At 32.7% G+C, this 144179-nt stretch overlaps 10 protein-coding genes, 6 non-coding genes and 1 pseudogene across 24 annotated transcripts; 8 read left to right on the top strand and 9 right to left on the bottom strand.

Annotated features, from left to right (window-relative positions):
- Positions 1-14474: 14474 nt before the first annotated feature.
- Positions 14475-16614, top strand: LOC113861277 (lycopene beta cyclase, chloroplastic). 2 transcript variants are annotated; one of them, XM_027493990.1, is made up of 2 exons: positions 14475-14622; positions 14754-16614. In XM_027493990.1, the coding sequence occupies exon 2, from the start codon at positions 14846-14848 to the stop codon at positions 16367-16369; it is 1524 nt and encodes a 507-aa protein (XP_027349791.1). In that variant the 5' UTR covers positions 14475-14622; positions 14754-14845; the 3' UTR covers positions 16370-16614. The 2 variants fall into 2 exon arrangements, with proteins under 2 accessions (XP_027349791.1, XP_027349790.1); XM_027493989.1 differs by having other exon boundaries at positions 14498-14622; positions 14783-16504.
- A 908-nt stretch (positions 16615-17522) lies between these two features.
- Positions 17523-22190, bottom strand: LOC113862953 (pyrroline-5-carboxylate reductase). The gene is made up of 7 exons (XM_027496278.1): positions 21829-22190; positions 21700-21748; positions 21519-21610; positions 20803-20875; positions 19514-19634; positions 18853-18958; positions 17523-18012 (listed from the first exon to the last, which is right to left on the bottom strand). Exons 1-7 carry the CDS (start codon positions 22024-22026, stop codon positions 17830-17832), a joined length of 822 nt encoding a protein of 273 aa, XP_027352079.1. The 5' UTR covers positions 22027-22190; the 3' UTR covers positions 17523-17829.
- A 10297-nt stretch (positions 22191-32487) lies between these two features.
- On the top strand, positions 32488-34051 carry LOC113862846 (putative methyltransferase DDB_G0268948). The gene is made up of 2 exons (XM_027496098.1): positions 32488-32849; positions 32977-34051. Exons 1-2 carry the CDS (start codon positions 32700-32702, stop codon positions 33610-33612), a joined length of 786 nt encoding a protein of 261 aa, XP_027351899.1. The 5' UTR covers positions 32488-32699; the 3' UTR covers positions 33613-34051.
- Positions 34052-39700: 5649 nt separating this feature from the next.
- Positions 39701-42566, top strand: LOC113862900 (mitochondrial fission 1 protein A). Its single transcript, XM_027496186.1, has 5 exons — positions 39701-39835; positions 40389-40527; positions 41293-41414; positions 42173-42236; positions 42325-42566. The coding sequence occupies exons 1-5, from the start codon at positions 39743-39745 to the stop codon at positions 42408-42410; spliced, it is 504 nt and encodes a 167-aa protein (XP_027351987.1). The 5' UTR covers positions 39701-39742; the 3' UTR covers positions 42411-42566.
- Positions 42567-43463: 897 nt separating this feature from the next.
- Positions 43464-45887, bottom strand: LOC113863225 (DNA-directed RNA polymerase V subunit 5A). 2 transcript variants are annotated; one of them, XR_003504526.1, is made up of 4 exons: positions 45352-45859; positions 44432-44545; positions 43790-44003; positions 43464-43539 (listed from the first exon to the last, which is right to left on the bottom strand). XR_003504526.1 is itself a non-coding variant. In XM_027496725.1 (3 exons), exons 1-3 carry the CDS (start codon positions 45784-45786, stop codon positions 43878-43880), a joined length of 675 nt encoding a protein of 224 aa, XP_027352526.1. In that variant the 5' UTR covers positions 45787-45887; the 3' UTR covers positions 43660-43877. The 2 variants fall into 2 exon arrangements, 1 of the variants encoding a protein (XP_027352526.1); XM_027496725.1 differs by lacking the exon at positions 43464-43539 and having other exon boundaries at positions 43660-44003; positions 45352-45887.
- A 4781-nt stretch (positions 45888-50668) lies between these two features.
- Positions 50669-52379, bottom strand: LOC113863190 (uncharacterized protein At5g39865). Its single transcript, XM_027496668.1, has one exon. The coding sequence runs from the start codon at positions 52134-52136 to the stop codon at positions 50892-50894; it is 1245 nt and encodes a 414-aa protein (XP_027352469.1). The 5' UTR covers positions 52137-52379; the 3' UTR covers positions 50669-50891.
- Positions 52380-60256: 7877 nt separating this feature from the next.
- Positions 60257-60452, bottom strand: LOC113864032. Its single transcript, XR_003504640.1, has one exon. It is a non-coding gene; the product is annotated as a U2 spliceosomal RNA (small nuclear RNA).
- Positions 60453-63592: 3140 nt separating this feature from the next.
- Positions 63593-63818, top strand: LOC113864104. Its single transcript, XR_003504708.1, has one exon. It is a non-coding gene; the product is annotated as a small nucleolar RNA U3 (small nucleolar RNA).
- A 1152-nt stretch (positions 63819-64970) lies between these two features.
- On the top strand, positions 64971-65093 carry LOC113864108. The gene has a single exon (XR_003504712.1). It is a non-coding gene; the product is annotated as a small nucleolar RNA U3 (small nucleolar RNA).
- A 1549-nt stretch (positions 65094-66642) lies between these two features.
- LOC113863114 (60S ribosomal protein L21-2-like) lies at positions 66643-68135 on the bottom strand. The gene is made up of 2 exons (XM_027496544.1): positions 67841-68135; positions 66643-67279 (listed from the first exon to the last, which is right to left on the bottom strand). The coding sequence occupies exons 1-2, from the start codon at positions 68075-68077 to the stop codon at positions 67022-67024; spliced, it is 495 nt and encodes a 164-aa protein (XP_027352345.1). The 5' UTR covers positions 68078-68135; the 3' UTR covers positions 66643-67021.
- Positions 68136-71749: 3614 nt separating this feature from the next.
- Positions 71750-71936, bottom strand: LOC113864068. Its single transcript, XR_003504672.1, has one exon. It is a non-coding gene; the product is annotated as a U2 spliceosomal RNA (small nuclear RNA).
- A 1821-nt stretch (positions 71937-73757) lies between these two features.
- LOC113864107 lies at positions 73758-73983 on the top strand. The gene has a single exon (XR_003504711.1). It is a non-coding gene; the product is annotated as a small nucleolar RNA U3 (small nucleolar RNA).
- A 1136-nt stretch (positions 73984-75119) lies between these two features.
- Positions 75120-82133, bottom strand: LOC113861844 (cystathionine beta-lyase, chloroplastic). 3 transcript variants are annotated; one of them, XM_027494907.1, is made up of 13 exons: positions 81940-82133; positions 81448-81616; positions 81255-81367; positions 80822-80892; positions 80644-80735; positions 80150-80237; positions 79901-80012; positions 78957-79053; positions 78442-78523; positions 77680-77797; positions 76543-76650; positions 76357-76459; positions 75120-75528 (listed from the first exon to the last, which is right to left on the bottom strand). In XM_027494907.1, exons 1-13 carry the CDS (start codon positions 82003-82005, stop codon positions 75353-75355), a joined length of 1395 nt encoding a protein of 464 aa, XP_027350708.1. In that variant the 5' UTR covers positions 82006-82133; the 3' UTR covers positions 75120-75352. The 3 variants fall into 3 exon arrangements, with proteins under 3 accessions (XP_027350708.1, XP_027350709.1, XP_027350710.1); XM_027494908.1 differs by having other exon boundaries at positions 75161-75528; positions 81294-81367; positions 81940-82108; XM_027494909.1 differs by lacking the exons at positions 80150-80237; positions 80644-80735 and having other exon boundaries at positions 75161-75528; positions 81940-82108.
- A 2459-nt stretch (positions 82134-84592) lies between these two features.
- LOC113863773 lies at positions 84593-86700 on the top strand. Its single transcript, XM_027497472.1, has 2 exons — positions 84593-84817; positions 86621-86700. Exon 1 carries the CDS (start codon positions 84632-84634, stop codon positions 84776-84778), a length of 147 nt encoding a protein of 48 aa, XP_027353273.1. The 5' UTR covers positions 84593-84631; the 3' UTR covers positions 84779-84817; positions 86621-86700.
- A 1761-nt stretch (positions 86701-88461) lies between these two features.
- LOC113861758 lies at positions 88462-95344 on the bottom strand. 5 transcript variants are annotated; one of them, XM_027494777.1, is made up of 8 exons: positions 95272-95344; positions 94702-94786; positions 93895-94000; positions 92092-92313; positions 89465-89950; positions 89141-89212; positions 88963-89053; positions 88462-88787 (listed from the first exon to the last, which is right to left on the bottom strand). In XM_027494777.1, exons 2-7 carry the CDS (start codon positions 94747-94749, stop codon positions 88992-88994), a joined length of 996 nt encoding a protein of 331 aa, XP_027350578.1. In that variant the 5' UTR covers positions 94750-94786; positions 95272-95344; the 3' UTR covers positions 88462-88787; positions 88963-88991. The 5 variants fall into 5 exon arrangements, with proteins under 5 accessions (XP_027350578.1, XP_027350579.1, XP_027350577.1 ...); XM_027494778.1 differs by having other exon boundaries at positions 88470-88787; positions 95123-95316; XM_027494776.1 differs by having other exon boundaries at positions 88470-88787; positions 94702-95316.
- Positions 95345-101720: 6376 nt separating this feature from the next.
- On the bottom strand, positions 101721-106161 carry LOC113862180 (annotated as a pseudogene).
- Positions 106162-131965: 25804 nt separating this feature from the next.
- Positions 131966-132072, top strand: LOC113864024. Its single transcript, XR_003504632.1, has one exon. It is a non-coding gene; the product is annotated as a small nucleolar RNA R71 (small nucleolar RNA).
- Positions 132073-144179: the final 12107 nt, after the last annotated feature.

Here is a 144179-nt window from a genome sequence, read left to right as displayed (position 1 = left end):
TGTTGACTATGTATTTTTGGTAGTGTAGAGTACTCACCCTTACATTCATTTTTCAGGTAATCAAAACGATCAGTACCGGGCTCAGTGAAGGGGTGAATGGAACTGTTATAGGACTTAGGACATTATTTTGAAAAACTGTTGTATTAGAATAAGTCCTGTAACGACTGTTTGATATAATTTGTAATCATTTTCTTTATTTGAAATGATTGATGAAACTTGAATTAAAATAGAAATTTTATTATTTCAAAAATTTGTGAAATTTCTTATTTATTGAAAATTAAATTTAAGGTGTTACAAAGGACCTGAAACTATTCATCTATCATGCCAGCCCTCAATTTTCGCTAAGTCTTCAGCGGTTAGCTCATCATCCTCCCAAAGGTAGACATCACTAGAGTGTCACTGTTTCTATACTAGGAAATCTCTCAAATGTATAGCTATTATGCCTTTTTAGCAAATCATAATCACAATAAGTAAATACATTATAAATGATCCGAGAAGACCTTTCTATTCCTTGGTATAGATAAAACTAAGAGACTAATGAATTTGACTAGTGGTTGGAAAATTAGAAGGAACTGTATAGTTATAGATTACTTCTAATGTGTACTTCTCATCGTTTCCAAAATATTCTCTAAAATGTAAATGTACAACACGTCCATATTCTCTTAATACATAATTTAATCCACTTTTAGTATAAACATTTACTATGCTAATCCACACAAGGTGTGTTGTCATCTTTACTACCTGTAGAGTGGTGTAAGGGTGAGCAATTATTATACTTTTCAAACATAATACAAATTCATCAATTACGGTAAATCGTACATACACAATAATTATCATTTCATACCACATATCAATTATTCTCTCATACCACACATCAATTATTCTCTCATACATACAAATTCACACAATCTCATTATATCTTTATCCTTCTATTTCTAGATACGCACTGTTAGTGCACTGTGATCACAGTCATTCGATGCCTTCTATTTCTAAATAGTCATTGGTTAGTTCATGCAATATAAATACAACGTATGCAATCACGAGCCCCTTAGCAAAGACATAATCAAGAGTCTAGTTAAAAAATGAGTGTGAGGCCATGTGGCGCATTCGTACTCAACAATAATATGTTTACAATCGTGAATGTCGTTCATCACCTTACATTTTTCCCACAAAAGTTTCTTATCGTCTTTGAACTTTATACCCGCAGTGTATCTATGTAACTATTTATACCAATCCAGTCAGCTCTCATATTCATTTCCTAATTCCATCATAAGATCGTGCTTAATAGCCCTTCCAGACCAATCTCATATCACTAACTCATGGTCTCAATAACCACACTATTCAATAAATCATTGATGACTCGTTCATCATATCCAAATTTTTCTCAACAATAAAGTCATATCACATTTAGTACATTAATCAATTATCATCAAAACTTGCTCAACCGCAATATCATATTTTCTTATCATATATTTCATATTTACACAGTAAAATCAGTCAACCGAAACATCAAATATATTCATATCAATAATCTTTCTTCATTATTACTACCTCTGTTCCTTTTTATAAGAAACAAAATACTAAATCTCCAGGACCAAGGAAAGCAATTAAGTCACTTGCTTTTTCTATAAATATAAACTTTATTACAAAAATACTCATGATATTAAATGTTGTGGTTAGTAATTTATATAATTAATGATACTAATAAAAGAATGATATAAAAGAAATTTAACAATTAATGATTCTTAAATCTATTATATGTTTCTTATAAAAAGGACCGGAGGTAGTAGTTATTTCTCATGCATATATCATAAAAAAAATACATGCTCTCCTAAGCTCAACATATAACTTATAACACATAATGATAAAATTGAACTCCCTTTGCCATATAATGATGTTTTAAATATGTATTAATGATGAAAAACGTTCAAAACAGCGCTTCTACCTAAAGAACACAAATTTATCTCTTAAAAATAAGATTCAAAGAAAACGAACAGTAAAAATATGATTAAACTTAGGAAAACTTACTTAGAATCACATAGAATGATTCTATAATCTCAAATTCGAAGAACAATCAAGGTTTTGAGGAGTTTTATCTAAAAGGAGGGGGTGAAAGTTGAGAGAAACTAGAAAGAACATGAAATGGTAGGAAAAATATAATTTTTCATGCAAGAAAATCCTTAAATACCCTTAGAATGGTAATACTCTCACTGCAGTGAGCATTTCTCACTATAGCGAGAGATTGCTTGTAACATTTTCGCTATAGTGAGTCATTTCTCGCTACAGCGAAAGACTATCATTACAACGATGCGTTTTATCTCTACAACAAAAATATCAGATATTGCACTTTGTTTTATGCACTTCGTTACAACGAGGGATTCTCGCTATAACGAGATTTCGCGCTGCATGTGTGGCAATCTTTTCCATTTCTCTTGCTACAGCGATATGACTCTAGAGTGTTCCATATCAATCGTCTTATTCTCGTTATAGCGAAACTTATCTTGCTATAGCGACACATCATTACTACAACGAGAACCTTACAGTTTTAACACTTTAAACTTCTTCTAACATCCCCTCACATGCATGTTTATCATAACAATGCAATTATAATTAATATAAAAACAGGAATGTTACAAAGCTTGTCTTATTCTAGATCCTTTGTTAGTCCAACGATAAAGATCTCTATTTAGGTCTCAGGAGCATAGCTTGAGGAAAATAACAGTATGGGTACGAATCTCATACTTACCTCTAGAACTATATAATGAAAAGTTCTTGTGTTAGGTAAGTGTTTACTTAGAATCAATGTTAAAAATTGACTCTCATATTTTCTTGCTATCTAGAGGTAAGTTTGCTAGGATTTGAATTGAACTAGACCTTACGAAACACCTTATTCCTTCATTTAAGATGTTAGGCAAAAAGTTTAGGGTAGAATATAAAGGACTTCACTTAATCTATTTCAATTGTGTGAAGTATGTTCATAGACAAGAATTTTGCCCAAAGACTTATAAAGTGAATTCTGATCTTAATGCCTTTTCTAAAAATAATGATAACCTAATGAAAGGAAATAAGGAGGGACCTATCTCTCCTTCTCTCCCTAGTATGAAGGAAACCCAAGGTGATTATGAGAAGGATCCATTAGTTGATCATGATAAGTTTGGCCCTTAGATGTTGGTTAAAAGGCCTCTTAGGAAGAAAATAGGTCAAGTCAAGGTAGTGAGTGATTCAAGCCTCAATAATGGTAAGACAAGAGGTACTCATGCAGGATCCAAATATAGTGTCCTGGGAAATTCTATTAAGGAGCTAAACCAAGGATTAGAGCCTATCATTGATGAATCTACAGGTACACAAAAAAAGGCTAACGAGGGAGAAAATGTTCAATCTAACCCAAGTGATTCTAAGATCTTTAAGAGGTATAGCTCTGATAGACCCAATTTCTTAAAACATCCTCTATGTCGCAATTGTGCGGTCGCAACGGACGATGAAAAATGTTTTAAAGAAAAATCAGTAAAGTCGTCACCAAGGTTTGTCAAAGAAAACCTCAGAAAAACTTAAAATTTTGATCTTTGAAACCAAAAAAAGATTCAGGAGTCATTTACGTGTAAGGAATGTGTTAGCACCTTACAACGTCCGTTTAAATAACGGTTATTTTAAATTAATTGTGCAAATTTATTATAATTTTGAAAAGTATTTATTTAACACTTAAAAAAATAAATGTTGCTATTTTTATTTTTAAAAAAATAAAATTTATTTCTTAAAATATTAAGTCATAGCTTAGAAAAGAAAAAGTATTTTAAAAAATTATTTTGACTCAACAGATATGATTCCACTCCTACGTATCTCCGAGTGCAATAGAAAACTTAAAGTCACGTAGTTCTAAAAAAATGGTAGAATTATTTTATTAATTTATAAGATTTTAAAAGAACTTATTTTGAAATTTACCGTATTTTCTTTAAAAATAAATAAATAAATATTGTTTAGATTTTTTAGGAGACAAGATAGCGCAGCTATACATGTTACCTCATGACGAATAATACGAAAGGTGAAGGAATATTACACATCCATGTTGTAAGTCATTGTAAAAGTATAATAATTAGGACCAAATATTTTAATTTATGAAAAAGTATTTTTAATATATAATTTAATTCAAAAATTTCAATATCAAAGAAATTTAAGGTAGCGTAAGTTATACATAAATATCTCATGACTAATCTGTCGACTAAAGACAATGTAAATCGCACATCTATGTTGCAGAATATTTTGTTAAAAATTAGTAAAAATATTTTTCTAAAGTTGGAAACATAATTTAAAATTTTTAAATATGAAATTAATTTTATTTAATAAAAATATTTCAAGAGAACAAATTAACATATTTAAATTGAATAGTAAAGATAGACGTTTATTTGAGAGAAATTAAAATATATTTCTAGTAATTTTATATTGCTTGAGACCAAGATAACGTGGGTATACAAAGGTCTTGACAACTTAAAACGTACAAAGGTAGAGATGTTACACGATGACGTTACAAACCGCTAAATTAAATTAGTTTCTTAATTATTTATTGATTAAGGGTAATTTTTTTTAAGAATATGTTTAGATTAATTAATTCATAAATTACTGTATTAACGAGATTATTATTATCGTTAACTTAATTAATAAATCAATTATTTGTTGATAAACGTATAGTTTAGAAAGGTAAAATAATTATTAAAATATTATTTAACTTAACAAATTTATATGGCATGAAGTTAACGGTAACGTAGGTACATCAACTTTAACAATTTATAATGCATAAAGGTAGATATGCTACACGTTAACATTATAAATCATTGCGTTAATTAAATAATTTTAGGTTAAAGTAATTAATTGGTGAATAATTAAAACAATGAAATATATTTGATAAATTAATAAATAGTTACTTAATTAATTAAAATTTTATTACAATAAATTTATAGAACAAGACCTAAGGTAATGTTGATACCCATAGGTCTTAACAATTTATAATGCATGATGGCAAAGAAACTACACATTAGCGTTATAATTTGATATATACATTTAACTTGTAAAATGCGATTTATTAACTAACAAAATATAACAATAAAGATTATATCAATACCTACCTAAATAATTAAGACAAACATAATGAGATACATAAAATCATAAGAAAATTAATCATAATATTACTTCTATCTAATTAATATCAATAATGTTATTATAAGTAAAGATAAATAAGAATGATAATATCAAACTAAAAAAAATTAATGAAAAGATAAAAACACAACATGGGATATTTTTAAAAATAAGAATAACATGATATGTTAAAAAAATTTAATTAATAATTTATTATTATTTTATTACTATTTATGAAAAAAAAATAGAGTTTATACTGGCAATAAAAGGTTATATGTTAAAGATTATATATATACATGTAATAAGGGGATGTTATAAAAAAAAAAAAAAAAAAACGCTCACAGATTCTCGAAGCGTTATTGTATATTACATAGTGAAATCTGTGACTTGACAGTGAATCAAAAGCTGAAATGCACAATGACCATATATCAACCTCTTTTTTTTATGAAGGTTTTGAAATGAAAAGTTGCTCTGGAAGTAAAACGATAGGGGCATCAGTTTTGTTTCTTGTTTTTTACAAATCAAGTTGAATATGAAAACACAGCTAGCAAATCTTGAAATAGTGTGAACATTACAAGAGAACTGGTGTAACGGTGCAGTTCAAAGAAAATGAAAGGAAAAAAAAAGGACTTACACTCTGTGGTAAAAGTGGCACACGGTGAGTTGAGTTTGTGGAAGACTCTCATTATATTTTGTGCTTGGAGATTGTATCTTGTATTCTTCCTCTTTTTTGCTCTATTTCTTTCACCCTTTCTCTAGTTGCTCTCTTTGTCTCTCTCCCTTTCTATTCTTTGATCTTTTCTTTCTTTCTTTTTTCAAAATGCTCTCATTCCCTTTTCTATATCCCCTCTATTGCTCCGTTGCTTTTTCTTTTACACGCATCTACATGTTTATTTTTTTGTCTTTATTTCACTTCCTTTCTCATTTGTTCATACACGTTATTCCTGTTTTTTACAATTTTATTTTTTGATGGGATTTTTGCAGGCGACGGGAGTAGCTTACTTGCTCCCCATTTCACGGGACTCACTTTCCTTTTTTCGTTTTGCATTATTTAATTTTAAAAAAATGTGTTTTCACACTCTAAATCTATACACAAACTAAAGACTAAGAACCTTAGCTGAGAGAAAGGAGATAAAACCTAAAAAACAAATCTAAATTTTCATCCTAAAGCTCAAACTCCCACAAATACAGGTATTCAAATTAACAACAAAAACATTCTTAGTTTAATGCATTAGATGCAAAAAGAATTTAATAAACTTAGTTAGACAGAGGCAATTTTCACACTCCGAATTCAGAGATCATCCTAATAAGCCTTTTGATATCAATCCCTATGTAGATATAGATGATATTAGTCCCCCTAATAAGTTTGAAATAAAACTTTCTATTTCTCATGAATTTGATCAGTGAAGGGTATCCTCTGATTATAGTCTCCATCATCTTTCAAATATTTCTTAAAAAATTTTCTTGTTTCTCCTCATGAATTGTATGTTCTTGAACTGTAAAGGAGAGAAAACAGGACATTTTTTAGACTAGTTAATGATTTAATCTTTCTCTCTACAAGTTAGACTTCATTGCAACTTTTTGAACCTAGAATTAGTTCAGATAAAGCTGACAAGATATTAGAGTCTTTAATCTAACTACCAATGAGAAAGTAGATGTTATTGGTTTTTCAGGTGGAATTTGGTGTTGCTGGAATACTAGTTGGGTCCAAGTTTCTGTTATTCTCAAAACACAATATGTCATCCATTTGAAAATTAGTAATTTTAGAACCAGTGAATATATTTTATCCTCAATATATATTAGCCCTCATGAAAACTTAAGAACTAATTGCTGGAGGGATCTTAAAGAGTTCAATAATTCCATTAACCTTCCCTTGTGCTTGGCTGAGAATTTTAATTCCATCCTTTTTTAATATGAAAAACTAGGAGATAGAATTGTTTCCTATAGTAGAATTAGACAATTTACTGAATGTCTCTCACACAGTAACCTCTAAGATTTAGGGTTCAAAGGGAATCCTTTCACTTGGTAGAAGGAAAATTTAAAAGAGAGGATTAACAAAGTTGTAGTTAATAAATCATGGAGGACCCTTTTTTCCAATAGTATTGTTATCGATAGTCCCTTATTAAAATCTAACAATACTAGTCTTTAGCTCAAAATTAGGGATAAGAAACCTATAATTAGCCATTCTAAACAGTTTAAATTTTTGGCCCCCTGAATTATCCATGATGATTTTCATACTCAGGTTATGAATTCTTTGCTTTTATCTAGTTCTTAGTATGAGAATGTTGAAAGATTTAAAAACAATATCTCTGACTAGAATACAACTTTTTTTGGTAATATTTTTCAAAACAAAAGAAGACTATTTAGTAGACTAAAAGGGAACTCTAATAAATTAGCTAATCGAGATAACTTTTTTTTAAGATCACTTATGGGTTCTCTTTGGAAAGAGTATTTGTAACACCCTCTTTTCATTATTTAGAAAATTATATTTTGTTTGATATTAAATAACATTAGGATGTGTTAGAAGTAAATTGAGAGGAGTTTTAGAAGGGTGTAATGTAGAGAATCTCGCTCAAGCGAGACTGAGCGTCTATAAATATTTGTTTAAGAGCAATCTCGCTCAAGCGAGATAGGATAGAATTGACTCAATCGTCACCTCGCTCAGGCGAGATAGAGATCTTGCCCAGGCGAGTTGCATCGTCCAGGCAAGGACTCACAGGAGAAATCTCGCCCTCTCTAGTCGCCATCTCGCTCAAGCGAGATGGAGCTCGCTCAAGTGAGCATATCAGAGAATTGTCGAGAAAACCATTGTCTGCATATCTTGCTCAGGCGAGGGAGCTATTGCTCAAGCAAGATATTGTTGCTCAAGCGAGATCATGTAGCGCTGAGGGATATTTAAGAGATTTCCAGCATGAAATTTCATTTCATTTTTATAACTCACATACCTCTCTCTTATTCTGTGAACTCTCTCTTTCCTATTACAGATAATAGCCTTATAAACTCCAATATTTCACCTAATACAAGCTTAACCTTCTGCTCTATAGAATCGTCGGTGAGTATCTTAGAGCTTGAACATCTTATTTTCACTTCTATCTTCTCTTTTCTCAAAGAATCTATTTTTTATAAGGTGTAGAATTACCTTGGTCGGTGAACTAACCTCCTTTTACTTTCTCATCACCCAAAACTTGTTTTCTAAGGTAAGGAGAGCTCTATCTTAGTACTAAGAAATGTTGTGTTTGATTTGAATATGTGATGAGTGATAATATGTTTTTGATATGTTTGGAATATGATTTGATATATGCGAAGCATGTTTTGGTGATGATTGATGATGATTGTAATCTTTATTTTGAATATGTATATATATGCATGAATATGGTGGACTAAGTCCGAGAGAATTAACTCTCGTCAGGAATTGAGTAATATGTGATATAATAATGAAATAAGAAAAATATAGAAAAATGAGAAAGAAACATGGAAAGGGAAAGGAAATAAGGAAAGGATATGATAGGAATAGTATAGATAGTTCAAAGGTACATTGGGAGTATGGAAGATGGAGAAGACCGAAAAGTCTTGAAAAAATGAGGGTGGCGAATGTTCCTCTTGAATTGTGCAAGATAAATGAGAGTAGAAGCACCACAGGTCTCACACTTGTTTCCTGACCATGCTTTTGCTAAAAGGGGTTGAGTCGGCACACATTGTATTTGTGTAGCTGCGGCTATCCAACGACTATCTATGCTAAGGAAGATCTCGAGGGATCCTAAGGGCAGTGAAATTGAGAAATGGAAGTGTTAGTAGTAATAAACTTAAGTTGAATAAATTAGAATATTAATAATCTTGTTGTATGATGCTTGTATGATTGTTTCATATGTATCTATAAATTATTTATGACTGTATGCTTAGTAATGAAAATAGAGACTCATCCTTACATAACCATTTCAAGAACCTATGATGACAACACCACCGAGAGCATTAGGCTTGTAGATAGTTCTGTAATTAATAGATTAAATTATGTATTTAATGAGTATCAGAGACTGTGCTTCTTTAGAATTGTTATATATGAAAGTGATGTACCTAGTGACATTATTATGATGGAAATGGAATTAGCTTTTAGTATTCCTTTTGATTTCCCTGTAAGTAGAATCCATCATACTCTATGTGTATATATCTTTCCTAGCACCGTGAGGAACCCAGCAACTTTGACGTATCTGTTCACGTATCACGATCATGATTATCTTAAGAGACCATCTCATTGGATGTTTGAGAGAATTACTGGTACCCAGGAAATTGTGGACCCTGGTGATCTATATCTTGGCTCAGATAATGATCTCGACTCCGAAGATATGGTAATGATAGAGAGATGACACGGGGATGACTAGTGCCTCTTTGGTCTTGTGATGGACATGTTGCTCATTAGGACTTGTTTTATTTTGAATCTTGTAAATAGTTGAAGAAAGTCCTAATGTATTTTTAATGTATTTTAATGAATATTTTGTAAATATTAATATTTTGTATATTAAGAGATTGATATATGTTCACGTTATTTGGATGTTTACTCTTAAAGTTTGTTTAATTATTATTGTTTTATTATTCAACTTTCTTATGCATTTGAGCAAAATCACAGAATATATTATGACTTTACTGTTATATTTGCTGGAGAATAAATTTATCTAGTTTTTCATCGTATTTCAAAAATTATATTCTTAATATGTTAAAAAAAATTAATAAGGATGTTACAGTATTAGTCATTACTTGTCCAAGAAGAGTAATAATGGCACCACCAATAGTAATTGGCTCTCTTTAGGTGATTGAAATACTAGGTTCTTTCACTTAACTGTCATTGTCTGTAGAATAATAATAGAGTTGAGGCTTTTAGAGATGAGGAGGGTAATTGGGAATTTGACTCTCTCAAAATAAAGAATATAGCCCTTAAGTATTTTCAGAACATTTACTCTGACCCTACTCCTTATAATTCCAGTCTCCATAGTCAGAGCTCCTTTCTTATTCTTAGGGACACTAATAAATTTTGTCTATATGCTAAGCTTACTATTGATGAAAGTCTCTATTTTCCATTGGTAATTTTATGTCCCCTGGCCCATATGAACTTCATTCTTTATTTTTTAAACACCAATATGAATTCCTAACACCCTATATTTTTAAGTTTGTTTAAGATGTCTTTAATATCCATCTTTTTATTTTTGTCATCAATGAAATTCGTATCTCCCTTATTCCCAAGTTTGAAACTTTGATTCAATGAAAAATATTAGACCAATTTTTTTATGTCATGTAAGTTACAAGATTGTTACTAAAATTATAGCTACTAGAATTAGGGACTCTTTACCCTTCCTAATTTCAATCAATCAGTATAGCTTTACTCTTGGTAGATAAGAAATAGATAATTCTATCATCCTCCATGAGGTGTGACATTCTTTCTCTAAACTGAAAGGTAAAAAGGGCTATATAATTAAGTTGGATTTTAAAAAAAAGCTTATGATGAACTCAACTGGGGCTTCATTATTGATCCATTTACTAAAGATAATTTTGATTTTGTTAACTTAATCCATCATAATATTTCTTCCTCATCCATGTACCTAAACTAGAATGAAGAAATCTCAACTAGTTTTAAGCTCGCTAGAGGGATCAAGCAAGGAGATCTTCTTTCTTCCTATGTTTTTGTTATGTGTATTGAAAGACTTGCTCATTTAATTCAGAAAAGTATTATGGAAGGTAGTTAAAAACCTTTTGCTTTTGGGAATCAAGCTCCTAAATTATCCTATTTATTCTTTATTGGTGATATTCTCTTAATTGTCCAATCTGATACAAAAGATGCTAATACAATAAATTCTATCCTAAGAAATTTTAGCATTGCCTCTAGTTTAAATGTTAATAATATCAAATTATCCATTCTGTTTTCTAAAAATACTGATATATCTCTAATTCAATCCATTAATGGTCTTTTGAATATTAACCCTTCTTCTCAGCTTGATAAATATTTTGGTATTCTTGCTTCTCATTTAAAACCTTATAGACAACAATTTAATTTTCTTATTGATATAATTAGGAAAAAATCATCCCTCTAGAAAATGAAACCTTATCCTTAGTTCGTAGAGTCACTCTTGCTCAATCTTATATTATGAGCATTTTTGTTTATGTTATGCAAACTCAACTAGTCCTTATTACTGTTTGTAATGAAATTAATATCATATGTAAAAATTTATTTGGACCTCTGTTGGGACAAGAAATGTCACCTAATTAGGTGGCAAAAAATCTACAAACTAAAAAAGGAAGTGAGTCTTAGTTTTAAAGATTTATACATGTTGAATAAGACCTATCTAATGAAACTTTGTTGGAAGCTTATCAATTCTCCTAAAGATCTGTAGGGACAGGTAGTCAGACATAAATATAGATTCATCTTAGGGAAGCAGCCTAGTGCTAGCAGTAGGCAACACTATTCTTTTTTATGGAAGAGTCTTACTTTTGTTTGACCTTTCTTTTATCAAGGCCTTAGCTGGGCTATAAGAGATGGAATGACTATCAAATTATAGGTTGATAATCGGTTTCCTAGTTTGAAAACCTCAGTAAAATTGCTGCTAATCCTATTTTAAGTGAGAATCTTGATATTCTTGTTAGTTTATTTTTAGTTAAGGGTAGGGATGAAAATAGGTCAGACTGTTTGACGGGCTTATGACTTAACCTTTTTAAAGTCTACTCTGGCTTGGCCTATTTAAGTAACAAGTTTTATTTAGGCTTTTTTATAGGCTTAATTAATTAAATAGGTCATGTTTAAGCTTAAGAAAAAGCCTATTAGGCCTATTTAAAACTTAAAACTTAAAATTTATAATAATATAATAAATAATTTTATATAAAAATTATAATATAATATTATATTAAATAAAATAAATTTTAAAATGAGTAGAATTTTAAATTAGAAATCCTAATATTTTTTATTGGAGTTAAAGAGTGTGCTTACCACATATCCTGTAAGAGAGAGAGTCCTGCTTGCTAGAGTCTTTTGTATTATTATTACTTGATCTATATTATATGCATAATATTGATTTACAATCTCAATTACATATATCACTGGTTCGTCTTATTCATCATCTTCTTACATACTTATTTATGTTATATGTAACTCTTTTTTATTATTTATTTCTTTTCTTTTATTTTCATATTAATAAAATATCATCTCCAATTAAAAATAATAAAATAATTTATTTATTTGAAAGTTTCAATACAAAGTATGCCATTAAAAAAGTCAAATAGGGCAAAGCAAACTTTTACAAAAGACGAACTTAGGCTTAATAAAAAATCTATCATAGATATTTAGGCTTCAAAATTTTTAAGAAGGCTAGACATATTTAATCAAAGTCAACCTAACCTATTTTCATCTCTAGTTAGGGGTAATTAGGACTGGGATAAGATTAAATATATGTTTCCTAAATGTGTTTGATATTGTATAACACAAATTAATCCTTCTAATAATGCTAGGGGTCAGGATTTTACTAGCATCTAACTAACAATGGAGTGTTCTCTATTAAAACAAAAACAACCTACAAAATGGTCACTAATTCTCAATCTTCTTGACATCTTTGATTTAGTCTAGAAATAAGAAGGTCCTCCAAAAATAATTTTTTAGCTAATGGTAAATTATTGACCAATAATAAAAGATTTAGAAGAGGAATGTCTCACTCCTTTACCTGTCCTAGATGTAATGAGACTCCTGAAACCATTATGATTTTGACTTTTATAATTCCTATTGTAGGATCATCTCCAAAAATATCTCAAGGCTTGCTCCTGATCAACATCACATAAATAGGACCTATCCAAGCTCTAGTTAGGTCAAACTTAGTGTGGATAAAGTTGTCTCCAATACGTTTGGAATTGCTATATGTAGCAGTCTTATAAGAGATTGTCATGGCCAGTATATAATTAGCTTCTATTCAACAAATGATTTATGCACTCCCTTAGTTACTGAATCAAAGAGTATCTTGCTGGGGACCAACTAGCTTTGCGAAAAGATATTTATTTTGTGTGGATTAAGAGCGATTCAAAAGAGGTTATATTTAATTGTTAATATGTTCCCACCCTTTGTTTGATTTAATCAATAATATTAGAGAATTACTGAAATTCATTTAATATGTTAAGTTTAGTCATATTTGTAAAGAAGGTAACCTTTGTATTGACAAGTTAACAAAATTAGGATTAGAAGAGTTTGTTTCTTTTTCTATTTTTGAGAAAATTTAATTATCTTTGTATTCTTTTTAAAGTCTTATGTCATTGATAGTTAGACTTTTAAAAGAATTCCTTAACTTTTGTTGGTTGGACTTTTAGTTCCCTTTATTAGAAAAAAAAATGAAATAAAATAATATTATTTTTATAATCATTTAAGAATAATTTAATATTTTTATTTATATCACATATTATTAGTTGATGATTTAAAATTTTATGGTAAATGTATAAACTATTTAAGAAGAGAATTAAATTTTAGCAACTAGTTTATTTTTTTTTTCATTTTGAAAGTCATATAAAATTATTAATGCATATCTTAATAGTACTTTATTATTGTTATTATTATTTAAATTCAATCCTAAAAATTGATATTAGCAATTTTTTTTAATTTACTATTCATTTAAAAACCTGTATTTAAGATATCGCATCACATTTGTTTGTAAAACCTTTTGATAGTCTAATTATCAGTTTTTAGTTTGTTCCTGAATCCTTGTTTCTATTCTATTTAAAACTCTTTCCCTCTCTACCCCTCCCCCCCCCCCCCCCTTCTCTTTCTCTCTCTCTCTCTATATATATATATAAACAAGAAATATACAATAATTGATTAAAAAAACATAAGAAGAGGACGTGCGCCAGATGAACACGAAACCACTAAAATAAGGGAAAAAAACATTCGAACTAGTGCCCCCATTAAGGAGTGCTTTCTCTCCTAACTAGCAAAACTAGTTAAGCCTAGTCAATTTAGAAGGTTACTGAACAGAAGCGTATTTTTAATATATTTTTCATATATATATATATATATATTTAGAGAGAAAAAAAACGAACGTTTTTGTTCATTTAAATTTTTGTATATCTATTTGAAGAATTAATAAATAATTTTTCATTAAATATTTATATTTTTAATAAAATATTTTTATTTATGATTTCTTAATAAGTTGTTCTCACATTTTTTCAATAAATAAAAGGATAGTGTTTTGAAAGTGCAAGCAAACCGTATAATTACGATGTTGATTGGTGACCCAGTTGGTATTTGGCATCTGTAGGGTATGGTGGCCACTGGATATTATCCAACACTAACGATTTCACAAATTTCATTTTCTATTTTATATAATAAAAAAGATGACCCACTTTGGATTGTCGCTGACGAGTAGTGTCTGGTGGCCACACGAGCTTTACCATTACCAGAGCGGCAAAGCCTTTGTGGTGTTCCTTAGCTTCTTAACGTGAATTGTTGCAATGCTTCGTCTTCTCCCCTTCCTCTTCTTTACGGTAAGCCATCAATTCAGTCAACTTGAATAATTGTTGGTTCCTGTGATTGCTGCTGTTCCATTTTGGGACTTCAATGTTGTTGTCATAGCTGCACGTTGTTGGTTTAACTGTGCAAAGTTGACATTTTTTAGGTACATTCTTCTTCATGTGTGTTATTTAGTGTGACCCAGATGGCGTTTTGAGTATTTGTTTGGAGATTCATTGAGGATTTTGAGGGATTTATATGTTACCTATGGATACTTTGCTCAAAACACCTAACAAGCTTGGTTTTTTGCACCCACTTCACGGTTATTCAGAAAAATTGGGCCATTCTGGTTCATCTAAGTTACTGAACCAGGACCTTAGATTTGGTTCTAAGAAACCACTTGTTAGATGGGGTAAATGTGGTGGTTTGAGGGCTGGTAGCAGTGCCCTTCTTGAGCTTGTTCCTGAAGTTAAGAAGGAGAATTTGGATTTTGAACTTCCTTTGTATGATTCATCAAAGGGAGCTGTGGTGGACCTTGCAGTTGTGGGAGGAGGCCCTGCAGGGCTTGCAGTTGCACAGCAGGTTTCTGAGGCTGGCCTTTCAGTTTGTGCCATTGATCCAAACCCTAGATTAATTTGGCCCAATAATTATGGTGTTTGGGTGGATGAGTTTGAAGCCATGGATTTGCTGGATTGCCTTGACACCACGTGGTCCGGCGCGGTTGTCTTCATTGATGATAAAACAAAAAAGGATCTAGATAGACCTTATGGCAGGGTCAATAGGAAACAGCTGAAGACAAAGATGCTGCAAAAATGCATATCAAATGGTGTCAAGTTTCACCAAGCCAAAGTTATCAAGGTTATTCATGAGGATTACAAATCTATGCTGATTTGTAATGATGGTGTCACTGTTCAGGCTAATGTGGTTCTTGATGCAACTGGCTTTTCAAGATGCCTTGTTCAGTATGATAAACCATACAATCCAGGTTACCAAGTTGCTTATGGGATTTTAGCTGAGGTTGATGAACATCCATTTGACATAGATAAAATGCTTTTTATGGACTGGAGAGATTCACATCTGGACAATGACAAAGAGCTAAAGCAGAGAAATAGTAGAATACCCACCTTTTTATATGCAATGCCCTTTTCATCCACCAAGATATTTCTTGAAGAAACTTCTCTTGTTGCTCGCCCTGGGTTACGTATGGATGACATACAGGAAAGAATGGTTGCTAGGTTGAAACACTTAGGTGTTAAAGTGAAAAGCATTGAGGAAGATGAGCACTGTGTCATTCCCATGGGTGGCCCCCTTCCAGTTCTACCCCAAAGAGTTGTTGGCATTGGCGGGACTGCTGGGATGGTGCATCCTTCAACTGGGTATATGGTAGCAAGGACCCTAGCTGCAGCTCCTATTGTTGCTAATTCTATTGTTCAGTGCCTTGGTTCTGATAGAGGTCTTTCAGGAGTTGATATATCTGCGGAAGTGTGGAAAGATTTATGGCCCATCCAAAGGAGGCGACAAAGGGAGTTCTTCTGTTTTGGTATGGACATCTTACTCAAGCTAGATTTACCAGGCACAAGGAGGTTTTTTGATGCATTTTTTGATCTGGAACCTCGTTACTGGCATGGATTCTTATCATCAAGACTGTTTCTTCCTGAGCTCATATTTTTTGGATTCTCTCTATTTTCTTATGCTTCTAATACATCTAGGATAGAGATTATGGCAAAGGGAACTCTTCCTTTGGTAAACATGATCAACAACTTGATAAAAGATACAGAATAAGATGATTTCCTACATATCTATTGTATGCTACTTATGCTGTGCGCTTCCACGCGTATTTTCCTACTCATTGTAGATTTCCAATAATGTATATCTATTATTCTTTGCTCACATCAATTTATTCTGGGTACTCAAAACTTCATCATATATTAAGCCTATCACTACCTGCTATGACTAAGAGGAAAAAATTCCGTTCTTTATTCTTGATTAATATTTATCTATAGATAAGGGATTTCACTCTTCTGATGCACTTGGAGAATTCTTGGGCAAAATCTAATATTAACTGGATGATGAGGTTTCTTCATTTCAGCACGAACAGGTTGCCTTACCCATTCCCGTTTAAAACCATATCAAGTCACCCTTGAGCGTTGCAGTGCATCATGACTTGTAAATTGCTATTTCCTTGCAAGTGTAAGCATTTATGTCTCCATCACTATAACCGTGATCAATGAAATGTTCTAAGAAGGGACTACCATGATTCATTACAAATACGATCAACCTATACTCAATGAATCATGCGATAACACTCTTCTTAGATTATGCAGAGCATGACCTATCTTAATGCATGAAGCTTCAAATGAGCACTGGATAAAAAAGAATTAAAAAGAATTAGAACCAGTGCTAAGCACTAGCACTGCAACCAGCAAAGCGTGGATGGTCCAACGGGAGCGGAAATGGGTATTATACTATTGGAAAATGTTCACTTTAAAGTGAAATTATCTTCAAATTGAGTATTCATTTTTAAACATTATAATGACTTAAAATCACTTTAAATTAAATTAAAAGAAATTTTAGATTCATTCTCATTTACTCATTGAAAAGATAAGTTCACTTTAATACGTCATTTACTATTATGAACTTGGGCTATCCAAATTCCAATCTTGTTCATATGATCAGTAATATGATTTCGAAAAGTGAATTTCTTACTAGTGTTAGCTTGAGATAAATTATCATTATATAAATTTTTTATGGCATGCAGGAGAAAAAACCCTTCAAATAATTTCACTGTATTTTATTCTAGACAAAATAAAATTATGTTGTTGCTTAGTTTGAAATCTGGTGTGAATGCGGTATTTTTATGACCTTTCAAACATGTCAAGTGTGGCAGTTAAATTAAAAAAGTTTGGAAACATTAGAAACGAAATGCTTTATAGGTGGTTGCAACTCTTGGTGGCCATGTGTTTTATTTCACTCTTTTGTACTCTCCTGTAAAGAAACATCAACCATTGACATGCCTACGTACGTATTCAGGATGCTAGCCGGAAATGACTACCATGCTATGCTAATTGGCCCACCCTTTCGTGAGGAGTAGTGTTAGAAAAAGGACAACAAAGTTACAATGGCCAAACATTCTAGCAAGATTTACTCATCTAAAAGAAGAGCCCTAAGTTCACATAATAAAACTGAAAATTCTTCTGAAATCAAATTTTAGTATTAAAATGCAGAATCGTCATCATCTAGATTCAGGAAAGCTCTCGGCTGCGCTTAGCAGCAGCAACAACAGCATTCATTAGTGTTCCACGGAACCCGCCTTTTTCCAACTCATGAATGCCTGCAATTGTTGTCCCACCCGGAGAAGTAACGTCATCCTTAAGCTGTCCCGGGTGCTTCCCAGTTTGGGTGACCATTGATGCTGCTCCCAATACCTGGAAATCACACAAATAAGACAACCCAAGCAAACAGCAACTGGAATGACCTATTCAAATGCAGGAAGGCATGCTTATAAATGAAAATCTTTTGCCCCTACAATCCAGGACACTTGCCACAACATTCAAGCAACAGCAATTGCATTAACTGTAACCTTATTAATTTATTTCTTCTTTGAATTACTAGTATATGCCTATGTGCAGACACATGGTGGTCCACCAAAACCAGTAAGAAATTGGGGTCAAGTATAAATATGCATCCACACAATTTGGATGCACTGGTAAAATATCCAACTTTTCTACGATCCATTAGATGAGGCCAATATAAACTAGATGGTTTAGATTGATATAACTGGTCAATTGCTCAACCTGTCGATTAAACACTGTGACATGGATTACACTCGATAAATGACATGAATCAAATTTGTGATTCGATATTGGAGACCTCTATCTAGAATTTAGATTGAATTCTGTTTACTAGACTTATGCAAGCTAATAATAACAGTATATTGAATATAAACATTATTTCAGATTATATTACAATGAAGCTCAAGCAACATTCAGCTTAGCTTTAAAGCAAGAAGAAGCTCTGATCCTGTCAAACTGTTTACGATTGACAAGAAAAATGAAACAGTTTTACTCTTCTATAAATTAAAATAGACTAATTGCTACATATTTGACACATATCAAACAATTTTATTTTTTTTGTATCTGGCTTTATGATAAAATGTCATTATAAGATAATGCAAGAGCAAGCATCAAATAAATTATAAAACATTCAGAGAACAAAAGTATGAACTTCCCTCGTTAAATGGTCAAAGGATATGTCACTTCACTTACAGTTTGAGAAGCCAAACTTAATGAAAGATCGCGTGGTAGACCAGCTGCTACTCCTCCATCAGCCAAAGCCTCTATTGCTAAATAAATATAAGCAGGACCACTGCCACTGAAAAGTTTAGGAAAAATGAAAACAAGTTTTAGTAAATACCTCAAAGTAGTTTTCAGCTAGATATATACATTTTCAGAAATGATGAAATATAGTCATCGTCAAAACCCAGTCTGAAGCTATACACCGAGACAAATAAAAAAATATGGGCAAGGCTCACAAATCACTTGAACAGGTGGAATCAAATTACAGCGCTGATTGCGATTGAACATACAAGTATTATATAAAGGAGAATAAGATAGATATAGAGTTAGGGTAGAAGCCTGAAACCAATTCCCAAGTTCACAACCTAAAAAAGACGGAAATCACCGAACAGAATATTCAGAACCAAAGTCCAAACACTTTTTTTGTTCTCCAAATTGTAAATAGCATAGAATTGTATGGTAATAGCAGACCTAGATTTAAACCCCTCCATAGTCCACATACCATCTCTTATTTCCAAGAAAATTGTTCATCAAAGATGAAATAAAATTTATTGTAGATTTATTGGATTATATGCAAATATTATTTTGTCATTTTAGAAAATGACAACTATCTAAAATGACACCTACATACCTCAGCCCAGTTATTGCATCAAAAAACTTTTCATTAGCTTTTGATATTTTGCCAATTGACCCGAATAATTTGGCTATAACATTTCCATCTTCATCTGTTGCAGCTCCCCCCAAGCTCATAACTGTCATAGTTTAACTTAAGTTAATCTTTTCACTCAAGTCTGTAACTGTCAATATTGAAAAATTGCAAATTGATACAGAAAGAAATGCAATAAGGAATATCCATTGTTTTGTAGAATAACACACAAGATACAGAATTAACACAACGGGTAAGAGAGGGCATTCTTGACCTTGTAATTTATGGAAAAAGGCTCTTCTTCATAATTGAGATTTTTAAATGTGCAATTCATGCATCCAAAGAAAAAAGTGCAGAGATTACAAGATCAAACAGAAACAAGTCTACATCAGAGACCACTTTTGGGAACCTTTCAACCCCAACCTTCATAAAAGTGAAGCACAAAACACTACCACGGACTACTATGATAAATCATGTGTTACTTATGGAAGAGCCTCATTCATCTAACCCAAATCTCTTAATCATAATTGATAATCATCTTCCTCTCATATAACCAATAAAGATGCATAAAATTACAATATATTAACTATCCAGTATAAATATTAAAGGCCAGTCTACCAAGTTTTGTTGTCATGACAAGATAAGCTGCAGGCTCCATATTGGATCTTAGCATCTCAAACTTAAATAATTATTTTATCAGACAATCCTGACACTAAAAGAGTATTTAAAATTTCCCTCCAAGTATGAATTAGATAGCTGACAGAAACAGTCACAAACAAGAGGGGAAAATCATATTGTTTTTCATGTTAAATGGCTTTTATATTTAGAAGTTTAAAGAAGAGATTTTCAACAAATCAGCACTTTCAAGTTGCCCATAGAAACTGATTTTTCAACCAAAAACTCTTGAACATAAGCAAATGTGGCCCAGTTTGCATTAGCTTCAAGCTTAAGCTTTTCAATAGAAAAAAAATCCTACTGTTAAGACTTTTCTAAGGCAAGAATGTCAAGCTCTATAGGTGCTAATGGAAAAATTAAACGAGGAAGCTTCTTAAAAAAGGTTGATTTGAACTTATGTGAAAAACTCTGACTCATTTTACCTCCTCGATTCATTTTAAGTACAACAAGCAATTTAGAATTCAGTGAGTCAATGATGGAACTACCAAGCTATACAAACAATTCAGATAGCAATCATAGCATACATTCTCAACCTTCTGCATAAAGAAAGTAACTGGAACAAAATATGTTTTTAAAAGGGTAGTGAAAAATGGTAATACCTGATGCTGCCTCGCCAACAGCAGCAGGCGTATTAGGCATTACTCTTATAAATCTGTCGCTCGCAGCCCATTCCTACATTTCATGAAACAACCATTTTCCAGTATGCAACCTAACAAATCTTTAAGGCTAAAGAAAAGTAAAAGCTACTTGCACAATCTAAGTGAAGTATGTGCATCATTTGCACTATTGTTTTTTTAATCAATCTACAGTTGAACCAGGAAAGAAAGTGCAAGCACAAGTTTGTACAAGTATCTTATTCAATCAAAACTAGTAGATTATGGAAGACTTCACTCACTGAGTCATTAACTATGTTAACTTTCCCAAAACTAAAATCATTTTGATTTTTCTTTATTGAAATACTTCCCTAGTTTCTCCACATTCAGCTATGAATAAGACGCAATTTGCTTGCCATAAGCCTTTTTCTTAACTCTTTTTTTTTTTTTTAGTGTGTGTGTGTCTGTGAAGTAATTAGTGCCGGAAAGAGCCATATTTGTCATTGAATAATAAAAATTATGCCGAAAGTCCCCAAACATGTATTTCTTTTGGGTCAAATTTGAGTTGACTGATGAAATTGACGTTTAAGGACTAATTTGACAGATGCATTAAGAAATAAGAACGCTACTTGCTTATTCAATAAGTTTTATTTTTTCATGTAACGACTTGTCATAAATTTAACTACGATAATCATTGGAATAAGTTAAAAGCATTGGATAACCTGAAGATCCTTCAGCTTGACTCCAGCAGCAACCGAAACCAAAAGCTTGTTCTTCGTCAGAAGCGGCCTCAATTTCACCACCACGTCTTTCACTGCAACCACTTTAGCTCGTAAACGAAAACGCAGGTCAAACTACTCAAACATGAACCCGCTGAGATTGATATAGAAACAATGGAAATACCTAACTGAGGTTTGACCGAGAAAACGACGACGTTGCTCTCTCGAACGACCTGCAAGTGCGAGGAATAAGAAATAAAAACGCGTTGCGTTTGTTTCAGCGAGGAAAAAGAAAATAAAAGAGATGGAATACGTCTTCATTTGAAGGGAGGAGAGTGGCGCCGAAGGATTCGAAGGCGGCGCGGCGAGCGGGGTTAGAATGAGCGGTGCGGATGCGAGAAGGTGGCAAAACGCCGGACCGAACGGCGCCTCTGGCAATGCTCTCGGCCATTTTTCCGGCGCCGATGAAGCCGAGAGTGTAGGAATCTGCGGGAATCGGAACGATTTCCATTTTTTATTATATGGCAGAGAAAGCTATTTCGATTTCAATCTCGATTCTATTTCTCAGTGTTGTTATTTCAGTAGAGAAGTGACGTCGTGACAGAGACTCGTTTGGTTTGGCCACTCTACTCTTTCCAGTTGTTTTACTCGCGTACTCAACTTCGCAACAGCAATGATAATGATAATAACAAATTGTGTAGGAGAAATATAATTCAAGTTTAATAAATTTATATTTGCATTATTAGAGGCCTGTTTGTGTAGTGTGCTAAACTCCATTTTAAAGGAATTGTAGAAAAATAAAAATCTTCCAGAAAACTATGTTGTATTATCGCAAACTCAAATTTCTTGTTTAACCAAACGAGTATTAAGGGCGTATTCGATTATTTCTTCAAACTGAATTTACATGGTTTCTAAGATAGAAAAATTACGTTACAACGGAGATTCCATAAAAGGGGCTCCGTTTCCAAAATTATATAACAGGCTCAAGGTCATGGTAACCAGTATCTCTAAACAGATATTGATATTTTTCACATAATATCTTTTAAAACTTTTTTTTTATTTTTACATTACTTGTTTTTTATATTTCTTGTAGTTATGAAAAATATTGAATACTTTTATCTAACAATTTTTTTTAATAAAAATTATTTAGTGGAAGATACATTATTACCAATATTAAAAAATACATTAACTTTTGAAAATTACAAATTCAATTTATATATAAAAAAAATTGCGTAGGCCGATTAACTTATATTTAAGGGCTGCAGTTGATTTTTCACATTTTAAGGATCGGTGGATCATACTTTTTCGTACGTAAGACTTGGATTTAGATGCTCACCTTTTCATTTTGATACGTAGATGTGCTGTAAATTGGATTACAATAATTTTGTAGGGTGGGTAACAATGATAGGGTATTTTAACTATTTAATATTGATAAAATATATTATGAAAAATATAAAAATAGTTATTAAGAGGAGATAAATTTTAGGGATAAGTGATTTTTAATCCTTACACAAGATTCCCATTTGTAATTTAATTTTTACAAATAAAAAATTTGTATAAGAAACTTTATATAAAAATTTATTTTTAATTTTATTTTTATTATTGCAATTCCTTGCAGTGACGCAGTTTTTTTTTTTTTTTTATGTGTCAAATGATTATGTAATGTGATAACTTTAAATAACTTTTTAGTTCATGTACAAAACTCTTTTTTTTTAATTTAATGCTATAAGTAAAAAAAATTGTATATTAATTCTTATACAAGACTTTTTAGTTCATATAAGTATTTCATATTTTTTAAATATATTTTATATTTTGCTTTATATATTTTTAATTCAGAACATCGAGCTTTATTGTTTAAGTTAATTGTAAAAATTATCATAAGAAAACGTCATATCTTGATTTATTTTTATATAAGTATTATTTTTATTATTTTCATTTTAAACATTACTATTCATTAGTTCTATTATATTCTCATAATAATAGTCATCTATTATTCTATCATTGTTATTATAATGCTATTTTTTTAAGATAATCAATCTATAGTTGCATAAATAAATAAAATTAATGATGATAATGATAATTTAAAGAGTAATTTTGATTTTCTTATAAATGTACCAATGATATAAAAAAAAAATTTCTTAACTTTGAACACAACTTATGTAAATATGGTCGAGATTCGAGATATTGGGACAACGATGATAAAATAGATAAGAATTTCGATGAAGCACACAAGTAATGATAATTAAAATAAAAATATTTGAGGTGATACTCATGTAAAGATGAATCAAAATATGAAAATAGATATGAAAAAAATAAAACAAAGTATGAGGTTTAGTTGAAGAACGTGGAATACTCTTTTGAAGATGATTGAAAAATGTCACTTGACACTAATATAAAAATGTCATTATAATAATAAAAACGAAATTGAAAATAAATTTTCATATAGAAATTTATATACAAATTTCTTACCAACTAAATTATAAAAAAAAAATCTTATATAGAGATTAAAAAAATTTAAATATGCCATGTTAGATTTGTTGGCCATATAGGAGACAGAGCTAGCATCGTTACAACGTAATATAATAGTAGAGATGAAATGAAACACAAATTTTTATAGAGATATTGATATTTAATTTTTTATTTATAGAGACTAAATTACAAAAAAAAAATCTAAGGACTAAAATATCATTTATCTTTAAATTTTATTGACAAGAATAATATGTGACAAAGTTGATATAATGTTTCAGGTGAACTGACTTTACCTTTGATGAGAGGTTAACATGAAAACTTAAAATAAAACTTAAATAAAATTTCATGGTCAAACCACAAATTTCAATTATATTGTGGAGGCTTGGACATAAAAATTCATTGTCCATTTATATAGAATAAAGCAAGAAGACGGTGAATTTTTTAATTAAGAGTGAATGAAGAGAATTTTTGTAAATGGCATTAACCATGCAAGTTAAAAAATTAGATTAGTCAAAAATAGATAGTCACACAATAATAGAACTATTAAACATTTTTTATTATTGATTTTGAAGTTTTGTTATAAGTTATAGTTGAAAAATATATACATATCAATAATTTATTCGATTAATTTTAGTATCTATGGTTCACATTGTTGATAAGATTAATAATATATTTCTTTAATTGAACTCAAGCAATTAAAAAAATGTATAAGGGATAGTTAGGCTACTTTATTGCTGGTTTCTATGGTTGCATTAGTTCTTGTTCTCCCCTTGGTGCTGAACTATGGGCCTTATTTTGGGGATCAAATTGGTTATCCAAAAGCAAATCCATTGCATTTGGATTGAAGGGGATTCCAAGAAAGTTTTATCTCTTATTTTGAATCTCCAATCTTGCTCCCATCCTTTTGCCTCTTTATTGTATAATATTAAAGATCTTTTGAAACAGATTATGTTTGTTAGATTCAGTCATGTTTGTAGAGAAGCTAATCACTGCGTTAATTGACTTGCTAAGCTTGGTGTTGATGGGTGTATCCCTTTGAGTTGCTTTGATAGCCCCTCTTCCTCCTTGTTCCCTTTTCTTTGTCTAGATTTCTATGACATCTGGGCTTTCAGATGTAACTCTTAATTTCTTTGTTTGTTTGGACGTTTAACCCCTCTTCTCAGTAAAAAAAATAAAAATGTATAAGTCTGATTCAGTTGATTAATTTAAAGTGATTCATAATATAATATTTGATGCATGTACTCTAATATATATATATATAGCTTTTCTCTTTGAGCTCATCAAACTATTCAATACCTTAAAATCAATATAAGAAATATCCAAAATTTGCTATACAAAACAACAATCCACTTGCAAAAATATGAAGGAAAAAAATTACCAAAAAAAAAAAACTAAAAGAGGTCATAAAAGACACAAAACAATATTATAAAATTTCACTAATTGAAGAATTAGAAATGAGTGAGGAAACTTTATTTTAAATGGTGAAATGTGTTTCAAAGAAATTATTGTGACAGGGTTACCTATCAACAATGAAGTTGATTTGGATTAGGGTAATGTTGTCATTTTCAAACAACTCTTATTCTTTAAGTTTTATTTGTTTTTCCATTATTGTTTACCTATGGTCAAGTAGTCAATAATGAAGAAGAAAAAAATGTGAGTGTTGAGAGCTTTAGTTTAGAGAGGCATGTAGGATAAAATGAAAATAAATGAGTTAGATAGCTTAAAAAAAATAGAATATTTGCTTAAATGAATTTTGATTTTTGCTTAAACAAAAATTATGTTAAACCAAGGAAGTGTTGATAATCTACTAGAATCAAAATAAAATTAAAGGTTAAGTTCTTGTGCAAACTAGAAAGAATCTAAATCCTAAATTACGTTATTAAAATAAAATATTTTTAAAAAGAATATTAATAATTAAACGTAATTTTAAAATAAAAATTTTCATCTCAATTATTAAATTTTTTTTAAAACTATAAGAAACGAGTGTCTATTATTTTTAAATTGATTTTGAGTTTTTTAAAAACTTTTAAAGTTAAAATAAGTGATATTTGTGTATAGTTACTTACTTTTTTTTTAACATTTACATGCAAATCTTTTATAAGCAACAATGTCTAGGATTATTTTTTTAGTATATAGTATTTAAAAATAATATATATCAAAATATGATATTTAAAAAAATAAAGAAAATATGAAATTTAAAAATTACCAATAAAACAATTTTTTTGTCATAGATTCATAAATGAAACAACTAAAAATTATAAAGTATAAAAAATTGCTAATAGAAATTTGATGTTGGAAATTTGATGAGGGATATTTATTTTGACTCATGTCCTAATATCTCTTATCTTTCTATTAAAACTTCTATCTCGAACTTTAAGGCTCGTAGTTTTGATGAACTGAATGCTTTATTTTTTAAAAATTAATGAAATAATTTAACTCTTTTTTTCTTGAATTTTATCAATGATATCTTTGTCAATCTTGCTAAAATAGCTACTATAAATGGTATTAGGCCTATTTCTAAAATTGAGGGTTCTAAGTATATTAACCAATTTAGGCCTATTTCTTTATGCAATGTAAAATAATTATCAATTTAATTACTAATAGAATTAAAGAGGTTTTGCCTTACTTAATATTCGGTAACCAAACTAGCTTTGTCTCTAGGAGACAGGATATTCATAATATGTTTGTTTTACATGAGCTTACCCATTCTTTTTCTGAACTTAAGAAGAAATGGCTATATGATTATCAAGTTGGATCTTAAGAAAGCATATGACAGACTAATATGGTCTTTTGTAACTGACACTTTGCACATTAGTATAAATACTAAACTAGTTGATGTTATCAATCACTATATATCCATTCCTTCTATGTTTATTAAATGGAATAATAGTGTGATTGTCCCTTTTAAACTCTCAAGGGATATTAGACAAGGAGATCCCCTTTCCTTATATATTTTTGTTTTATACATTGAAAAGTTAGCTCATCTTATTAATAATCAAATAGCTAATGAAGAATGGTCTCTCTTTCCTTTTAGTAGGCAAAGTTTAAAGTTTCACACCTATTTTTTTTGTTGATGACCTGCTTTTGGTTGCTAAAATTGTAACGCCCCAAAAATGTAATATTGTTTGAGTATATATATAAATTATTTTCCTTTCTTCTCCCTCTTAGCCGGTTTTGTTCGAACTACCGTTATCCGGCTTTCTTCTCTTCTTCCTCTACTAGATCTGTGCTGGTGCTACCGTCATTCTAGTTTCTATGTTTTAAATTTACATATTTATATTCTACATATTTACATATATATATATATATATATATATATATATATATACTATTTTGTGGTATGATGATTGACTTGATGGTGATATTGATGTACGGATGTGCCTTAGTTTGATGGGAATGTGTGTGTGAATACAAATATATGTAAATGTATGTATACATGTGTGTGATTGGAATTTAGATTGAAAGAAATAGGTTAAGTTCTGGTGCAGGGCATTCTCGCTGTAGCGAGAGGTCCCTGGGAGGAAGGCATACGACTATCGCTATCTCGTTGTAGCGAGAGATGTCTCACTGTAGTGACAGAGCGACAGTTTAAGGTGCATTTATGGGTGCAATCTCACTGTAGTGAGATTCTGCAGAAATCAGAGTGCAGATTTGTCTGAGTTTTTCGCTGTAGCGACAGAGAGCGTCGCTGCAGCGAGAGGAGTCGCTGTAGCGAGAGTGTCACGACCAGTGGGGCATTTAAAGGGTTAGGGTTCAAGGAGAGGGTTATTTTTCACGATTTTCCTCTCTCTCCTTCACGATTCTCTCTACCCAAACCTATTCCTACCGATTAGAACCCCTTCAAGTACGTTTGGAAGCTAGATTGAAGGTGAGGGACACGTTTGGAGCTCTTAGAGGTAAGTTTCCATGGCTAGGGTTTTGGTTTTTGGTCCCTCTCTCTTATTTCTGAGGTTCTCTCTGAGTTCCCATGAAATTTATGTGTGATTTAGGGTCAAAAACCGTGTGGGGGGCCGTTTCTACCATTACTTTGGATTGGATCTTTGTTTTGAGGTAAGGGAAGGACTTTACTCTAGTTATCTTTGTTAGAAATAGGTCTATTTGGTTGTTTATGGCAATGAGATAGAAATGGGAGGCGGAAATATGTGTATTGATGAATTGGGTTGAAATTGAGTGATGTGATTTATGTTGGGTTGTCATTGGATGCAAGGAAATGATGTGTGTATGATAGAAATGTGATTGTGAATACGTTGAGCATGATGTGTGATGATTGTGATGAAATTGTTGGTTATAATGTGGATGAAATTGTGTTAGCATGCCCTTGATTGCTAATTGAATAATGTGAATGGTTGGAAATGAGTGTGGATGACATGTTGAATGAATGATGATGTGTTTGGGTGTTGGAACTATGAATGGTTCAGAGATACACTGGGAGTGTGGAAGATGGGGGCGGTAGAAATACCTTAGGAAAGAGAGAGTGGTGGTGACACCAACAGTGAGCGTGGGTGCATCACAGGTCACACATTTTCCTCCTGACTCGGCCTCTAACTAACACCTTTGCCTGGGGGGCTCAATACCGCACATGTTGTATCCGTGGAGCGGGAGCTATTCGGGAAACCATCCATAATATAACTGAGTAAGTCTCTGAGGTCGAGGGCATCATAAATATGTGATCATAGTGTCACAGTGAGCGTGGTTACGTGCAGTGAGCGCACGTGTGTTTGTGTAAATGTGTGGATTTGTAATTGGTGCAGTGAACTCACCTATTGTGATTGAGAATTTAGGTGTATAATGGTCGTTGACGTATGCTCCTAATATGATTAGAATTTATGCATAATGAGTCAGGTGAGTCTAATGCTTGTTTGTATGTTTCTACTAGTGTAAAGGATTCACCCTTACGTTTATTTTTCAAGTAACCAAAATAATCAGCATCGAGGCCCCTGAAGGAAGGAAGGATAAAACTGCTATAGGACTTAGAAATTTATTATGAAAATATGATGTATATTTTAGTTCTGTAGCAAGTTATGATGCAAATTGTACTCTAATTTCTTATTCAAAACATTTTATGAAATTGTGCTTGAACAATTATCTGAATGAAAATTTTTTATTACTATGAACTTTGTAAAAACATATTTATTCATAAATTTAAAATTAAGGTGTTACAAAAACTACTACTCTGCAAGCTAATATTATTAAAAATGCACTAAATAAAATTATCTTTCCTCTTGCCTTAAAATTAATATCAATAAATCATCCTTGTTCTTCTTTGCTAATACAAGTCATTCAATCTCAATCTATTAGTAGTTGTTTAGGTATTCCTATGACTAGTAAGTTAGATAGATACCTTAGCATTCCTAGTCACCATCTTAGACCCCCTAAAGGCATTCCTAACTTATAGACAAAATCAAGAAAAAAACTTTTTCTTTAGAAAATGAATTCCCTATCTTTGATTGGTAGAGTGACTCTTGCCCAGTCTTGTCTCAAGAGTATCCTTGCTTTGTAATACAATCTCAGTTATTTTTTTTTTCATTTATGTCATATAATTAACAATTTATGTAAGCAATTTATATTGGGGTTCTCTAAGGAGCAAGAAGTGTCATCTTATAGGCTGACCTATAATGTGTAAACCTAGATTTGAAAGAGGACTTGGGTTTAAAGACCTACATTTGTTGAATAAAGCTTACTTGATGAAACTTTGGTGAAAGTTATTTATCTCTCTTTTTTTCCTACAAGCTTAAGTCCTTTATAAAAAATATATAATTTTACTCTCGGACAAAATCATGAAATTAAGAAAGGTTTAAAGGTCTCTCACTTATAGAATAGTTTGTCCTCTATTTAGCCCGTATTTTCTTAGGGCCTTAGTTGAGCAATTAATGATGGTATGAGTAATAAATTTTGGTATGATAATTGGTGTCCAAATGTTGGCTACTTGTTTAAATAATCTATTAACTCTATAGCTGATTTGGATTTGAATATACATGTTACTTTATTTTTTGCTAATGGGATTTGAAATTTAGAAATGCTTGTTGTTATCCTCCTCGTAGGATGGTGGTTAAAATTAAACCCCCATCAAATTTTGAGGCGCTTAAGATAGTTTTTAAAATATAATAAATAATGGTATATTCTCTCTTAAAAATGTTTATGCTTTATTGTCTTATTGAAATCAATCCTCTACTAGTTGCCATAAACTATTTAACTTAGTTTGGAAATGAGAGAGTTTTCCTAAAATTAGACTTTTTCTCTAGAAAATTACTCATAATAAATTACTCACTAATAAAGAAAAGTATAAGCAGATATGATAACTTGTTTTCTTTATACTAAATGTGGTAAGGATGAAGAATAGTTATTCATGTAATTAAATATTATTTTTATACTAAGAAAGTTTGAGATTTCTTTATTTTTTTCTCATCAATGGACTCCTTTCTTTAATAGAAAAATATCATATTGGTTAATGTTAACCTTTCTAATCAAAATTCTAATAACTTTGATAGTCTATTTAGGGTTATTGTGTAACATATGGAAGGAAAAATAATTTCTATTTTAACAATTCTTCTGTCTAGCCTTTGATGCTTATTTATAAAAGGCTTAGATTAAATGAATTCTTCCCCTACAAATCAATAAAAGCTTAATGAGGATGATGTTATTTTCTTGATGGATAGAATTACTGCATGCAGTGGCTTAATACGAGATGCATAAGGTCCTAAATCCTAATTGATTTTTGCAAAAGTTTAGTTCCCTATTCTCCCATGACTACTAAGATTTGAAGCATTATGTTTGGGTGAGAATTTATTGTTCAAAAGGGATGAAATATCATTTGAATTGAGAATGATTTTAGAAAAAATTTGTGTCTAATTTTTAATGCTCAAAATCCCGCTCATCAATTATTTGACCTAATTATTAGAATTATGAATGTAATTAAATTTATCTAATTTGTTAGATATGGTCATGTTTGTAAAAAAGTTAAGTAATATGTTGACTATTTATTAAAATTAAGCTTAGAAGTTTCATTGTCATCTAATTGTGTTGATATTACCCTTTCCTCCTTATTTTATTTTTTTTATTTTGATTCTATAGGCATTTAGTTTTATCTTGACTTTGTTTTTTTTCTTAGGCTTAATTTCTTCGAATAGCCAAAAAAAAAGAAGAAGCAAATGACAATTCCCAAAAAAAAAACTAAAAAGTTAAAACTCAGTAATAACAATTTTCTAAAAATAAAAATATTATACTTCTATGATTTTTTAAAAAGATTATATTTTAGTATTTTAATTTTTTTTCATATGAAAAAACTACAACCAGACTATTTTTTATTTTAAAATTACAAAAATATAGGTTTTTTTTAATAAAATTATAATAATTTGAAAATATTTCAAAAATTGGCTGACGACGACTTTTAGTATATAACTAATTTATTCTGTGTGTACAATTTTATCTCCAGATTACTACGAACGAGGCAACACGAGCCACTCATGCGTATGCAATGAAGTGAGCTATGTTAACATAGAAGACGTAGCTTTGAAGGTCAAAGACGCGTGTAAGGATAATAATTGGCACTGGACGACGTCTGCTCTAACCTGTAAATTCATTTGTAGTTTTACGGATCGCATCGTTTGAATCCTCACCCACTTCCCCTAAAAATAAAATTAAGCTTTCCAATTTACTTTAAAGAAATATATATTTTTTTAATAACGAATTATTGCTTATAAATATTTAAATTTAATTTTAAAAACTTAAGTTAATCAACTTAAAAATAAAGAGAAACTTATGGATAGTTTGTTTGCTGCTGCTTCATTCTTTATTCGTAACAGTTTACTGCATGTGACGGATGAACGCAGGATGCCAGCTTAAACACTCCATTAGTGGGGCCAAAATGTGAACAATTTATGGAGAATTTTGACATAAACTCTTCAATCAACCAGATCTATCACAGACCCTAATTTTTAAAAAATAAATAAAAAATCCTTCTGTCAAACTTCACCCGTGTAACTCCATTTTTTGTACAGAAACATTTTTAATCTGTTGAAGTGAGTGAAGGAAATATTTATAATGTTACCTTTTAATCCTTTAAAAATGTTAAAGAGAAATATTAAGAATGTATTCTCTTTAACATATTTTAAATTATTGATTAAAATTTATTAAAATATAAAAATATTAAATAAAAATAATTTTTTTTAATATTTAATAAATATGTCGCTGGCTAATTTTAAATAGCCTTGGGTCGAGAATTGTTGCAAAGTGCAATTATTTTATTTTAAGTAATGAAATATTTTAACTATGTAGATCAACTGACTTGTACTTTAATTTATAATTTTAAATTTGAGTTCCAAAATTTTCTCTTATAAAAAAAATATATTCAGTCTTAAAAAAAGAAAAGTCAGAGAGAACTTATTCTTGTAATAATGCAAGTAAAGTGTTATTCATCCTCACCGTTCATTTAATAAATGTTTTATCTTGATGTGTGGATCAAGCTTCCACGTCTATAATTATATAATTTTAAAAGAAACTGTTTACCCTCATTGAAATTTCTCCTCAACTTCGTACAGGGGAATCGAAATCGAAATAGGCTTGTACGTTATTATTGTGTCGAAATATGTTTTCGCTTATGTTTGCGTTGCTAGTGGCAGGTCTTGGCATGTAGTATATATTGTTATGGAAGTTGTGGAACTAACGTATATACAGGTTAAGTGGTAGAAAATTTTGGAGAGCTAAGAGAAAAGAGAGATGGCAAAGCTATTTTTGAACCAGGCAAAAGAATATGCAGTTGCAAGGCCAAGTTATCCTCAAAAACTCTTCCAATTCATTTCTTCAAAGTCACCCTCTCACCAACTCGCTTGGGACGTTGGCACTGGAAGCGGCCAAGCTGCCAAATCTGTTCGTCCTCTTTCTTTATTTTTTTACATTTACTTATACTCTTTTTTATATTTTTCTTTCTATTTTATTATATCATCCCTCAATTCTATTCTTTTGTGTATTAGTAATTTTTATCTTGTAATTTCAGTTATCCATGATATACAAGAATGTGATCGCCACGGATACTAGCGAGACACAGCTTGAATTTGCAGCCAAGTTTCCTAATGTGAGATACCAACATACCCCTTCAACCATGTCCATGGCTGAGCTTGAACAAGTGGTGGCACCTCAAGGAACCATAGACCTTGTAACCATTGCCCAAGCCTTGCATTGGTTTGATCTTGCAACCTTCTATGAACAAGTCAAGTGGGTTCTGAAGAAACCTCATGGAGTTATTGCTGCTTGGTGTTACAATTTGCCAAGGGTTAGTGATGCAGTAGACACTGTCCTCGATCAATTTTATTTATCTGATGTAGGCCCTTATTGGGAGGCAGCACGTAAATTGGTTGATAACAATTATAGAAGCATTGATTTTCCATTTGAGGCTGTGGATGGCGTTGATCACACAGGACCTTTCGAGTTTGTGACTGAGGTTATGATGGATTTAGATGATTTCTTGACGTACGTACAATCATGGTCAGCATATCAGACAGCAAAGGAGAAAGGAGTAGAGCTTCTTGGGGAGGATGTAGTTCAAAAATTTAAGCTTGCTTGGGGTGAAGATGGCCAAAAGGTTGCCAAGTTTCCAATTTATCTGAGAATTGGAAGAGTAGGGGATGCTTAAAAGTATGCAAATGGTTACCTTACCTCTACTTCGTGGGAAGTGGGACAAGTAACATCTTTTATGATCCATTGATTAAATAATTTAGCTTCATTGATATTAAGTGAATTGTGGTATCTATTAAGGAAGTAATAAATATGAAGTCCATGGGGACAACTGTCCCAATGTATCTTGAATAGAAGAGTTGAGATCCTATGCTTTTTTTGCTTTCGGTTTTAATTGAATGATTTATATCCCAACTTTGAAATATTGTATCACTCTGGCCAGCATCCTGCAGTCCGTCAGCAATTAGAAAGCAAAGGGGGATCGACTTTTGTAACACAGCCATGAGCCCATGACTCACCAACCCCTAAAAAATATATAAATGTTGGTCTTAGTTGAGGGAGAATTTATCATTGTTATTTTTATTTAATTAAATTTTATAAAATTTATCACTATTCTGAACCATGCCAGATACTTATCATGTTGGCACAGAGACATGATTATTTATCTCTCGACTCACAAACTCTCACTCATATACAATAAAGGAAGAAACATTTGCTAAAAAATATTCACTCAATTGATGTGTATTTTCTCGTACATGCTACTGCCTTTTATAGGCTCTTCACTTACAATAAAACAAAATAGTAAATATCAATTATTCAAACGTAGCCTGACATATAGTCTATTCTTCAGTTTCTTATTTTGACAATCTTCAACATTTGAAGATTTACAAATCTCACAAGCAAACAAGTAAACAAACGGTGCAACAAACTTTGACATTTTCAATGCACACAAATCTTGACTTAATTCATAACATTGCCTCCCTTAAGTCAAGTTTGTATCATACCAAGCATCTTCTTCAATTTGTAAAATAACTCAACTTTTAACGGCTTCGTAAAAACATCTGCAACTTGTTCCTCCGTGTGGCAATAATCAATCTCCACTTCATTTTCTGCTACTAGTTCCCGAATCTTATGAAATCGAATATCAATGTGCTTGGACCATCCATGAAAAACAGGATTTTTGCATAATGCAATTGCAGACTTATTATCACAAAATATTTTTGTGGGAGTATCCTGCTTTTGATGCATCACTTCAAGTATTCTTCTCAGCCACACTGCTTGGGTTGCGCAACTTGCTGCTGCTATATATTCTGCTTCGGCCTTTGAGAGCGCCACCACCAGTTGCTTCTTTGATGACCATGATATTGCACCACTTCCAAGATGGAATGCATACCCTGACGTGCTCTTTCTCGTCTCTATATCTCTTGCCCAATCACTATCTGTATATCCAACGAGATTCACATCAATGTCTTTATCATAGAGAATTCCTTCTGTCAGAGTACCTTTGATGTATTTGAGAATTCTTTTAGCTGCCTGCCAATGAGAATCTCGAGGCTTCTCCATGAATCTGCTGAGTAGTCCAACTCCATAGACAATATCTGGCCTGGTTGCAGTTAAATATCTAAGGCTTCCAATCAAACTTTATAGAGAGTTGGATTGACTTTCTTGCCTCCAATGTCACTCGTCAGCTTCAACTTTCCTTCAACTGGCGTAAAAACTGGTTTTGAATTCATCATCTTGAACTTCTTCAAAATATCACCAGCAAATTTCTTTTGAGAAATAAAAATTTCATCATCTCGCTGATCAACCTCAATGCCCAAAAAATAGGACATTAATCCCAAATCCGTCATTTCAAAATGGCGTGTCATAGCCTCCCTGAATTCTGCAGTCAACTTCAAACTGTTTCCAGTGATAATTAAATCATCAACATAAAGATACAGGATTAGAACGTCTCCAGCCTCAGTGAATTTAACATATAATGTGTGCTCAAATGGACATCTCTGAAATCCATTCTCAACAAAGTAAGAATCAATCTTCTTATACCATGCCCTGGGTGCCTGCTTCAAGCCATACAATGCCTTCTTCAATCTGTAGACTTTATCTTCTTTTCCTTCAACTTCATATCCTACAGGTTGCTCAACGTATACTTCTTCTTCCAAAGTGTCATTCAGAAAAGTAGATTTAACATCCATTTGATGAATTTTCCAATTATTTTGAGCTGATAGAGAGATAAGTATACGAATTGTATCTAATCTCGCTACAGGAGCAAATACCTCAAAATAATCAATACCTGGCTTTTGTTTGTACCCTTTTGCTACCAACCTTGCTTTGAAACGCTCAATTTCTCCACTGAGCTTGTACTTAGTTTTGTACACCCACTTCACTCCAATTGGTCTTTTGTCTGCTGGTAAGTCTGTTAGTTCCCATGTTTGATTCTTCTCAATGGCATGAATTTCTTCATCCATTGCTTTTCTCCAATGTTGATTATTTGAAGCTTCTTCAAAAGTTACAGGCTCACAATCTGCAAATAAGGCAAAATTGATAATTTCTTCATCAGATGAGTCATTATCATTACCCACAACATAATCTTCCAATCTGGCTGGTAGTCTCCTTTGCCTTTGTAGTTTGCTCGATGTTTCTGGCTTATCAGGTGTTGGATCTGCACGTCTATAATTTTCTGGAATTATTGCAGGCTCCTTTTGGGGCTTGGAAGACCAATCCCACATTCCTTCTTCATCAAAGGTCACATCTCTGCTGATAATTACCTTCTTTGTCACTGGATTATAAAGCTTGTACGCCTTTGAGTTGGTGCTATAACCAATGAAAATGCACTTCTCTCCTTTGTCATCAAGCTTCTTTCTGAGTTGATCTGGTACATGGGAATATGCTATACACCCAAAAACTTTGAGATGCCGGATTGAGGGCTTCCTTCCACTCCAAGCTTCTTCTGGTGTTTTATCACAAACACTCTTTGTTGGACACCTGTTCAAAATATACACAGCAGTAGAAATTGCTTCTGCCCAGAATTCTTTAGGCATTTGTTTTGTCTTCAGCATGCATCTCACCATGTCCATGATCGTCTTGTTCTTCCTTTCTGCTAATCCATTCTGCTGAGGAGTGTATCTTGTTGTCAGTTGTTGCTGAATTCCATGTTGATCAAGGAAATCTGCACAGACAAGATATTCTTGGCCTCTATCTGTCCTCAGTGCTTTAATCTTGCAGCCATTTTGTTTCTCTACAAATGCCTTGAATGACTTAAAGTATCACAAGCTTCTGATTTATGTTTCAAAAAATACACCCAAGCTTTTCTGCTAAAGTCATCAATAAAAGTGATGAAATATTTACTACCACCATGTGTTGGTATCTCAACCATGCATAAATCTGAATGCACAATCTCCAATGGCTTTCTTGCTCTCCAGGACTTTTCAGTTGGAAAATATTCTCTGTGTTTCTTTCCAATTTTACAAGTTTCACATATACCTTCAGGAATGTTTATAACAGGCAAACCGAATACATACTCTTTTCTAGATAAAAAATTTAATCCAGAAAAGTGATAATGTCCAAAGCGTATGTGCCACAGCCAATCATCATTTTGTATGATAGAACTCAAGCAAGGAATTTTATCTTGTTGAACTTTCAAAGGGAATAGGCGATTAGGAGTCATTTTTACCTTGGCAATGAATCTCCTATTTTTGTCAACCAACATACAGTAGCCATCATGTATCTGTATGTTGTAGCCTTTTTCTGATAATTGTCCTATGCTCAACAGGTTGTGATGAAGACCAGGAGCATAGAAAACATTAGAGATGAAGTTTTGAGAACCGTCCTTCAATCTGATTGCAACTCGGCCTTTTCCCAAAATCGAAATATTAGAGTTATTTCCGAATTTCACGGTAGATTTTACCGTTTCATCTAGTGAGAAAAATAACTCATTTTTCCCACACATGTGGTTGCTGCAGCCAGTATCTAGGTACCAAATATTTCCATCGCCTGAAAATCTATTTGCTGCTAGAAGTAAGGTTTGTGGATTATCAAAACTCTCACCCGTATGCTCATATTGATTTTCTGCTATATTTGCTTGTTGTTTGAATCTACAATCTGCAGCTCTATGCCCGAACTTTCCACAGTGGTAGCAATTGAAATTTGTCCTCTCCTGGTAGGTGAAGCTACCTCTTCCTCTTCCACGGTTGGTAGATCTGATATTGTGTCCACCTCTTCCTTGATTAGGTGGCCTGAAATTGTTGTCTTTCCATTATTGATTGAAATTACAACGACCTCTTCCTCTGAAGCTGCTACGACCTCTACCTCTGAAATTTATATTTCCACCTTCACGACTTCTACCGTCTTCACTTCGGCTGGATTCTGCTATGTTGGTAAAATTCACCTGGCTTTTCAAAGCTTCTTCATTTGATTTTTCAGTTTTCTCCAATATTCTACTTACATGGCTTTCAATGCTACCTTGCAATTCTGCAACCGTCATGATGTCTGTGTCATGGGACTCAATTATTGTAGTCACCACATGATCAAACTTCATCAGCATGGTGCGTAGAATTTTCTCCACCACCTTGCTTTTAGGGATGTCTTCTCCATACACCCTCATCTTATTGACAAGATTTGTTACCCGTGAAAAATATTGTTCCACGGTTTCTGAACTGGACATCTCATATCTTTCATATTCTCGACGCATGGATTGTAGTTTGGATTTCTGAGCTCTCTCTACTCCTTTGTATGATAGCTTCAAGATGTCCCACGCTTCTTTGGCTGTTTTGGCATTTGCTATTTTGCCAAAAATTGAATAATCTACACCTTAGTGAATTTGTGAAAGCGCCAACCGGTCCTTCCTTTGAGTTGCATCATCAGCTCCTTGTTGTATGCCTTGTTCAATAAAGCTCCAAATATTGTGAGCTTTTAAATGAGTGGACATCAATAATGCCCAATAATTGTAATCTATTTTCCCATCTAATTTGGGACCAGACCAAATAATATTGTAGTTTGTGGCCATATTTCTCTCTCAAATAGACTCAAAAAATTTTGATAAAATGAGAACTCTTTTGTTCCTCACACACTCAATATTTTTTTAAAAAAATTTTTTTTACTGACTCTCTCACAGACTCACAAAACAAATGCTGGATCTATCCAGTGCTCTGATACCAATTTTGTTGGCACAGAGACATGATTATTTATCTCTCAACTCACAAACTCTCACTCATATACAATAAAGGAAGAAAGGAAGAAACATTTGCTAAAAAATATTCACTCAATTGATGTGTATTTCCTCGTACATGTTACTGCCTTTTATAGGCTCTTCACTTACAATAAAACAAAATAGTCAAACGTAGCCTGACATATAGTCTATTCTTCAGTTTCTTATTTTGACAATCTTCAACATTTGAAGATTTACAAATCTCACAAGCAAACAAGTAAACAAACGGTGTAGCAAACTTTGACATTTTCAATGCACACAAATCTTGACTTAATTCATAACATATCATACATTGAACAGAAGCAATATCATTGTTTGAGAAGTTCAAATTGACACATAGATCAATTAAACCACAATTATTTGTAAGACAAAATTCAAATATAATACTTTAGGTGTTTTTGACACTATCCTTGAATTAAAATAGTAAATTCAATTTGGTAATGCATGAACAAAAGTTAATAGAATGTTAATTTTAGTTTTTAGAGTTAAAAATAAGCAATTAAGAGTAGTAAACTTTTGTTAAGAAAAATGTTTTTTAGATTTAATTACCTTTTTAGTCTCCTATAATTTAACGATTTTGGTTCCTTATATTTAATTATTCATAGTTAATTTTATTAATTTTTAATTGTTTAAATTAAGTCTCTTGCTCCAAAAGTTTATTTAATAATTAATAAAAAATATGACAAACATATAAAAGATAAATTTACAAAAATTGTAAAGAAAAATATATAAAATAATTAAATAAAAATAGATTTTATCATATTATATTTAAACTTATGTATTAATTTATTCAAATCAATATGTTACATATTCATTATAATTTTGTTAATTATTAAATAAAATTTTAGAATAGAAGACTTAATTTAAATATTTAAGAAACTAAAAGAATTAAACATACAAAAATAAAATAAAATTGCATATAAATTAAAGTATAAAGACAAAATAATAGCATTTATAATCACTAATAAAAAAATAATTGTATTTATTATTATTATCGCCTTTTTTTTAAAAAAAAAAATAGCTGTTAAAAATGGCTGCAAATTTCCAAAAACCCCAAACCTAAAAATAATATAGGTGGAGGCACAATCTAATGCTGTAACTGCCGATGGAAGCCAAGATGGGTAGCTTCTTCGAATCCATCGGAAACTTCTTCTCCGGTGGCGATCAGATCCCTTGGTGCGACCGTGACGTCATCGCTGTAACCTCCACTTCCTTTTCCCTTTTTCCATCAATCTCAAATCCAAGCTTTCCTTCTTTGTTCCCCCCCCCCCCCCCCCAATTTGTGTTTAATTTTTGTTGATGTATTTTAGAACCCTAGTTTTTCCTTCAGAAATTCAAATATTTTTGGGATTGATGATTTTTCTGAATCCTGATATGGAATCCCGACACTCTTGTGTCTTAGATTTTTTATTTTCCCTTTTCCGTAAAGTAATTGATTCGATTGGTCGCTGATTTGTTGTGCATCTATCTCTGATTGGGATGCGTCAAATCGATATTTCGTTCCAAACATTTCCTTAAATGGTTATTGGATCTGCTTTTTCATTTTTTGTTTATTTAACCTCTGGTAATTAGATTTTAAAAAATGCAAATTGAGTGGAAGAAGTGGGGAAAATTCAATCGGTAATTCTCTGGTTGATCAGTTATAGCTTTTGTGTTTGTTGTAATGTATTGGCTTCAATTGGGTGTAGTCTCTTATGCTAATTGCTTTCAATTTCATTCCTTCAGTCTTGACTATTTAGCATGTTTTGAAGGGCTGTGAGAGAGAAGTTGCAGAGGCTTCTAATGGTGACAATGAGGAGCGGAAGAATGAGAGCATAATGAGGTTGTCATGGGCCCTTGTTCATTCAAGGCAAAAGGAAGATGTTCAGCGCGGGATAGCCATGCTTGAAAGTACGGTAACTTATAGAATAGTTTCTAGTGCTTTGGATTACTATCAATTTATTTTTATTTATGTTTCTTTTAGTTTGGAACTGTGATATGCTTTTGTGAAGTTTTTATATAGATTATGGTTCAGCCTTTTTTCTCTATAGGTACAGTGGTTTAAAAGACATCTTTTAACTCTAATGCTTTTCATTGATTAAGCTTAATCATCGTTAAATATTCATCCGAATGCCTCATCTTCTTTATCCTCGGGATTTCATGACATCTCAAAACTATAATGTATAGTTAATGTATGGTCTTAATTATTTCATTCTCTAACATATGAATGCTAACTTTGATTTCTCAGCTCGTTATGCCTCAGTCAGGGCATAAAACAACCCATTTGTTCTTTGTGAGTTGCCTAGTTATTCTGACAGCCTGATGTAAAATTGGAAATTTGCCAAAATAACATATGCAATACAACTACTGGGTCTTCAAAATCTCTCTAAAGTTGTCATTGTGGTTTTCTCTGATTCTCATGCATTGCAAATTTTAATGTGAGATGGTGAATTTGCTAACTAGCATTTGCAAGGCACTTATTCAACCAGGCTTTTTAAGATCTCTTAAATTTCCTGTTTCTTTTTAAGGATAACCTGAGCTGCTTATGCTGTTGAGTTTTGGCAATTGCCACTAGGCCCACAGCCCCTTCCCTTCTTTCTATTGCTTTTGTTATATAGAGTATTCTGACCTTTGTATATATGGCTAACCTCGTACATCCTTAATTATGATTCACAGCTTCTTTGGGAAATGATAAAAGTCCTTTGCATCAAAGGGAGAAGCTTTATCTTCTGGCTGTTGGTTATTATAGAAGTAATGACTACGCTAGGAGCCGGCAGCTTTTGGAGCAATGTTTGAATGTCTGTATTTCTCACTTATTGATAGTAGCCAGATACTAATTTTCTTGATTTTTGCACTGCTGGATCGTCATTTCATATAATGCCTCATGTTATAGATAGCGGATTTCTATCAACATGCAGCCATGGAACTTGTCATAGTAATTTTGTTTAGCACCATCGCTAATTGATAGATAGTAATTTTGTTTCGCCCCATATCTTATTGATCGACAGTGGGGATCTTGTGGGAGCCTTGAAATATTAAGACCCATTGTTATCCTTATATGAGCTATATCCAGTATTCACTGTTTTGATTCTATGCTGGGAGATTTTTTTTCCTTCAACAATAGTTAATTTCTTTTTCATTTAGCTGATATTTTATCTATAACTTTCGCTTTTGTTCAATTATTTGGAAGTTTCCACCATGTTGGAAGGTTTAGTTTTTCGTTATTGGTATATTATTATTTTCAAATTAGTGGGTTATCTGTAAACAAGTCCGTGATTCATTGTCAGATATAATTTTGATTCACTATTAATTGATGTACATAATACTATGCGTGGGAAACTTCGTTATTACAATGATGTGGCACTTTCTTGAATATTGGCAGCTAGAAGAGTTTTCCACTAACAATGGGTCAAATTTTAACTCTATCACAATCATATTAAAATTTGACGACCATGGCATTTTGGGACATACTATATATACATATCCATGACCTAAACATGATTTATTCTGTCTGTTTTTTACCCTCAATTTTATATGGACCTCTTGGTTCTTGCAGATTGCACCCGATTGGAGGCAGGCACTATCCCTTAAGAAAATAGTTGAAGATCGAATTGCTAAAGGTAATAACTTACTTGGTACTTGAGCTTTTATCACGTTATCGTAGCATTAACTATAAAGAAATTGCAAATGTCGTATGTATCAATGCAGATGGTGTAATAGGAATTGGCATCACTGCAACAGCTGTGGGACTTATAGTTGGTGGCATTGCTGCCGCTTTGGCCCGGAAGAGTTGAGAATCCTAAAAACATGTTTGCATATTAAGCCTCTCGTCTTTTTTTTTGTTATCTTCTGGAACTGGAAACAAGTTGAAGTCAATCGGGAAATAATCCTCCGTTGACAGCTACAGTTTTCAACCCCTTTTATTTTGTTTGAAGGAGCATTTTTACTGAAGAGCTAATTTCAATTTTTTCTGTTCAAATGCTTTTTTTTTCTTTTTTTATATATATTTTTGCTGGGTGGGCATACATGCCTTATGAATGGGGAACCTTGCATAAAGTGGCTCACGTCTGATTTAGGTCCAGGTCCCTTGGAAGCCGAACCCTCAAGAGGCATGCATTCTTATTCGTCGGTCTTGACCGAAGAATTGAATGCGTGTGTTTTTCTTTTCTAAAAAAAGACAATGAATAAAAAGGTCTAAGAAATTTATAATGAATAGATGAGTTTTTAGAATAATTAAAACGCTATTGTTTATGCAAGAAAAAATATTTTTCTAAATAAAACTATATTATTATTAAAAACACTTTTTCTCAAGCTCAAACAATGGAACTCTGTAATTCATCTATAGATTTTACATGCAAAAAGGCTTTTTTTTTTTTTTTTTTTTTTTGCAGACATGCTTAGAATGCTAGTTCCTGAGTTGATAACGTGATGCGACTGATGTAATATATCAAAGGTAGAATACGGTGCTAAATATAAAAACATTATTACTACAAATCTTCATCGTTCATTAGCTTTCCGTTCTATTTGTTAATAAACGGTGTGAATTTTTATTCTTCGGTGATTTCTGAAAGATATAAATAAAAAGATGCAAATGAAAGAGACCAAAGCCTCATTTGTAAGCTAAGTAATTAACAAGATTTGGGCTTTCATTCACTATTGTTCAATTTTATGTTCAGTCATTTACCCATACTGTGCAGCTTTGTTGCACATATTCTCTAAATGGAATATGACCTTACGGAATTTATTAGTGCGTGCTTCTAAATATGGGTTTAGGCAATACGGTAAACATAGAACCGTCAACAATGGCTAGCTTCAGAATCGCATATTGAGCTACCATGCTTGGTTTGCATGCATATAAGAATGCTACTTGTACATATTAAGAAGTATTTCCAACCAGGCTGATGTGGACGGATAAAACTGTTTCTGCAAGTATTTAATATGAACCACGTGATTAAATTATAACTAATGTGTGTGCATGAGTAAAATTGAAGCAGCTTAAAGTTTCTTTTACAGAGGCAGCCACTTTGCAAATTCTGCGGTGCGGTTAGTGCAAAGAAAAAAAAAGTCGGCGAATGGAATTGTTCGATGCGGATTTGTTCTTTGAGGGTTTAAGAAAAAGAAAAAACACCACCAAATTTAGAGTTCAAAGCATTAGGATTAATCAGGGACTTACAATTTGTACCATCATAAACCTCTTAAGCATGGTCCAACAGCAGAGTACTACGAATTCAACAAGCAAAATACGAGAAGACAAGAAACAATCACCAGACGCATCGATATGTGACATGCATCTGGGTGATTTCACCACTATAGGTAACTTTAATTACTTGTCCCCTCTCAAGACCATAATATCGTGCAATTGCGTCTGTCTGTAGCATCCGGGGAAGCTGAGAACAACAAAACTTAATATAAGAATAATTGTGTTGGAATATTGAGCAAATTTAATATTCATGCAATACACGAATGAATACAATACAATGTATAGAGGTAACAAAAGAATAAATAAAAAATCTCAGCATTTCATATGGCTATTGTAATATCTAATTCACTAATCAACCATAAATAACTTAAAGCAACACTAAGATGATCTACAGCATATATAATTACAACTAGCAAGCTTCCATGAGTAACACTTGTACTTTTTCACTTGATATCATTTCAGATTAACAAATCATGTTAAATCCTGAATGGTGTGCTGATGATAGTAGTTAACTACCATGATTATGCATACACTATACTTTCATGATCTTTAAGTAACCACAACCGTAAATGGTCAAACAGAAAAATTGTAGTAATGAAATTCAACTTTCATGACCTGCTTTTCTTCAATATTGTACTTCTTCAGGAGATTTTGCTTCTGCCGATCAGTCAGCACCTGATGCTTTGGCTTCAATACATGCTTTGTAATATTAACAAGCAAATCTGTGATCTGAACAGCAGAGTAAAAGGTTTCCATGAGTTACTGGTCACGGAATTGATAATTAATTAACAAGTTTCATACTGGACGAAACGTAAAAATACAGGGACACGTAAAACATGTTGTAGGGATTATATAAAGTAAATAATGAAGTTGTAGTCATCACTGAAGCAAAGTTGGATACAAAGTGAAGCCATTCTGAATAAGATGCCATGGTTAAAATTTGCAAGCATCACAAAACTTAATATTATCTTTATCAACAATTGCAAGTCAAAGTTTTCTTCCTTGAAAAGTTCCCAGTGTAAACGACAGAATGCCAGTATATTAATGATGAATATTGTATCACTATTTATGTTGTATAGTGATTGGCTCTCTCCTACTAATTAACTAATAAAGGGAAACGTCAGGAAGTTTCCCAGCTTCTAACACCCTAAATCTCAAAGCTGTTCTTCCAACACCCTAACCACTCTTTAAACATTCTCGAACTTGAAAGAGTGTGAGTAATCATTCCCTCTTTCTTTTCTTTTACCATCCACAAAGCAACAATTCCCAACTACATCCTTAGCCATAACCAATTATTTCATACTGACTATTTTTATAAGTTGTATCTGCATGCAATTATAGTTTTATACTCTAAACGGGATATGTCTATTGCCGTTCCCACATGTCTATGGCTACTATTTAAGTGATTTTTTTATACAAAATACCTCTTCTATTCATATGGTTATAAGAATGAGAAAAAGGCATTTTAGTAAAAAAAAAATGGCTTAAAAGTCCTATCTGGGAAGCACGGATATAGAAGATGGCGGAAGACAAACCTGGAAAACTTCAACCTTGAAGGAGAGAAGATTGAGGGCTTTGGAGGCCTGGCTAGTAATATGACTGTGGACGATCAAAATGAGGCCAGTCAAGGTGTCTTTATTTACAATCTGGGCCGTAATGTACCGAACGTTTGTGACTTTGACAACGGAAGAGGCACAGAAAATGACCAAAACCCTTTTGGAAGGGTTGGAGGCGTGAGTGGCGGAGAAGCGGAGGCGGTCGAGGTTGGGGGAAAGGTCGTGTGTGGCTCGGAATTGAGAGAGGGAAAGGTCGATTTCTGAGGATGGAATGGAATAGCCTCTGTCTCTTAGCATCTCAAGCGTTGTTCTGCGCGAGAGATAGTATCTGTGACTCTCTGTTGTTCCATTGTCCTTTTGCATGCTCAAACACACTCTCTCCCTCTCCTCACTCCCGTGCTCATTCTCTTCCATCTCCTCTCTCTCTCTCTCTCTGTTTCCACTTTCAACCTTTTCTAATTCCCTCACTCTCCACTCGTTAGTTAACAAATTCACTGCTGCACTTCCTCCTTTTATCAGTTGGTTTCTCTAATATTTTTATGATTTTGTAAGACTAACTCCTAACTTCAACATTTCAATATAATTATTTTATTTTTAAGGTGGTAAATATTTTTTAATAAAAATATTAATTTAGTTGTTGCAAATTGATTTTAACAATTTTTATATTTTTAATAATATTTTTATAATAATAATAATTTTTTGTCATTCTTTTTGTAGTATTTTTCATTTTATTATTTTTTAAATTGTAACAAAAATTGTATAACTTTTTATAAATGGAATTTCTATTTTTTTAACGACTGATCAAGATTTATAATTAAAAATTGACAAATAAAATTTATTAAAATTTATAATATTTAATATTATCAATATTTTTAAAATATTACAATATTATATAAATTTTAATAAAAAATTATAAAAAATATTAATTTTAACTTTTAGAGTTAAACATAACTAAAAGTAATAATTTTTTATTGAAATAAACTATTTATCACCTTAGAATATAAAAGAGTATTAAATATTATTATTTTAGTTAAAAATTAAATTATATTTGTATATACTTAAATTCAATTCTAAGAACTAATATTAATAAAATAAAAAATTTATTATGTATACACTAGACGCGTTTAAATAAAAAAAATCAATTTTATTAATCTTTATCTTTAGCATTAATTTTAAGCACATACAAATTATAGGTTTTTATTAAAAAATAACACTTATTGTATTTTATATTCTCAAAATAATAAATATATTCTTTTATAAAAATTTATTACTTTTAGTTATTTGTTCTTATCTTAAATTTAAAATTTTTAAAATAATTAAATTATTTATTAAAAATAAAAAATAATTATAAATATATTTTTCATTTCAATACTTCCTATATTTTATTCCATTTAAAATTATAAATATTATTTATAAAAGATAATTATATTTCAGTCAACACCATTTATAGCAACACTCACTCTACTAATAGAACCTTTTATTCTCCTTTATAAGCAATACGACTTCAAAATCTTCCTTGATGAAAAACTAACATTTAACACTTAAATAACTTTTTTATAATAAAAAGGTATAAAAATATATATAAAAATATAGGAAACCATTTTAAAATTAAAAAATAATCCCCTAATTTTTTATATTAAGAATTAATCTTTAATCTTTGACTTCGATTCAACAAAGTATATGACTATTCTTTGAGTCCAAATTCAAAGATTATATGATATATCAAACTCAGATTTTAAGATTAATTTCTGCTTGCAAATTGTCAATTTCATTGACTTGAAAGTAAATGTTAAAAATGCATTGAGAAAATAGCAAAAAAAAAAAAAAAGTATTGAGAAGTTTCGAGGAAAAAATATAAGAATAATATCTTTACATTAAATTTTAATGAAATTACAATTGATAATCCTTTAATTTTTAAGAAAATCTTATGTAAGTAAAAAACATATATTAAAAATAAATTTATAAAACCTCATAAAATATGAATGTAATTTATTTTTTTATTTTTTTTATTTTGTTAATTTGTCTCAAAATTAAACATAAGCATTTTAAAGTAGTAATTTTTTATTAAAAAAATATTTATTACACTTTATATTTTTAATATGATAAATACTTTTCTAATAAAAAATTATTACTTGAAAATACTTTAATTTAACTATAAAATTTAAAATAAAATAAATAATAATAATAATAATAATAATAATAATTATTATTATTATTATTATTATTATTATTAACCTCATAACATACACGAGTATTGGGTGATAAACAATGTCAACCGAGAAAGATTACAAGACATCATATTTATATCTATAAAAAATAATTCTATAAACATATAACTTTAATTATATGAACTGGAACGTCATTGTATTAAAAAAATTATTGATTTAAATTTTTAGAATTAAATTTAAATAAAATAATAATAACAAATGTCTATTAAAAAAATATTTATTATATTTATATAATTTTAATATAATAAATATATTATTTTTATTAAAAATTTATTACAATTAAACACAACTAAAAAAAACTAAAATTAATAAAATTTTCATAAGTAGATATACTCTTGGTATTTGAGTGTCTTAATTTCTCTTTTAATTTATTTAATAAATTCAATAAATACACGTATACATAAGAGTAAATCTTTCTATATTTTCTTTCCCAAAAATTGATAAAAATTATACGATTATCTAAAAAGATATAACCTTCAAAAGACAAATGTATTCACAGAAAAAAAGTAAAAAAGTGATATATATTTTAATAAAAATTTACAATAATTTAGATCATATTGATAGAGAGTTATAATGATTGTATCTATCATAAATTTAATATAACTATAAATATATATTACTTGAATATACTATACATAGAATGTGCAATATTCATCAATTAGAAAATAGATATATCAAAATTCAATCCAACAAATAATTTATTTAATTTAAAGTTAGACCTGTCATAAAAGAAAAATTCAAAACAAAAGATTCTCCAAGTTGAAAAGTGCTTCACTAAGAGAAGGGAGAGAGTGTGCTTGAGTTACCGGCTGTTATTCATTGGTAGCTGGTAAGTAGTTAAGGGGGTGAGTTAAACATGGGAGAAAGACGAGTGAGCATAGCAAAATCAGCATCAATAAAACCATAGTTAGCTAATACAGACAACATGCGACAGTAAATGGATGCCCCCCACATCACTCTTCAGTCTCGTAAAAGACGCTCCCTTTGAATTGCGCTGCAGGCTTTGGGACCACCACTCATCATTTCTGGGCTTCCCCGCATAAGCCCAAGCCCATTGAGTACTCTGCTGTTTTCATGATTTTCAAACAAACTATTCTAAAATCATTTTATGATAAAAAAAAGTTAATGTTTTATATTAAGGGGAGATGATTTTTTAAAGTGAGAAGACAAAATTGAAAAAGATAAAGATTGTCTTTACCTTAATTCTGTAATTTTGTTCGTCATGTCATGCGACTCCTTGATTAAAGTACATTATCAGTCACCAGTGAATTTTTTTATGAATGTGGTGCCCAATATTTGATGGAGAATTCGAATATTCAATGGTTAAAAGTTACTTTACTCGTTTCTATTCCATTACTGTTTTTGTCTTTGTATTGATATATTACACACAACTTTTAAAAATAAGAGTAATTTAAACCATGAAAAGCATAAATCTGGGGATAGATATGGTCAGGGTTGAAGAAGCTCCTGCTAGCTGTTTTTTGTTCTCTTGCTCTTCTTTATACACTGACAATCTATCAGTTTAATTTAAAATACCAATTAGATTGTATAATTTCAGATGTCTAAATTGTTAAAATTTATACAGTCTAATATCACACAAATTAATAGTTTGATTCATAAAATTTATTTTTGATAAAAAATTATTATTAAATTTAACATACAGTGTCATATATTTTAAAATTCATGTGAATTAATTGTTGAATTGATAAAATTTGCTTTTTCATAACTTACACTTTAGTTTAGATTGGTTCAAATATAATGTGAAGTCTAGTTTAATTTAATCCAATTTAACAAAGCTTAAATTGAGCTGGATGATTTGTTTTTTTATATCTTTGTTATTAAATATGTTACAAAATAATTGTAATTAAAGACTAATTTAAAGTATCAATTAGTATATCTAAATTACAGGTATCGGTCAAATTTCTCTAGCAATTTTTTCAAGTTACGAAGATAATTTTTGAAAATAACTCTTGTGTTAGTTCTATTTAATAACTCTTTATAAATATTAAATTTGGTCAATCTAACTATTTTAAAATTTAATTGAACATACAAAAATTCATACAAATAATAAAATAATTAACACTTTTCTAAAATTTGATGTATATGTAATATCACATCATTCGACCATTAATTAATAAAATTATATATATATAATATTATATTAAATAAAATAATATTATTAAGAATTATTTTTGAAATTACTGAATCTCCACTTTTCTGTAAATAAGATTTTATGTGTTTAAATTTAAGTTAAATAAAATTATATAAATTTTAAAAATTAAATTCAAAATCCAATATAATGTAATAAAACTGTACAAATTTTCAGTTTGATCATTTAGTTATTGAATTAAATCGGTTTAGTAATACTAACCGAGTACCTCCTTCATAGTTAGAAAACTAAGGAATCTTTTTAGACTTTCTACCAAAAAGCTGGTGTTTTCCTCTATCACATATGCAGGTGACCACTCTACCCTTTTCACAAACATTTGTCAATCTTACATATGTGACCGATAAATATCAACCCCACTACCGAACATTGATTTAATGTATCATCATTTACGTGCCATGTGAAAATGTGAATGATTGAATTAAAATGTTTTACTATGACTACAACAAATAGAACAAAATATTATAAGCAAATGATATTGTTTATTTAACCTTCCCTATAGCATGCAGTAAATTATTTTCTTAAATTCATCAAACACACGAGACCAGAGTGGCAGACACACCACTATGTTGTGAACGTGAAGACTGTACCCTTGCAGCAAGATGGGTCAGTATTATGATATTTACCCTCTCAAAAAATGGCCTATTTTAGCCGAAACTGACAAAGCACAAACGTGGTAACACAGCCAACACCAATAACCCACACATTTTGCAACTGTTTTGTATCTGCTAAAATTAATGATATAGAAGTGCGGTAGTTCAAGCCCTTGGAGTTTGTTGGAATGGTTTTGCTGTTTTCAAAAGTATCTTTCATAATTGCATTTTATGCCATAAAAAACCATACATGATACTTACTTTATAGACCAGACACTTGAAATTAGAAATTAAGCAGGTACATATAATATGACCTTGTCAGTTTTATTTTTTGCTGTTCAGAGGGGTAAATAAACACCAATAGAGCAAAACTCTGACATAAACAAAGTAACAACCAAAGGTACTAACTAAAAACAAAGGACGAAACTGAAAGATGCATTCATAGTAATTGTCAAAAATTTTCATGACAAATTAAACCCCAAGAAACAAAAAACAAGAGACAAGTGAGACCAATGAGTAATTTCCCATCGATCATGAGCAGCAACCTGGGCATCTTATCAAGCCATTTTCATTACAATCAGGGCACCTTCTCAACCCTCCTCCTTCCTCCTCAAACACCTTTCTGCTACCATTGCAATTAGGACATGGCACAAACCTTGCATCTCCACAATTTTCACACACAAACCCAGGATCTTGTGTAGGAAAACCTTCCAAAAGCTTTGCCAATTCTCCGGATTCATTCAGCTGCTTCATTTCCTCTGCATTTCCCACATGTTTCCCTTTGATAAACACTTGTGGCAAGGTCACTACTTTGCCACCAAGTGCATCCTGCAACTCCTTCCTATAAGATGAGTCCATTGAGATGTCTCTCTCATCAACCGCAACTCTGAAGCCCCTCAGTATCATCTTAACTGAACAACAATCCTCATAGGTCTTGCGGATCCCTCTCAAACTAGTACAATACAGTACTATTCTGTCTTCTGAGCCGGGTAAATGGCACAAATTGTTGTTAGCAAATGAGAGAGAAGAAGATCTTAAAGGGCTAGAACCCATTGATCTTACATCTCTGAATAGGGTGTTTCTACCTAGATGCCTTGATGATAATGCTCTTCTGTAACTCCAAGCCACACTTGGGTCTAACTTAGCAAGCAAAGCTTCTTCAGACAAATGCTGCCATAGTGGCTTCTTTGTCAATAGAGGCGAAGAAGAACAAGAGAAAGAGGACGAATTTTCCATGGTTGCTTGTGAGGCTTTCAGTGATTCAAAGGAATCAAGCAGTTTCTTCCTTGCAGACCCATCAAAGGCTGTGTACCTGCATGAAGTTGGTTTGTCTATAATGGAAGTGTGAAGAGGCTTGGCAGTGTCATGGCGTGAATCTTCTTCTTCTTCTTCTTCATCTAAGCCATCCATGAGTTCCCATGTGTTGATAACAGAGTCAGGGGAGAGTGATTGTTCTGGGTCTGTTTGGTTTGAGGTTTTGCTGAGATGGGGTTGGTCCTTGTGGCTAAAGTTGGGGTCTTTTTGGTCAATGAGGAGAAGGGAACCGTAGGTGGTTGAGGTGAGGGAGACAAGGTGGTGTGTGTCACCCTTTTTTATGGGAGGGTGATGAACAAGAGGCATTGGGAGGGAAAGGGCTCTGCGGACTTGTGGTGAAGAATTGGAGCAGTGTGAAGCAGAAGAAGAAGAGAAAGAAGAAGAAGAGGAAGCAGAAGGAGAGGGTTCCTCTGGATTTTTGTTGGCCACAATGGTGATGGTTCTTGAGGCTGAGCAACCCATGATTGATGATTCCACAAAAGAGAAGGGCCGGGGGGAGGGGGGGGGGGGTGTGTGTCCCTTTTTCTTAGTTGCTCCCTCTCAAAATATGAAAAAGACACTTTTTTGCCCTTCCTACTCCAAACTTTTTGGCTTTGTTATCTGAAAAGAAAAGTCCTCTTCTTTGGAAGGCCTTTGTGAAATGATTGTCCTTTGAGAGAGAGAGGGAGAAAGAAGGCAGAGGATGATTTCAAAGGTATTATGATGTGAGAGAGGTTTTGGAGGCTTAGATCGAAAGGATGATAAAAGGAAGGAACTGTGTTGAGGGGGAGGTGGTAGACAGGAGCTTTCAAGTGGGTTGGAGGGGGCAGTTGATGAACATCAATGCTGAATGTAATTGGGAGCATCAAATAGCGGTTTGGACCATTTTTTAAATTACCGAAAATTTGATAAGGGACCATTTGTTTTTTTTGGAGAGAATCAAGTGGTTAAAAGGGAACACTGACCATTGGAAGATTCCTGTGCATATTTTTTAGGGTAAACGTACTTAAGTTAAGCCTCCTTTTAAGTATTGTTAGTTAGTGACCTATTTTAACATGTAAAAACACTGTTTATTTGACTTTCCAGGACCAGGGATACAACGTGGTAAAATTGGAACTGCCAAGCTCCCAGTTCCGGTTTTTCAAATGTTACATTAAATCTCACATAATTTTTGTTAAGTTCTAAATTTTAAATAATTCGCATTGTTATTTGCAACCTACCATGCACTTAAATTCCTTAAGGTGTTAACACAACAAAACAAGAAAAAATCAACATTGAATTAAACTTGAGTTAATATATGGATTTTATATATTTTGCCTCATCAATATATAAAAGTCACAAGAAAAAAGAGAAAAATAAGGAAAGTGGAAACGATAATAAATGTACTTAATGTGTAAAGTGACGTGAAAGAAATAAAATGATAGGAAAAATTTAATTGAAATATAATAACATTGTAATTTTTTAATGTAGTCAACCAATAACATATTAACATATAATTGAAAGTTATGAGTTTTTATAATAATTAATTTAAAGTCATTTTGATTCGTTAATAATATAATATGTATGAACAACGTACCAAAGTTAACCTCTAAAAAAAAGTAAGGTAAATATTAAAATTTGGATGCAAAAAATCACGTTATTATAAAGTGGAACTAAATATCATGCCTTCTGTTTTCGGCACGCTCTGTCTGACTAGATTAATATTGGTGAGGTTATCCTCAACTCCCATGTGAAGTGTTACATTTTTTCTTTATTTAATGCAAAAAATGAGTCAATTCCAAGTGAAGAAAATCATAAAATATTCATGGGTCGGTTAGTCCACAAGCTGTTTATCATATTCATTAGCATTGATTTTCATTTTGGTGGTGAGCTTGACTTGAACCATCAATCCTCTAGCCAATAGTGCAGGCAGTTGGCAACTTCACCTTTAAAGCCAAATATATATGTTCATTAGCCAATACAAGCATCCAAAGGTTAGCCCATCTGAAAGCTTAGTAGTTTATGATTTCATAAACTACTTAAACATTAAGTTTGATGAGGAGAGGATGAGTGTATTATTTTCTTCTTTAATATCACTTTATGGGTGATATAAGGGGAAGAACGATGATGAAATAATCACGTTGGTTTTCAATAGCCAAAATGGGAGATGCGAGTTGAATGATGATTTATGCGCATATTAGAAGGTGCATATTACCTCATTACGGTTACATAGCAAGATTAAAATATATATGTACCCAAAAAAATTGGGAAGGGAATGAAGAGATTATCTCAATTCATCGAGTGGGTGGCAATATTAAAAAAAGTTACCTGTTTCTTTTCATTTTTCACGCAAATGGCTTACTTTGTTGAGTTCGGGCAACAATGTGTTAAGAGAAGAGTTATATTTCATGATAATTAGACGGCATTAGGTGAATACAAATAAGATTATGACGTGAACCGTATGTTATAACTAACGGTCATCGTCCTTTTATTTACGCTTCCCATCCTATTAATCGTGAATGATTTAATTCTCATGTTGGTTTAGCATTATAATCGTCAACCGGTAACATCTATCAACATCAAAGTATACTGATAGGGAAATCACATGCCAATGCCCTGTTAAGGGAATCTTACTATATTAGCATGTTAAGCTGCCTGTTAACAACTGGTTTGTAATCTTATGAGACTAAAGCCTTATCTATTAAGCTTTTAGAAAATCATTTTTTTATTTTAATAATATATATTTCAACAAAAATATGCCTGCAACAACTGCACACGTGGCTGTTTTATTCAATTTTTTAAATTTTAATTTTCTGTTATTTAAGATCTAGTCATTAGGAGTTTTTGTTTCTGTTTATCAGATTGAATTATTGTTAGTCGTGCCTAAAAATAAGGGATATTTTATTTTGTATGTTTGACTCTAGCTCTATTTAAAACGAGCAAGTGAATAATATCGTAGTATTCTCCGCAAAACATTTTTATCCTTCTACTCTTATTTTATGTTAACAACAACAAATTGGTATCAAGAGCCTTTATCTTTGAGGGATCTGTGAGTTGAGAGAAACACCAATGGAGGATAATACATACACAGTAGGTTCACCGCCAATTTTTGATGGTGAGGAATATGAGTTATGGGCTGCAAGGATGATCTGTCATCTTGAAGCATTGGATCTTTGGGAGGCAGTAGAAGAAGATTATGATGTTCCTATATTGCCTGACAATCCAACGGTGGCTCAAATGAAGTACCACAAGGAGAGAAAGACAAAAAAGGCAAAGGCAAAAAATTGCCTTTTTTCTGCTGTGTCAAAAATCATTTTTACAAGAATTATGTATTTCAAATCTGCCAAAGAGATTTGGGATTATCTCAAGAAACAATATTCTGGTTGTGAAAGAACCAAAGGCATGCAAGTGCTTAACTTAGCTAGAGAATTCGAGATGCAGAGCATGAAGGAGACAGAAACAATTAAAAATTATGTTGATCGACTGATGAATATAGCAAATAAAGTGCAGCTTTTCGGGAAAGACTTTCCTGATGAAAAAATAGTTCAAAAAATTCTGGTTACTGTACCAGAAAAATATGAATCAAAGATATCAGCATTGGAGGAGTCAAAGGACATGTCAACCATCACCTTGGGAGAATTGGTAAATGCTTTACAGGCCCAGGAGCAAAGAAGAATGATGAGACAAGATGAGACGGTACAAGGTGCTTTTCATGTAAAAGCACAAAATTCAAAAGGTGGCAAAAACAACAACAAATGGAAGAACAAAAAGCTAGAAGGTTTCAACGAACAGCAAGGTGAGAACTTTTCCCCTTGTCCACATTGCAAAAAGACAAATCATCCAAAAGAAAGATGTTGGTGGAGGCCAGATATCAAGTGTAGAAAATGTGGTGATTTGGGACATGTAGAGCGAGTCTGCAAGTCTAAATCAAAAGAGGCAAATGTCACCTTAGAGGAGCAAGAAGATGAGCAACTCTTTGTTGCAACATGTTTCACTACAATCAACTGTTCTAGTGACTCATGGTTAATAGACAGCGGCTGCACAAACCACATGACCCACGACGAAAAGCTGTTTAAAGAGCTTGACAAAACCACCATTTCCAAAGTAAAAATTGGAAATGGTGATTTCATCTCAGTTAAAGGGAAAGGGACCATCGCTATTGAAAGCTTGACAGGTTTAAAGTATATCTCTGATGTTTTATATGTGCCTAACATTGACCAAAATTTGCTTAGTGTTGCACAACTTGTGGAAAAGGGCTTCAAAGTCATATTTGAAAATAACTGGTGCTTGATCAAAGACACAAAAGGCAAAGATGTATTTAGAGTGAAAATGAGATCTAAGAGCTATGCTCTAAATCTGATGGAGGAGGAGCAAATAGCTTTTTCGAGCACAACCACCAATGCTGATCTATGGCACAAAAGACTTGGACATTTTCATCTTGCAGGACTGTTATACATGCAGAAACATACCTTGGTGAAAGGTGTCTCGATGCTTGAAGACAAGTCGGTAGATTGTGTGGCTTGCCAACTTGGTAAACTAGTCAGAAAACCATTTCCTCAAACCACTTGGAGAGCAACTCAAAGGCTACAACTTGTTTATACAGATGTTGGGGGACCTCAGAGAGTATTGTCTTTAAATGGTAATAAATATTATATTACTTTTATTGATGATTATACTAGATACTGTTTGATTTATTTCTTTAAATCCAAGACTGAGGTTGCCAATATTTTCTGGAAATATAAAGCATTTGTGGAAAATCAAAGTGGTTGCAGATTACAAATAATAAGGTCTGACAATGGAAAAGAATATACAAATGACGTTTTTGATAAATTTTGTGAAGAAGCTGGCATTGAGCACCAACTTACAGTACCATACAACCCACAACAAAATGGTGTAAGTGAGAGAAAAAATAGAAGCATCATGGAGATGATAAGGTGCATGTTACATGAGAAAGATTTGCCAAAGAAGCTGTGGGCAGAGGCAGCAAGCACTGCTGTATTTTTGCTCAATAGGCTGCCAAGTAGAGTTTTGAACAAAAGAACTCCATTTGAAGACTGGTTTGGGTACAAACCAGATTTACAAAATTTGAGAATTTTTGGTTGTGTTTGTTTTTCTTATGTTCCACAGGTTAAAAGGGACAAACTTGACAAAAAGGCTGAACCCGGAGTTTTCATCGGATATAGTAGCACGGCTAAAGCTTACAGAATTTTCTAACCACAAAATGGAAAAATTCTTGTGAGTAGAGATGTAAAGTTCATGGAAGATCAACAGTGGAGTTGGGAGAAGCCAGTAAGAAAGCAACTTCTAGAAACTCCACAACTCCTTGATGATGAAGTTGATGAAATTCCTGTCAGAGGTACAAGATCTTTATCCGAGATTTATCAAAAGTGTAATGTGGCTGTCTTAGAACCTGCTGAATTTGAAGAAGCTGAAAAGGATGAGAAGTGGATTAATGCTATGAAGGAAGAACTTAAGATGATTGAAAAAAATGACACTTGGGAGCTAGTAGATCGACCTCAACACAAACAACCCATAGGAGTCAAATGGGTTTATAGAACTAAACTAAATGCAGATGGTTCTATAAATAAACACAAGGCCAGGTTGGTGGTAAAAGGTTATGCTCAAGTGTTTGGAGTGGATTTTTCAGAAACGTTTGCTCCCGTTGCACGTCTCGATACAATCAGAATGCTGCTTGCTTTGGCTGCACACAAAGGTTGGAAAATTTACCATTTAGATGTAAAATCTGCATTTTTAAATGGTTATTTGCAAGAGGAGATATTTGTGGAGCAGCCAGAGGGATTTCAAGTTAAGGAATAAGAAGATAAGGTTTACAAGCTAAAGAAAGCCTTGTATGGTCTTAAACAAGCTCCAAGGACTTGGTATGGAAGAATTGATGATTATCTTAAAAAACTTGGATTTATTAAAAGTCCAAATGAAGCTACATTATATGTGAAAATGGCAGGAGGTGATTTAATTATAGTTTCTATTTATGTTGATGACCTCTTTGTGACAGGCACTAATGAAAAACTAATGATGGAGTTCAAAGCTAAAATGCTTCAAATGTTTGAGATGACAGATCTTGGTTTAATGTCCTTTTTTTTGGGAATGGAGGTGAAGCAAGAAAAAGATGGAGTTTTTCTATGTCAAAAAAAATATGCAAAAGAAATACTGAAGAAGTTCTGCATGGAGGACTGCAAAAGCATTGATACACCAATGAACCAGAAAGAAAAATTCAGCAAAGATGATGGAGCCGATAAGGTAGATGAATATCATTATAGAAGTATAATTGGTTGCCTAATGTATCTTAGTGCAACTAGACCTGATATCATGTTTGCAGTAAGTGTCCTTTCAAGATTTATGCATTGTGCTAGTGAGGTCCATCTTCAAGCTGCCAAACGGATTGTGAGATATGTCAAGGGAACTATAAATTATGGCATCAAGTTCACTCACTCTCAAAATTTTCAGTTTCAAGGATATTCTGATAGTGATTGGGCTGGTTCAAATGATGACATGAAAAGTACAACAGGTTACTGTTTCAGCTTTGGTTCGGGTATGTTTTCATGGAGTTCCAAAAAACAAGATATAGTGGCTCAAAGCACAGCTGAGGCAGAATATGTGGCAGCCACTGCAGCTGGGAATCAAGCTATTTGCTAAGGCATATACTTGTTGATCTACATATTGAGCAAAAAGAGCCAACACAGATTTTTGTTGATAATCAAGCAGCTATTTCTATTTCAAATAATCCTGTTTTTCATTGCAAGACTAAGCATTTTAAGATTAAGCTATTTTTCTTAAGAGAAGTACAAAGAGAAGGTGAAGTCAAACTTCTTTATTACAGAACTGAAGATCAAAGTGCAGATGTTTTAACAAAAGCCCTTCCAAAATCTAGATTTGAAGCTTTGAGAAACAAATTAGGTGTTTGCAGCTATTGAGGCAAGGAGGAGATTTGTTGAAAATATGCCTGCAACAACTGCACACGTGGCTGTTTTATCCAATTTTTTAAATTTTAATTTTCTGTTATTTAAGACCTAATCATTAGGAGTTTTTGTTTCTGTTTATCAGATTGAATTATTGTTAGTCGTGCCTAAAAATAAGGAATATTTTATTTTGTATGTTTGACTTTAACTCTATTTAAAACGAGTAAGTGAATAATATTGTAGTATTCTCCGCAAAACATTTTTATCCTTCTACTCTTATTTTATGTTAACAACAACAATTTCAACAAAAATATGTGAACTACCTTAATTTATACACATCTTAATTATATTTAACAATTTAAAACTATATATATAGTTGGAATCCGTTGATATCAGGTATCAATTATCATAACTGCATACTACTGCAACCTCTAAAGTAACGCCAGTTCCCTTGAACGAAGCAAATGCTTTTAGGCTAATGACAAAATTGCATTGTGGCGTGATTAGAAATGATGGAAACAAACTAAAGATTTTGAAAGAAATTGGGATAATTTTCCATCCTCAATATAGATTGAAACAGACATTTCATAAATGAGTAGGACCACAAGGCACCCAACCCAGGGCTGGCAACACCCAGACCACAATTCCATTGTTCCTATGTGAATCTGAGCTGATAGAGTAGCTGTCTCATCTATTTTTTTAATTTACTCATCACCCTTTCAAATTTCAAAAGAAAGGGGAAATGTTATACTTTTTGTATGCCCTAAAAATGTTTCCTATATATAATTATTTATCCTGATATTGAAGATTCTCCAATGAATAGAAATCCTACAAATTGATCCAAAAGAAGACCACTTGTTAAGCATTGAAAACAGAAGGGCAGGACAAAGATAATATCTTGAAGAGTGCTGATATTAGACTGCTAATTTGTTCGGATATTTTCAGAATAGTCTTTGATGTATCTGTACATAGTATGCATCTTTTGGTGCAATTGCATCTCATAAATAGAACAATTCTACCTTCCTAAAATTGAATATTGGTCTTCTAGTACACTACCAAACCTGTAATTAAAATTAAGCACAAGAGGGGGCTATATTTATAGTCTGACAACATAAATTTCTGGAATATCACATGAGCTATCTTGAGCAAATCCCCACAAACATTCCTTTGTTATCTTGTACTTCAAAAGGGGCATTGTTCCAATTTTCAGTTTTCACAACTAAATCCGTTTGGCATTGCCTTACGATACTGAGGCACTTAACTGACATTGCGGTTCTGGCATAGATTTCCAACCAATCTCCTAGAGCATTAACTTTGATGGACCATTTATGTTTAATGAGCCAATCTAGAACAGTTATTAACTTTGGCAGCTCTTAAAGTTTTGTTTGGACAGTGGACAGTGGTATCTAGAGCAATTAACAATTTGGTAATTGAATTTTCTACAGTTGTGAAAATACATGCAATTATGGTTGAACTTGTTTCTCAAGAGCATTAATTATTGTTTTTACCAACTTAGCTTTTGAAAAAAACAAAAAAGGGCTTCACAAAGGTTAAGCATTCCCAGACAAATATAGGGGACCTAAGTTCCTGCACGCTGTCAGATGCAAAGGCAAGATTCTGAAGGGGATCTCATACTCCCAAATACACATTGTAGGGGACTCTTCTTGAATATAGATTGTTGAACATAAATTATTTAAACTGAATTGGGTGGGATGCACCATGTCCACGCTGTAGTGCAAGGCATGGTGATGCATGAGAACCCCCATTAGCAAGCTACGTTTAAGGGTCCTCTCCCTTCAAAAATAAATTTAATATCATGTGAACCAATGGTTCACCTATCAGATATTAAACTGATAAGAACAGATACTACACTTGATCTTAGCCAAAAGGCCGAGAAAGGTATGCTTTGTTAGGGTGTAAATGTTTATATTTAATTATTGGATTTTGCATCATTGCTTGATGTTTTTTCAGTGTGGGACTCAAAGAAAAAGAGAGAAATTTTGGAGCAACATGATTGCAACCATAAAGGAGTAAAATAAATATAACTTTGAATTGATTAGTTACTCTCTCTGCCTTGCTTGCAGTAGTTATAGTGTTGTACACCCTATCTTATTTAATATACCAAATCTAGCAGCTACAAGTAGACCAACCTAATAACTTACGCCACCAGCACTAAGCAGAATAGTATGGACGATTAAGAAAGCATGCAGATGAAAGAACCAATTCACCTGCAGCACTCCATCTACAGGTACACGCTAGACATCAACTTGAGAAATTACCAAATACACATCATAGCTGAAACATGTCCCGGGTTCAGTTTTTTCTTTTTGACGATTGCAATTTAAAACAAAATTTTCTTTGGCAATCATTTCTTATAGAAGAACTTATATGGCTGTCACTAACCCTTGTAGCAGAGTTTTATTGTTTATATCTCAAATTTCATCTTTAATAAAGGAAAATTTGTGAAGTTATGAGCCCATATGGCAGCAACATGTAGGACAAATGCCTGTTAAAATACGGCAGACCAAGATAACCTTACATTGAAAAAAGCTGCAATTGTTACCAACACATAATTTGGGTTTCAAATTGGGAAAACTTAGGAGATAAATGTTTTTATGACTAAAGTCAGAATTTAAAGAACCTGATCTTATTTGAATGTTCTACAGGTTGGTACTTCTATTTTCTTGAGCTCTAAGGAACCAATAATTTTTAGTCTGGTAGAATTATCTAGTTGGTTAGTCTGACAACCTAAGCAAGGTTTTTTTTGTCATTCTTAAATTCAGCCCAATTTTGTGAAAATGAAAGAGGGCATTGTTTTGTCATTCTTAAACACGGCCTAAGTTTGTTTAAGAGGGAACTATTTAATGATTTTAGACAGAAAGATTGGGCAGAGAATTTGGACACTTTGTATAAATCAGTAAAAATGGAATTTTTATACATAACACTAATTTCTAAAGATAAGTGCATTTGAAAAAATCAATCCACCTACTTGTACAATTGTCAATTGATAGTTAAGGAATGAAGTTTCATATTTAAACATTAAATAATTGACACTATATTTAATATCATATATAACTATCTATCAATCTCTCATTTTGTCTATTTCATATTTATACATCTCACAAATATTTTACGAAAATTGAAAGAGACAATAAAAGTTATGCAACTTAAGTGCTTTTTTTTTTTTCCTTAAAAAGAATTTTCCTAATGAAATAAGAGTCAATTCATCTGCTGTTCTAGGAGGCATACTCACTGCCAATAAAAAGAACAAGGCTCTTAAAAGAGTGTAAGAGGCCTAATGAGAAAGATTTATGCTTCATGATATTCAAGAAGCTAGAAATAGAAAAGAGGTTGGGGACACCCATTGATCTGCGTGGCTATGTTTGGACCTCATGTGGGCTTTATATACCCGAACAGTTGAACATTCTTCCCCATTATTATCAGGATAATTTTAAATAGAATATCAAGATGTTAAAAGTATCCATATGAGTTTTTATTTTTCATTTTTAATCTGTCTTTGTCATGTCTCTAATTAAATTAATATAGTTTTAATCAATCGATACACACGTTTTTACGGTAGTATCATGGAACTTTTTGTTAAACGAAGTCAATCAAATAGTTATACCCGAACAATTTGAAAAAAAACTTGTTTTCATCATTCATGAACAAATCTTTAAAAATATGAAAATAAATGAAAAAAATAAGGCGGCATTTTGTAATTATTTGTAAAAATGAAAAAAATGTTTTCTCAAATTGTTCTTATTGGAGAAAATGAATAATTTGCATCTTTGGATCTATTACATGAAGGAAAGATTGGAAACCCAATGTCAAACTCGATTTTCATTTTTTAAATTTAGATAGTATGTAAGACATGAGAGATAGATCGTCAATCAAAATTACAATTAGTTTATACATGTTCCATCAGCAGACCATTCAAGCAAATAATTATGCTGCAAGGACATTGAAGACTTGACTTGCTATATGACAATGTTTGAGACATATAGAGGAGCTGTTCTGCTTAATAAGAAGTACAAAGCCAATTAAAGAAGTGTTGTGGAAGAGCATTCAGAACATTTGAGTTTTCTTCATTTTATTTGAATAGTGAAAAGTAGAACCCAAGGAACCAAGAAAACAAGCAATTCTGAAAATTCAAAATTGTAATATTCAAATAAAATGTTCTGCAGTTTTGGCTAGAGGGATATATATAGATAATAATAACAGAAAATTTAATACAGTGGAAAAGGATATCCTTATTGAAACAAGGATAATTAAAATCCCAAATAAAAATTAATAATCCAAAACGCATCAAATAGTTCAGAGATATCCCAGAAGACCTGAGATAGGTATATATCCTTTTGTGTTGGTGGGGATAATGCCCCCTAGAGAATACTAATCTAGTTTACAATCAGTTTTGTTTATAGCAATGCCCTCTTTCATCTAGTTTCCTTCATGATGCACCAAAAATGCTATATCATCTCACACATTATATTTATTCCCATCGTACAGAAAATGAGTGTTGCATGTGCATCTGCTTATTCCTCTTAATTCATATCAATGACCCATCAAAAGATTTGAGAGCTATTACTGGATAAGCAACACGCTGCAGCTGTTGGATGTCTAAATATATTTCACAGTAATTCACCACCTTGACACCAATAGTTAGTCATACCATCTCACTGAATATTTCAAAACTAACAGCTGCAGATCTATCAACCAAAGAAAAATATAAACGATTATGCAACAAAATTATACATTGTCAGAGGTGTTTGATCATTACAGGTGGTGAATTGGCCCTTTTGAATTCAATCACCTCTCAAACTTAATTTTCGTTCTACAAGGTTTGAACAATTTCTGAACTCCGCAACAAGAAATGCTGGACAAAGGTCTCTTAAAAATTCGCGCAAGATGACAATCTTTTAGCCTGTAACAAAAGCTACAAGATGGTTACTAGTGGTGTCACTGACATAAAATAGAAATAGTCCCACATCGAAAGATTGTAGCTACAGACAAGGTTTTATATTGGCAAGCGTGAAGCAATCGGTCACGACCTTACTTGAACAGGATCTGTTCTATAGGCTCGTACTTCTGTTTCCTTGAGTTCTAAGGAGACAGGAACCTACGTCTGGTGGATGAATCATGACCGATTGATCAGAGCGTGATTAACGGCTCGGTGAACTCTCTCTGAGGAGGAAGCTCACCTTGGGCTGTGGAGGATCGTTCTCAAGCAGTTTCGATTGCCTGGGATGGTCATTCGGTTGTCTGACAGACCAAATAATTTTTCTTTTGAGTGTCAAGGTAATTTTCCCAATTTGCGTATGCATATTCCTTGAAGTTTAGAGAAAAGGATAAAACAATTGACCTTATCCCGGAGTCCTTTAATAAGATATTTAAGGAGATGATAAACATCTAAATGAGTGTTCTTCGATTCGACATGAGTTGACTTAATCAGTTGACAGCAAGCAAATTTCATGTTTGGAGATGATGAGATATAGCAGTCTGCTAAGAAGTCTTAAATATTGTGAGTGATTCGATAATTTATCACCTTCGTATGTACTTAGTTTTAGGTTGGGATCCATAGGAAGGATTGCTAATTTAGAGGAGATGATTCTAGTATCTTCAAATAGAGAAAGAACATATTTTCTTTGAGACATATATATAACTTTTGAGTGTGTCAACTCTAATCCAACAAAATATTTCAACTTACTCAAGATTGAGTTCAAAATGACTTTGCAATTCGTGTTGAACTTTATTATGTTAAGAGTCGGGTGTTGCCATTATAATATCATCTAGATAACTTTTGAGAACTTTGTAAACCATTGTTGGGAAGCTTAGTTAAGACCATAAATTGATTTATGTAATTTGCTTACCTTATTCTCCTCCTTAGTCTTAAGCCTGACTGGAAGATCTATGTACACTTCTTTAAATAAGCCACCATTAAGGAAGGCATTATTAATGCAATTGAAGTAGTTTCCAACCTTCAATTGTTGCTAAAGATAATAAAACCCTTACAGTGGTAACTTAGACTATTGGAGAGAAGACATTTATGAAATCAATCCCTACTTGTTGACACCAGTAGTTAGTCATACCATCTCACTGAATATGTCAAAGCTAACAGCTGCAGAGAGATCAACCAGAGAAAAATATAAACGATTATGCAACAAACACCTCTGACAATGTTTAATGGATTCACCTCTCAAACTTAATTTTCGTTCTACAAGGTTTGAACAATTTCTGAACTCTGCAGCCAGCTACGCTGGACAAAGGTCTCTTAAAAATTCCCGCACTTTGACAATCTTTTAGCCTGTAACAAAAGCCACAAGATGGTTACTAGCACGGTCACTGACATAAAATAGAAATAGTCCCATTGAAAGAATTTAGCTACAGACAAGGTTTTATATTGGCAAGCGTGAAGCAAGCGGTCACGACCTTACTTGAACAGGATCTATTCTATAGGCTCGTAACTCTGTTTCCTTGAGTTCTAAGGAGACAGGAACCTACGTCTGGTGGATGACTCATGACCGAGAGTGGTTCAACTTTACAGGATAAGGCCTATTTAAGTTCTGATTAAATTATAATAATGTTCACATTGTTGAACTTGTCCAATCTTTATTGTCATTTACAAAGTGATATACGAGAGAGCCTATTAGATGGTTTATTTAAAGTTAACTAATATTTCAAATAAGTCTTCGCTTTCGCACTTCAGATAAGCTAAATCTCAAATATAAGTGAGCGCAAAACTCTTATTGGAGCACTGAGCGGAATAATTGCTACCTTTGAGTGTACCCGAGGACATATTAGAAGCTACAGGATCCTTAGCTTGCAAGATATAAAGGAAAACCGAGGCTATTTTTGTTCATACATAACCGTGAAAATGATACAAGTATTTATAGAGGAGAAAATACATAGTAACCTTAATATACGTAGGTTTGAAAAAAAGGATTGAAATAAGAGTTAGTTTTTTTGAGAAAGGAAATGGCATTGGTGATTACCTAATGCATTGCAATGCTATGAAGTTGGGTTGTAGAGGATGGAAAGAAAAGCAAAGATGTTTGATGTCATTTACATATTACTAATATTGTGAAAAATATAAATCATAGCAAGATAGCAAGATCTGGGCGCTAAAGGGAAACTTAGTTCACATGCGACACAGTACTCAAGCAGGCAGTCAAAAGTATTATGACTAACAATGAAGCACTATATTATCCCGATAAATCTAGGTGTTTATACGGTTACATCGGCGATTGTCAAATTGCAGTGCCTATCTCAAACGAGAAATAACCAATTTAGAATAATATCTCCTCAAGATAACTTCAAATTCATGGAAACTACGAAGTAAAACCAGAGAATAAATGAGAGAAGCTAGAGCCAAAAAGTAATTAGCAGGTAGAACTTCGGGGACAATTACCTCTTATGCGTCAAATCCAAGAATAAGCAAATAAGACTTGTTTCTGAAACTTCTTTGAAGTTTTGCCAAGCCTCAGGCCTGAAAGTAACATAGCAAAATCTAATTCTTTTGACTCCAAAAATGTCCTAAGAAGTGAGTGTAATAGATTCACTGCTATGACGGGTATTCAAAGCACCTCAAATCTGAGAAAATAACTTGGATTCCCTCTAATCCCTCTATTTCACCGGCTCATAACTAAAAGGGATTTTGAGTTTATTTTAGATAAACTTAACACGAGGCTAGCATATTGGAAGGGAAGTTTTCAGTAAATCAAGGAAATTGACGTTGGTTACTTCAGTATTCAATCTTTTGCCAGGTTATGTCACGCAGTCATCGTGATTGCCTAATATCATCTGTGTCGATTGATGTACTCGATGAAACACCTTCATTCCATACCATTTCACTCTTTACCAGCAATCCAAGCATAATTATCGTGATTGCCTAATACTAGGACCGCGTTGCAACACAAAACAAGTGCACATTTTCGAAGAAAATGTCCCTAATTGTCGTGGCCTCGTAATAAAAAGATAGAAACTATTACAAAAATATCAAAGTGTAACAATTACACCAGTGAATGTCTAGATTTATCTGGCATTCAAACTCTTAAATATTTTGCCAAAAAAGGCTTCTCTTAAACAAAACGAAGTAAAACAAGAGGAGAGTTTTTATACCAAAATTAATAAATTATTATAACGAGTTATAGATTGTAACTCAGCGGCGCCGACGTTTGGTCGAGGGTATATACAAATATTAATCAAGATATAAGCAAAATCAGGGGTATATAAAAATCATCAATACACAATGCTACTGAGACATGATTTCATCCACCACTCCCATGCTACCTACTAGCATACGAAAAGAGATTAAAGCATAATACTGAGGAGGAACAAAATATAACATATCCTTGTATTTAGAATCAAACAAGGCAAAACTTGAGTCTGACTGTTGATAAATTATAAGGCTCTTCCAAAGAAAAAAGGACTAAAACCCAGAGAAGAAAAAACCTAGGCAATTGAACAGAGAACAGACTAGTAACCGCCTTTAAGGTCATTGACGACATCATAAGGAATGGGAGTAACAGTCTCCAAAGTGGCACCTTCAACCATGAAACCTGGTTTAGGTCCTTCAGGCTGCCTCTTGGTGCTAATGACCTCTCCCTTAGCCTTAGCATCAGCCTTGAGTTGGTCATTCTTGATCTTCCTCAGCCGGAACTCCTCAGTGCACCTTGAAGGCTGCACATGCTCCACACGAACATGGATTCTCTTTCTGATTATTCTGTTACCCACCTACACATCACATTCAGTCCTTCAATAAGCTTGGTTAACTTCTACCAATTCTAACATGCAGCAACTCAAAAACTGATAAAAAAAAAAGACTAAGAACAAAAATTTATTTAAAACTACAAATGTGCAGAAAATAATCATTAAATTATTAGTGAAATGGAATGTAACCCGCACAATTTCTTTTTTGTAATTTTTAATAAATTTCAATACAATAGCTAATTGTCTATTGTTTGCATTTCTCATAAGAACAAATACTCAACAAAATGGCGTCGCCCAAGAGTCAGGTTCGGTCTGAAAACCAGACACCGAAAAACTGAAATCTGATCTAGAAAATGCTATTTAGAACATATAAGCGTATGAACCTTAAAATCGATGTCGGCTACAGAGAGAATACATATCAAATTAAGTTGAAATAAAGACAAAAGGCAAAAGTAAAAGAACAAAGATCATCAACTAGGTACATGAATAGATAATCACAAATGTTTTGCAAATGATAACTTAACAATAAGAGACAAACGGAGAGCAATTACGACAGATCTGAGGGAGGGAAAGAGAGAGTGAGACCTGTTTGTTGACCTCGACACCAATGGCACGTTTGGTGACGTTCCAGACGCGACCAGTGCGGCCATGATAGAACTTGTGAGGCATACCTTTTTGAACGGCGCCATTGACCTTGATGTCGACGTAGTCACCGATGTGGTAAGTCCTGAGGTAGGTGGTGAGGGCAATGGTACCCTTCTTCCTGAATGGACGAGAGAAGGAATCTCTCGTACGAGCACGCAAACCATGACCAGCCGGCATTTTTCCTCAACTAGGGTTTCTCTCTTTCGCTCTGCTCCGATTAGGGTTGAAGGTGACGGCTGCGTGTCTATATATACGTGTTCGTGTCTCTCTCACACTCTCACACTGTTTATTTATAAATTTTGTCAGGAAATAAATTTTTATTCATTAATTTAATATTTAATAGATATTGTTATGATAAAAATAAAACTATTTTAAATCAATTTAAACTTACATAAGCAAAACTTTTATGCTATTTAATAACGTTGTATTAGATACCTTTTTTATAAACTTCACCATTAACATTTTTTACAAAACTATATTTATAAAATTTTACATTGATTTATAGTTATTTAATAATTTATTATTATATATCAAAATTAATTTAATATTTACTTTTAAAGCATATAAAGTTAGAGAAATTTAATTAGAACCATATTTCCTATTCATTTTTTTTTCAAAATTTAACACAATCAACATAATTAATTATAATTTAGCAAATACATTAATAATAATTATTTTTACTATTTTTATATAAATATTTAGAAAAATATTTTACAATTAAAAATATTTTTTAAAACTAAAATGTGTAACAATTATAAAAATAAGTAAAGTATGCCAAGAAAAAAAAATTCATTAATGAAATATGTGACAAACATTATAATTTATATTTAAGAAATGTTAGTAATATATATTTTAATATATTATTTATAACATATTTTTAATTATTAACTAAAATTTATTAAAATTATAAAAGTATAAGAAAAAATATTAAAGTAAAAATAAAAAATAACTCACATAATTATTATAATTTTTAATAATTTTTAATTTAAATAATATTTTATGTTATAATAGTATTAACTTTTGTTATTAAATAACATTTAAAATGTCAAATTTATTTGATATGGTTTGAACAACTAATTTAACTAATTTTTATACTGCGGGTGAACTTTATAATAAGTTATTTTTGCTATTTTTTATACTAACTTTTAACAATAAAAAGAAACACTTTTATAATTAAAAAATATTTTTTTCAAATTAAAAAATCTCTAATAATTGATCAACAAATAAAGAGATGCCTTAAAAAAAAATCTCATAAATATGATAATGCACAAGCACTACAATTTGTTAAGATTGAAAATGGTTCAATCAAGAATTTAAGAGAGAAAACTCTTAAACAAGCACAATGCTCTTTCTAAGAACACATGTCTATCTTCCCATTCTAATCTCCAAAGTTTAATACAAATTTAGTTTGAGTTTGTCTCATTTGGAATTAAATAAAAGAAAATTACAAATCCTTTAACACAAGCAAAATTAAGTTGTCTAAGTGGTTGAAGAGCAAACTTAACTTCATGTGCTCTCATTTGAAATCAAATAAAAGAAAATTACAAATCTTTTAGCACAAGTAAAACTAAGTTGTCTTAGCTGTTGAGAAATAAGAGTTAAATTTATCTCATTTGGAATCAAATAAAAGAAAATTACAAATTCTTTAGCACAAGCAAAACTAAGCTGTCTTAGCTGTTGTGAAACAAACTTAACCTTATGTGCCTGAGTTTAAAATCAGCTAGCATCACTTTTTTTTTAATTCCAAAATAAAAAACGAAAATATAATAAAAAGATATATTCCCAATGACTAAATTGTAATCAAGTCTTCAAAAAATCAGATTGACAATTAGGCTCTTTTCCTTTAATTCCGAGTGGTCTATGCAGTGCAAATGTGTTGGGCTTTCCAGGCCTGGACCTTAATTTAGGCTTGGGCTTGATGTCCTTATCAACTTGGGCTTGGACCTTGACGTTCTCATCAAATGTTGACCAGCATGATGAAATTTTTAGATGAGAAGACAACGCAATAACCATACCAACTATAGTTCAGCAGCAACCAGCAACCTTGATTGGAACAAGCTATACAATCAGCAAGTTCAATTACAAACAACTAATCTTAACGAGTGTGGTAATTAATATGTGCCAAGGAATTGCTACCCTACCCCTGTGGAGGACTAGCTAGACGCCCCTGCACAATGAAAGAAAAGTGAATCAAGTTAGGAGAAAATACACTTTTTTTTTTCTGGAGGAAAATGCCGACACATATAACTAAACAGTTATTAACGTTTTGGAGCAATATGTTAAAACAAATGGCAACACTGGCAAAACATAACAATCACAATCAGTTATGTCTCCTGTTTCAGAGGAGAATTTAGAGAGATTGTAAAATCTCCAAAGAAGTTGCATCCTTGGTCAGAAAAGTTCAAGAAAACAAAAGGTTGAATTTGCAGTTGTGTGATAAATAGTCTGACCCATATACTTTTCTTAAAAAATCTTCATAATCGCGTAAATAATATAATAATTAATATATATAAAATTTATGTCAAAATATTTGATGTGACCATTATTGTATTCCTGCATACCATATTTATGTATTTGATCCCTAAACCTTTTTCTTCGATATTTTTTAATATAAGAGTATTTAAAATACAAAAAAAAATCTAAAAATTATAAAAAATAATTGAAAAATTGAGTCAGCAACTGGCCAAGACCGATTCTGATCTAGCATACATGAGCCAACCAAATTTTGGGCATGTCAAATGGAAAGTAGACATGAATTTTTAAAACTTAACCCCCACCCCCCATCATATGTCAAAATATTCAATTTAGCCTATAAAAACAGGAATTGAAGAAGGTCTTTTTTAGGTCGCAGTTAATTTGAATGTTCAATTTGTTGAATTTAACACGATCTCTATTGTCATTAACAGACTGATATCCTGAAGAACCTATCAATATAATGGTATGATTTTATGATTACCAGCTAAGAACTTTTTTTAATTGGAGTCTGGTGGAAGAATTGTCACAAAAATTGACAGTTATGAAAAGTGCTCGAGTGCTTACAATATGTTAGAAAGCAAACCACAGATACTGGACCCTTTGCCTACCATACGAGTATATTAGACAATCAAACACATTCTTAAATTATTTATCTACCAAACCTGAAAAGTGGAAATCACTTCATGGATAACTAGGCAGACCAACATATTTTACTTTCTTCATTCAAGGATGGAAAGAAAGGAACTCAGGAGTCTTCTGTGTATTATCCTGCACATTTTTCGTTTAAAGGTTTTATTTATCATTTATAAATAAAGGTCACCTATAAAGGTAATCACATGACCACAAGACCAGAAACCTGAAGAAGGAAAGTCGCATATTCTAGACATGATGAACATTGGATCTGTAACAGAGTCAATTTGAAATTCAATTTTAAACTCTTAAGTGCAGAAATAGAAAAGCTATGACATGAGGAAGTAATACACTATGCAGTCAAAATAGTCATGCATCTCCCATCACCAAAATAGTCAAGGATATAGAAAGCTTGACCGTCTACACGAAATTGTTAAAGAAGCCATGTTCTAAAGCTAATAAGAAAAAGATTTTGGAAAGGGATTAATGATATTTTCGACTCTAATGTGATGTAGAACCCAAGTAACAACACTGTTAATTCTGAAAGTTCCACAAATCAAAATATCAAATTATACAGAGGATGCAGTAATAACAGAAAATGAAATAAGTGGACAAGAAATTTTCATGTAAACATAAAAATGTATATTATGAGATATTCACCAAAAAGAGTCAAATATAAAAATTTATAACCAATCAAAACAAGATAAATTAAATACAAATCACAAAGAAATTGAACTGAATTAGATGGGATGCACCAGCCCCGTGCTGTAGTGGGCGATGCACGAGGACAACAGTAGCAAGCTACATTTAAGGGTCCTCTCCCTTCAAAAATAAATATAATACCATGTGAACCAATGGTTCACGCATCAGATATTAAACTGATAAGAACAGATACTACACTTGATCTTAGCCAAAAGGCCGAGAAAGGTATGCTTAGCAAGATAACAGATGATTCATTTTATAGCTGGCTTAAACATTATTGGTTCATACTTCTTCTGTGTGGGACTTAACAAAGGACAGAAATAAACAAGACTGATAATTTGTAAACGGCAGAGAACTTGTTTGCATCTTATAGAGCCAATGAAACCCAAAACTCATCTGCCTATCTCTTGAAAAAAAAAATGAAATTAAGTTGACTTGTTTAATGTTTAGGAACCAAAGAGTGCCAAAAAAAAAACAAAAAACAAAAAATTTTATCCAAGAGGAACAATTGGAAGGAGGCACATTCAAGAGATAATACAAATATAGATGTAGAGTGTTGTTGGACAATAGACTATGTTTATTTCACCTAATGTTGGAGTTGTAGTGATGTTTTTGTGTAGTCTTTAACTACGAACAGTGATGAGTTTTTTATTCAATTTTTTTGTATTCTGCTTTATAAGGACCCTTAATGTCATATTCGTCACTGTTTGATTGTTTAAATTGGCTTTTAGAAGTGGCTTGATCCTCCAAAAATTGAATTATTTTTTAGAAAGTTGTTCATGAAAATTATTAACAAATGAAAAAAGAATTTATAAAGTATATTTGATTCAAAGGTGTCATGCTGCACCTAAATCTATCATGCACGTGTGATTAATAATTTTAACTAATTTTAAAATTCATTATTTTTTATTAAAAATAAATTAAATTAAATTACTATTATTGAATAATAAAGTTTCTATAATTAAAAAGTATCAATTTTATAAAATTAATTTTAGAGAGAGAAACTTTAAAAATAATTTTGAAGCTTTAGAAGACAACTATTACAAATAAAGAGAACAAAATTAGAAATAGAAATTTAAATAATAATAATTTTTAGATAGAGGATAAATTATTTATTCTTTTAGGATTTTTTGAAAAAATAAAAACATTTTTTTAAAAAAATTAATAAAAAAATAAGAGTCATTTTAATAATTAATCATCTATTTTTTTCCCTCTTAATATGAAACATAAAAAAAAGAGTTTTCTTTCCACTTCCTTATTAAATTCTCAAACAAAGTTTAAGGGACACAACGGTCAATTTTTTATTAATTAAAAGTAGTTTTATTTTATTATGCAATTTTCCTTTTCATGTAATTTACTTTTTGGTGCCCAAAAGATGGTCCATCATCTCATAAGCCATAAGATTATTTTCCCTTTGTACATTAACAAAGTTGCAAATGGTTCTATTCATTCTCTTGATTCATCGTTGATATTTCAAGAAAAGTGATAGCTATTATGGAATTAAGCGGCATGATTGCAGCCATTGTAAGTCTAAATAACATAATTCTTCGAATTTGATTAGTAACTCACCTTCTTGCTAGAATTAGTTATAGTTATACTACCTCATTGAATATACTATTTTCATGTGCACTGAGACATTAGTTACTAATTGGATATCATGGCTGGGAACATGTTGGGCTCGGTTTTTTTAATGATCACAAACAATCAAAGACAATTATTGTTTCCATTCATTTTCGGATTTGTGTAGTGAACCCACAATGCTGTAACCAATACTAGCAACAATGTCTTCCTAATTTACCACTCAAATTTTGTCCATGTTCCACAGGTTTCAAGTTCTGAACTCTATACACAATAAATCTTGCAGTTCAAATTCCCCTAAGAATTCTTACATACACCATGATAATCACACCGTCATCCTGTAACAAAAGTCACAACTACGTTACTAATCTGACACTGACACTGACACCGACACCGACATGAACATAGTCCCACATTGAATGGATTTAGATAAAGACAAGGGTTTATATTGTTAAGAATGAAACATGCGGTCACGACCTTACTTGAACGGGATCTGTTCTATAGGCTCGTACCTCTGTTTCCTTGAGTTCTGAGGAGACAGGAACCTACGTCTGGTGGATGAATCAAGACCGTTTGATCAGAGCGTGATTATTGGCTCGGTAAACCCTTTCTTAGGAAAAGGCTCATCTTGGGCTGCAGAGGATCGTTCTCAGACAAATTCATCTGCCTGGGATGGTCACTCGGTTGTCTGACAGACCAACATTGCTTTTTCATTTTGAGTTGAGCAGAATATGGCGTTAACTTCATAACCATTTTTCAGGTACCATATACGATAAACGACTATTTTGCCTTTCCTTTTTATCCAAAAATGAAAATAAGTCATGCACCCAGGCCTCCTCAAATTACGCAAAACTATTCATTTTATTTTACAAACAGTTTTTTTTTTTTTTTTATAATCCGAAATAAGTTAAACTAAATATACGTAAGCCATATTAAGTAAAATCTTAGATAACTACTTATAAGACAAGAAAATAAAAGATAATACAAATAAAATTTTTCTGTTAAAATTAACATATATTTTAATTTTTTTTAAAATTAAATAAGTATACTTCTAAAAAATAGAAACACATAAGTTGATATTAAATTATAAGTAAAATTTTATTCATTTTACTTTCTTATTTTTGTCTTTGTACTTAATGAGAAATTTGTCTAAATTAAACTATAATATTTTTTGGCTTTTAATGCTGTTAAACATTTCATTTTAAATTCAGACACTCTTGCAACGAACATTCCTAACACACTTGTTAGCATATGAACTAATGTCAATTTTATTTATTTTTTAAAATTGTTCAGTTTCTTTTAGCTTTACTGATTTTCAAAGTTAAATTTAGTGTTCAAATAAATAAAAGAATTTGTTTAATAGATTAGGATAGGAATCACACTAATAATAATTAAACATACAGTTTCAACATTCTATAATAAATTAATATTAAATTAACATAAATCCATCATATTATGTCTTAAAAGAGTTACACAATAAATTAAGAATGAACTAAAATCATCTTATTTTTTAAAACGCAAGAAAAAATCCAAGTAAAATCAATATTTTAGCATTCTCATTTATTGATTATCTTGAAAGTGTTTGCTATTTTTACTTTATTTATTTATTTACATTGCAAATAAGAATTTTTCTCAACTTTTTTAATCTTAACTTAGAGATTAATCTAATAGAATAATAAAATACCAAATTAGTACTACATCAATGTTCATGAGACATTACTTTTCTCATTCTTTATATAAATCATTTTTTTTATTCAAACCACATGTATCCTCCCCTGAAAGTAATCTTTTTCGAACTAGAGAAGATTACAATAGGTAATAAACTCTCCTCCAAGCGACAAAGCTTATATAATCCAATATACTTGCGGATGAAGATTGCAATTGCTACATTAAAATTATTGGAAATGTTGATATCTTTACATGCACATGATCTAAGAAACACAAAGTTTCCACACAGAAGGCTCCAAAAATAGAATAACAAAGCTCCCAAATCCTCAACAATAACATGCTAAAATAATGTTCAATCCAACTTCTTTAAGATTGAATATTTAGAATAAATAAATAAATTTAGAGAGGGCCAGTTCTAAGTGCATTGTCTAGATCAGCGATGAGATCATTCACATCCTCAATTCCCACAGATATACGTACAAGATCTTCAGTTAATCCTCTGTCCTCACGAACTGCCGCAGGTATGCTTGCATGGGACATAAAACATGGCATGCTTATTAGAGACTTCACACTCCCTGCCAACAATAAAAATAACAATGTCACCAGGGTCAACTCTCCTTACAATTACTGACATACACACATCAAGAGTGTGTAAAAGAATGTTCAAGAAAACTAAATTAGAAAAGAACCGGTTAACCTCTTCAAAGGACAATTGAAGTGCAAGAGTCCAAATTTTACACACTTATTGTTCAAGAACCTATAATACAAGGTGGGTATACCTTTTGATCTACAATTATGTTTGGACATCATGTGAACATATATATTAGAACCTCCTTTCCCTCTACTTTTTTTTTTAAATAATTCTTTAGCTCTGATTAATTTTAGTATCAGGAAATTAAAATCACCACATAAAAATGTCATCTCATTTTATATATACGGTTATTTCTCAAACTAATTTCATGTAGCTTCAATCAATCAATGCACACAGAATTGTACAGTTGTGCCTTGGAGATTTTTATCAGATTCAGTAAATCAAATAATATTCAAACAATATTTGTTTTGATTAATAATGTATTCTAATTCTATCATTATATTAATATTTAAGCTATGCTAATTCTATCATTTCAATTTTAGGGTCGTGGCTTTTCCATTGGCACACCATTCTTTACAATCACTAACCATAGCACATGGTTCTTCCAATATAAGAGAGGAGATAAGACTAGTGCGTTCATACATATATTAAATTGAATGAAAAGGTCTATTTAGATAATTGTTGAGCTTCATACAATCTGTATTGATAAATAAGAGCAAATATCCTGGAGAACCTATCAAATATAATTATGTTATTTTATTATTACCAGTTTAAAATTCCTTAATTAGAGAATTAATGGAAGAGTTGTTACCAAAGCTAACGGTTATGCTGAAGTATTTGGTAGTTTCAACAATATGCTTTGAAAGTGCGAGGGAACCTGTTAAGAAGCTAAGCACAGACCCTGCACCCTTTGCCTGCAAAGAGACCATATGAATATACGATAATCAATAGTCGTCACCATAGGAACAATACTCTTAAATTTCTATTTATGTAATACCTGAGAATAGTGTAAATCACGTCCAGGATGATTGGGCAAGCCAGCATAATTCACTTGCTTAACTTGAGGATGGGAAGCAAGGAACTCAGCAATCTTCTGTGCATTATCCTGCATTAGATTTTAACAAAGTTGACAATCATAAAAAATGAAAATGGTCATCTTAAATGGATAATGACATGCCAATTGGAAGTTTGGAACTGGAACCTAAAAATGGAAATCACATTCTGTACAAATCAGATTATCAGACCATTAAAAATTGATATCCGGTCTCCAGAAGTTTTATGTAACTCTTAGATTTATAATTTTAAGACATTAGAAATTCAAGTTTTGAAGTCTAAGAGAACAATCAGAGAAACTATTATTATTTAACAGAGCAATGAAAGAAATTAGACTGCCAATCAAACTTATGATTAGTTCATGCATGCCTGTCTCTTCATCACACCATCGCAGCATATAACTATACTGGATGATGATAGAAGGCTTGATTTCTATATGAAATATTGGTAAAGGAGCTCTTCAGCTTCAAAACAAGAAGTATACTACCAAAGAAGAGATTATGGAAAGGTATTCTGGAATGAGAACATGTGAATAACATGAAGTAGAACCAAAATAACCAAGAACACAAGCATATTCTGAAAATTCAGTATTGTTAATATTCAAGCAGTAAGACTTGTGAGTTGTGAAAAGAGGGATATTCATATCCCTCGACAAAAACTAATTTCTAAAAATATGCAACAACAAAATGCAAAAGGATTTTCCTTTTTGAAAAAAATAGGATAAAATCCCAAACTATTAAAATTTAAATTTTGAATATTTGAAACCCTAGCTCCCATAGTCAAGCCCATACTTAAAATAACCCCCAAACCGTGTCATTATCTCTGAATTTTTTTTATCCCTATTCTATTCTGATCAACTTATTAAATAAACTACAATAGATTGAACTTAAGGTACTCAGGAAAAAGATCCATGTGTATTTTTGCACAAGATATTTCAGCCAATTGTATTCATTTCACTAGACTAATCATTAAAAAACCTATAACTATAGTCAAAAAACAGAGAGGCAAACAAGACATGACTCCAATGTTATTAGCTAAATAGCAGAAGCACTTCGAGATTAAAGAAGGTTTCAAGTAGCACCTGTTGCTTTTCAATTCGCAGGGCCATTGTCTTGATTCCACGCAAACAAAGCCAACACTCAAATGGAGCTAAGCCTGAACCCTCTGCATTTTGCAAGAAATACAGTTCCTTTCCCAACCTTAAGATTGATGAAAGAAGGTAAACATCCGGTAGGGGATGCAAAGAGCATAGTGAGTACCAATTGACAATAATTTAAAAGAATAAATATAAAAATGAAAACTTCATTAGAAGTAAAATTGCAAGTAGTTTATGGAAGAAATAAAATTGTTAACAACTCAACTTTGGGTTAAATGAAGCAAATAAAAGACAAAATCGGAATGAAAAAAATAATGGCAAGAATACTATGTAATAATTTTGAAGGAGCTCAAACACGTAGAAGTTAACAGAGCAAAGAGATTACTTCCTTCTCCCTTCGGCAAAGAATTTTTATAATTAAAAGTTCAAATCATCATCTAGCGTTTGATTTAAAACCAAGCTCATGGAATTCTTCACTACATATCTTACAAAAAAAACAATTCACTCAAGCAATTCAAATATGCATCAGTCCATCTCGTAGAAGACCTTGTCAAAATTTACTGATTTGTTTAATAAATTAGAAGACAAACATTTACTCATAACATCTTTATAAAAAAATATGCTTTTCAATTGAAATCTAAATCACGAAATTATTGTAAATCAATACAGACTTACAAGTTCAAATGACAACAACAAATTCATATCTTTAATATCTAAAAATCTGAGAAACATTAAAAGAGAAACTACCTTTCACTTTTCACAGCAAGCACACCAGCCATAATATCACTATGTCCAGCAATGAATTTGGTAGCTGAGTGCATGACAATATCTGTGGCAAAAAAGTAATAGTCTAACTGTGTAACCATTGGGCACAACTTGGCATGCTGGGGTGTTCTTACTAAATTTCTTTATACATTAAAAAAAGAGTGGAAAATGCAGTTTGCATTTCATCATACCCTGTACAATATTTTTACTCAAATGAAAACAGAGTAAACATTACAGTGAATATATATCACTAAACAGCCAATCAAAATGGATATGTGATTTTTTTATTCTTATGTTTTGTTAAGAGATACAGGCACAAAACCCAGTACCAATGATGAAGTAAACTGAATCACTGTTTTTTTCTCACTCTCAGCCACAATGGTTTTCAATATTTCACTCCTCTCAAATTCCACCCTCAATTTTTACTGCATGTTAGCAAGCATGATTTAAAGAAGTGACTAAATCTATTTGTACTCATTAGCTTACAATACTTATACCTGCTCCAAGTTCCAATGGCTGAGACAACACAGGTGACATTATGCTATTGTCCACTAACACAAGAGCATCATGTGAATGAGCCATCTCTGCTATTTTCTGGGCATGGATTAAGAAAGGGAAAGAAAAAGAAATTTTATATTATTGAGAGTAGAACCATTGAAAAATATTTCATATCAGAAGTTCATACCACAGAATATAAAAAGAGGATTCGCTATATGTTTTATATATTAGATATATACAAATAACTTACTCCTGATAATAAACAAGTGACAGACTGACAGTACAACAATAAAATAGTGAAGCTAACAGTGCTTAAGGAAAGAAAACTCCTAAAAATTTATGGACTAGTGTATAATCTAAACTGATTGTAAATTATCATCAAGTGAGAAAACTTGATTTTTAATTAACAAGTAAAACATACACGCATCTCCCTCATTAGCGTATGAAAAATAATATTGGCAACTTGGCAAGTCTGAAAGTTTCATCACAGCAGTAACCTCTTATCTAGGTATTAAAAAATTGTTGGAAAAAATATGTATTGCTGGGAGTCATGATTAGATGTACAGCCCGATAGAAATTAAAGTCAAGGAGAGATCTAGTGATTATTCATAATTGTAACACTTCAAATGTCAAGGCAAAAATCATCTTGTTCCCTGAAGTAATGATATATCAAATGGGAAAGTGGGGGGTTGGGAAGCAGGGTCAAAGCTCCATTATTGAAAGACATGAAGTCCACAGCATTTCATGAATACTCAGACACATGTACTCCCTTGCACATGACATTTCAAATTTAGAAACCAATGACAGAAACTTCCTCTCAGTTATAGGTGTAACAACACTGAGGGAGGAAAAGAAGGACAACAACAGCCACCACATAAAAACATAAAAGAATTCAAGATCATTAACACTCCAAAAATCAGAACTACAAAATACGACACCTTACTTGAATATCAGATATTTGTAGCCGAGGATTGGTTGGACTCTCAAGCCACACAAGCTTAGTCCTGGGTCCAATAGCTGATGCAACCTCATTTAGATCACTTGTATTTACCCGCCTGTACAAGCAAGAATTGAAGAATGATCACTAATAGACTTATGCTCCACAGAATCAACAATATTGCTGGTCTGTTTGTATAATTAATTACTGATTATACAGTAAATAAAATAAGAACAGCTAACAAATCAGACTAACTTCACCACAACTCCAGTCCTTGGAACTACTTGAGACAGCAGCCTATCTGAGCCACCATAAATATCATCTCCAGCAACAATTTCCTCACCTATAGTACATGCACACTCTCAGGAGTAAATAACAAGAAACTATCATGTTTTCTCAAAAAGCAAAGCTATCCTGTCAGAATACATTACTTGCAACTCTACTGTGCATCAATAAGTTTTCTCTGTTCTAGTTTTGTCATGAATTTAACACAGCAACAATCAAGGGCAAATTGCAAGAAAAGTGAAACTACACTGACTCTCCATAGTAGCCAAAAAATAATGGCACACTATGGCGCCAACAGTGTGCACATGTTTTATATTTTTATAGTAAAATTATAATTTAAACCATAGATATTTAAATAAAAAACCTTAGAGCTCATAACTACTTAGTAACTAATTTAATCTATATTCACATCACTAACAATGAAGAAAGATAAGATTTTATCACACTGAAAAGAGAAAAAGCACCAGTTCCAACAAGATGAGCAACAGCAGTCAAAGCAGCCATTCCACTGGTGAAGCACAGGGCTCTATCTGCTTTATCAAGTTTTGCCAGTAAGCTGAGAACATAAAACACAAATTAAAAGTGGATGGACAAAGAAACATAATATGAATACAAAACACAAACCAACCGGTTGAATCAAACCTTTCTAAAGCATCTCGAGTAGGATTTCCACTTCTAGTATAGTCATAGGGACCATTTTCTACTGCAGAAGGCTGCATGAAGAAGAGTATAAAACATAGAGAAGTTAAAAGAAAGATATACAACAGAGATATTAAATATTCAGGGAGCATTTGAAAGAACTTATGAAAACAGCTTATGATTCATAAACTATTTTTAGTATATTTCAATAAACTTATTGGTATAACTTATTAAAATAATCTCTTTTCAACTTATTCCAATAAGTTTACGATCATATTTATGCCATAAGTCCTCGTATAATAAGAGCTTATTGAATAAGTGCTTAATCAAGTTATTTACCTAAACGCACCCTAAATAAACAAAATACTCATGCACTGACTCAAGACACCAAAGTCATATAAATGAACAAATCCAGAAATAGGGACTTTAGTCACACCTGCTTAAAAGTAGCAGTTTGGTAAAGTGGGAGACTAACTGCTCCATAAGGATCAAACTTATCCTCAAAATTCATCACCATTGTCGAAATACTAGGTTCCCTTATCTCTTCTTCTGCAAACAGATAGAGTCAGTACTCAAACACAGAACATAAACCATATATATCTAGTGTCAGTCCAGGAAACAGCACATACCACTTAAGCACCTTGCAGCATCATCCACCAAAGATGGTGAACCCACATCCATCTCTCTATCAACCAAACAATTCAGCTTGAACCCATTAGCACACAACAGTCTCTTGGTCCGGAAATTTGCTGAATTGTAAAACCCTAAACACTCCCACCTATTTGCAGCAGTTGTGTTCTAAAACACACCACACCAAGGAGAGAATAATAAGAGCATTAGACAAATGGAAATGGGTTATCATCATTGAGTGAAAAAATTTCTATTTAACTTCTATTTAACCAAGGGGTCCTGAAATCAAGTCTCCCAACATCATGGAGTTTCAAGTTCTAACTTCTCATATCCACAAGAGTGCATTTTTATTTATTTTTTTCGTTTTTGCATTTCACCCCTTTTGGCCAAATATGTTAATAGTGTGTGTTTTTGCACTCTCAAGAAACAAAGCACAATATGAATATACAGCAAATAAAGAAGGAAAAACTAAAGGAAAGGGGTTTTAGAACCTGAGAGTAATGATCAAGGACAAGGGATTGAAGAAAGGGCTTGAGAGTGATTGAAGAAGAAAACATTATTGAAATTTATGTGTTTGGAATTGTACTATGTTGTCTTCTGCGCTTGTGTGCTGATGGATTGTTCCACTGCAATGCTGCCTTTGCATTTGTCCCCATTTCGGCGAGTAGGGGAAATTTCTATAATTTTTTTTATTTGATAAGAAAAGAACAAATGAGTTAAACTAACTCGGGTTTGTTTTCTCTTTTTATATATAATTTTTTTATTTTAAAAACAAAAAATAGAAAAACTTGTTTATCAGAATAGGTTATAAAAATTATTTTAAAATTTAATTTTTTTTATTTTTAGTTTTTAAAATTAAAACTTGTTTATTAAAGTAGGTTTTAAAGATTATTTTTAAAATTAATTTTTTATTTTCAGTTTTTAAAATTAAAATCATAATTATTATTTTAATGTTTTTGTTTTATTTTTCTGTTTTTCTTTCTAAAACTAATAAAATTTTAATTAAAACATTTTTAAAAACTAAATTATCAAACAAATTTTATTTTATTTTATTCAAAAAATAGTTTTATAAAATTATTTTAAAATATAATTTTAAAAATTAAAAATTAAAAATTAAAACTAAATCAAACAAGCCCTTAATCTCTAGTCTTAAATTATTTGCAATTTTTAAATAATTTTTATATTTTAAAAATTTATAATTAAGTCTTTTTGGCACAAAATTAAATATCTGAATTTATATATTATTTATATTTTAATCTCTGAAATAAGATTCTCTCGATAAATAGTGAAGTTAAACGAAATATTTTTTATTTTCTTGGGTAGTTTAAAGATTAGGAGCATGTTTTGTGTAGAGAATACAAAAACTACAAATGAAATCCCAAAATGAAATTAATGGTAACAAAATTTTGAATACATTTTATGAAATGCTTCCTACAACAGTGGTTTATTTTCTATTTATATAGAAGTGGATTCTGTTTAGTTTCCAAACGGAAGCTAATTTGTTGGATTAAATGAATTAATAAATTTTGAATTATTTTAAAATTTTTAATTAATTCAGAAACTTACTAATTAATTTAACAAAAACCAGTTGTTTATTTATTCTTTTATTTTTTTTTAGGGTGCTAATCATACTTACTTTTATTTTGTGAATATAAGAACTTTTATTTGGTAAAAATAACTTAAGTACACGGAATAAATAACTTTATTTTACGCGCATTAATAGAATTTTATTTATAAAAATTTAAATAAAAAATAATATAACTTTAAATATAATATTTTAATTTTTATTAATCTATGTATGATAGAGTTGTTTATTTAATGGAATAACTTAGATAAAAAAAAATTATCATTATTATTTAAGTAACATAACTACATTGCATATACAAACAGGCTGAATCACATTTCTTTTAAGTAACATATAATGCATTAAAAACGTATTTTATTTTTCAGTTATTTATTGTTCAATATAAAAATAATGTATATGAATATTCAATTTTATTTTTGTTATGTGTAACCTACTTCCATTAGTAATTTATTTTATTTAAAGTGAGTAAAGCTTATACTAAAAAGTTTTAAGTTTAGATTAGATTTAATCTTTTGTTGATGGATTTGGGCATTTGTGAGTTTGTGAGCAGTAGCTTATTGTTTATACGGTGAAATGGAATTCGCAAAAATTCTTATGTATATTTTTCTTTTGGAAACTAAGTTTCGTTAGAGAAGAAAAAAAAAATTTAGAAGTCCATTTACAACATACATACGAAAAAATACTGAAGTTTTGTTTGATAATTAATTTAAAAAAAGAGTAAAGAAGAAAATTTATTTAATAATAATTTTTATTTGTAAATTTATAAATACGAAATAATATTTTATAAATATTTCCAAATCTTTATAAACTTATATTTTTAAAATTTCGTTTTCTAGTTAATTTTTGAGAAAAAAATAAAAAGCTTATTTAATTGAAAAATTTTGTTTAGAAGTTTTTAAACATTAAAATAAAGTTTTTATAAATCTTTCAAAATACTCTAAGTTTATTTTTTAATTTTTTTTATTTAAATTTTAAAAAATTTATATATTTATTTATACTTTTTTTATCCTCCATGCCATGTAAAAAATTTTAAATATAAAAAGTAAGAACATTTCATTAAATGCTTCAATTTTAATAATAATAATAATAATAATAATATTGAAATAATAATTTTATTTCAGTCTATCTCAATTTAAATTATAATACTCTCTTCGTATTTAAAAAATAATAGTTTAAAAAATTGTAGTATAAAAATAAAAAATACATTTAATTATCTTAGTTTTATTAAAATTATTATAAAAAAATTTATTATACTCATTTTAAAATTTGTTTATCTAATAAATAAATAGACATATAAAATGAAAAAGTTTTGGAATAATAATGATTTTAATGATATAATAAAAAAGAATTTTCTCTTAAAATTATAAAATAAAAAATGTTTTTAAAAAAATAAAATGAATTAAAGAGACTGGTTTTTAAAATGAGGATAAAAATAAAGATCAGGGTGTGGGTGAGAGAGTAGATTTTGGCAGGGGAATTGAGCAGTTACTGTTTGGAAGGTTGTTGAGTTGAAGATAAATAATAAGTATTGTGACAGCTTCGAAGAAGTTGCAGTTGTTGAATGGGTTCTTCAATCCCTTGAAACTTGAAAGCACCACATGGCAATGGCTTTCGACTCTGCACTGTGGATCGCAAAGATGACGTGGATTGCTCTTAGTGGTTGGATTACTTCCTGTTTAACCGTTGCTGATGAATTTGCCACTTCTCTTCGTTCTGGCGATATTGGCCCCTTCCATGTTGGTTGATCCAATTCTGCCTCCTTCTTCAAATATGCCTCAAATTCTGTAATTTATCACTACCCTTTAAACTATACTTGTTTTCATGTACTGGGTGTATATCAAAATATTTTCTCTTTTCTTTTTTAGTTTTGAGGTAGAGTGAGTGGATGGTCCTCGATTGTGTATTTGTAGGTTATAGGAGGATGTGTTTGTTATGTGAGATTCGAATTGGATTTCCTTAAATTGAGGAATTGCCAGGTTGCTTGTTTAAGGTTGTCTTTTTGTAGCTTGTTGGTTGCTCTCTAGAATATTTTTTTAGGGATAATTGATGAATTTGAATTTAACACAATCCATTTGTTTGATTAGAATAAGATTCGTCCATGGTTGCCATTGACGTGATGATTTGGTTGGAGATGATTCTTTAGCTAAAGAAACACTGGATATGAAAGCCTTACAGTTGTTTCTTTATTTGTGTGTGTGTGTGTCTGTGTGTGTGTGCTGGGGGGGTTACCCTATATTTTCCCCCAAGCGGTTATGTTCTGCAAATTCTTGATCAATAAGATCAAGAGATGAACATTATGGTGTGGCAGCTGTATTAAGTGAGACCACGTGCTATCATAGAAAGATTAATGGAAATTATGATGAACTTTGGGGCTAATTGGTCAATAGGTTAACTCACAATTTCTAAGGAAAAGCAGAGTAAGTAAATTGAAATTTTAAGGGTGCTACTTTTGATTATATGTGAGATTATGTAAATACATGGAATTATGATACTATTTTGATTTAGTTAGTACTTAGAAAATTCCAGGTATATAAATCTCCTTCTATAAATTTTAATGCTACACCTGAACTTCTTGGTACTCGCCATAGGGCCACAATAACTGTTTACTGGTTATGAAATTGTTTTTAGCTGGACTCCATATAACCTTGTCATTGAGCTGGAACTTTGTTACATATATCGTCAACTTTGCCTTCATATTGTATAAGGTACAGTTTTTTTTTTTTGGTGAAAGCGTGAGGTATAGGATGACCCTTTTCTTACTCTCTATTATTAGGGTGATATTTTAGGTTGGCTCATTAAATAGCTTGGGCCCATTCTCTATTTGTGGGATCAATGAAGGATTATTTTCCAACAATGGAAAAGAATATCAATCATTATGTTGGCATCATTTATGATTTATCCATATTGCATTTATCTGTGCGAGGAATGATTTTTGGGTCGGTGTAAGTGATTTTCTTAGTTAATAAAACTTGAATTTGCGAACAAAATAAATACACCCCTTAAATGATAAAGCTCTTCTGAATTTTAAAGCTAAAGGATGAAAGACTTGGAAATGAAGATAACATTTTCAGTGCCTTGCATTTGCTACTTAAGGAACTGGATTATGTTTGGCTTGCATTTCTTGTGATTTTATTATTATTAGTATTACCCTTTGAATGAATATTTAACTGCCGTGAACAATCTCTAATATGTATCAGTCACTTTGATTATGTTGTCCAAGTTGTTAATTAATTCATGAATTATCATTATACTTCCAGGATCCATAGATTTGTTTTGCTTACATTTATACTATATTTAGATCTAGCTTCAAAAGCGCACAATAACTTATTTAAGGGAACCTAATATATTGTTCAGCAATTGTTTCTATCACTAGGTGGTGCAATTGTATATAATAGCCTCTTTTACAAATCATAAAATAGAAACAACAGTGCGATGAAATGAATCATGGCAAATGTAGGCAATGAAGTTACCAATAGAGTGTATGTTTAGAATAATTGACAATGAAACAATAATGTTGGTTTTTAACCTTTTTTCCTCCATTATTTTGCTCGTGAATTGATTATACTCATATAAGATGTCGAATGTAGGCAATGAAGTTGCATTCAATTGACAGTTTAAACTGGATGAGATACACTCTTCATTGCGGTGCTATCTATACTTTTTTTTTTTTTCCAAATAGAGAATCGTTGAATGTCAAGAATTCTGGAACTGAAGTATCTTATTAAATTTGAGGACTTTCCCCCTAGATTTTCACATGATTATAACTTGTCGAGTAGTACTTTTTATTTGTTAATTTTGTTGCTATTAGTATTTATTTATTTTTGGTTGGACTAAGATCAGCAAAGAAAGCTTCCCAATTTGAATGGAGGGTAAAAGGAACAGGACCAAAATTGACAATTCATTTAACTAAAAAATATTATCAAGTTGATTTGTTCGAAGTGTTTTGTCTCTTGCCTTCTTGCTTTTTACAACTATTTTATTTTATTTTTCTGAGACGTGATTTTATTCAAACAACCGGACCGTTGTCTCTCGCATCATGCTTCAATGCCAAGGTTGCATTTATTATCTATCCGCCCACCCAAACGAGAATGATTTGGCCAACAAAATTAGACAATATAGTAAAAGTGAACCATTAGATGTTGAATATTACACTGCATGACACTATTATTAAACTCAGTCATCAAATCAATTGGAGTATTGATTCAATCATTTAATCAATCAGTCAGTAATCCAACGGATTAAACCTCGTATACGTATATATTTAATTACATAACATAATAGATAAAAGGGAGGAATTAATTTGTATTAGTGTAAATTATACTAATTCTTACATTATATAATATTTTTATAAAATAATTTTAAATTTAATTACACTATCAATCTCTAATTTAAATTGTGTGCAATTTAATACCCTGTAGTTTTTGTTTTTTTTTTTGCTGAGACCCTGTAGTTTTTTTTTGAGTCAACTAAGTTTATAAATAAAATTTAACAACTTTGGTCCCTCGAAGGTTTTCTTATGCGTAATACCTTTAAAATTTTTTACTAAAAATCTTTCAAAATAAAAGTGATTAAGAGTTTGATTAACATAGTTAAATTAAATACTTGTTCAATAAACACTTTTACATAAAAGCTTATGCTATAAATTTAATTATTGAGTTTATTAGAATAAGCTACAAGAAACTTATTTTAATAAATTATACTAAGAAGTTTATTAAAGTAAGTCCTTAAACACACACACAAAGTAATTTATAATTATATTTAATAATTAAATTAATAAATTTATGTTTTATATAAAGTTATTGGTGATGTAAAAGTTAATATAACTTATAAAAGTATAAATTAATCCCTTTATAATAACCGAAACATTATATAAAACATAAAATATGATATAATAGTAAATAAAAACTAATTTAATTATCAAGTCACAAATTTAAACACTGTCAGAACTGGTGGAAAAAAGAATAATATTACAGTTACAATAAAATATTCTTACCAACATTTTTTATAACTCACTATTCTTTTCATCTATGTACACCACGTTATCCATCTCATTCAATAGTTTATTTTTTTTATTTCTCTCCTAAACTGTAAGAATTTTTTTTTTTAAATTATGTAAAAGTAAAATTATCGTAAGAAGTGTTTCTATTTGCAAGTTGAAAGAGGATTGAGATGGACGCCCATTCATTCAATCCCTTGATTTCTAGTTTAACTTCGATAAAAATAATAATAATAACAGATTTTTATGCTATGTACTAATTAAATAATAACCCAAGTATGACTTCTAAAACAATCATCATAATATTAATGATTTTAAGTATGCCAATCCGTGATTAATTGATACTGTTAAAAAAAAAAAACTTATACTCTATCATATTTTAATTAATTTTAATAATAATAAGAAAAACTCACCTAGTTTTACCAAAGAGTCAACCAAGTCAAGTATGCTGTTTTTATCTTTACTATTAAACAATTTTATGCAGTCTAATTCCAAGAAAATCAACAAAACACAACAGTATAATTCTAGCAACACAATGTAGGATAAACAGAGTACAGAAGCCCCAATACAGAAGGAAAAAAAATCATTATTTATTTGCACCATGTCTTTCCCTTCCATGCAAGCATTCCAAATTTCACTTCCCATCACTAAGAGTGAAGTGACTGCATTTTCTACACCCCAATGCATATGTTCATCCAAGAGTTAAAATTTCGAAAACTCTAAATTTTATGTACAACATTTTAAGCATTTTGTTCAACCTGCAGGCAAAATAAACAATTATCAGGTCTATAGCTAAAACGGTTATTTATGTTATCACTACGTATGCATCTAATAAAAAAGAAAATATCATAAAATTTGATTTAATTGCAAATTTTTCATTTTATGAAAGTTTCTTCATAATTTGATCCCTAACAATAGAAGAAAAGAACACACCTCAAAGTGTTGATGACTAAGAGTAATAACTATTCACTCCCAAAGTCTTCATAACTTAAGCCTTCTGATATGGAGTCCAGCCTATTATTGTCTATTTTAAAACCAAGATAACAAAGATATCAGCATTGCGCAAAAGCAACAGATTACGGGTGAGGCCATGAGGGAGAATATTTCTTACCCTGTTCTCTTTCAAGGAAGTTCTCGTTATCTGTAGCTAGGAAGGGTGACCTAGAATAGCTCTCCAGAATATCTGTCAAAGAGGAAGCTAAACTTTCAGTGCCAATGATTTATCCAATCTAAGCTTTGTTACTAAACGATACACTTGTATGTAATAGCATGGAAAATGGATTGAGGCTTTGAAAAATCAACATGAAAAAAAAAGCTTGAATGCATTTTGCTCATCACCACCAGCAAAGATGCACTTTCACTGACGAGTAGTCGTGTGTATGCTGGCATGCAGATGTACACAAGGACCCACACAAACACAAGAGGGAGGACATACCAGAACTCTGAGAAAAATCAGCAGTCAGATCTGAAAGGCTAAAATTTCTGGGAATCTGCCCCAAAAAACCAAAGGAAGAAGTGTCTGGATCTAGGACTGCATCATTTAGAGAATGTGAGTTCGCTTCAACATTAGGGAAAGATGTAACTGAAGCATCACCAATAGTTGGGCGTGCCTCCAGGACATTTCCATCAGTACCAAACATGTAAGGAGAACAACCAGAATATCCTGGTTCTGATTTGATCATCCCCCCATTGATTCCTTGTATCAGACCCATGTTTGCACTTTGAGCAGAAAGCATGCTGGGAGGGCCATTAATCCTATTGCCATGAGCAGACATATCAACTGCAGCATGCATACTAGAATGGAGTGATGACCCACCATTATTAAACACGTTAGATAAACTGGAATCAACAGGATGCATATTTTCTGGCTTCAAACTTGCTTGGGTTCGCTCTGCAGTATAGCATGCTGGATTCTCAGGTACTGTATGTAACATGAAATGACATTTGATGTCATATTACAAAAATGATTGGAATCAAACATTCAATTATAAGTGAGGAATAATAAAGCAGTTACTTTACCCCTTACATCTGTTTATTTTATCAATCACTACATCTTTTATTATATGTCTCTGGAACAGAAAATATGTATCTTGAATATGTAGAATGTCTAAAGTTACAAAGAATATAAGCAGATACAATCACAAAATTATTTTATGATAGTCTCTTTCATATTCCGGGAAATTCATTTTCTTGTTTAAAAAGGCAGACAATTATTTTCATTGATCAAATGTCTAAAGCAATCACTTTTTTTTTTGGAATCACACATATTTTACATGCTTTGTTTTTATTCATCTAACATCAAATTATATTCTGTCACTTCACCTGTTTTGACAAGCTATACACTTTGTCTGTTTGGGAAAATTTGGTTTTTTTTTACTTGGATAAACAGAGAAGTTATTATGAAATACACATGCAAGAGTATTAAGAATTTTGAATTTTTGTCTTATTTATTACAGACCTAGTTCAGGTGCGTTTTTATGGGCTAAAATTCTTAGAATTACTCCATTATTTCTACAAGCAGGATTTTAGACAAGAAATGTTAGGGCTTATCATTAGTTATGGCTTATTATCAAGAGTTCACTTGTTGGACTTATTTATGTATGAAATTCAAAGTCTGAGATATATGACAAGGAATTATGTTTAGAGGCTTTGGTGTTTCTTGAATATCTATGAATTTGGAGGCCAGTGTGGCTTGAGCTAGCCAATGGTCATAGACCCTAAGTTCAGGCAGTGACAATATGTTTGATCTTCAAATACTCCTTATGGTTGCTATCTAGCCAGTGAAGGACTCAACTTTATTTTTAATACTGCTTGGGGAAGAATGATCCCAAATGGAAAATCATGTTGATTTGGGTTAAATACATATCTAGAGATTATTGCATTATTTTTATTAATTTGTGAATGGAATATGTTAACCTAAACATTTTCATGCATATGTTATTACTCTAGTAACTTTTATTAGACCCCCAAAAAAAATATGTATGCAAATCTACTTAAATGACAATGTCTATTATAGTAATTAAGATCCTCAGCAAATCTTTCTGTCTCAATAATTATCAACCTCAAAAAATGTTCTCATAATAAAATAATACATATCCACCACATAAATCTATTGTTCTTTCCTTATCGTATATAAAGAAATAATAATACAGAAATTTAGTACCATTCTGGTTCCTAAAATAAGGTTGACATTAGTTTGGTCCCTACAAAAAGGTTGACATGAATTTAGTTCCTAAAACATACAAATGACATTAAGAGGTCCTTCTGTTAAGAATCTCTCAAATAGAGTCCTAGAACGCACCTTCATCTGTCATGTTAACTTCTCTCTTTGAACTACAGCTTCTAAGCTCTTTAATGACTGATAGTGAACCCACTCTCTAACTCCTACACACCACACACCTCACCATCAAACCCATACAGACCTCCCTACATGGCCCTTGTTTTCTTTGACCTCAACACCTACTCTTAGCCTCTAAAAACCACAATCCCCAGCCAATTAATATCATCATCAAGCCACCTCCCAGCCAATCAAAATCATTAACAAGTCTCAGCACTTGAATGCACCATCCACCTTCAGTCCTTAACCAAACCCCAAAATCCTAGGGAACTCACTTCCTGTTATTCCCTTACAACAAACAATTTTCCCCTAAGGTACCCAAAACTAACAACAAACCAAGAATTTGTGGTTCTTTCTTAGTCAGTTCTACATCAGGTAAAAATTTCCTTAATTAACTTTCTTTCATAATTTTCTATATTCTTAATATCTAGAAACAAAAATTGTTATCATTAAATGAACTTCTCAAAATGGAAATGCAGAGTTTAAGACAAGGAAAACTAGAATATATTTGAATAGAGAACTGACTTTAAAGCATATTATAGTACAAATAGTATAAATTGAGGTTGGGTGTTTGCGGGGGGGGGGGGGGGCAACTGAGTGTAAGAAGGAGACCTAATGAGCCCATGAAGTCACCATGGAAAGTAAAAAAAAAAAACACTTCAACATCAGAAACAATCTATAGTCAAAAGAGATGGTAATAACATTCATGGAGCTAATAGACTTACTTGCAGGGATATGTGACCCATTAGAGTTAGGTAGTGATGAAACTGCAGGGATATGTGACCCGTTAGAGGCAGGAAGTGATGCAACTGCACTTGAGTGTAACCGCATTAATTGCACTTGTTGGTCCAGCAATTTGTTGAATTGCAATATTTGCTGCTTCAAAACCAATCTTGCATAATAAGCCTTGAAGAACTCTTCATTTTCTTCTTCAAGCTTTTGCCAAACTGAAAAAAATGAGGGAAAAAAAAAAGAAAGGAAACTTATAATCTACAACACTAAATGATGAGTGCAATGTGCCGGTTGGCTTTTGATACCAATGCCCAATCAGATGTACTAAATAGCAATTTCAACAGAGACTAATGGTTACCAAAACTTACTCACATGACCTATCCCCATTTCCAGCGCTATGTTAAGTATCAAAACTACCATGGCTTTTAGAAGAACAAAAATGAAAAAAGCACTATGCTGAATAAATGCTGGAAGGGTGTAATGAAACTACTAATTGCAGCAGCAGCAGCAAACAAGCCATCACATGAAGTTATATATAATAAAGCTTCCATGTTTCAGCTATTTTATTAAAAAGTTAATTATCTTCCTTATAAGTGAAGTTCAAATACTAAACCATAGTTATTGCAAATTAATTCCTGCAAGAATAAATGAGCTAGTAAACCATGTCAAATACAATCATAGAAGTGCTATAAATAAGTGAACATGATTTGAAAAATTATCAGATAGTCTGAGAATTAGAAATTTAGGGGTGTCTTATACAGGCATGCTTTTTTCAGCCCATTGATCTAATTAACAAGATAAAACAAACCAGCTGATTTCTACTTTCTGTCACTATAGAATGAAGATAACCAATATAACTCCCAGTGACAGAGCTACACTAGGTTGAAAACAATTAATTGAGAGATGGCCAGCTGTAGGGGGGAAAAAGAACATTACAGAGAAAGTGTTAAAGTTTATCCCAGTTTGAAGGTGGCTTTAATTGTTAGAACCAGAGTTGCATGGGCCATTAACATTTCCCCTGTACCACGTTTTGGAACTTCTATTAGGGGGCCATGTTTTTGTTAGGGCCCATTTCACTGTTGTTCTAGATTGTTTGTTCAGTATTGCCATTCTATTTATGTTGTTATTAAGACTTTTGTTGCAATGGCAGGGATGAATTATATTTTAAGAGAAAGTCTCATTGCTAGTTTTTCAAGACAAGGCTATCAAATTGGGTTTCAAATTGTGCATCGGAAGGCTTATTTTCTGAATTGCAAATCAAACTGTACTGTGAATAGTATGATTCATGATCAATAATTATAAATAACATATATGGCTAACAAAGTCATATAAAAGCATAAATTCATGCTCAATAAATCAATAACTAAAGAACAAATTTATTATGAGCGTTTCAACATAAAAAAAAATACAAAAAAATCGATACATTAGCATTTTGGAGTAGCAAGGCACCATTGAACTCCACCAATAGTGGAAGACAGAGTAAAGGAAGCAATAAAATAGTGTGCTGTAACAGAAGCTAGGAAACAGCACACAGTTTGGACAGAATCTCACAATTCAGTCAGAGAACTGTGATTCGTGGTGCGATTCAGGAACAAAAATGATACACAGCATGATTTGTATCACTGCTGCTTCGTATCATATCAAATCGCATGAATCGTGATACTGATTACAATGGTTCAAGGCTATATCATTTTTGGGATCCGCCACTCTTCGATGTAGAACACATCAACAGTGACCAACCAAGTGAAGATGGAGTAAAATACAAAAAAAGGCAAAGGAAAAAAAGCTTTCTTTACCTAGTTCAGTGAAACCAGGCTCTATTTTTGCTTGAGCTAGTAGTGTTTCTACAACTTCTTTCTGGCTCATATACAGTTGTAGACATCGTTCTATGAGATTTTGCACCTGTAGTGAGACAAGCAAACAAAATAAACACAATGATTAGCAACCTCTGACGAAGTGAACAGTATCGAGAATAGTGGAGAGATCCGGAAGATGGGATGGAGGAGATTTGAAGAGAGGGAAAACATAACAACTCAAAAGTGATGACTTCAATTTGAAATGATATGCTGAGAAATCAAGGTACATAGTAATTCTGTCACCATTAAGCAAACTAAACAAGTCTTCATAATTACCCAACTGGACAGCCAGGTAATCCTAACTAATGAATAATACTAAAAATCCTGCTCAATAAAAAAATCCAAATTACTTAAAATTCAATAACCCAAATATCCAAGCTAATAATTAATAGCCTAGCCAGAGTAAATTCTAATCCACGCAAATATGATAATTTCCAAAATCCTAAACTAATATACCCCAATAGTTTTAAATAATGGAAACAAATTTAAAAATGAATGTAACAGGAAATAGATAATTATTCTATTCGTTACTGAAGTCGACAAAAATTTACATTCTAAAGCAACAATTAAGGCATATGTACAGAAAATTCTTCACATATTCACATGCACACAGAGTGCATCAAGCATTTATAATCGCAAAACAAGTTTGGTCTAGACAACAACTCATTTATGCAAACACCATTTCATCCTCAGAATCCAAAACACACACACACACACAGAGAGAGAGAGAGAGAGATCCCAGCTTACCAGCTGAATATCTTCACGGGTAACCCGCCTCACGGATCCACTTGACATATCAAAAGTTCCCAAAATATATACAGTTAACAACTATCTGGACACACATTACACGAAAATTGATTAGTAATGGTTCCCTACTTCAGTTTCAGTGCAAAACCACCAAAACAAAAAACAGGTCAAATTCTCAAAAAACCTTGCCCGCGTAGAAAAGCACACACAACAGAACCATAATTTGCCATAAAAAAAAAAAAAAAACCGGAACCCTACTCACGACGAGAAACGCAAAACATAGCGTAAGAAAAGATTCCTAAATCTCTAACGAAAACAACACAAACAAACCATAAAAAATTAAATAATAATAATAGCTGCAGAAGTGAGATCATTGAAACCAAACAAAGACACGCGAGAATGAGGTCTGGGGATGAGGAACCCTATGATCAGAATCCGTAAACGCGAGAAAACATCAAAATCAACGAATCCGTGCTTGCGTGGTGAAGCGAAATTGGAGGGAAAAGTAGTTGTAATTGAGAGAGAGAGAGAGAGAGAGAGAGAGAGAGAGATTAGGGATTTGAAGTTGACCTGAAACGGAGAAAAAAAGTGACGAGGACAAAAAATCACAAAGGTTAAGGAAAGGAAGAAAGAAGTGTGTGTGGGCTAATTTTACGGTATACACAGAAACTTATTACAGCGGAGCAGGAATCTTCCACCAACAGGTAAGGGTTACCCCCTATGCTTCTTAAATTACAATTAAGTCCCTCCTAAGCAAACCAATTTCAGCATATCACCGTATAGCAGCCAAATACCCAATATCTAATTTATCCAAAAAATATTTAGTGTTAACTTTTAATGGGTTAAATATCTTTGATTAAAAATAAAAAATAAAAAATATTATTATCAAATCTATTTAATGTAATTTGGATTGTCACATTTTAAAATTTTAATTTTAACGGGTTGGGTAAAAAAAATGTATTTTATTTAAGGGTCATATGAGAATTTAAGTCTAACCCAAACTTTTATTTTACACTAAAATAAATTATGTCAGCCCAAATTCAATAAAAAAATCTGACTGGACCAAACTTAAAATACTTAATAATTCTTAAAATTCAAATACAGATTATATATTTTTTGTGGATTTAATCAAATCAACTTATCTCGCCAGTTCTACTATGTAGTATAGTTTCTTGATCTTCAAATTAAATGTGGGAATTATAACTACGGAAAAGAATTTCATCACTTGAAAATAAAAAATTCAGGGACAAAATTGAACTTTTACTCACCTTCAACCAGTCCTCTTGCAAGAGAATGATCCATAGGAAGTTTAGTTTTGTTATATTCATGATCATGACCTTGAAAGCTCCCAAGCTTTCAAGTATGTTGTTGAGACTTGAGAAAATTGATGGATTAAGATTGAAGATAAACAAGGGGAGCTTAAATACATCAATAATTACTCAATCATATTATAATCTACAGACTTCAGATAAATATATATAAAAAAATACAACGTTACGAAGCTTTTGCAGATAATAAATTATGTAGCTCTAAAGTTCAGCTGTACTTGCCATTCCATGATTGCCAGAATTGCTTTTCTTAAAAGTGTCACCACAAGTAGTACAAATTCTACAATCCCTGTCCGATTTCTGACAATGGTTCTAAGGACTGAAGTTTAATTATCACTCGTTGGGTGGAAGAGTTAATAGTACGATGTTTATAGTTCAGTGACAGCTTACAATCATGGAGACTAGACATATTAATTATATGCTTGAAAGGTTTTACATGAATGAAGCACTAAATATTTATAATTTTATTAATTTCATAATTTATTACATATGTGTATATATTGAAACTGAGAATGGTAGCTAAAATGTTTTATGAAAGAGTTAATCTCTATTCTAGTCACTAAAAGTATCTTTAATATTACAACGGGGAAATATTTATATAATATTTTCTCACCTTATTTATATGGACCTTTATTTAATGCAACATTGTCTTTCTTTAGCATTAACGATTTTAACCTTGTAAATGTAAATACTACTTATTTTTGAACAACCTACACTAAAGTTGCTTTAACCTTGTATAAAAAATTATTTGCCTTTTTTATTTTTGCTTTGCATTAAAAAAAAAACCAAGCTAAATGATATTTCAAAAAATTAAAGACCAAATAAAAAATTTATAAATATATGAAACTTGCAATTTCATGAACTAGAATAAAAGTTTATTCATAAAACAAAAAGTTACTTAGTTCACTTCACATTGTTTAGCGTTTCCTTATATTACACTTATTAGGATGATCATTTCCAAATTCCACCAACCATGATTTTTATATTTATGACGCACCATTTTCTTTAATTTTTTTATAAGTTAAGTAATTTTTTTCAGTGGTGCACCGTTATAAAGTTCATCAAATAACCGCCAGAAGCTATTCCACATTTTTATATTTTATCAGCACTTATTTTTGTTTTAACTTAAAATTATTAAATTGTTTCTATTTTATTTTTGAGGCAATACAAATATAGAAAAATATACAATTTATTAAAAATGTAATATACTTTCACCAAATTAAATCATCACGTTAAAGGAATTATCACCTTTCCCATCTATCACCAAAATCCATTGCCATTCAATATCTTGGAATACAGAATCGAGCCACGGGAAACAGTTCCTAAAACTAGCATACAACGATCCCTTTCACGGAAATATAGTTCCTAGACAACTACACAACATGGGGATCCACTCTTTTCAGTTGTAGTAAAAATCGGTGAACATTTAGTTTTATTTTTTTTAAAGCAAAAATAGACTCGCTTAAACAAAAATATAGAAAATCATAAATTATTTTTATACAAAATTAGTCTAAGCAAATTTTTTGTCTTTTCTTTCAATCTTCTCTTCTCCTTCTTCTCATGCTTAACACTTTCTACTCAACCTATATATTCAACCCTCTCTAACTTCCATAATCAATCTTATTTTTTCTTTTATGTCCAACTCATTTCTTCCTCTCACAACTCCTTCTTCCCTCCACACTATGTTTAACTCCTTTCTTGTTCTTCTCACTCGTACCCTACTCCATATCTATCTATCTCTCTTTCTTTTATACCCAATTCTCTACCATCATTACTATACTATCTACTCTCCTTATCTCTATCTATCCTTAGTCTGTTCTTTCTTCTCACACTCAGCCTTTATATCTTCAAAGGCACAACATTCGTTTAAGCTAAAATAATTTGTTTAAGTGAATCTGTAAAAATTTACTTATAACAAAAAAATTTGCTTAAGCTAATTTTGCATATATAAAAATTTATTATTTTCTATATTTTTACTTAAGCAATTTTATTTTTGTTTAAGCGAAAATAGAACTGGATGTCTAGTTCCCACTATAAACGAAGAAAATCTGAATCCCACAATAAGAACTCATTTGTGGAAATAAGATACCTTGTCTTACCAAAAATGATTTAAAGCTTAATTGAGACGAGAGATTGAAACACTCCAACAGTACATATTAGTGTTGATACCGGCGTTAAATGAAAAAAGCAAGATAAGAACTTCTATTAATTGGAGTTGTTCTAAAGGATAGCATCATTACTTTGTTTCTTTTTATATATATGAAAGTTGATTTGATATTTTACTATATGATACATGAAAGTAAAAAAGGGTGGAATAAAAAGAGCGGTGTTTATTTTTTACCTTTCAAAAATAGTTTTTTGAAAATGGAAAAGAGATACGAGAAGATTTAAACACCTTAGAGAGAGATATAGGAGAGGAAAATAGAAAAATTGATAGATACAACAAGCAATGTGTTAAAATTAAAGAAAAAAATTTAAAAAAATCATAAATTAAAATGTGAGGTATAAAAACTTAGATGATTGGGTAGGATTAGTTACTCTCTCCTTAAGTTAGGATGAATCTTTATCTATTCTCTTCTTTAGCTGGCAAGTTTTTTTTTTAAGTGTTCTAAAAGATGCTTAAACAAAAATATAGACTCGTATATAAAAATTACAAATTTAAAAATACAACGTTATCATGACTAAGCTAAGCAACAGTACTCTAATAATTGTGTCGTTTCTCTTAAAAATAACGTGTTAATGACTTATAAATTATGTTTATAATATCATGTAAAATGAACTATCCTTATATATAAAATGATATCAATCAAGATTTTTAATAAAATATTTAATATAAAAGCATAATTTTTTTAAAATAAAAATAAAAGATTAATATCTATCTATCAATATATATGTTAATGTCAATTTTATTGTGAGAATTATCAAACTAAACTTTAATGCATGTTTATTGAAGAATAATTATAAAATGTACTTAAGTTAAAGTATTACAAAATTTTGTGTATAAAAACAAATATAATTTTAATCTTTATATTTTTATAAATAATTGATTTCGATCTCTTTATATTTGTATAAGACCCTTCTAAAAAGAAACTCTTTATGAGAACTAGCGAGACTAAATTTAATATTAATCTATGTTAGAGATAGGTATATTTATAAAGTTAAAATTTAAATTTAAATCAGAAGTATGATCATATATGATTATTAAATATTTAATAGACCTCAATAGAAAAAAATCACTTTTAAATATTTAAATTTTAAAATATTTATAACAACAATTACTTTGAGACATATAATAACACACCAATAAGGTTACTTTCTGATGGATCAAGGCATCAGTTTTAATGCAAAACTAGTACACCATAATTTTTCATCAAGAAGTACAAATAAAGAAATACAAAACAATATAGATAGAGAGAGAGAGAGAACGTATGATGGGGGAAAGAGAGTAAAAATCAGGGATTTGAAGTTGACCTGAATAGGAATAGAAAGAAAACGGCGCGATAAACAAAGAAGGTTAACCACAGTTAACCTGTTATGGAAATGCTAGTGTTTTCCAATTTTCTACTATATATACAATTACATTCAGTGTTTGAAAGATTTTATAAAAAGAATATAAAATTAATTTATAACCTTTTAAAACTTATTTTAATAAGGTTTATGATTAAATTTATAATGTATATTTTAGTGTAAAAACGTTAAAAAGTATAATTAAAAGTGAAAAAATACGACGAAAAAAACAAAGAAGGTTAAGTAGCTATGAAAGGGGTAGTAACTTTTTACAGTGTAATATTTATGGTTACGTGAACATCACTTTTTCTTTTGCTATTTAAACAACTAATGTGCACTTATGTATACAACTATTTAACGCTTTAAGGATTGTGAGACTTAGCTTCAAGAGGTATTTGAAAGAGTTTATAAAATAATTATAACATTAATCTATAATTTTTTAACTTATTTTTAATAATTTTTATGATTAAATTTATAATATATATTTTTAAATAAAAACATAATTGGAAGAGAAAAAAATGAGGGGAAGAAACAAAAAACTGTGTTTATGATTACATAAACATCGCTTTTCTCTTTGCAATCTAAATAGCTAATGAGCACTTATGTATACAACAATTTTAAAGCTTTCAAGAATATAAAGACTTCGCTTCAAGTTTGAAAGAGTTTATAAAGAATATTATAAAATTAATTTATAATTTTAAAAATTATTTTAATAAATTATAAAATATTTTTATGTAATAAGAAATTGTTAAATAAAAATATAATTGGAAGATAAAAAAAATAGAGAGAAAACAAAGAAGGGTAAGTAGCCATGAAAGTGATAGTGTTACGAGATTTTCTACCGTATAGTTTTTATATTTTTGGTTACATAAACAATACCTTTTTTCTTTGCAATTCAAAATAGCTAATATGTAGTTATGCATGTACCAATTTTAACACTTTCAAGAATAGAAAAACTTTTCTTCAAGTGATGTTTGAAAGAGTTTATAAAGAAAATCATAAAATTAATATATATTTATTAAACTTAATTTAAAAATTTTATGATTAAATTTATAATATATATTTTATGTAATAAAAATTTGTTAAATAAAACTATAATCGGGAGGGGAAAAAAATTACAGAGAAATTAAGAAAGTTAAGTACTTCAATTAATCGTATAGGAAATTATAAAGTTACGTTATACCTTCCTAATTCTTGTGATAATTTATAAAAATAAGTATTGTATAAAAATGTATTTAGTATTTTGACATATAATATTAAGATATTTCATTATATTAACTAAAAATATAATTAAAATAATTAACAAAAGTTAATTTGAATGGCAAGCGATACGGTATATTTTAAACAAGTTCTTAAGTTTGAGTTATTATATATATAAAAAATCAGTTTGAATAACAAGCAGTTCGATATATTTACGTAAAGTTTTGAATTTGAATCTTTGTGTATATATAAAAACTTTTAGCAATACCTATTGAGTAAAATAAAATGAATATTTTTTATTTATAATTTATAAAATTAACACAATGTGGAAAATGTGGCTACATGGGGAGAGCAAATATTAGTATCCATGTTATTTTATTTTCAATAACAATGACTACTACCATTGAATCACGACGAGTCAGCAATAATAAATTAAAAATTTATTGTCACCATCAGTTTTATTTTATCAGAAAAAAAGAAAGAAAGATTATTCTATAAATATAATAGAATTTAAGATTACACCCCAGATACATCGGTAAAAGGGAGGTTACTTTAAGTTAAGTATTTTAAGTTTTAAATTATTTATTTTATCTCCTTTTAAAAATTAAAAATCATAAAAAATAATTTTAACTTAAATAATTAAAAACCACACCTTTGTATAAACTAATGTAAGGAAAAACTTAAGTGTTTGGTGGTGTTTTAGTTGTGTTTCGATTGATTTTAGTCTTTTTTTTCCTTTTTCTTTGTATTTTTAAATTTTTAATTTGTATTTCAACAACTAAGTACATCAAAATGCAGCAATTTTAGCCCTTACAAGATATCTCTTGTCCTGATTCATTTGCGATTATATAATGTTTTTAAAATTAAAAAAGAAAAAAATATAAAAGTTGAGGATCATTAATTTAAGTATGGAATTTATGTACATTAATTATTGGAATATGAAATTTTTATCAAATTTATGTAAATATGAGTTTTCAAAACTCGTCAATGGTGAGATTTCATGGCCCAAAATTGTTCGAAACTGCAACAAAAGGTGGTAGAGATAGGTCCCATTGTCGCAAACTCCTCTTGCAACTGAAAACTCGCCAATAGCAACTTTATGACAAGAAATCTTTGCCAGAGTTCATCCATCAACACCATGCAATCCACGGATTTTCATGCCTCTAAAATTTACCAATGGTGAGATTTTAGGCTATATAAAATCAATTCAAAGAGAGAGTTTTGGGTGAAGGAAAAGAAAAGTGCACTTTTTTTTTAAAGTAGAAAAAATAGTAGGTTTAAATTTAGGAGAAAAAAGAGAAAAATTTTGGGTCACTTGAAAAAATGGTGTGTCAGGATCATCATCAGCATCATTGGAATCATTTCCAACTTGACCCAAGTGTTCATTTGGATTCAAATCCAAGTCTAATAAGGCATCAACTTCTAAATCATCAGCATTAGATGAACTTTCATTGCCCATAATCCATTCATCATCATATGAAAGATCTTCAAGATTAAAGTCCATAACTTTTCTAGATGTCTTTTTCTTGGCTAATTTTGAGTTAGCCATCACATAAACAACATCATTCATATATTTTTGTTTCAAACGATTTCGTCTCTTTGTGTGGACCTAAAAAATATATAAATGCAATTGATTATTTGCTAGTGCTTAATAGGTAAAGAAAAAGAATGCAATTTCTCATAGTTTTAAAATTTTACCATCTCAAAAGCACTCTAATTACCCTCACATCCAGAGGAGCTACATGTCAAGCTCAATATACGAATAGCAAATCTTTGAAGCTCTGGATGTCCATCTCCATAAGATTCCCATTGCTAGAGTTTTGGTACTAGTTTTAAGTGCATTTAGGGCTGCCTTGCCACCAAAAAACTTCTTTTTTGCCTTGAAATCTTCAAGTTAAGCATCAATTTTAGTCATTTCTTCATCATTTTCTACCATCCTTTCTATACAATCATATAATTCACGTTTAACTTCAAAATCCACTTTAAAACCAGGACTGTAGTGTAAAAAAGGTTGAGGTAATAGGCTGCAGCATGTAATGGCCTATGGAGTTGATTGTCCCATCTGTCAATAATGACATTCCATAGAGGGAGATAATTAATATATGAAAAAATAAAATTAATTTTTAAACAAAAATAACTAAAATTTTTAATTAAACTTAATAATTTATTTACCTTCTTTTACTCTCATTGAAGGCCTTTGCTATCTTCTCTTTAGCTCACTCCATTTCCTCATAAAGGAATCCCATAGCTAGAATCTCATCCGAATCAACCAAACGAATAACTTTGTTTATAGGATATGCACCTCCTAAGCAAAAAACAATGCCTTTACAAAAAGTTTTATCCATAATCACATCTTCAACAAACTTTTCGTCTGTTGATTTGGCAAACCGGCTAGTCTTCCATTAATCAGATGTGAACATTCTAACTAATGCTCCTTTATGCTCTTGAAGACATCCCAAAGTAAGGTAAGACATAGCAAAGCGAGTCATGACTGGTCTCACCAAATCCCTTCCCTTTGTGAAGAATTGCAATAAAGAAATTAGGGAAGTCCTTGAATAAATATAAGTAGTAATTTTTTTCCCTTTGCGATTGTCTCTTGATGAATGGGTAACTTCTACTCCAAATCTTCCAATATCAAATCTATGCAGCAGCACATGGTGTCCAATACAGTTTCTTCCATTCTCCATCAACAATTCACCCGCAGCCTTATAATTTGTTGCCTTTGTAGTCACGATTTGAACCACGTTTTCTTCACCAACCTGCTCTACAATGTCATCCATCATTTTAAACAATTTATCAGTTGTTTTAGATATATGAGATGCATCAATTGAAGTCAAAAAAATTGTACCCATAGGGCTGTAACTAAAAAATTCAATATAGTTCTCCTTTTTTTGTCAGTCTAGCCATCTGTCATTATTATGCATTCTGTTTTTCTTTGTTTTTCTCTATGTGCTTGAGTGCTTCAATAGCTTGCACTGTCAAATTCACATGATGTTTCAAATACATAACTCTGATTTTATGATAGGAAGTTAGCTTGAATCCAACACCATATTTTGTAATCGATTCCAATATCTTATGAAATTCTTCACTCCTTGCCACATTGAATGGTATGGCATTGTGGTAAAAAAAAAGAAGCAATATCTTGACACACTTCCTCTCTCAAATTCTTTTTGAATATGTTATTGAAAGTGACTTGATTACTTACTCCTCTCTTCTTGAAAATGTTCCCACTACCTTCAACTTTACCCCCTTTCTTTTTTCACCAGAATCACCACCACCATCACCTTCTACAAGAAGTTCTTTGTGTAACGCCTCGAATTTTGTAATATTAATAATTATATTTATATAAATCTAAATGTATATATATGTGTGTGTTGATTTACTTGATAATGATATTTATGTGTATTAAGTATATGAATGTGTGTATTGTGTGTATGTATGACTGGATAGGGCTGAAATAGGCTGAGTGCCTAAGTTCAGGGTGTGATTCTGGGTTATTTTTGCTGCAGCGAGAGGGCTTTCGGAGGAAGGACCAAAACTGTCGCCTTCTCGCTGTAGCAAGAGACATCTCGCTGCAGTGACAGAACGACAGTTTAGGGTGCATTTCTGGGTGCAGTCTCACTGTAGCGAGATTATGCAGAAACCAAGGTGCAGTTTCGGCTTATATTTTTGCTGCAGCGTGAGGGCGTATCGATACAGCGAGGTCCCCTCGTTGCAGCAAGAATATCTCGCTTTAGCGAGTGTCGCGACCAGAAAAGGATTTAAAGGGGGGTAGGGTTCAGGGAGGGTTATTTCTCCCTCTTTCTTCGAAATTCCTTGGATCCTCTCATACCAAAAGCCCTATTCCACCGATTAATTGTCTCCAAACTGTTCGGAAGCTTGATTGAAGGTTGAATCTGTGTGGGGAACGCTTGGAGGCCAAAATCTGTGTAGGGAGCACGTCCGTAGTTAATTTCGAGTGTGGGTCTTCAATCCAAAGTAAGGGAGACTCTATCCTACTCTTTCATGCATGAATTGTTGATATTTTGCTGAATATTGTGTTGTGGCTGAGTTAGTGGGTAGAAAATTGCTGAGAAATGTAATGTGGACCACGTGCCGTGATATGTGAACATTATGTGTGTTGATCCGAAATCGATGGATGTGGATTGTATGTAAATGTTGTGTGATAGACTGAGTATGGGCATTTGTGCCATATATTTGAATGAATATTGTGAAAATGTGGGTCTAAGGGCCGTGTAATACGAACGATAATTGCAGGTTGCGTGCCGTGTGTAAGCATGATTATTGCATGCGTGAATGAAATATATGTGTGAATGGGTGTATTAGCGCCATTGTAATGTGCTGTGAATAGTTCAACGTTACACTGGGGGTGTGGAAGATTGAGACAGTAGAAATACCTTAGGGAAGAGGGAGTGGTGGTGACACCGACTGTGAAACGGGTGCACCACGGGCCATACACTCTTTCTGACTAGACCTCTAACCGCTACCTTTGCTGAGCGACCTGTGACTGCCTACGTGATATCCGTGAGGTGGGGTAACTGGTGACCATTCATTGTGTAAATCTGTAATCACAGTGCCACAGTAAGTGTGGATAGCATGCATATGCATGGGTTTGTGTATTGCACTTATGAATGTGAAATGCTGCCGATGCCGTGAGTGCATCGGTGTTGAATTGACATGAGCTGTGTGACTATGCTGCCTGTGATTGTGTTTGTTTAATGTAGTGGAAATGTGCTGGAGGTGAGACTTTATGCTGACTGTGTATTTTTGGGTAGCGTAGAGTACTCACCCTTACATTCATTTTTCAGGTAATCAAGACGATCAGCATCAGACTTAGTGAAGGGGTAGATGGAACTGCTATAGGACTTAGAATATCATTTTGAAAACTGTTGTATTTGAATAAGTCCTGTAGCAGCTGTTTGATGAAATTGTAACCCGCTTTCTTTATTTTGAAATGTTTGACGAAACTTGGATTAGAAATGGAAGTTTTATTATTTCAAATTTTTTTGAAAATTCCTTATTTACTGAAATTAAATTTAAGGTGTTACACTTTGAATTTGCTATTTGATTTTTTTATTATTTTCTCTTGTAAACAGGACACAACTTACCACATTTCTTTCCTCACTTTATCACTAACTGAAGAGCAAGCACCCACATCTTTCTGTGCTCCAGTCAAATGATATTTTAAACGGTAAACTCCCCCTGTTATTATTTTTTGACAATAGTTGCATTGTATTTTTCGTGCATCTCCATCCACAGATAATCTAAGCTGCCATGCCACATCACTCCTGTTTCCAAGAGCATTTTTTCGCAAAGAACCAGCCACAACTGCACCAACGGAGCAGCTCACTGAGCCAGTAGAAGTGTGACCAATGGTAGGACTTGCAACTGTAACATCCTTGTTTTTGCTCCCTTCCATATTCATGTCTGTAATGCGATTTCTCCTTTTCTTTTCTAAAAAATAATTCAATTTATTTTATGAAATTTTTTGATATTATTTAAATAAGTTTTGAGATAAAAGTATTTATCTTATTTTGTTCAAATAATTCATCGGTATGTGTTTGATTTTTTTTATGGATCTCAAAGTTTTAGATTATTTAGAAATCCCATAATTATATTTGAGTTGCAAATGTTATACGTACTAGCAAAGGTGGTGCAGTAGTAGAAAGGTTAATCCTTAGTCTAGAGTTGGAAGTCTCTAAGTTTAAACCTCATCAAGGTAGATTTTGCTTCAACAAGGTTTTTCAGAATTTTAATTCATAGAATGAATCACAAAATGACCTGACTGCCCTCAAAATTCATTCATTCTTTCTCTCGTAAAGGTCTCTCTCATTCTCTTTTTTGATTTCTATCTTTCTCATCCTTGTTTCTTAGTGATTTCATCGATTAAAGTAAAGATATGATATTTTTGCACCTCCATGGAAAAGTTTGGAACTTTCTCTGTCGAGTCACTGTGTGAGTCATTTCTGACCATTTGAATGTATGTTTTTGAGCCTAAACTATGCATAGTTAGATTTTTCAGTGAAAAATCTTTCCAACCTAACTTGTTTCATTTTTCTGCTCTCTGAACCTTGCATGCAATTATTCCTTTAGGATCCTCAAAGAATTAGCTTTCAAACGTAAGTGATTTCACTCAAAATGGACATCAGATTCACAAGTTGTGGTGAAAACAGTGAGATCTCTTCCTTACTCTGCGTTTCTGTGTTTTAGCAGCAAAGGATGCCACTTTTCTTGCTTCTCTAGTCTCCAAATTTGACATGCAAACATTCCCGTGTTACTTGCAGAAATACCTTTCCAATGGTATATCATACGTCTTAATACGATATCGTTGTCCCCTCAATCGCCTAGAGTACTTGAGTACCTTCTTTTTTATGTTTTTCTGTAGAAACAATGTAAAGAACCATTTTTTATGCCCTCTTTACAGATCTCTTTTAATCTGAAATTTTGATTTTCATAAACTACATGAAGATATCTTTCCAACACATTATCACAAGCTTGATTCGGAGTCCGTTTCACCACTCAACGACTTGATCTCGTAAGTATGATCCAATCTGAATTCTGTTGGTCCAATAGCCACGTTCTTAAATTTCTGGGAAAATTTCATGACGTGTAAACCTTCCATCCTGTTCCTTTTTGTCTTAGCTTTCTGACACATTTTGCGGCTTGTCAATTGGACTCTAATTGATCAAAATATGCACAAAATGGTGAGAGGTATGCAAAGTTCAAAGCTTCATAGAGAAAGTCTACGTTTTTCACCTTGCATGTAATCTGTTCTGCATATTTCGCTTGCTAAACCTCCTTGTTTTTAACTTGACCTGATTTCTTCACATAGTACACTTCATTAGCTTTCCATAGCCACTTTCGGAGTAAGATTTAGAGCAAAGATCAAGGAGAAAAACTATTGTTACCATGCTATATCCAATTCTGAAAATTTATGAAAACAGTGAAAAGAATGTGTTTCCCTCTTCATCCATCTTTATGAACATTCATAAGCACTTATGAAATCCTTGTAATTAGATCTTTTCAACAAGCTATCTTAAGCCTATTTTCGATCTCATTCGCTAAGTCAAAATGTTGAGACAAGCATAGGTCTCATCTCGAAAATCAGCAGACACACTCTGCATTAAAATGAGTGCTGCGACCAATATTTATTTCCAAAAATTTGAATGAACATATTTTTATAAACATCAATGTCTTCACAAATTAATAAGATATGCAATTTTTAATGAAGCTGTCTCAAAATTGCGTTTTCTTTGCTAATAGCAGCAAAAGTCTTCTTTTTGAAGCTCTTGCATCTGATTTTACTGACATGCATTCATATACTTGTATTCCTTATGACATAATCTTTCCATAAAATAGTCGAATCATGGTTGCACAAGAGAATTCTTATGCACGTATGGAATTCAGTAGGTTAACTATGGTTATTAGAGTCAATGGGTAAGTAATTCTTTGATGTTGAATTTTACCAAATTAGTATGATATTAGTTAAGGATTTAACATTTACCTTGTGAACTAATGTGGTATGGGGCAAATTAGATCCTTGGAGTACAGGTATGAAGTGTTACTGGGCGCCTTATGCCTTGTCTTAATGTTAAGTCAGTCTCTAAGACTACCAAAGTGGAAAGTTTAACAAGTTGCTTGTAATTGAAAGTGTGTTTGCTTGATTAAAATATACATGTAATAGATTGTATGAGAATGATTCACTAAGAATAAGAATCAATTTAGTTTGGTTAAAAAGAAAATTCGGCATTTTCGTCGTTAGAAAAAGGTCGTTACAGCAACCACTCTCCTACTTTCTGGTTGCCCTCTCTGGATTGCAGGTGTACTTTTCCAACATGCAGACATCTTCAAACAGGATAGAAAAATCAAAACAGAGGTAGGTAGACAATCCCACTTGCAAAGCACTAAACCAACCACCACTCAATCACCCCCAAGTCCTGGTCGCATCCAAAAATGGTGGAGAAAAAGGTGATTTGAAGGAGAAAAGGGTAGAGAATGGGGAAAACAGATTCTTGGTATTGAGGAAGAAGAGAAGTGTGGGTCCGATGCTGAGGATGCAGAGAACTCTGCATTGGCGGTTAGAGAAGATGACCGGAAAGTATTTGAGAGATGTCGGAAGTTATGCTGACCTTGAAGAAGATGACAAGAGATGAAAAAAATGACTCAAAATAATTTGGGTCACCTTAGAGGCTTCGCCGGAGACGAAGAAGATGACCAGAAAATGTTTCTTCTTTGGTAGAAGCCTTGCCGGAGATGAAAGCTACACTCCAGATGTGGAAAAACAGAGAACAGAGGAGAGTTGTGGAGAGAGTTGAGAGGTGACTTGAGGGGGCTAGGGTTTTGCGTAAGGAAGAAGAAGATTCAAAAATAAAAAGGGGTGAAATTCCAAGATTGCCCCCCCCTTAAAAGGGCCCAACGGTAACAAACAAAGGGCAGAACTAGAAATTTCAAGGAATGGCATAGCAGCTGGTCCAGCCGCTATTTTCGTAATTTTTGGCCGCGATTCGCGGTGCTACTGCTGCTATAATGAAATGCGACGCTACAGGTTTGCCGTCACGAGACTGCGCCGCCCCATTTTGCTCCGCCGCGATAGTGACCGCTATAGGCGCTATTGACTACTATCATCCTAGCAATTTCGAAAAATCGCGTCGCAGCATAGGAACGTGATCGGAGGACCTGCAAAAGACCGTAGAATGGTCCGATCTTTTGAGTTGGATTGCGATTTTGACTACAGTGGTTCTAATGTCATTTGATTTGTCACACTGCACACCTAGAGGAGGAAACAAAATTTTGGGTATCATAAGTTACGTGCAACATCCACCTTGGGATTCAGAGTCTTGAAGGATTTACATGTGGTTGGACAGCAAGACAAGTGCCATTTTCCTTTTGTTACATGTGCGGTTAAGGGGCAGTACGAGGGGATATGAGGAAAGGTGTAGGTCGGCTACACGATGAAATAAACATGTATAAGTGTTTCAGGCCCAAGCAAATAAAATATTTTGAAGTCAGTTGCATGGCTGCATGGCACGTAGGTTTTGTGTGGTTGCACCTAAATTTTCTATGGGTATGAGTTTGAGGATTTATCGTGCAGAATTGGGTGAAGTAAATTAGAAATTTAAGCGAGTATTAAGAGGGGAAGGGTGCAGATTCAGTTTGAAGAAAGAAAAAAAAATTGAATGTTTCTAAGGTTTCTGCTAAATGGTTTAATACCTTATTCACGATTCAACTTACACTCATAAAAATAAAATGGGTAGACAACAATTCAACTAATAGAAGAAGCACATGATTCAAGCCAAAATGTCACGTAATACAGCAGCATACTAGCACACATCTTTCTCTTATTTGTATAGAATGAACATCATAAAATATGAGCTGTAAATAGTACAGAAATATGCTTTTCTATTTTTGATTCCTTCTTATTCTCCTAAGACATTCTCTAGCTGTACATTCTATAAATATTCTAATCATTGGACATAGAAATATATGAGAAAGTTTTCACCTCTATTCTTTTCTTTGTTTATGTTTTATCAACCAATCATAAGTAATAACAGGAATTGTAACCAAACAATTACCCATTTAACCAAAAATAACAAAGCGCTGTTTCTTTTTTCATGCAGGGAAATGAGAAAGCATTATCAAATGCTAAAATATTTCAGTAAACCAGAACATATTAGATTTGCATAAGATTATCAAAGAAATTAAGCAATGACTGTTTTTCTTTAGACATCACAGGTCTTTATTGATTTTCTTCTTTTGTGTTTCAGTTTTACTGTGTTATGCAAAAACAGCTAACATTACCTTGATTCTGCACATGTTGTGATTTATTTCCCTTTTTATCATTGATGGAATGATAAACATTGCCAAACTGTGGTAAAATGAAGCAAGGTCAAATCGATAACTTCCCTTTATTTGATTCAATAAGTTGCAAAAATTTATCATGTGGAGGGAGGTTTAACATAAAGTTAAATATTTATGAATAATTTAGTATCAAATCAAATATTAATTATCGAAAAATTTAGGTAAAGAATGTCACTCAGAGCCGAACAATTTTATTTAAAGTATATAATAAATTAATGACAAATGTATACCCTGGTGCAGTAAATATACAGGAACTTATTTGATTTGTACATGAACAAATTTAGAATAAGGGTGCATCTCCTTCCATGCAAGATTAGTAAGAAACTAGTAGATATACAAATATTAAATAAATAATTTGCACATGTTTATAATAATAATAATACATTATTCAGGATATAATTGGTTGTTTCAAATCCATGGCTAGTAAGGAGAACCAAATTGAATCACTCATTTCAAGAATCAAGAAAGGAAATCCAAGATGCTCGAATAAAGAAATTGGAGGAGAGTTGGGAGATGACAGAGAAATTGGTGTAAACAGTGAGTGGGAATCGGAATCCAAACAAATGGCAACAGTCTAGCAGACGACAAGAAGAACAGCAGCAAGAATCAGCTGGGCCAAAATCTTTGGGTAGCACTGAAAGATGGACAGGGAAATCTTGAAATAGCCATGTTAGGGAGTGTTGTCTACTTGGGGCATCCCTCATTAAGTCGTTCAATAAAATAGCATTTTGTTATTTTTTTCAAAAATTCTACCCAAATCTTGCAGTTTTATCTCAGCGCCACCCAAAAGACACTACAGTGTGATCCTTCTTTATTCATATTGACAAGGCACAATTATACTGATTATTGTTCCATCAAGATTAATCCTCAAGTTTCAGCTAAACCTATAAAAAGAACTTAGATATTAACATACTCTTTTAGCTAAGCTTTTCAGCTTGTATGGTTGTATTTTCAAATACACCATGTCCCCCACTTGAGCCTTCAACAACTGTTCCTGCAGTTCTTTTACCATATCATTCCTCTCAGCTGTCAATCTGTTAACTTCCTCCACAGCTGAATGGTGTACATCTCCTCTGATCAACATGGGTGGGTCTCTGCCGTATAGAGCCTGAAAGGGAGTGGTCTTCAAAGCAGCATGATAATTGGTGTTATACCAATATTCTGCCCAACTTAACCACTTAGGCCACATCCTTGGTTTCCTACCTGTCACACACCGAAGATAAGCTTCCAAACACCTGTTTACTACTTCCGTTTGCCCATCCGTTTGAGGATGATAGGCACTGCTGTACTTCAATTTAGTGCCTGCCAGTTTGAATAATTCCGCCCAGAAGGAGCTCAAAAAAACTCGATCTCTGTCCGACACAATAGTACTAGGAAAACCATGCAATTTAACTACCTTTTTTATGAATACTTCAGCTATGTCCTTGGCAGTATAAGATGGCACACAGCTATGAAATGGGCGTATTTTGTCAACCTATCTACCACCACCATGATAGTATCCACCCCTCTAGCTCTCGGTAGCCTTCCAATGAAGTCCATCGAAGTATCACTCCATACTTGAGTAGGAACAGGGAGTGGTTGTAAGAGAACTCCTGGACTCAAAGTTTGGTATTTATTCCTTTGGCAAACTTCACAAGCTTGTACATAAGCTTGAATAATTTTCCTCATTCCTTCCCAATAGACTAAGTCCGCTATTTTTTATAAGTTCTAAAGAAACCCGAGCGTCCACCTACTGCAGAATCATGTAACTCAGCAAGTATCCATTGAATTCATGGTGAATTCTTTGGAATTACAACCCTTCCTTCTTTAAACAGCCTCCCTTTCTTCAACTGGTAACCAGCATGGCTATTTGGATCACTAATTATATCTTGGACGATACCTTTAAGTTTTTCATCAGCCTGCACCTCTTCATCCAGCCCTTCCCACAGCTCACAACTCACTGTGGTAATAGTAGCAAATTGCATTTTCCTTAATAGAGCATCAGCTACGCCATTCTCTTTTCCTAGTTTGTATTTAACTTCAAAATCATACCCCAACAATTTGGAGATCCATTTTTGTTGCCCCTCTCCCATAATTCTCTGTTCAGTCAAAAATTTCAGGCTCCTTTGATCGGTGTGTACCTTAAAGTTCCTGCCCAGCAAATAAGGACGCCATTTTTGGACTACCATAACTACTGCCATGAGCTCTCTCTCATAAACTGACTTCTTCTGTGCTCTGTCTGTAAGAGTTTGACTCATGAATGCAACAGGTCGGCCTCCTTGCATAAGAACTGCTCCCAATCCTTTTCCTGAGGCATCTGTTTCTACAATAAACTCTTTTTCAAAGTCTGGTACTGCTAGAACCGGGATGGTTGTCATAGCGACCTTCAATGACTCAAAAGCTCTTTGGGCCATCTTATTCCATTCAAAGTTGTCCTTTAATAACTGAGTTAAGGGCCAAGCAATCTTCTTGTAATCTTTGACAAATTTTCTATAATAACCAGTGAGTCCCAAAAATCCTCTCAACCCTTTTACATCTTTAGGTGCTGGCCATTTAATCATAGCTTCAATTTTTTTGGGGTCTGCTGCCACCCCTGTTCCAGAGATTAAGTGGCCTAAATATTCAATCTGATCTTGCCCAAATGAGCACTCCTGTAGCACTCCTAGCACTTCTTTCAAATGCTTCTCATGTAATTCTACACTGCTGCTGTATGAGTATATCATCAAAAAATACCAACACAAACTGTCTCAAAAATGGTCTCAGAATTTGGTTCATAATTGCCTGAAAGGTTAAGGGTGCATTAGTGAGCCCAAAAGGCATCACTAAGTACTCATAATAGCCTTCATGAGTTCTGAAGGCTATCTTAGCAATATCTTCCTCTTTCATGCGAACTTGATGGTAACCCGACTTTAAATCCAGCTTGGAAAAAATATTAGCTTCCCCCAGTTCATCTAATAACTCATCAATTACTGTGATAGGAAACTTATTAGGTATTGTAACTTTATTTAGTGCCCTGTAATCCGTACAAAACCTCCACCCTCCATCCTTTTTTTTTACTAAAATAACAGGACTCGAAAAAGGACCTGTACTATGCCTAACAATACCAGCATGCAACATCTCTTTCACTATCTTCTCAATTTCATTTTTTTGATAATAAGGGTACCTGTATGGCCTGATGTTGGGGATTGCTGCCCCTGGTTTGAGTTCAATAGCATGGTCATGTTCCCTCTTGGGTGGTAGTCCATTAGGCATTTGAAAGACCTCCTCAAACTCTGACAGCAATTGGGTCCACACAGAATCATTCTGTTCTGTCATCAGCATAGACTCTACTTCCTTGTGGCACTTCACTAAATACCCCACCCCTTCATTCTGAAGTGCCTTCATCATTGCCTTCCATGATACATGCATTGTACTCAATGCTGGATCACCATGAATGACAAACTGCTGTCCTGCACATTGCCATTTCAGACTCAGATTTCTGAAATTGGCTTCAATATTACCTAAACTAGCTAGCCACTCCATTACCAACACCATCTCTGTGCCTCCTAATTCCATCAAGAAAAAATGTTTTTGAAACTTTACTCCTTGCACCATAAACTTTATATCTTTACACACCCCCTTATTTCTTACCTTTTCACCCGAACCAACTTCTATCATGTCTATTGGAGTGTCCATCATTTCAATTTCCAACTCAGCTACTAACCGAGGGGCAATAAAGTTGCTTGTTGCTCCTGAATCAATGAGAGTCAAAACCCTCCTCCCATTAATCTCACCCCACACCTTGAAAGATTTATTTGAAGTAAGTCCGTCTCTACTCTGCAATGACAAGTGTAATGTTTTTAGTTCCCCAAACTCCTCAACTTCCGTATCATTTTTCTCTTCTACTTCATTTTCCTCGGATTCCTCCCCTCTTTCACACAACATCAGCTTCATGTGCCTAAATTTGCACATATGTTCTTGATTCCACTTTTCACCACATTTGAAACACAACCCCTTCTTACTCCTCTCTTCTAACTCAGCTGTACTCAACCTCTTCCCCCTAATTACTTCATTCTTTTCTCCTGAATTCATTCCCGCCTTACCTCCTCCTCTCCTGTTTGTTCTTTCTTCCCAAGTGCTACGGAACTTTGAGCTATTTCCCTTCCAATCCGTTTTCTCTTTTACCTGACTCCCCTTCTTATATACTGCTAAATTCTTCTCCTCTATCTGATCCATGAGATCTACTAGATCTACATAATCATACAGTTTCAGCTCTGTTTGTAATTCCTCCTTGAGGCCATTGAGGAAAATACTATCCAACATTACACGTTCCTCTCTGTCCAGAGTTGCCACATGAAGTTCAAATTTCTCCCTATAATCCATTACTGTCCCTTCCTGCTTCAAACTAAGCAACGGACCTAATGGGTTGTTAATTGGGCCAGGGCAGAACCTTCGTTTCACTGCCACCTTAAATTCCTCCACGTACGTGATTGCGCTTGATCCTCCCACCACTGAAACCAGTTCAGGGCCTTGTCTTTGAGCGCGATTACCACTGCATCTAACTTGTCCTTTTCGCGCACGCCATTGATGTGGAAATACCTCTCCACGGGCACGACCCACCCATACGCATCATCACCCAAGAAAACTGGAATCTCCATTTTACGTCCTCCTCCTCTATAGATCGCCGTCAAACTCCCACTTCGTACCGACTGTGATCGCGAACGTCGGGGGGTGTCGCTTCATCATCAGTGACATCGCCATCGCCTCGTCTTCGACTAGGTGCTCTGCGTCGGCGCGTACGAATGGTAAGCTCGTTCATCTTATGGAGCATCTCAGCCATGGCCGTTTCCATGCCTCCGAACCGCTGTTCTAAAGCATCCATACAATTCTCCATTTTCCCTCGCGTCAGTACCATGCACAACCCCAGGAATGACGTACTTTGATACCAAATTGATAAGAATCAATTTGATATAATAGAAGAAATAAGTACAACGCAGTGTACTGAAATATGTAGTATTGCACGGAAATAAAGATGAATCAGTCCGCAAATACAGCAGAAAAGAAGAATGCACAGTAACCTATCTTGAGCTATTCGAGGTGCTCAGGGCCACCCTCTCAGTCTCGTTACCCCACAATATATCCGGATTTATTTTCTCTCTCCTGACAGTTAGCGCACATACGTATAAATTCACTGCATAACAAAGGAGTGATACCCTGGTCCCACCCTATTTCTCTTTCTCACATATACCCTTCCAAACCTTTTATTATTACTATCACAGTGAAATCTGAGTTAGAGATTGCTGAACAAAATAAAATAAAGGGAGGAGAAAAGAAAGATGAAAAAAACAATTCACTTAGAGAACAAAATTGAACTTGTCTGCAAAAACTATCAAAACAAAATCAGTGAAATCTGAGTGAGAGATTGCTGAACAAAATCAAGTGTTTACTGACTGAAATAGGGCTCTAAGAGTGCGAACTACGAAACACTTGAACCTCGAGAGAGATTATGCGAAGCAAATGAGCCTGTCAAAGGAAAGAAAGAGAGAGCAAGTGTTAGAGTGAAATAAGTTTGGCCATCATGTTTCATTTGCATGCATTGGATAAAAACATGAGAGACAGAAATGCACAAGTGACTTGTACATACCTGGCGGCAATCCCATAAATGATTAAGTAGTTACTAGCAATTTAAAACAGCCAAGATATGGTTCAAGAATTATAAGTTTTAAATCCGCACAATCTTTTTCTCAGAAATTTAAAAAATAACAAGTTTCTAGGAGTTTAAATCCCCTAAATTTCTAACATACTATTTAAGTCATCAAATCACACCTCCTATTTGAAAATCAAGTTGCAAAAGATAATTTATTCTAGGAATCAAATATTGCTATAAGAGGAACTGTAGCCAAACAATTACCCATTTAACGGAAAATAACACAATGCTGTTTCTTTTTTCATGCAGGGAAATGAGAAAGCATCATAAAATGCTTAAATATTTCACTAAACCAGAACATATCAGATCCTGTCAAAGGAAAGAAAGAGAGAGCAAGAGTGTTAGAGTGAAATAAGTTTGGCCATCATGTTTCATTTGCATGCATTGGAGAAAAACATAAGAGACAGAAATGCACAAGTGACTTGTACTTGCTTGGCGGCAATCCCGTAAATGATTAAGGAGTTACTAGCAATTTAAAACAGCCAAGATATGGTTCAAGAATTATAAGTTTTAAATCCGCACAATCTTTTTCTCAGAAATTTAAAAAATAACAAGTTTCTAGCAGTTTAAATCCCCATAAATTTCTAACATACTATGGCAAGTCAGCAAATCATACCTCCTCTTTGAAAATCAAGTTGCAAAAGATAATTTATTCTAGGAATCAAATATTGCTATAACAGGAATTGTAGCCTAACAATTATAATGGAAAATAACACATTGCTGTTTCTTTTTTCATGCAGATCGATAACTTCCTTTTATTTGATTCAATAAGTTGCAAAAATTTATCATGTGGAGGGAGGTTTAACATAAACTTAAATAATAAAGTATAAAATCAAATATTAATTATTGAAAAAATTAGGTAAAGAATGTCTCTCTAAGCTGAACAATTTTATTAAAAGTATATAATAAATTAATGACAAATCTCTACCTAGGTGCAGTAAATATACAGGAACTTATTTGATTTGTACATGAACAAATTTACAATAAGGGTGCATCTCCTTCCCTGCAAGATTAGTAAGAAACTAGTAGATATACAAATATTAAACAAATAATTTGCACATGTTTATAATAATAATAATAATACATTATTCAGGATATAATTGGTTGTTTCAAATCCATGGCTAGCAAGGAGAACCAAATTGAATCACTCATTTCAAGTATTTGAATATGGATTCTTTTGTTTTCAAACAAGTTATGAGCAGAAAATTTATTAACTGTGGTAAGCAACAAACATGAAAGATTACCCACAAGAAGCATGAGAAAACACTGATTTATCATATGATACACGCATACCATCATCTAAAACAAAAATCATGAATTTGGACAAGAAAAAGAAGCTCTCAAAAAAGAAAAAATGGGAATAAATCGAGCAGGAAAATACTTAACACTATATCTAGTTAATTTGATCATTCTTCCCATAATGCTTAAGAGAGCAGAAAAGAGATATATAAAAAATTAAAGCTTATATGTTGTTTTTTAGCCACAGCAAATGAAAAGGGATAAAAAATAAAGATAAAACAGTAAAATATGACAAGCAATTTAAATTTAATATGAATTTCAAAAAGAGAAATATATGCGAGTTCTTACACGGATGCATAAAGCTTGCGCCAAAAATGCAATTAGTATTTCAGCAATTACCCTAAAGCACTAATCTTTACGTAACAGTTAACATCGAGATGCTACCTCTGGCACATTTGGATGAAAATATGCCAGCCCATGCTTATCTTCATATAAGTTAAGTAGCTACCAGAAATGAAAAACAAACTTTAAACACTAAAAATACAATGAGATTTGGGGGAGTTAGAACTAACTGAAATCTCGTGAAAATATATAAGTTTAATTGTAATGTTGGAACTCAACTCATGATTTGTTGAGTTCTCCTGAACCATGTAAGGTTGTGATTTTAAGGTGACATTTGTGCTTTTACATTCAGAAATGACATATTTTGGATAAATAATCCAATTCATTACAAGGAAACAAGTAATTATTGTCAGGAGAAAGAAAAGCAACACCTGGGTTAGATAGCAGAGAGAGTGTGATACAGAGGGTGTATTAGACAGTTCGTTGCTAGCATTCCTCTTATTTGATTTAATAAGTTGCACAAAATTTATTATGTGGAGGGAGGTTTAACATAAAGCTATATATTTATTAATAACTAAACATAGAATCAAATATTAATTACAGAAAAATGAAGGTAGAGAATGTGACACTCTGAGGAGAACAATTTTATTAAAAGTATACAATAAATTAATGACAAATGTCTACCTAGGTGCAGTAAATATACAGGAACTTATTTGATTTGTACATGAACAAATTTAGAATAAGGGTGCATCTCCTTCCCTGCAAAATTAGTAAGAAACTAGTAGATATACAAATATTAAACAAATAATTTGCACACGTTTATAATAATAATAATAATACATTATTCAGGATATAATTGGTTGTTTCAAATCCATGGCTAGTAAGGAGAACCAAATTGAATCATTCATTTCAAGAATCAAGAAAGGAAATCCAAGATGCTTGAATAAAGAAATTGGAGGAGAGTCGGGAGATGACAGAGAAATTGGTGTAAACAGTGAGTGGGAATCAGAATCCAAACAAATGGCAACAGTCTAGCATACGACAAGAAGAACATCAGAAAGAATCAGCTGGACCAAAATCTTTGGTACATAGTCCTTTTGCAGCTTTATTGGCTTTGAGGCAAAAAGGCACGGTGGAGGAATTTGTTTCTCAATTCGAGAAGTTCGCAGAAATGCTGAGTGGGGTAGGACAGGAACATTTGATGGATATATTTGTCAATGACTTGAAAGAAGAAATTGGAGCTGAGGTGAAATTGTATGAATCTCCAAATCTATCAGCAATGATGAAGAAAACGTTGATGATTGATCAAAAGAATGCAGCGGTGATGAAGAATGGAATTGAGGCCATAGGGAAGCAGGGGAGGTGTTATAGACCATCCTCTTTTTCTCGTACGGTGACTATGGATACAGGGCAGAAACAGGGAGCGGGAGGAACACATGCTGAAGTAGTTTCAGCTGCATCATCTGCTGGTAGTAATGGAAGTGGGTCTGGATTTAGAGGACGGGATGGTGATTTCAAAAGGGTGTCCAATGCAAAAATGCAAGAGAAAATAAGAAAGGGAGAGTGTTTTAGATGTGAGGAAAAATATGGGCCAAACCATATTTGTAAAAATAAACAGTTAAAAGTGATGTTGTTGGAAGAAATGGAGGGTATGAATGGGAGGGAGGAGGACAATTCAGAATGCGAGGATGCAAGAGGCATTTCCTTCCTTCCACCTTTAGTGAAGGTTTATCAGAGGAAGCCTAAGAATAGTACAGCGGCAGAGGATTTGAATTGGCAGTCATAACTGTATTAGTTATAACTGTATTTTGTTTCATGCTCTATAAATAGTTAATTTCAAAGGGAGGGAGGGTATCTTGGGAGAAATCAGATATTGAAGGGAGAGACTGGAACTCTCGAAATTCCAGTGGGAGGGTGTTGCATTGTGTCCTATTCTCTTCTCTTATTCAGAGAAGATTCAATAAAATTTCAATTCTTTGTTTGATACCAATCAGATAGACGGGGAAATCTTGAAATAGCCGTGTTAGGGAGTGTTGTCTACATAGGGCATCCTCATTAAGTCGTTCAATAAACTAGCATTATGTTATTTCGTTCAAAAATTCTACCCAAATCTTGCAATTTTATCTCAGCACCATGTAAAAGACACTACAGTGTGATCCTTCTTTATTCATATTGACAAGGCACAATTATACTGATTGTTGTTCCATCAAGATTAATCCTCAAGTTTCAGCTAAACCTATGAAAAGAACTTAGATATTAACATGAACAGTCTATTGTCATAATTCCTGAAGTTATCCCTGGTCATTTTGTACCGTGGACATTCCAACCAGTGCATATGAACAAAAGTGGAGAGTCCAATGGTGTAAAAAGCTTAATAGTGGAGAGAGATTACAAGGGATGCAATTAGCTTTGCAAAACGAAATATTCAGCCTCAGAGAACAAAATTGAAATTGTCTACAAAAACCATCAAAACAAAATCAGTGAAATCAGAGTGAGAAATTGCTGAACAAAATCAATTGTTTACCCACTGAAATGGAGCTCTAAGTGCGAACTACTAAACACTTCAACCTCAAGAGAGATTATGCGAAAGCAATTGAGCCTGTCAAAGGAAAGAAAGAGAGAGCAAGAGTGTCAGAGTAAAATAAGTTTGGCCATCACGTTTCATTTGCATGGATTGGAGAAAAACATGAGAGATAGAAATGCACAAGTGACTTGTACATACCTGCTTGGCAGCAATCCCATAAATGATTAAGTAGTTACTAGCAATTTAAAACAGCCAAGATCTGGTTCAAGAATTATAAGTTTTAAATCTGCACAATCTTTTTCTCAGAAATTTAAAAAATAACAAGTTTCTAGCCGTTTTAATCCCCATAAATTTGTAACATACTATCGCAAGTCATCAAATCACACCTCCTATTTGAAAATTAAGTTGCAAAAAGATAATTTATTCTAGGAATCAAATATTGCTATGACAGGAATTGTAACCAAACAATTACCCATTTAAGGGAAAATAACACAGTGCTGTTTCTTTTTTCATGTAGGGAAATGAGAAAGCATCATCAAATGCTTAAATATTTCACTAAACCAGAACATATCAGATTTGCATAAGATCATCAAAGAAATTAAGCAATGACTTTCTTTTCTTTAGACATCACAGGTCTTTATTGATTTTCTTCTTTTATGTGTTTCAGTTTTATTGTGTTATGCAAAGGGGAAAGGACACAGGCAGAGAAAATAAAATAAGGGGAGGAGAAAAGAAAGTTGAAAAAAAAATTTCACTCACAAATTCTCTAATTTCATTTATAAGTCAGAAAAGTCACTAGTATTAATCTAGGATTGTTACATAATACATCTTTTATACCCACCGTGTTAGTCTTTCATAATTAATAAGATTATTATCCACCACAATACAATTTACAGGGGTAAAAGAAAGTTCAGAGGATCTATTGTATTTGAATATAGCTAACAAAAACCAACTACACCCAATTCACCATTGTCACTGTTACTTTATAAATTCATGTCATGTTGCAATCATGTTACAGCAAAAAGTGATATGCATTCTTTTTTTTCAAACAAGTTATGAGCAGAAAATTTACTAACTGTGGTAAGCATACTAACATGAAAGATTACCCACAAGAAGCATGAGAAAACACTAATTTATCATATGATACACGTATACCATCGTTAACAACAAAAATCATGAATTTGGACACGAAAAAGAAGCTCACAAAAAAAAACAGGAATAAATCGAGCAAGAAAATACTTAACACTATATCTAGTTGATTTGATCATTCTTCCCTGGTCATTTTGTTGATTTTTACATAGAACCAACAGTGGACATTCCAACCGGTGCATATGAACAAAAGTGGAGAGTCCAATGGTGTAAAAAGCTTAACACTGGAGAGAGATTACAAGGGATGCAATTAGCTTTGCAAAACGAAATATTCAGCCTCAGAGAACAAAATTGAAATTGTCTACAAAAACCATCAAAACAAAATCAGTGAAATCAGAGTGAGAGATTGCTGAACAAAATCAAGTGTTTACTGACTGAAATAGAGCTCTAAGAGTGCGAACTACTAAACACTTGAACCTCAAGAGAGACTGTGCAAAAGCAATTGAGCCTGTCAAAGGAAAGAAAGAGAGAGCAAGAGTGTCAGAGTGAAATAAGTTTGGCCATCATGTTTCATTTGCATGCATTGGAGAAAAACATGAGACAGAAATGCACAAGTGACTTGTACATACCTGCTTGGCGGCAATCCCGTAACTGATTAAGTAGTTACTAGCAATTTAAAACAGCCGAGATATGGTTCAAGAATTACAAGTTTTAAATCCGCACAATCTTTTTCTCAGAAATTTAAAAAATAACAAGTTTCTAGCAGTTTAAATCCCCATATATTTCTAACATACTATTGCAAGTCATCAAATCACACCTCCTATTTGAAAATCAAGTTGCAAAAGATAATTTATTCTAGGAATCAAATATTGCTATAACAGGAACTGTAGCCAAACAATTACCCATTTAACGGAAAATAACACAATGCTGTTTCTTTTTTCATGCAGGGAAATGAGAAAGCATCATCAAATGCTTAAATATTTCAGTAAACCAGAACATATCAGATTTGCATAAGATCATCAAAGAAATTAAGCAATGACTTTCTTTTCTTTAGACATCACAGGTCTTTATTGATTTTCTTCTTTTATGTGTTTCAGTTTTACTGTGTTATGCAAAAACAGCTAACATTACCTTGATTCTGCACATGTTGTGATTTATTTCCCATTTTATTATTGATGGAATCATAAACATTGTCAAACTGTGGTAAAATGAAGCAAGGTCAGATCTATAACTTCCTTTTATTTGATTCAATAAGTTGCAAAAAATTATCATGTGGAGGGAGGTTTGATATAAAGTTAAATATTTATGAATAATTAAGTATAAAATTAAATATTAATTATTGAAAAATTAGGTAAAGAATGTCACTCTGAGCCTAACAGTTTTATTAAAAGTATATAACAAATTAATGACAAATGTATACCCTGGTGCAGTAAATATACAGGAACTTATTTGATTTTGACGTGAACAAATTTGGGATAACAATCCATCTCATTCCCTGAAAAATTAGTATGAAATCAGTACAAATAGAAATATTAAAAAGATAATTTGACACGTTTATAACAATAACATAATTTAAAGATATAACTGGTTGGTTCAAATTGCAAAGTTATATTTTCTTTGTAGCCAGTAAGGAGAACCAAAATGAATCCCTCCATAAGCAATTATTGTGCAATTGAAAATACATATTTCATTTTAGTTTTATTACTTATTTGTTCTTTTGCTTTCGTTAACAGGTTCTTCAATTTGTAATACAATTTTTATACACACTACATTAGCCTTTCCAAATTAATAAGATTATATCATGGAATAATATAGGAGTTGCTTATGCAATGAAATTTCATGTTTCCAACTTTTTTCTACAAAAGATCAGCTAGTATTGGATCCCCAAATTCAAACAAGTGTCACACAAATCACACATTGAAAACACCTCACACAGTGATTTCTTGAATCCAAGTTGAACCATTTACAAAAATGAAATGTGCAATAGCTTCAAATGGAAAAACATAAACTCAAATCACATTCCTTTCCAGAATTAGTGTTTCACTCTCACTCCTGAGTGTTTAAGGATAGTGTTTGCTCTCAATTGCCAGCTCATGTTAAGATCCACTACCATAGGCTTGATAATATTCTAAGATCTCCACCGCCTATGCACATGCAAACACATGTCATGAGGACTTTTGTTAGGGTTATAATGTAATGGGGTTAGGGTCAAGGTGGATAATGTGGATGAATGTAGCTAAATCAGAGGAGATCAACGGATATAGGATGATGAGTTAAGTTCATGAAGATAAAAGTCTAATTACTTTCAACCTTTCACACAGTTTGCATCATCTTTATTGCTGCTATTGTTTTTTCTTTGTACTGCACCCTTTGTTGGACTTTTTTTGTTTTTTCTGTCGTTTTTCTTTTCATTGCCTCTTGCTTCATCATTTTTTCTTCATTTTTTCCTTTTTTTTTTCTTTCCTTTTCTTTTTTTTTTTCTTTTCTTTTTCTTTCAATCTTTTTTTTTTTTTTTTGAGGCAAGTAATCCTTATATCCCACAAGTATTGTTTGTTCCCCAACCCCAACTTTAAGAGATTTGCTTTTTCTGAAGCTGTGAATTTACAACCACAAACTTAATTCAAAAGCTGTAACCTATATCCATCAATCCTCAATGATAAGGGACACATGGGTTTTTCACTTGAGGCTTGTATTGAGTTCAAGAAGAAAGGAATGGTAAGAGGCTCAAAAGGGCTAGCAAATGATTTTCATGTAAGGGTGGTCATTATGGTCAAGTAGTTTAAAAGAAAAAAAAAAGGCCTCAATCATGCATGTGCCAACATGTTAATTGCAGTCTCAATTAAGAAACATGTCAAGTTCTAGAGTGAATCTTTAAATGAGGGCTAAGCACACAAGAAACGAAAATTGTAGTGTTTGGGTCCAAATCCTCACGGCTTTTTACTTGGGATAAGAATTTATGCAAGTCCAAAATTCACAATCAGCATATTCATTGAGTAATGAACAATTTTTTTTCAATCAACCAAAGTGCTCAGCAATGCCAATGAGGTTTTGATGCATACTTGTGTTAGCTGAGATTATAGAATTTCAGAGAATCCAATACTATGCTCAACAGTGCATTGCAACAACACAGGAACATGAAAATTCATTGCAGGCATCTCAGAATATACGAAGCCTATTATTGAAATATAATTTCATAGAAAAAGCAATCAATACCATCTCTTTTAAGTTTTATAGAATAAGTTACCAGCAATTCTGAATTAGGAAATTGGAAGAGAATCGTGATAGAAAAACTGACACAAGATGTACATATTTATGGGAAGGACGCTCAGTAGTATACTTGATGGAATCTTGTCTACCTCCTTGTAATCAGTTCAAGTTCAAAACGAGGGAATGTATCAAGATTCTGCAACTGGTTAATATCTTTTGCCAAATAACAGACACTGTGCACCGTTGAAGAACTCCTCCCTAGCCTCCCGTTCTTGCTTTCCTTCCCCTGCACACCGTTGAACCCTTGTGATGGGTGCCAAACGAGAGGAAAAGATGCTTCCAACGGTTAGCTTTAAGTTCTGTTGAAGCCTGGTGGATGCCAAACGAGAGGGAAAGATGCTTCCCACATTAGCTTTAAGTTCTGTAAGAACTTTGGGAGGTGAGACAAATGAGAGGGAAAGATTAGCTGTAAGTTCTGTAAGAACTTTAGGAGGTGAGACAAAGGAGCGGGAAAATGCTTCCAACGGTTAACTTTAAATAACAAATTAATTACACCATACTTTATTCTATTATTTTAGACCTCAACAAAAAAAAAAAAATATTTAAAAATAAAAGATAGAAATACATGCATATTTTCCCATTCACCGCGCGCATTTTGTAAAATTAAACGTATTTACAATGTCTTGATATTTTAAATTTATTTTATATTCTTAAAATTATATTATAAAATTATTCACATAAGCTTATTTTTATAGGTCTCATTAGAACTTATTTATTTTAATTTTATAATTTTTATTAATAAAATGAAAACTTTATTTGAATAATATATATATATATATATATATATATATATATATATATTAGTAATTACTTTGACTTTATGAAAACAATATTTAATTTTATAACAATCAGTAAATTAAAGTAAATTCAGTATAAATAAATATTTTTAATTAAAATTTTAATATCAATGAGTAGATAGAATAAAATGACAAATGCTTACTTTCAAAAAATTTTAATTTTTATATGACATTTAAATTTTTCATTAATAAAAATATTTTGATAATATATATATATATAAGTTAAAAAATAGTAAAAGAAATATTTAGTAATTAGAATTATTTGACAATCAAATAATTTTTAAATAACGACAATTTAGAAGAAATAAAATCATGCTCCGCAGATATTCTAGATCCTTTGTACCCACGACCCCGAAACTGTGACCTCTCCCAGTGAGAGTGTGAGCTAACAGGGCATGTATATATCTCCAAGCCGGGTTCCTTAATGCGGAGGCCTTCGAGCGAGCAGGATTCCAATCTTTCTCAGCAGTGCTAATCCTCCGCCAGAAGTCTTTATTCGAGCAACCTAAAAGGGGAATATGAGCAAGGTTTCGGTACTCTTCAGTGAGTACAAAATCAGCTGTGTAAAGACCTATTCGGAAGGAGAATTCAGAATAGCTCATCTTGTACATGGTATTCATCATTCTGAATTGAATGGAATCTTCATAGTTCCAACCCGAAAAATTACGTTCAACAACTAAGGTAGTGAGGAATTCTAAAGTGAGTTCTTTATAAGTAGGCTCAATAATAGAAAACAGAACTTCCCAATGTCCTACTCCTATCAATTCTCTCACTTCATCAACCAAATTGTAATGTTGTAGAACCTCCCAATCAATGTATTTGCTCTGACCCAAAACCCTTGTTTTCAACTTATCGTACCTTGTCAGATGAGCAGGGGCGTTGAATTGGAGCAGCTGGGATAGAGGGGGTTGTGGTGGGCGCTCAGTCTGGGGACGAGGACGTTTCCTCACTTGCTCCTTGCCTCTTCTTGGTGCTCTGGAGGAAGACCCATCAGCCATGGTAGTTGCAGAAAAACTGGGCGTGTAGATGGATGGGGAAGGATTGCAGAATTCTTTTTCTGTTATGAAGGAAGGAGGAGAAAAGGGGAGGGCGTGGGGTTTGCAGAGGAGAAGGAGTATTGAACCAGAAACAGAGGGGGGGAAGGGGGAAACCTAGGTTTTGAAGGAGATTTAAAACAGGGTTTATAAAACAGAGGTGCAGCGCGGGAAATTAAAACAAAGGGGATTATCGCGCCAGATACACGGCCGTGTATTTGGGCGTGTAGATCTCGGCCCATTGAATTTTTTAAAAAAGATCACGAAACTGGGCATGTACACGGTTGGATACACGATCGTGTATTTGACCGTGTATATCTCTGTACAAGATAGATGAAATCGACATGGGCGTGTATCTTAGGCGTGTAAATCCTTGCCCAACTTTGGCTGAGTACACGGTTGGATACACGGACGTGTATCTAACCGTGTACATCTCTGCACAGCAGAATTGTCATGAAACAAAAGTACACGGCCATGTACATGGCCGTGTAGTTGACCGTGTATCTCACTGCCCTCTCTCTTTTATTATTTTCCTTAATTAAATTTTTTATTTTTTTATTTTTTTATATATATATTTTTTTCATTATTATTATTATGATTACGAATAATTGGAAACAATTGAACCAAACACCAACTAAATTATAGTAAACTAAAACTTTCTAACCTAAACAAATAATTAACCAGATTAAAACAAACTAAATCTACCTAACCTAAACTACTCAATGTGATTCAATATTCAACATGGAGGAGTTTGAACTCCTCATTCTCAAATGTTTGAATTTGACCTCCTGGTACTGTTTTAGTCTGTGTCCATTTACCTTAAAGTTTCCTTTCTCCTGATGTGTTAATTCTACTGTACCATAAGGAAACACTTCATGCACCGTAAAAGGCCCTGACCAACGGGATTTGAGTTTACCTGGGAATAATTTGAGGCGAGAATTATATAACAGTACTAAATCACCCTTTTTGAATTGTTACCTCCCTTGATTTTCCTATCATGATATACTTTCATCATCTCCTTGTAGATCCTGGAGTTTTCGTAGGCCTTCATACGCCACTCTTCCAACTCATTCGATTGCATCAATCGTTGGTTTCCTGCATGATCAAGATCCATATTCAGAGATTTAATTGCCCAGAATGCCTTATGTTCTAATTCAACTGGGAGATGACAGGCCTTTCCAAATACAAGTCTATATGGTGTAGTGCCTATGGGAGTTTTAAAAGCTGTCCTGATAGCCCACAAGGCATCATCTAATTTGTCAGCCCAATCTTTCCTATTCCTTTCTACTGTCTTTTCTAATACTCTTTTTAACTCCCTATTAGCTACCTCAACTTGGCCACTCGTTTGAGGATGATAAGGGGTAGCAATATGGGTGACTCCATATTTATTCAAAACTTTTTCTAGTTGTGTATTGCAGAAATATGTACCCCTATCACTTATTAAAGCTCTTGGTGTGCCAAATCATGAAAACAACTTTTTGAGGAACCTAGTGACTACTCTTGCATCATTATTAGGTAATGCTTGTGCCTCTACCCATTTTGACAAATAATCAATAGCCACTAAAATATATTTATTCCCTTTTGAACTAGGAAAGGGTCCCATAAAATTGATCCCCCAAACATCAAAAATTTCACACGTTAAGATGTAATTTTGAGGCATTTCATTCCTTTGAGAGATATTACCTGTCCTCTGGCAATTATCGCACAACTTAACATACCTGTGGGCATCTTTAAAGATAGAGGGCCAGTAAAATCCAGAATCTAGCACCTTTTTAGCTATCCTAGTCCCAGAATGATGTCCTCCAGCAAGGCCAGTGTGACAGTGTCTTAGAATTTTCCATCCTTCGGAGTGTGGCACACATCTTCTAATAACCTGGTCTGCACAAATTCGAAACAAATATGGGTCCTCCCAAATGTAGTATTTCAAGTCAGAAAAGAATTTTTTCTTTTGTTGACTTGAAAATTCTTGTGGTAGAACCTTAGCAACCAAATAATTAGCAAAATCCGCAAACCATGGTAAAGAAAAATCGGAAGCAGTTACCACATTGTATAGATGTTCTTCCGGAAACTTGTCATTGATGCTTCCTTCTTCCAATTTCTCTATGTTGGGATTCTCCAACCTTGACAAGTGATCAGTCGCTAAATTCTCTGAACCCTTTTTATCCTTGATTTCCAAGTCAAATTCCTGCAGTAACAAGACCCATCTCATTAGTCTCGGCTTTGCATCACTTTTATTTAGCAAATAACGCAATGCAGAATGATCTGTATATACTATCACTTTAGATAGAATTAAATATTGGCAAAATTTATCAAACGCAAACACCACAGCTAATAATTCTTTTTCTGTCGTAGTATAATTCTCTTGCGAACTTGTTAAGGTCTTGCTCGCATAATAAATAGGTTGAAAATGCTTGTCTTTTCTCTGGCCAAGCACAGCTCCCACAGCATAGTCGCTTGCATCGCACATTAATTCAAATGGATAATTCCAATCTGGACCGCATAAAATAGGGGCTTCGGTCAGCTTTCCCTTTAGTAACTCAAAAGCACTTAAGCACTCCTCATCAAAATTAAAGGAGTTCTCCTTTTCTAAGAGCTTGGTCAGAGGTTTGGTGATTTTTGAGAAGTCCTTGATAAACCTCCTGTAGAAGCCTGCGTGGCCTAAGAAGCTCCGAATTGCTTTGACAGATGTAGGGGGTGGTAGCTTTTTGATTGTGTCAATTTTTGCTTTATCCACCTCAATTCCCTTGCAGGAGATTTTATGACCAAGTACAATGCCTTCTTGTACCATAAAATAACATTTCTCCCAATTAAGCACCAAATTAGTTTCTTCACATCTTTGAAGCACTCTTGACAAATTCTGTAGGCAATGGGAGAATGAATCACCGAAGACTGAAAAGTCATCCATGAATATCTCCATGATATCCTCTACCATCTCGTCGAATATAGCCATCATACACCGTTGAAAAGTTGCCGGTGCATTACATAATCCGAATGGCATCCGGCGATAAGCAAATGTTCCGTATGGGCATGTGAAGGTAGTTTTCTCTTGATCCTCTGGTGCTATTGGAATTTGAAAGTATCCGGAGAGGCCATCCAGGAAGCAATAAAACATATGGCCTGAGAGACGCTCGAGCATTTGGTCAATGAATGGGAGAGGGAAGTGGTCTTTCCTCGTTGCGTCATTCAACTTTCGGTAATCAATACACACCCTCCACTCAGTGACAGTTCTAGTAGGGACCAACTCATTTTTCTCATTAGGAACTACAGTCATCCCCCCTTTCTTTGGAACGACTTGCACCGGGCTCACCCACGGACTGTCTGAGATGGGATAGATCATTCTGGCATCCAGTAGCTTGATCACTTCCGTTTTCACCACTTCTTTCATGTTTGGGTTTAGTCTTCTTTGTGGTTGCACTACTGCCTTAAAGTCAGACTCCATCAAAATTTTGTGAGTGCAAAAAAAAGGACTAATCCCTCTAATGTCAGAGATTCTCCATGCTATTGCTTTCTTGTGCTCTTGGAGCACATTTAGTAGCTGGCCTTTTTGTTCTTGTGTTAGTTTCGAAGCAATGATGACAGGTAAGTTGCAACCGTCTTCCAAGAAAGCATACTCCAGATGTTCAGGTAGAACTTTCAGTTCTACTTCTGGTGGTTTGTTAGTGGATGGGCTGGGCTACTCCTCTGAATTTTGTTCCAGAGCTTTAAAATTCCTCTTTCTCAATAATGGTTTAGTGGCTTCTAGATGATACCACTGTTCTTGAGTTAGCATGCCCATATTATCTGTTCCTTCTTCCTATATCAAGTTTCTCTCCAACGGGTCTGAGATCAAGAATTCCTATGTAAAATCAGAAACAAGGTTATCAATTACATTAATGAAAAAACATGAATAATCTTGTTTCAGGGATTTTTTCATCACTTCAGGAATTTTGAAAGTTACTTCTTCGTCTCCAACCCTCAAAATTAACTTCCCATCACTCACATCAATTATGGCTTTTGCAGTAGCTAGGAATGGACGACCTAAGATTAAGGGGACCTCAGTGTCCTCATCCATATCAAGAATCACAAAATCGACAGGAAAAATAAATTTGTCCACTTTTACAAGCACATCCTCAATGATACCCCTATGATATTTAATTGACCTATCAGCTAGTTGAATACTCAACCTAGTTGGTCTAGGTTCTCCCAAACCTAATTTCTTAAAAACAGAATATGGCATCAAATTAATGCTAGCACCTAAATCAGCTAAGGCCCTATCAACTATCAATCTACCAATGAGACAAGGAAGAGTAAAACTCCTTGGATCCTTTAATTTCTCGGGCATCTTGTTCTGTAGGATTGCTGAGCATTCTTCATTAAGTGTTACCGTGGCCAACTCTTCCAGAATCTTCTTGTTTGATAGTAAATCCTTCAGAAATTTGGCGTATTTGGGTATCTGTGCTAAAGCATCAACAAACAGTAAATTTATATGAAGCTGACGAAATAAGGAAAGAAATTTACCAAATTGTTCATCGTCCCTGTCCTTCTTCAATCTAGCTGGGTAGGGGAGTGGAGGTATGAATTCTTTCAATGTAGGTGATTTTTCTACAGTTTCCTCTTGAACTTTATCTTCCTCTTCAATTGTAGCTTTTTCTGCATCTTGCTTTCCCTTTTCTTGTAATGTTTTGCCATTCCTTAATGTTACTGCCTTCACCTGCTCCTTAAGATTTGTTTCAGTATTGCTAGGTAGGCTCCCTTGGGGTCTTTCTGAGAGGAGTCTAGAGATTTGACCCAACTGATTTTCCAGATTATGGATTGATGCTTGTTGATTTCTTAATGCTGTCACAGTGGATTAAAACCGAGATTCTGATGTTTGAATGAATTTGGTCATCAGCTCCTCAAGGTTTGACTTCTTTTCAGTTGGGGGTGGTGGTTGATGTGGAGCTTGTTGAAACCCTGAGGGTGTGTTGTTCCGCATTGGCTGTTGGTTGTTGTTCCACGGTGGGTTTGCATAGTTCCTCCAGCCTCGATTATTCATGCCATTGTAATTTTGGTACGGTGGTCTGTTTCCTATCACATTGGCATGTTCTTCCTGAGTAGCTCGACATTCATGATTAGGGTGGTCTCCTCCACAAACATCACATCTCATCACTAGAGCAGCTGGATGGTTAACAGATAAACCATCAATCTTCTTCCCTAAGGCTTCAACTTGCATTGCCAAGGATGTCACTACATCAAGACTATAGATCCCCGCAGATTTTACAGGTTTGGATCAAGTGGAGCTCCATTGATAGCTGTTCATTGCCATTTCTTCAAACAGTTCTTGTGCAGCCCTTGGTGTCTTGCTATTCAAAGTGCCCCCAGCTGCAGCATCTATCATTTGTCTTGTGGCTGGGTTCAATCCATTGTAGAAGGTTTGCACTTGAAGCCAGTCCGGAATCCCATGATGTGGGCATTTTCGCAACAATTCCTTGAACCTCTCCCACGTGTCGTATAACGTCTCTTTCTCTAACTGGTAGAAGGAAGAGATATCATTCCTCATCTTGGCAGTTTTAGCGGGAGGAAAATATTTTGCCAAGAATTTTTCTGTCATAGCCTCCCATGAAGTGATAGATCCTCGCGGGAGAGAGTTCAACCATTGCTTTGCTCTGCTTCTGAGAGAAAATGAGAATAGCCTCAAGCGGATTGCATCATCAGTAGCTCCATTAATCTTGAAAGTATCACATATCTCCAGAAAATTAGTGATGTGAGCGTTTGGGTCTTCATCTTGTAACCCATCAAATTGAACAAACTGCTAAACCATTTGAATAACATTGGACTTTATTTCAAAATTTCCCTGCACATCCGGACGGACAATGCTAGATTCTGTCCCAGTTAATGATGGACGAGCATAATCGGACATGGTCCTTGGTTGATCTTCGTTGTTTGCCATTCCTTTCATGTGGGTTTGTGCGTTTTCCTTCTGTACTAGCAGTCGCCTCTCTTTCTGAATTTTTTGCAAAGTTCTTTCGATCTCTGGGTAAAATTCAAATAGTTCTTCAGACAGTGCAGTAGAACGGGTTCTGATCATACACCAGAAAAATCAGCTCCTAAAAAGAATGAAAGTAAAAATAGATAAGTTAATTCAAGAATAGATAAAATTAGTAAATACAAAATCAAGGGAATCCTAATTAAATAGTCCCCGGCAACGGCGCCAAAAACTTGGTGTGTAAAAATTGAATCACTGGGCAAGTGTACTCGTTGTCGAAGTAATATTATTAAAATTTAAATTAAAGTACCAAGTGTCGTATCCACAGGGACTGTTATTAAGAAACTTTTCCTTAATTGCGTAATTATTAATAAATATGAAAAATAAATCTTGTTGATGAAATTGCTAAAAGTAAAAGAATAATAAATTAAAAGGAACAGATATTCTAGTGAAAATAAATTATAGAAAATTATGACTAAAGGTATTCAATGTAAAAAGGCAAGTATCTAGACTGTAAATCCCCCTAAGTGTCCAAATAACTGAAATTCTTCTTCAACTACTTAGTTCCAAACCCTTATCGCTGCAGGAAATTCCAAATTAAATCAATACTTTTCTCAAGGATAATGATTCCTAACCCTCAGTTGATTAATCGGAATCTCTTCCTTAATTAATACCCCTAGGTTGCATTAAGTTCATTATGAATTTCATAATTAGGGTTAATCCTAATACAGAAAACTCACGTCTTTCTCTCTCTAGAAATACATTCAAGTCTTTTTAATTGAGCAATGTTAATTTCATGCAGGAATTTTACTCAAATTCAAACAAGAAAACAAGATAGAGAAAATTGATACTACTCAATTAAACCCAAGAGAAAAGAACATGAAATAGCATTAGAAGAATTCCAGAAAATTTAGTCAATTAGGATTCATTATATCTAGATACTCAAAGGAAAGTTAGAACCTAAACATCTTGAAATTAAAATTACAAAAGAGATGAATTAAAATGCTTGATCCTATCCTCATGCTGTCTCTGAGTCTTTTTGTCTCCAAAACTGCTTTTTTTTAGGTTCAATACCAGTTCTCCTTTTATAGGAATTGTCCTAGGGTTCTCACAAAAGTTAAATTTCTGACGCGCGTAAAAGTACACGTCCAAGTACACGGCCATGTACTTTGGCCGTGTACTTCTCTGGGTTCTTCTTTCTTCAATTCTCGACATCTTTGAGGTTTTCATATCCTTGATCCTTTTTCTTGAAACATAAATAAAATAAGATTAATTATAATATCTATCAATGAATAGCTTAAAAACTCTAAATTATCATAATATAGGATTAAGTTTTTAGAGCATTTATCAGTCTGCACACGTGTATCCGTGATGTTGCGGCCAACTAGCAGCTATTTGTACTAGAAGTCCTCAAGGGATCCCAGGGGCAATTATTATGATAAAAAGTGATATAGATGAGAGGTAGCAAAGAATATGTATGATATGATATATGTATCATAGCAGATCAGTTCATGTTGTTATGGTACATGTGTTGTAGTACATCGACGGGTGTTACTGGGATAGATGTATTGTGACACATAAATTGAAATGATATGATACATGTATAATAACATACAGGTCAGCATAGAAATGTATGTATAATGAGTGAAATGTTATATGTGCTTGATGAATGATTGTATGAATTATTATAACATACATGTATTTGAATGAGAATGAATTAGAATAAAGTATTAGGCTACGACTCTAATTATTATTATTAGTTAAGATATATTAAAAGAGATTTAGTGAGCGGGAAATACTCACCCTTACTGATTATTTTCAGGTAATGAAAGAGAAGAAATGGAGATAAATGATTTGTTCTAGGGTCATACTCATCAAGGAGTTGTAGGAAAGAAACTGCTCGGATATAATAAAGTTTTATGAAATAGATGTATAAATCTTTAACGTATTTTCATTCATATTAAAAGAGAAATCTTGTGTTAAGAATATATTTGTATATTTCTGAAGAAATATTGTAAATTCATCAAGTTTTCTAATTTGTGTTCCCATACTATACCATTTATATAAAGTATACAATTTTTGCTAAATTAATTCTTACACAAGATTAATTTCAATATGAAAGAGGGATGTTACACGACACACAGCCCACATTGCATTCAAATACACAGCACTAGGCCCATATTCATTTCACATCACACGGCACATAGCCAATATTCATCTATCATGCAACATTTACATACAATCCACATCCATCAAGTTTGGGTCAACACACATAATGTTCACATATCACGGCACATGACCCACATTACATTTCTCAGCAATTTCCTACCCCTTAACTCAGCCACAACACAATATTAAGCAAAATAACAACAATTCATTGCAAAAAAGAGTAGGATAGAGTCTCCACTTACCTTGAATTGACGTTCTACGTGCTAAATCCACCAAGAAGTGCTCCCCCTCACGGATTTCGTTCTAAACACATGGAGAAACTCTATGAGAACCCAGGGGAAACACAAAAACAGAGAAAGGGGATGAAAAACTGAAACCCTAACCTTTAAAACTCACCTCTAAACGTTCCCCACACGGATTTAACCTTCAATCAAGCTCCAAAATAGCTTTGGAGGCAATTAATCGGCGGAATAGAGCTTTGGGGAATGAGAGGATCGAAGGGAGAGGGAGAAATAACTCTCCCCGAACCCTAATCCCCTTTAAAACTTTTTCTGGTCGCGACACTCTTGCTATAGCGAGATATTCTCGCTACAGGAGGTCTCCTTGCTGCAGCAGCATGCCCTTTCGCAACACTTTGCTTTCTGCAGAATCCCGCTACAGTGAGGCCTTCTCGCTACAGCGAGACTACACCCAGAAATGCACTCCAAGCTGTCGCTTTGTCGCTCTAGCAAGAAGGTGACAGTTCTGGTCCTTCCTCCCAGGGCCCTCTCGCTGCAGCGAGAACAGCCTAGTATCACGCCCTACATTTAGGCACTTAGCCCATTTTAGCCCTATCCAGTCATGCACACACACACACACACACACACACACACATATATATATATATATATATATATACACTCATCCACAACATACATATATGTACATATATTCATACTCATTACACACAAAACATCATCACACATCCAATGCAAATTTTCAACATCCCTTTTACGCTTATACACATATATATGCATTTAGATTTATATAAATACAATAAATAATATTACCGAAATTCTGGACATTACATATTATAATTTACACTAATTAATTCGTTATGATTCATTTATTACAAACACACATCTCACAATTTCATATTCATTGCCTCTAGTATCCCTTGAGGTCTTACATACGTCTAGATAGTTGTTGGTTAGCCGCAATTAACATGAATACAACGTGTGTTCCCCTTACTCCTTTTAGCAAATATATAGTCAGGAGATGAGTGTATGGCCTGTGAATGTTTTTCCTTTCAGCAAATCATTATGCACTCTCTTATAATTAACATTCACCACCCTTACTTCTCTAAGATTTCTCAAATCTTCTCCGGACTCTATACCTCTAGTGTATCTTTGTAACCATTTATACCGTGTCTCAGCATTTCTCATGACACTTACTTTCTCAGCATTTCATATGACATTCAAATTCTTAACAAATTTTCATTCCAATTCATTTTTCTCAACACTTCAGTATTTTCACATGACACATATATTATTATCATTTCAGCATTTCATATTCCAAACAATTTATCATCATTTCCCTTTCTACTTGATAATATGAAAAATTTAAATTCAACATGGACGCTTATTTACATTCAACATGGACCCTTATTTACATCAGCTCTTTATTCATAAATTTTGAGTCAATACACATACCATTCAAAACAATATTTTTCAAAATAATAAGAATTCATAAATCTCCACATTCATCAATTATCAAATACAAACTCATATTCATCATAATACACAATTTCAGTATTGATAATTCATTCACCTATCTTATATTATTCACATCAATAAAGAGTGTCGAAGGTTGGTCACCCTCGGTCTCTAACCAGTTGTACAGTTAAATACATATTAAGCTAAACTATAGAGAAATTGCCAAAGATCACACTCTCTCATCTTTTATAAAATCATCTATCTTGAGATTTAACACCTTTGATTCTCTATTGTTCAAAGTCATAATATAGCAATAGTTATATGTACATAATATCCATATCACAACTTTTCTTAAAAACTTGTTTTACTCATTATTTCTGTTATAAATTCCCATCTAGGTGTTCTAAAAAATAAATCATCAAACTTTCATGCTCTAAAAATCCCAGTTTATAAAAACTTTACTAATTAGCATAAAATATTAATGTTTTTAACCAAGACACAAAATAAGAGTTAGGGTCTGAAATTTACTCCCCTTACCTGGAAACAAGTCTCTAATATCAAATCCTTCTTGAGTCCAAAGCAAAGGTACAACACTTTCGATGGAAGATTTTGTCCAAAATATAGAGATTTCCCTAATTATTACAAGGTAAACACCTATTGAGAAAGTGATAACCGAAGAAAAAGGATAAAGCTGGAGATCTAAGCTCTAAGAAACTTACTTTGTTTCAAATGGAATAGATGTTTGAGCTTGGATCTGAAAGAGATTCAGAGTTTGAGAGAGTTCTCCCTTGAGAGGAGAAAGAGAGATAATAGAGAAAACGAGGAGAGAAGATTGTATGGTGAGAAATGAATATTTTTGGGGCTAGGGTTCCTTAAATACCCCATCCAAACTCGCACGATCTCACTTGAGCGAGCTTCACCCTCACCCAAGGTAAGCTTTCCTCGCCTAAGCAAGACAATCAGACAATGAAACTACTCATTTTTCTGCTATTCTCGCTTGAGTGAGAACATTTTTGCCTGAGCAAGATACAATCTTGCTTGAGCAAGCTCTATCACTACGTCAGAAATGAGATATTAGAGCAGTTCCGGTTGTTCATAGAGAGCGGTTATAAGTGCTATCAAATCCCGCGCTATGCAATGTCTTGAATTTTGGAGAGTGATTATTTAACCGCTCTGAAATGTATACTTTGCAGAGCAGTTACGCACATAACCGCTCTCAAAAGTTAACTAAAGAGAGCGGTTAACTGCCTAACTGCTCTTTATTCATATAGCACTTTGGAGAGCGGTTATGAGTGAACCGCTCTTAGAAGGTGGACCAAAGAGAGCAGTTCACAACTAATCGCTCTCTTATCTTGCACTTATAAGAGCTGTTCTTTCGTAACCGCTTTGCAAAGTTCAATTTTGAGAGCGATTTTATTTAACCGCTCTCTTTATGGTAGTTTTGAGAGTGGTTATTTGGTGAACCACTCTCACAAGTGAATTTTGCAAAGTAGTTTTATGTGAACCGCTCTCTCAAGTTAAGAAAAATTATTGAATTATTTTAATAAAACTGCCATAATTTCAATTTTTAGCATACCTGATAAAACATACAGTATTCAGAACTAGTTCAATCAGAATATAAATTACAAATAGAGCCTAATATACCAGAATTTTAAAGTAATTGCACATTACATTATTCAATTACAATTCACATGTATAGATTACAATCAGAGTTTACATTGACAGGAGAAAAATAATATCATATTTACACTTTTTGCCTAATGCCTTGAAAGAAAATTGTCTAAGTATTGTAAAAAAATACTACAAATCTATTGTGCTTAATGTCTCCTTTAAATATTTATGGTACAAATATGCACACCACTCCTTTTGCACTTGATGAATTCTGTTGTCAGAAAAAGTTGGCATCTGTACCTCTGAAAAGTACTGAATACAAAACAATAAAATATAAAAATTAATTAATTAAGTCAAATAATAAGCATTTCGCAGACAGTTAACATATGTAAGGGTCTTACATTAAATGGGATTATAGTTTGTCCATAATGCAAAGCATCCCCAATGAATAGATACATATAATATCCACAGTCATCATTATTTGTTTGCTTTGGACACTGTGTGGAAGATAAAAACAAATAAACCAGCATTAACTAAGATAGATATACAGTGTTATTAATATTTACCTGAAAATTAAAAATATATTGTATGATATAGTGTTACCTGTACAATGACCCATCTTGTTTGATGCATCTTTGTCCTAGAGGGCTGCACTTCCCTCTCTGCTCGATACGTAACAAGAGCACTAACAATAGTGCATGAAAGAACTTAGATACATTTAAACCTTTTAACATTAATCATAGTTGTTTGACATAAATGAATGCTTACTTATTAAATAAGTTCTGCATATGTGTCGTGATCTTTAGTGCTTGCATAGAGGATCCATATAATACACAGTCTCGTCAGAAGTATTGATTGCAACCAAGACCCAATGTTGCCTACCAAGGGTATAAATATAAGTTTAAGATTACAAGAATTAAAAGTTATATGCTTATTTATAAAACATAAAGCAAAGTCTCAATCAGATTGACTTACCCAACATTATAAGGTGCAAAAATCAAGTGATCTTCACCCATATGACGCTTCAATATTTCAGCTATATGTTGATGTAGGTTCAGGTTGAGCTTTTTGTCCATTTCATACGGAGATATAAATGAGAATCTATTTGCCATTGTTGTCCCATGCAAGTAAGCTTCACACAAATATCTTGTATTGCAAAAGTAAAATTGAAATGCATTATACAATGAAATGTACAAAAAGTTATAAATTGCTAAAGAATTACAAAATTTGTAAAGTAATTTACCGTATGTAAAGGTTAATGCTAGAGGCACTTAACCAATGTCGACGTATGACCTCTAAAAGGTTTTCCTTCCCCATAATGTCATAAAACTCTTAACCCCAGTGTAGAGTTGTCAGATGAATTGTAGTTGTATCAATGGCTTGATCACTTCTCACAAAAAGTTTCATCATATCCAAGCATGCAACACCTTGGCCTTTTGTCAACTGAAGAATCTCTGGTGATACACAAGCATTGCTACTTTTATTGGATGGACCAATAACGGACTCTTTTGAATAGCCTGTCTCTTTCCCTAACCCTTTACTTGATGAAGGGGCAACCTGAAATATATATGTATTAATTGTAACATCTAGTCTTCCAAACTATAAAGAAGCTTGCATACATACCTTGGGTCTTAAAGTGATTAGAGAAAATGGCCATGCAATATAAGTACCAATGGCATCTCTCAAGCAAATTAGGTTTGCTTGTTCATTTGGGATAGGCAATGCAAACTCCTCCTCATGTCGTTGCATTACCTCTAGTGAAACCTTACCATGCTCTGGAGAAAGAGTGATATTATGTAAGGAGTCCCTAACCACTGTATGATATACTCTCCCTCTTACAACTAGGCAAAAATGAGTGTTCAAGTGTAGCAAACAGTCATGATCACCCTACAAAAATAAGTTTGTTATATTCTTTTCTAATTAAATCAAAAGTAGTAAACATTAAAAGGTAAATAATGATTTAGTAGAGCTTAAATACCTTTGGAATGTCAACAAATGCAATTGGTGTGCAGCTGTCTCTAGGGCTGGTAGAAGGTGCATCTCCAGTCATTTTTGGACGAATGTTTGCCATTGGTTGCATTTAAGGAGCAATATTGAAAGGGGGTGGCATACATGATGGTGGCAAGGCAGTAGGGTTGAACAGCATCTGACCTGACATGAATAGGGGCAGTCCCTGACCCCCTGTCAACTATGTCACTATATTGGTCAAATGCGCTACCCAATGCTTTATGTTTACCCACTCGATAAATGATGGATGTGGACATGATGGTGCTGGCCCAAATGCAGATTTTTGGGTCACCCAAAAACCTACAACCCTCACACGACCTCGATGCTCTCTTACACCAAGTGTTTGAGAGAGTATGTCATTTCGGGCTGTTGATTCAGACTCAGCGTCTGGAGTGAACTATGAAAGGGTTTCTTATAGTAAACATAACATAAACTTGCACGTCATTAAAGGATAATTCATATACAACTTTATGTATAACGAATATACTGACACATTAGTAGTAACCACTTACGAATTCATAAACTATTTTTTGAACTCCTTCGTCATTAATGTCATCTTGTTTGTTGACCCTAGCAGCTTTCCATAGGACATGTCGAGGTACTGAGGTCAAATTAGACCCAAATGTAGCAATCTACACAAAAATTAAGATTAAATGCCCTCGTTAAAGAAAACATAAGAGTAAAAAAAAACTGTTACAAGGTTACATATGACACAAAACTACATACCAAATCTTGCTCTAACTGAGCATATCCCTTAGCTGACCGCTTGTATCTGTACGACATTTCGTTCGCCCTTATTGCATTAGCCTCACTTTTTTTCTGAAATTAGGCATTCAGAAACGTACCAAATCAATAACCATGTGTACATGAAATGATAATTGAAGTAATAATGTTAGACAAATTACCTTAAAATCTTTTGTGCAGGATTAGTTGACAAAGTCCATCCAGTGATCAGTGACTGTAATGAATCTCTAATACTTCTATGGAGGTTGGGAGACACAATTTCCATCTTTGTCAAAGATATATTTCCTTATCCGTGTGTGGAATGCACGAAGATCCCGTCCAACTAATGAAAGAACAATATCTTTGTGGATAGATTCCACCTCAAAAGTTTGCTACAATGGATTTAAAAAACATATCAGATACCACATAAACACTAAACCAAATAAAATTAATGAATGTAATCATGTGTACCTTTACTTGCTCCCAAATGTGTTCTTTAAGATTACTAGGGACATTTGTCCAATCAAAATAATTGATTAACATTGTGCTCCTCGTAACAAATCAAACGAAATGTGCAAATTTTGATCTGTTAGGGTTAATCGGTTGCCCTTTTGCATTCCAACCGATTTATATGCAAATATAAATGATGAGACATACAAGTGTTACTAATATTAGCATAAAAGATCACAAAGATCAGTAATATTAATTGATGGTTTCAAATTACATATAGCTTTTGTCCTAACTTTCTTGATTTGCTAATGAACTTCAGTTTGGTAATTCCTCAACCATTTTTCTTTTTCGCCTCTGTGCAGTGATGTGGGGGACCTCCGTCCATGTTATCTGAAGAAGTCATATCTGCAAGCAATAACAAAAAGGTTAACAATAAATAATTACATACAAGTAATAAATAAAATCATAAAAACATAATATAATCAATTCAAATGTAGTTATAGATGCACCTTTTTCTTTTTTTAGGAGTCTTACTAAGTTTCTTATGACCTTTTATGGAATGAAATCATGGATTTGACCAAATACCCTCTTATGATCATGTTTTACGTAAAAATTCCCATCATCAGTCAATGTATTTGCAATTGACATGTGTTCAACAATTCTCAAAGGATCGTCCTCCACATTAACTTCTTTTTCCGTTAATTCTCTCTTGGTGAAAGCATTTACTTTATTAGACAGTAAGATAATTGACCATGACTTGTCAACAGGATTTGGGACGTAGAACACTTGTTGAGCCTATGATGTAAGGATAAACGAATCATCTTGATAACCTACCTTTTTAAAATCGACCCTTATGAAGTCTAAATCGTCAATTCGAACCCCGCTGTTATTATCCACCCACTTGCATCCAAACACTGCTACTTAGAACTTAGTGTAGTCCAACTCCCATATGTGTTTAATGACTCCAAAGTATGACATGTTCGCATATATTGGATTTCTATCCTTTGCACTAGAGATATGTAATGATTCAGCAACAAGAGTTACCCCATTATTCTGCATTGTGTTTTAGTTGTCATATTCTTTTGTGTAAAATGTGAACTCATTGACTAAGTAAGAAGTGTATGAAAAAACATTAATATAAGGACCTTTTGACAACCATCGAATCTTTTCTGAAACAGAATTATTCTTCTGTATCAACTGTTCACATACATGTTCTTGTAGTCATCCAATGAATCGTTGGTTATGTTCTTTTGTTATCCAATTCTCATCCCTATTAGGATTTCTGCGCTTCAGAATATCTTTGTGCATGCTTATATAAGGTTCAATTTTAGGGGTGTTTTATAATACATACAAGTGTGCTTGATCCCATTGCAGTCTAGGGACCTCTATTTGTTGACAACCACTGCTACCTTTTCTTAAAGTCCTTCCTGTGTAACGTGATGTTGGAATACCACATGATTTAACATTTGACAGGTATTCATTGCAAAATTCATCTGCTTCTTCCACTAAATATCGTTCAGCAATACAACCCTCTAGTCTGTTTCTATTCATAACATACCCTTTTAAAATCTTCATATATCTTTCAACGAGATACATTCATCGCATATATGCAATGCCACAAATTTTGTCTCTTCCACCAACTGAATGGTAAAATGAACCATGATATCAAAGAATGACAGCAGAAAATACATTTCAAGCTCACATAAAGTTTCAACTATTTGGTTTTGCAAATCTGGTAATCTCTCAGGATCAATCACTTTGCTACATATTGCTTTGAAAAAGAAACACAACTTTGTGATTGCCACGCGAATCTTTTTGGGTAGAATAGACCGTATAGCAATAGGAATTAAATTCTCCATTAGGATATGACAATCATGAGACTTCAATCCTTTTAACTTTAGCTCCTTAAATGATACAAGGCTTTTAATGTTTGATGAATACCTCTCTGGAACCTTAATTGAATAAAGAGTCTCACATAAAGCATGTTTCTCATTTCTAGACAGGGTACATGCTGTGTGCGGTAAAAACGTCTGTTTTCCCTTCTTCACTGGAGCCAAATCAGATCGTATTTCCAGCTTTACCAAGTCCAGTCTTGCATTGATGCTATCTTTCTTTTTTCCCACGATGTTCAATAATGCACCCATCACACTTTCACAAACATTTTTTTCAACATGCATAATATCAACAAAGTGTCTTAGTATAAAGATTTTTTGTAAGGTAACTGAAAGAAAATTGACATTTTCTTCCAACCTGTAGTTGAAATTTGTTTGGCAAAAGGTTTTTCGAATGTTGTTCAAATATGCATAATCTCATCAAAGATTTCTTCTCCACTTTTCAAATAAGGACATCTTTGTTCTTCACAACTTCTATTAAAAGCTTTTTTTATTTTTCTAAAAGGATGATTTCCTGCCAACCACCTACGATGCCCCATGAAAACATTCTTATGACAGTGCTCTAGTTTTAGGTAATATGTTTTTTCTCACATATTGGACATGCACATTGACCTTTTATACTATAACTAGAAAGATTACCATCTATAGGAAAATCATTAATTGTTCCATACAACATTGCCTTGACTGTCAAATATTCATCTCTAAATCCATCATATACTTCTATGCCACTATCCCACAACAATTTCAAATCTTCAATTAAAGGAGACATATGCAGGAAAATCATTTATGCTATAACTAGAAAGATTTCCATATGCAGGAAAATTATTAATTGTTCCATACAACATTGCCTTGACCGTGAAATATTCATCTCTAAATCCATCATATACTTCTATGCCATTATCCCACAACAACTTCAAAACTTTAATTAAAGGAGACAAGTACACATCATTGTCATTTCCAGGTTGTTTAGGACCAGAGATTAACAAAGAAAGAATCATATATTTTTGCTTCATGCAAAGCCATGGAGGTAAGTTATATATTATTAAAATCACAGGCCATGTACTATGGGTGCTACTTTGCATGCCATGAGATTCATTCCATCGGTTGCTAACGCAAAATGTATATTCCTTGTTTCAGT

Source organism: Abrus precatorius, unplaced genomic scaffold (assembly GCF_003935025.1).
Source record: "Abrus precatorius isolate BTA unplaced genomic scaffold, Abrus_2018 Scaffold3, whole genome shotgun sequence".
NCBI lineage: Eukaryota > Viridiplantae > Streptophyta > Magnoliopsida > Fabales > Fabaceae > Abrus > Abrus precatorius.
The sequence above is the reverse complement of the archived record's forward strand: the minus strand, read 5'-3'. Positions and strand labels throughout refer to the sequence as shown.

What these genes read in the sequence shown, in the direction of transcription:
- LOC113861277 (XM_027493990.1), top strand. Translation starts at nt 14,846, where the DNA reads ATGTTACCTATGGATACTTTGCTCAAAACACCTAACAAGCTTGGTTTT.
- LOC113862953 (XM_027496278.1), bottom strand. Translation starts at nt 22,026, where the DNA reads ATGGAAATCGTTCCGATTCCCGCAGATTCCTACACTCTCGGCTTCATC. An exon ending in CTCGGTCAAACCTCAGTTAG is followed by an intron (nt 21,611 to 21,699) that starts GTATTTCCATTG and finishes AAGTGGTTGCAG; the next exon opens with TGAAAGACGTGGTGGTGAAA. An exon ending in TCAAGCTGAAGGATCTTCAG is followed by an intron (nt 20,876 to 21,518) that starts GTTATCCAATGC and finishes CATGAAATGTAG; the next exon opens with GAATGGGCTGCGAGCGACAG.
- LOC113862846 (XM_027496098.1), top strand. Translation starts at nt 32,700, where the DNA reads ATGGCAAAGCTATTTTTGAACCAGGCAAAAGAATATGCAGTTGCAAGG. An exon ending in GCGGCCAAGCTGCCAAATCT is followed by an intron (nt 32,850 to 32,976) that starts GTTCGTCCTCTT and finishes TTGTAATTTCAG; the next exon opens with TTATCCATGATATACAAGAA.
- LOC113862900 (XM_027496186.1), top strand. Translation starts at nt 39,743, where the DNA reads ATGGAAGCCAAGATGGGTAGCTTCTTCGAATCCATCGGAAACTTCTTC. An exon ending in TTTTGGAGCAATGTTTGAAT is followed by an intron (nt 41,415 to 42,172) that starts GTCTGTATTTCT and finishes TGGTTCTTGCAG; the next exon opens with ATTGCACCCGATTGGAGGCA. An exon ending in TGAAGATCGAATTGCTAAAG is followed by an intron (nt 42,237 to 42,324) that starts GTAATAACTTAC and finishes GTATCAATGCAG; the next exon opens with ATGGTGTAATAGGAATTGGC.
- LOC113863225 (XM_027496725.1), bottom strand. Translation starts at nt 45,786, where the DNA reads ATGGAAGAGAATGAGCACGGGAGTGAGGAGAGGGAGAGAGTGTGTTTG. An exon ending in TCAAGGTTGAAGTTTTCCAG is followed by an intron (nt 44,546 to 45,351) that starts GTTTGTCTTCCG and finishes TCTGCTGTTCAG; the next exon opens with ATCACAGATTTGCTTGTTAA. An exon ending in ACAATATTGAAGAAAAGCAG is followed by an intron (nt 44,004 to 44,431) that starts GTCATGAAAGTT and finishes TGTTGTTCTCAG; the next exon opens with CTTCCCCGGATGCTACAGAC.
- LOC113863190 (XM_027496668.1), bottom strand. Translation starts at nt 52,136, where the DNA reads ATGGGTTGCTCAGCCTCAAGAACCATCACCATTGTGGCCAACAAAAAT.
- LOC113863114 (XM_027496544.1), bottom strand. Translation starts at nt 68,077, where the DNA reads ATGCCGGCTGGTCATGGTTTGCGTGCTCGTACGAGAGATTCCTTCTCT. An exon ending in GTGTCGAGGTCAACAAACAG is followed by an intron (nt 67,280 to 67,840) that starts GTCTCACTCTCT and finishes TGTGATGTGTAG; the next exon opens with GTGGGTAACAGAATAATCAG.
- LOC113861844 (XM_027494907.1), bottom strand. Translation starts at nt 82,005, where the DNA reads ATGTTTTCTTCTTCAATCACTCTCAAGCCCTTTCTTCAATCCCTTGTC. An exon ending in ACTCGAGATGCTTTAGAAAG is followed by an intron (nt 80,736 to 80,821) that starts GTTTGATTCAAC and finishes TTATGTTCTCAG; the next exon opens with CTTACTGGCAAAACTTGATA. An exon ending in TGCGAATTGAAAAGCAACAG is followed by an intron (nt 76,651 to 77,679) that starts GTGCTACTTGAA and finishes AATCTAATGCAG; the next exon opens with GATAATGCACAGAAGATTGC.
- LOC113863773 (XM_027497472.1), top strand. Translation starts at nt 84,632, where the DNA reads ATGGCAATGGCTTTCGACTCTGCACTGTGGATCGCAAAGATGACGTGG.
- LOC113861758 (XM_027494777.1), bottom strand. Translation starts at nt 94,749, where the DNA reads ATGTCAAGTGGATCCGTGAGGCGGGTTACCCGTGAAGATATTCAGCTG. An exon ending in GCCTGGTTTCACTGAACTAG is followed by an intron (nt 92,314 to 93,894) that starts GTAAAGAAAGCT and finishes CATTTTTTTCAG; the next exon opens with TTTGGCAAAAGCTTGAAGAA. An exon ending in TGATTTTTCTCAGAGTTCTG is followed by an intron (nt 89,213 to 89,464) that starts GTATGTCCTCCC and finishes CCTCTTTGACAG; the next exon opens with ATATTCTGGAGAGCTATTCT.